Source organism: Arvicola amphibius, chromosome 8 (genome assembly GCF_903992535.2).
Source record: "Arvicola amphibius chromosome 8, mArvAmp1.2, whole genome shotgun sequence".
NCBI lineage: Eukaryota > Metazoa > Chordata > Mammalia > Rodentia > Cricetidae > Arvicola > Arvicola amphibius.
This window is the reverse complement of record NC_052054.1, coordinates 8,980,332-9,124,510: the sequence shown is the minus strand read 5'-3', so window position 1 is coordinate 9,124,510 and position 144,179 is coordinate 8,980,332. Positions and strand designations below refer to the sequence as shown.

The 144,179-nt window shown below is 46.0% G+C and overlaps 1 protein-coding gene across 1 annotated transcript; it reads left to right on the top strand.

Moving 5' to 3' along the window:
- Positions 1 to 48,083: 48,083 nt before the first annotated feature.
- Fndc1 (fibronectin type III domain containing 1) lies at positions 48,084 to 113,140 on the top strand. Its single transcript, XM_038339812.1, has 20 exons — positions 48,084 to 48,270; positions 63,918 to 64,124; positions 67,741 to 67,839; positions 69,975 to 70,092; positions 72,340 to 72,527; positions 73,406 to 73,513; positions 76,647 to 76,835; positions 78,416 to 80,839; positions 83,038 to 83,138; positions 85,446 to 85,557; positions 86,431 to 86,919; positions 93,525 to 93,593; positions 95,740 to 95,883; positions 98,239 to 98,469; positions 101,670 to 101,778; positions 105,835 to 105,914; positions 107,877 to 107,906; positions 109,311 to 109,472; positions 110,341 to 110,463; positions 112,532 to 113,140. The coding sequence occupies exons 1-20, from the start codon at positions 48,123 to 48,125 to the stop codon at positions 112,645 to 112,647; spliced, it is 5,247 nt and encodes a 1,748-aa protein (XP_038195740.1). The 5' UTR covers positions 48,084 to 48,122; the 3' UTR covers positions 112,648 to 113,140.
- Positions 113,141 to 144,179: the final 31,039 nt, after the last annotated feature.

The following is a 144,179-nucleotide window of genomic DNA, read 5'->3' as shown; positions in this document are numbered from 1 at the left end:
TCCCCTTCCTAGGGGAGAGTGAGAGGACTCACCTGTAGAAGGAGGAGAGATGATTTTAGGGCCGGTGAATGGGCCCATTAGCACGGGGGTGGGGGGGCAGGTCCCCTGGGTGTGGGAGTAAAGTCCTCCAGCACAATGGTGCAGAAGTAGAAATGACATCTAATGGCTCGAGGTAGAGAGATTCCAGGCTGGCCATGAAATTCAGCACATGGAGATATCTACCATACATAGGGAGTCATTTCTTGGGCCCCAGGAATAGTGTGGCAAGGCAAGGCACAGACGGACAGTATGGGGTGTCATCCTTTGTCACCAGTTACGTTTTACAGAGTCCTGCGGGGAGACGAGCCATTCCAAGTCTCTAGATCTGGATCTGCCCAGCTGTGGGGCAGTGCCCCTGTCTTCCAGAAGTGGCCTGTCTGTTCTTCGCATGAGCCTCAGGAGGAGGGTGTCTCATAAACACTCTGCCTGAGGGGCTCATGTGTGAGGACCCCAAGGAAAACTTGTGCAGCCCAGCTTGCCCCTCTGAGTCTGCCCCCATAGCACTTGGTCAGGGTGCTGGTCCCTGGTGGGTACACTCACCAGTAGTGCCTTGGCCACACGAGCACTGTTGTGCTTGTTGAACCTGGACTTGCATGGGCAATCCTGCGAGTGTGCACAGGTGTGTGTACACACACACCTGGGAGACCAGTGCAGTGTGGTGGGGGAAGTTTTGTGTATAGTACGGGTTTTTCAGATCATGAACAATACTTATCTGGACTCTGTGGACATAACTGGATATTGCCGACTCTGGACGCTGAGACTTTATGTGACTCCTCACTTACCACCAAATACAGGCCTCTGGTGCATCCTAACTTTGGCTGGTCATTTCTGAATCTGGAGTGTCCTTTGAAGTCAAATCTCTGGGCCTACAGAGGTCAACATAAAGGGCTAATGACCTAAAAGCCTCAGGTGAGCTGAGAATCTCAGGACAGGAACATTGACATGCTGATACCATCTTCTGCAGGTGGTTAGCACGAGCAGCTTCTGAGATCAACATGCTAACCTCACTGGTATTTATAACCTTGAGGCTGCAGGGGACAGATCTGTAGATGGAATCTTTCACCCCCAAAGTTCCCTTTTACGCTCTATGAAACCTTCACACACATGAGCACACACACGTACACACACACACACACACACACACACAGACACACACACACACCTTGGTGCACAGTCTCCACTCCTGACGAGAGACTGCTGCTTTACAGTATTCTGATTAAAGGGCACCCTGCATCTGTCAAGGTCTGGCTTCTCTCTTTTATTTTCATGTTGCCTCCGTTCATCTTGATCTAACAGAACCCATGTCTACAACCAAAGGAAATGCATGTGCCAAGGCCATAGAGTTCCTGAAACCAAAGATGCCCCCTGCCCTGCACCGCTACCCTGAAACCATCCACTCAACCAGCCCATGCCATCTCCTGATTCTCCCCTTACCCACAGGCACTGGGTTGCTGGTCTTTTCTATGTGGTCCAGGATGGGTCCTCAAACTGTGTCCAGTGTTGTCTGGTGTCTGCTGGGGCGTGACCTGTCCTCTGGTCCACCTGGGCTCTGTTCCATTGATTGAATCAGGGTGCCTCAGATACCTTCACTGCCATGTCCCACTGGCCCTGATACATATGACCAAACCTAGTTCTGCAGTGGTGGAAGGGGTGGATTTATCTCTTGTCAGGAGATGGTGCCAAGTCACAGTACAAAATGGCCAGGGTGAGGGGCGTAGGGAGACCCCGAGAACATCAGGACACGGTTCCCTCATAGGACTCAGAGTCAGAGCTGGAGACCAAGTGAGGATTATTAGTTCCCATGACCCCTCGGTGGGCTTGACAACTAAATGTCCTACTAGATGACAAAGAAGATCCCAGACCAGGAGGTTCAGGGAAGATGGTTCAAAGGACTTGCCACGGAGGGAGTAAGAGGGAATAAAGCAGGTGAGGTCTGTGGAGTGGGGGGAGGGGCTAGGACCACGCCTGTGAACCTAGACCATCAGGCGAGTTGTTTATCGCCCCCACCGTCCCCTCTCCTCTCCCATCTCCTCCCCTCTTTATCTCTTCCCTTTCTTTTCTCCTCCTTCTCCCCCTCTTTCCTGCTATCCTCTCCCCTTGCTCTCTTCCTTCTTTCCTTCCTTCCTTCTTCCTTTCTTTATTGCTCTCTTCCCCTCTTCTTCTCCCTCTCTTCTTCTTTCCTCTCTCCCCCCTCTCTTCCCCTCTCTCCCCTCCCTCCTTTCTTCTTTCCTTCCTCTCTCTTCCCCCTCCCTTCCCCTCCCCCACTTTCCCTTCCTTCTTTCTTTCCTCTCTCCCTTCCCCTCTTTTCTCCTCCCCCACCCTCCCTCCCTTCCTCTCTCCTCCTCCCTTCTCCTCTCCCGACCCTCCCTCCCTTCTACTCTCTTTCCTCTCTCTCTCCCTTCCCCCTCTCTTCCCCTCTCTCCCTTCCCTCCTTTCCTCTCTCTTTCCTCCCCACCTTTCTCTTTCTCTTCTTCCTCCCTTCCCCCCCCCCCCCCACTCTCCCACCCTCCCTTGCTCTTTGGCATTTATTACTGTCCTTGCTGCAGAGGAATGGAAAGTATGTGGTTGAATTTGGATCCCTTTTCAATTTCAGACTTAAGTCGCTATTTCCCTGGGAGTTCCCCTGCGCCCCAATTAGATGTTCACAGGGAAAAGTCCTTTGTAGGGAAGAGGTCTGCTAATCTGTTTTCTCTGATTAAATTTGGCCCAGGGAGTGCAGAAGCACGAGGAGCTGCAAGTTGCTGGCAATATATTTATTGTGGCCTGCAGCCACTGCAGCAGAAATGGGATTTTGTTTGAGGCTGTAAAGAAACAGAAAAGGCCTGAGGACTTCTGGAAGCACAATTTGGTGTGTATCCCGTCAAGGGTATTTGATATACTCCCTGCTCCAGGCGAGGTGAGGCGGAGCCAGGTAAGATGTGGTCCTTGTAAGTAGGCCATCTCCCTCCCACCCCACCTCTGCCGGTCTCTTCTGCTTCCACCTCACACCTCAATCTCCACTTTGATTCCTCTTTCTCCCCCTTTCCCACCTTCCTTATCCTCCCTCCCTCTCTTCCTCTCCCCCAGTCTGGCTGAGTTTTGCTATGTCCCCCTGGCAAGCGCAGAACTTGCTGTGTATCCAGGCAAGTCTTCGGCAGAGGGTGATTACAGCACCTACGCTTTCCAGGCCCTGGGACTTCAGACACCCGGCTCCACAGCCGGCACCTTTTTCTTTTGTAGCTCCCCCTGCCTTGTGGTGCTGGGGTTGGAGCACTGCCACTGAGTTATAACCTACAAGTTTCCCCTCTTTCACAAAGAAGAAGTGGCCAAGGTGTGCCCTTCCCCAATTCCCGGTAGCTGTAACTTCGGAGTAGGATGAAAACAAGACCCGCCTCGGGGCTCAGTGTGGACAGAGAAGATTGCAGGCCACTTTTCCATAGGGCCAGACACAAGTTTTTCTTGGGAGATGAGGAAAAATATAAGAACGTAGTTTAGAAATTGGAGAGTTATTTACTTAATTAACTTATTTCTTTCTCACAGAATCCTGTCTGTCCCAGGGCAAAGGGATGGGAATAAGACAGTGGGAGGCAGAGAGAGGAGAGGAGAAGAAAACATGAAGCTATCTTAGTGTTCTATTGCTGTGAAGAGACACCACGACCATGGCATTCCTAAAAAAAGCTTTTACTTGGGGTTGGTTTACAATTTCAGAGGTCTAGTCCATTATCATCATGGCAGGAAGCATGGTGGCACACGGGCAGACATGGTGCTGGAGAAGGAGCTGAGAGTTCTATATCTGGATCAGCAGGCGGCAGGAAAAGACAGTGAGCCACTAGGTCTGACTTGAGCTTTTGAGACCTCAAAGCCCACTCCAGTGACACACTTCCTCCAACAAGGCCACACCTCCTAAAAGTGTCACTCCCTGGTGACCAAGTATTCAAATCTGTAAGTCTGTGGGGCCATTCCTATTTGTACTGGCTGGTTTTGTGTGTCAGCTTGACACAAGCTAGAGTCATCAGAGAGGAAGGAGCCTCAGCTGAGGAAATGCCTCCAGGAGATCAGCTGCAAGGTATTTTCTCAATTACTGATCAGTGGAGGAGGGCTCAGCCCATAGTGGGTGGGGCCATCCCTGGACTGGTGGTCCTAGGTTCTATAAGAAAGCAGGCTGAGCAAGCCATGAGGAGCAGGCCAGTAAGCAGCTCCCCTCTATGGCCTCGACATCAGCTCCTGTCTCCAAGATCCTGCCCTGTTAGAGTTCCTGTCCTGACGTCCTTCAGTGATGAACGGCAACCCTTTTCTCCCCAACTTTTTTATTTTGGTTCCGTGCTAAGTTGCAGCAATAGAAACCAAGACCTATTCAGCCCTCACTCACTTAGGACACTGTGTAAACCACCACAGAAGACAGAGGGAGCATAAAGATTGCATTCCAGCCGGGCTCCCATGTGGAGCTTGGCACATCCAATCTGGGCATAAGATTTGCAAAGTAGCCACTCAACTAAGCACACGGAGGAGCTGGTACAAGGCTGGCCTTGCAGCCCCTATGCAATGGTGAGACACTGGAAGTGTCCTGTCTATGCAATGGTGAGACACTGGAAGTGTCCTGTCTATGCAATGGTGAGACACTGGAAGTGTCCTGTCTAGCCAGCAAGAAGAGCAGTTGCCTTATTTTCTATTGCTGGGAAGAAATGCCATAACAAAGACAGTTTAGAAAAGGAAGCATTTAATTAAAGGCTTGCTCACAGTTTCGAAGGTTAAACCATGCTTATCAAGGCAGGGAGTATGGCAGCAAGCAGACAGGCAAGGTGCCAGGGCCATCACTGAGAACTTATAGCTTAACCACAAGACAGAGGCAGGGAGAAGATGGAGGGGAGGGAGGGAACTGGGGAGAGGGAGAGGAACTGAGAGACTAAGCCTGGTGTGAGTTTTTTTTTTTTTAAAATTTAAGGCAAAACCTACCCCAACGACTCACCTCTTCCTCCTACAAAGCCACACTTCCTCCAGCAAGGCCACACCTCCTTCTGCAAGGCCATATCACCTCCTTCTGCAAGGCCACACTTCCTAATTTTTAATCAGCCCACCAACAAGGAACTAAACATTTGAATACATGAGCCTATGGGGGCCATTCTCATTCAAACCACTACAGCTGTGACTCATATATATGCTCCCCTGTGGGTAGACACCAGGGTGACTGTGACCTGTATGTATGCACCCTGTGGGTAGACACCAGGGTAACTGTGACCTGTACATATGCACCCTGTGGGTAGACACCAGGGTGACTGTGACCTGTACACATGCACCCTGTGGGTAGACACCAGGGTGACTGTGACCTGTACACATGCACCCTGTGGGTAGACACCAGGGTGACTGACCCATGAGGATCAAGTCAGAAGTGATACACACAGATCATTACCTCTGATAGATCTTCTGGAATGATGTGTTTGAGGTCACTTCTGACATTTCTTTCTGCATGAGTGTTCTTAAAAAACATCAGGATTTACTTTTTGGAGCAGGTTGACGCTCACAGTAAGACAGTACTTGAGACTATGGAACTTTGATATCCTTCCTACCCCAGGCACAACCTCTTCTATGTCCCACACCACAGTGAGCAGCACGCTACCACAGGATGTGAAAGAACCTCAGGGTGGCCTGGTCACCCAGAGCCGTGGTCACTCTTGGAGCCCCTGGACAGATGTGCCTGCGGGTGGGTTCATCACGACAACATTGCACTGTATGTCTTCATTGCTCCAAAGCCCCGTCCCTTGCCTGTTTGCCTAAATCAGTTTTCCTAACATCTTTTTCTCAGACTTCAGCATGTTTGGGCATCGCCTGGGAGCCCTTGAAAACACAGACTTTTGGGCTGTCCATCACTGGTCTGATTCAGTCTGTTGGAGCAAGGCCTGAAAACTTGCATTTCTGGCCAGGGTGAGACAGAGGCCCTGCTTTGGGGCTCTCACTGGTCATGCTGGGAATTGTTGCTCGTAAGAAGGAAAAGGGCATTTCCCACCAGAAATAATGGTCTCTTTTCGGGCTTGTCTGGAAGCAGCGCTGCTTTTAAAACACTCGAAACAATGCGAAAGAATTCCCAAGTGTATGTGCACATGTTTGTGGAGGCCAGAGATCCACATGGGGCATCTTTCTGTCACTCTTGTTTTGAGATGGGCTCTCACTGAACCTAGAGCCTACAGATTGGCTAAGCTGATCTGCCAGCGAGTTCTGGACCTGCCGGTCTTTGCCCTCCCTCCTTGAGTGCTGGGTTATAGGGGCTTGCCGCAGGGGCTGCCTTCTCTGCGGATGTTCGGGGATCTAAACTCAGCTGTGGTACATTGCAGGGATGGTCACACGGGACCATCTTGCCAGTCTCAAGATTTCTATCGGATCATTTTCCCCTTAAAGCGAGTAACGTACAAACAAGATTAAACATCAAATCCACAGCAGACTCCCAAACACTGACTCCCTACACACTGAGTTTCAGCTAAAATCCCTTCTCTTCCCTGAGCCCTGGCCTGTGACAATGGATGCTCGAGTTTACCCACAGTCACTCCTTACATTGTGTGATGTTTTTACATTTGATCAATTCTTGGCCTGAAGCCATTACTCATAAAGTTACGCCATGCTTGACATCACCCCTTGGAGAATGTCAGTGAACCGGAGGTGTGCACACCTTGTTTGAAGTCTGCGGCAGCTCTTTCTTCTCCGGGCTTTGCTTGTGCACACATAGTCTCGGTTCCCCAACCCCGAGCCTTGGGTTGCAGGGCCCTCCCTGCCTGCTTCAGAGTTTTCCCAGTCTGGTGGAGGGTGCTGGGCACACCTGTCAATGCCCAGGCTCTGCTTGGTGCCCCTTGGAACTCCTTCCCCGTTTCTTTACACGCAACACCTAAAAGGCTTCCCTCAGGGTGTGGGAGCCATCTATGAGTGTGCCTTCCTCATCCGGTTAGAACGGAGTATCAAAGCAGTAAACCAAGAGAGGCTCAGAAAATAAAGATTTGCCTGAGGACCATGACATCTGCCCCTAGATGCACAGGACGTAGGGAAACACAGCTCCAAGAATGCACTCTGTGGTGGTTGTCTTAGTAAACTTTTACAGTTCGGGAAGGAGCCAGCATGCAAGTGTATTCTTGTATGAAAACCCTAATACCTTGGGCCCTTAGGGAGGTTAAAAAGAGTTGGTTAAGCTAATAAAGACGAAAGATCCTGTGCAAAAATCACACCGTCCTTTGGGGCTTTGATTTGACTTGCTTCACTTTAAGCTGCCTTGAGGCCCCGTAATCCCCAGACCAAGGCTGGTTAGAGCTAATCAGAGCTGTTTCCTTGACAAAGCCGAGGCAGATCAGCGGTTCAGAAGTTTAAAAGACTCAGAAGTTTAGTTTTTGTAAACACAAACGTGTCCTATTTACAGAGTCCCCGACTGTTCCCAAATCTGAGGGGCCTCTTGACCCCCTGTGAGGATAACTAAGGACAGCCGACTTCATTCCTAGCCAGCTACTCCTTGTCTAACTCTCAGAGTGCAGGATGGGTGTGCCAACCCCGGCTCCTTAGAGATTCCTGTCTCACTTCCTTATTTGTAGCTTGGGAAGTGTTTCTATCCTGGTCATGAAAGCAAGAGAAAAGAGAAAAGCATCTCAGAGAGGGCGTGGCCTCGGATAGGGCTTCAGAAGCATGGACAGATGCAGTGGGCATAGCCCTGGTCAGGACTTCAGAAGCATGGACTGATGGCGTGGGCGTGGCTTCGGACAGAGCTTCAGAAACCTAAATTGATGCTGACAGAGGTTGGCAGTGATGATGCTAGCAAGCGCCCATATCAGCCAGGATCCAGAAAAGCAGAATCACCGAGGAAATGGTCTATCTATCTATCTATCTATCTATCTATCTATCTATCTACCTATCTATCTATCAATCATCTATCTATCTATCATCTATCTATCATCTATCATCTATCTATCTATCTATCTATCTATCTATCTATCTATCTATCTATCTATCATCTATCTATCTATCTATCATCTATCTATCTATCTATCTATCTATCTATCTATCTATCTATCATCTATCTATCTATCATCTATCTATCTATCTATCTATCTATCTATCTATCTATCTATCATCTATCTATCTATCTATCTATCATCTATCTATCATCTATCTATCTATCTATCTATCCATCTATCCATCTATCTATCATCTATCTATCTATCTATCTATCCATCTATCATCTATCTATCTATCTATCTATCTATCTATCTATCTATCTATCTATCATCTATCTATCTATCTATCATTTATCTATCTATCTATCTATCTATCCATCCATCATCTATCTCTACCTATTATCTACCTATCATCTATCTATATATTATCTATTAGTAACTTACCTATCAATTATCTATTTGCCTATCATCTACCTATCAGTTATCTAGCCTCTACTTATCAATCATGTTTATATCTATCAATTATATATCATCTATCACCTGCCTATCAATCATATATCTTGCTATTGGTCTACATATCAATTGTCTATCTATGAATTACCAATTATCTATCAATTAACTATATCTTTTCTGGCTTAAATTATTGATAGATAATTAGACCATTTAACTATATCTATCCACTTACCTACTTATAATTTATCTATCTTCACCTTTTAATTATCTATAGATATCATAGGAACACTCTCTCTCTCTCTCTCTCTCTCTCACACACACACACACAATATTAAGAACTTGGTCAGATTTGAGGCTCTGCAGTGTCTGGAGCTGGGCAAGGTGTGTCAATGGCAACCTGCAAGGCTGACTCAGGTAGCCTGGTCATCTTTGCTCTCTTCTTGCTAAGGCCAGCTTGCTTCTGGCTTAAATCTGATTGTTTCTAGGCTACTACAGATATACTATAGGAGCCAAAATAAAGACCTCATTGTGACTCTAACTCTGTAAGATATTTTACATCTAGACTACAGTACTATATCTCTCCATAAAATCTTTATTTTTATCAATTCCTGAGATGCTTTTAGTCTCTGAAGGCCCCCGACATCTATTATGATTAGATTGATTCGATTTATTGGCAGCTGAAAATGACAACATTAATATGGGCAGTGTCTGTGTCCCAACTTCCTCACCCGAACATGGAAATAGTGAGGGAAGCTCACAGAACTGTCACGAAGAGTAAATGTGCAACGTATTAGCAGCTAAAGAAACTGGATGACCACTCATTACCGGTTTCAGACAGACAGTGGTGTGAAGTAATGGCAGTCTTTACCCGCAAGCATCTCGCAGAACTTTAAATGCTCCTCCTGTACTAATTGGTGGTGGTAGGGGAATGCTGGGTAGTTAGCTACCCCACTCAGGTACATGTGGAGAACAGGAGCAGATCTAGATAATGGAGCTGGCTTGAAAGTAGTGGGTTTGAAAGACCCACAAGACACCCAGTTAGGAGACAAAAGGGCTATAAAAGTCAGGATTGGGCAAGAAAGGCAGACAGACAAAAGCAAGCTAGTGGAAGTGCTCATCTGATCAGCCGTAGTGCATTTGGGATTGGTGTATGACATCTGTGAGGGGTGTTGAAGGATGTCAAATCTTATCCTAAAGTATGGAATGGGCTGACTGATGAGGGCAAGATCATGTCCAGGGTTTTGTGTCTGAAGCTTTCTGGAGCAGAGACCACTGGCAGAAGTAGGAAGAGTTAACGGTTGTAGGGCAGGGTTTGGCTGACAACATAGAAAATTATATATAGTACCTTTCATTTGAATGATGCTACTATACCCGAATATTCAAGTGGAAACATCCCGGAGGAAGTCAGGGATGTGAGGGCTGTGCTCTCAGAGGCCGGGACACACTCGCCCATCTTTGTAAGGGCTAAAGATGAAGCTTTGAAGCAGGACAATTCCCAGGAACTTCCCTTTTGTGTAAGTTGGAAAACAAAGCAGGATAGGCCAGCCATCTTTCCTCCGATTGCAAACTCTCAGCAAGTGAAGCACAGGAAATTCTCATTTTCCATGGTAATCACGATCAGCTTATTTGCTGTGCACATTGATTAGCAAGTTCTGGGGGGCTACTCCTGTGAGGGAGCAAAGGGTTAGGTTCCTGTGAATGTCAGTCACAGCATTTCCATCAGCCAGTCAATACACGATTGTTCATCCACCTCTCTGAAGGGTGGTGTGTGTGTGTGTGTACATGTATGTGTTCACATGTGTGTTAGTATCAGTCACAGCATTTCCATCAGCCAGTCAATACACGATTGTTCCTCCACCTCTCTGAAGAGTGGTGTGTGTGTGTACATATGTATGTGTTCACATGTGTGTGTCAGTCACAGTATTTCCATCAGCCAATTAATACACGATCGTTCCTCTGCCTCTCTGAAGGGTGGTGTGTGTACATGTATGTGTTCATGTGGGTACATGCATGTGTTCACATGTGCACATGTATGTGTTCACATGTGTGTGTAGGCTGAGGATGATGACTCGCAGATTTCCACTGCTGCTCTTCATCTTATCTTTTGAGACAGGGTCTTGCACTGAACCCAGAGCTCAGCAGTTAGCTGGTGCTAGGCTTATAGATACGCAAGACCATGCCTAGCTTTTCCAGTGTGCTGGGGAACCAACTATACAGCAAACACTTCATCAATTGAGTTGCCTCTCTAGCCCTGCTTGATTTGCTTTAAGCTGGGCGTTTCTGTTTAAGACACAATGCCCACTCATCACCGTTGAGCTCATGATGACCACGGCACATACTCTCCCTGCGTGAACCATCTCTAACACGTTTAGAAGCCCTTGCGTTTAGGGGAGCTGGCCTTCAGCACTATGCTTGGGGACCATTTGGTGTGGAACCCTCATCAACAAGGGGCAGAGAAGTGCGGACAGCGGTACATGTAGAAGCGCTGAGGCAAGAAGTTGCCTTGTCGGCTCTCTACTGGAACACGCTAGGTGGGGGACTCAGTCCTCACTACGCTCCACACGTCCAGGAACCACACTAAGTACTGTGGGCACTCAGATGTTATAAATAAGCATCACAAAACAGGTGGATCAGAAAACTGGAATCAGGATAATGGGATCATTGTGCTTGCCTGAGAAGATGAGGTGAACATCAGCCAGTAAGGTTTGCCCCTTCGTTCTGAAAGCCCGAGGCTTTGGAGTTCATCCGCAGATCAGTTTGTAAGTATTTGTCACTGGGAGGTGAACTGGGATGTAGACTGCCATAAAGTTGTTCCGCCAAGCCCAACCAGAGCGCTTATGTATTTCTTACCACTTAAGCAGAATGGCGTTAGCCATAGAAGCTCATGCTAGTTGTCCAGATTATCTGCTTTCACGTTGCTGTGACTAAATTCCCAATTAGAAGCAACTTTAGGATGAACGGTTCATTTTGGCTCCCAGGTTGAGGGTATAGTCCGAGGGCAGGGAAGGCAGGATGGCAGGAACCCGAGGCTGCTGCTCATTGGGTGCACAGTCAGGAAGTGGACGCTGGTGCTCAGCTCACAGTCCCCTTTATGTCCATCTAGTACCCCACCCCGTGGGATGGTGTTGCACACACTGGGGGAGGACCTTCCTTCCTCCGTTAAATCTCTCTGGAAATGCATCCACAGGTGTGTCTTCTAGAAGATTCTAGATGCAGCCAACGGTCATACGCTTCTACTGTGTTTTCTACAGGTTGACCACCAGAGGGCGACAAAGGCGCGGAGGATTTAGGGGCCAGTCCTGGACAATGGTGCCACTCCTTACCTCGAGGGTGGGAGCGGGAGAAATGCTGGGGTGTCACAGGGTGTGGGCTTGCTCCTGGCATTGCAACAAAGACCACACTCATTTATTGTCCAGCCGATATGGGGGTCAGAAGTCCAAACCGAGTATGATGGATCTTAATTCTAATGGGATGTCTACGTGGGGGAAATTCCTGGAGAAACAGCAGCATGTCATCCGTCACCGGGAAAACAAAACTGGAAACATCGAGCCAAAATCATGTGAGGTGTTGTGAATGGCTTTCTCCACAAACTCTTCAAAAGTGGGATTTTACGAGTGAGGGAATTCAACTTACGTCATTTCTGTGGAGCAGGAACTCCCCCTTTGGATCTCTCCCTCCATCTCTTTGACCTTGACCCCGAAAGGTCAGAAACCATCAAGCTGGAAACATCTATGGAAGAAGGGCTTCATGTTTGCATGTCCCAGATGCAGCAAGGATGAAGAAAATACAGTTTTATGTCAAGTTTGGATTAGACATTTTTGGTTACGGAACTGACACGGTGACTTGAAAGCAAAGGAGACTCGTTTTGGTGTTTGGTGGCCTCAGGAGTCACCCTTGTCTGAGTTTCCCTCTGAGGCAGAAGAACTTTATCCAGGGAACATACATACTTTAAAGAGCAGTGGCTTCTTACTGAACTTAAGCGTGTTCCCTGTTAGGTACACCCCAGAGTGTTCCCTGTTGAGGGCACCCCAGGATGTTCCCTGTCAAGCGCACCCCAGAGAGTTCCCTGTTGAGCGCACCCCAGGGCGTTCCCTATCGAATGCACCCCAAGGTATTCCCTGCTCGCTGCACCCCTTTCAAACAGGTCATCTCAGCAGTGTTGGAGGTCTTGGCGCCCCAGCTGAACTTACTCCGCTGATGGCCACCAGTTTAGGATTCTGGGGCGGAGATGAACAACTTTTCTCCTCGCTGATTCCATCAGCTGTGTGACATGGATGGATAGTACTCTCCATATGGGAGTGAACGGAAGTTGTTTGACCTCTGCCTCCCGTCTCCCTCCGTCTGATAGCAGCATCCGCCTTCCCTGGTGGAGTTGGAATAAGGAAGCGTTGCTATCCTGTTTACTGCTCTTTAACTATGACTGTTCCCCCCACCCCCACCCACCTAGGGATTCTGTTACTGTGACAAAGCACCATGACCGAAGCAGCGTGGGGAGGGAAGGGCTCATTTGGCTCACACTTCCACATCGCTGTTCCTCACCAAAGGAAGTCAGGACAGGAACTCACACAGGGCAGGGTCCTGGAGACAGGAGCTGATGCAGAGGCCATAGAGGGGAGCTGCTTACTGGCTTGCTCCCCATGGCTTGTTAGTCTGCTTTCTTACAGATCCCAGAACCACCTGCCCAAGGATGGCACTACCCCAAAAGGGCTGGGTCCTCCCCCAACAATCACTAAGAAAATACCCTACAGGCTTGCCTGCAGCCCAATCTTAGGGAGGCATTTTCTCAATTTGAGGTTCCCTCCTCTTTGATGATTCTAGCTTATGTCAAATTGACATAAAGCTAACCGGCATCCCCTACTCCACCCCATCCCTCTGAGGAAGAGGGTTCTGCTACTCTCACTTATGAAGAGGGGGGGGTCATGTGATCCAGAGAAGCCTATCATACGCTCCTTCCTGGGAGCATGCATTTTGGACAAGCTAATAGAAAAACTGGAAATGATTGGAGGTAGTGCACCCCAAAACAAGGGTCTAAGAGAAGCTGGCAGAGTCCCAGGTCCTGTCCCCAACCCGTGTGATTCAGCCTTTTCATTAACCCACGGAGTGACTCCTTACCCTCCTAACACTCTGAAAGCTTGCTTAATTTCTCAGTTCTTGGCCAACAACATTAAGAGTTATGTTCATTTACTATTTCAACAAACACCTTACAGCCCCCTCCCCAATCTGAGGTAGTATGGAAACTTCTAACAACATCTGGAAGAATCTGAGCTTCGTTTTATTTTGATTTACTTTTAGCAATTCTACGGTGTTACAGAGAATCTTCTCTTACTCAGGCTTCCTACATAATACAACTATTACTTTTTAATTATCTATTTTATTTATGTGTATGTGTGTGTGTTACCTGGGAGCATGTGTGTGAATCCCCAGAGGAGGCCCAGAGAGGGCATCAGATCCGGTGGAATTGGAGTTACAGGTAGCTGTGAGCTGCCCAGTGTGAGACTGGGAACTGAACTCAGGTCCAGAGAAACCATTCCTAACCACTGAGCCAGCTTTCCAGGCCCCTCCCTCACTTTGATTTCTTGTTAGCTGTTTTATCTTTTAGTACAACGATTATGGCTTTGGACTGGCCAACAAATAACTCATTTGTTGCTGCCAGAGTACAACTGGTTTGAATTAACTTGCAGGAGGCACCATTGATGAGAATATCCAGGGTTGAATTAATTTTGCTGTTAGGCGGGGTGATTCACAAGGATGCTGAGCCACGAAATTGGACACAGCATTCTTACACAATCACCTTAGAGACCGTAAACAATGACATAATCAGCAAATACTGGCAAGGAGGATAGCCTAGCATGATAGCAGAATTTCTTCATTAAACATGCTCACCAGTTACTATAGCCTTCCTTTAAGTATACATCAGAAAAAACAAGTCTGAAAGTAGAACACGTATGATTTCAGGTGACAGCACATAGAAACAGTTCAGACTTACTGACTGGGCCAGAAATATCATTACATGTATAGTACATGCATGTGGGGTTTCCCGTGTTAGGTAAAGAAAAATTTCCAGGTGACTTATGCAAAAAACGGGTTCTGTATAAATATGAACCACAGTGGGAACTGGATCGCTAAGAACTGATGTGTCCTGGGAAGAGTGTGAAGACGTGAACCCATGCCCACTATCAACCCCTCAAAACATGTCATGAGAGGAAACATGTGTCCGTGTTCCTAATTCTACTTACTTTTGCTCAGACTTTTAAAGACTGGAAATTACCCAGAGGGATTCACAGGGGTGGAATCAGGGCATTGTCACGCTTCTCCTAAGAGCAAGGGTGCCATTCACAAAATTTGAGACCCATCCTAATTGTGCAAATGAACTCATCAAGGAAGATGAAGTTAATACCCAGCACGCGCTTTATTGGATCCCCTGTTAGGAAGATTGCTTGAGTAAATAGAGTCGTGCTGTTCTGTTGCTAGGACATGTGGAAAGATTGGCTTTCACGTGCCAAGCCATGCAACTGACAGCGGGAGAAATTTCCAAGTTTCTGGGAGAGATAAAGCATCCTGTGCCAAAGCCTCTGGTGTAGCTCGGATAGGACCGATGGCCGTGAATGTCCTGTGTTTCCTAGGTTTCTCAATTAAGAATGGCTCATAGGAGAGTCCTGGTGGAGACTACCCATCAGTCTATGATCTCCAGCGGGTTGTGAGTTCATTTAGAATCATTTCATTTTCTTCAACATGAGATGTGGAATCTTATCAAATACTTTCTGAGTCAAAAGACCATATAGTTATCGTATTAAAGGTGGCAAATTACATTTGCTCTAGTGTTAAATGTCCTCTGAATTCTTAGGACAGAGGGAATTTGGATATGTTTTCATTTTCTTAATATTAACCTGGATTTGATTTGTTAATTTTTAAAATGGTACTTGTGCCAACGGTTATTGATGTAGGATTCCCTTCTGTATGCTGTGAACACCACTGGTTAATAAAGAAACTGATTTGAGCCTATAGCAGAACAGGAAAGAACAGAGCTAGCGGAAAACTAAATTGAATTCTGGGAGAAAGGAGACGGAGTCAGAGAGAAAGCCATGGAGTCACCGCCAGAGACAGACGTGCTGAAACTTTGCTGGTAGGCCATGACCTCATGGTGATGCACAGACTAATGGAGATGGGTTAAATTAAGATGTAAGAGTTAGCAAATAAGAAGCCAGAGCTAATGGGCAGCTGGGAAAACAAACAGGTGGCCTCTTACTACAAGTTATCAGTTAATCTTCTTTAATTTCCTATATTATCTTTGTCTAGTTTTGCTCTCAAGTCTGATTATAGGACCATTTGAGACTTCCTTTCTTCTGGGGTCAAATTTAGAAACTATCATTTCTAGGAACATTTTGCTTATTATTATGAGTGCCAGGGGTTGAGCCCAGGGTCTCATGAACTCTGGGTAAGTGATCTACCACCAAGCCACATCCCCAGTCATTGGTTTTTCCATATAGGATCTTGCCATGTAGCTTGGGTTGGTCTTGATATTCACACCTCAGCCTCCTGGGTGCCAGGACTATGGATGTGCACCAGCATACTCAGCTCAGGAATTTCTTATTTTATAGAATGTTTCAAATTTATCAAAGAAGTTCTGTTTGTAAGAAGGATCTCTGACTCAGGGCACTCAAGGGCTTAGACTGATGGAGTGGTCAGAAGCTCTCAGATACTCTCTACCTGTGTTTTTAGCCATGTTCTGCACATGTGAATGCACATGTGTACGTATGTGTACAGATGTCTTTGTCCTAGGAAGTATCATCATATTCCTTTCTTCCTTCTTTCTGCTCTGCCCACCTCGTTCTTTCTGAAGCTGTCTTTGAAGTCATGTTCTATTTCATCTTTGTAAACCAGTTTTCTCTTCTCTTCATTCTGACCCCATCTTTAGCAGTTTTCATTATGAAGACAAATGCTTTTATAACATCCTAAATGCTTTTCTGGAGCACAGGGAGGCATGATGGGGAAAACTACAGTGTCCACAACTGCTTGATTCTGCCCAAGGCTCCAAGACTTTCTGGACGGAACAGGGTGTAAAGAGAAGTTTCTGTCCTGCCTAGCCCTGAAGCTGTTCAGTCCCAACAAAACACACAGAGGCTTATATTAATTATAAAGCGGTTGGCCTATTAGTCCAGGCTTATTATTAACTAGCTCTTACAACTTAAATTAACCCATAATTCTTATCCACGTTTAGCCACGTGGCTTGGTACCTTATTCAGTGAGGCAGTCTCATCTTGCTTCCTCTGTGTCTGGCTGATGATTGCAGACCTTTCTTTTTCCCAGAATTCTCCTATTCTGGTTTCCTTACCTATACTTCCTGCCTGGCTACTGGCCAATAAGTGTTTTATTAAACCAGTAAGAGTGACAAATCTTTTCGCAGTACAAGACCATTGTCCCACAGCAGCAGGGGATGTACAGGGCTGTATTTAGAGAATGGTTTAGGGAATAAATTGTTCCAGCAGAAGTCTGGAACACCCCCACCCTGTGACCAGAATTCACATAGTAGGCTCATCTTTGAAAAGTCTCACCAGCTCCCAACATTGTACCACAGAAAACCAAACTCCAACACAGGAATCCTCCAGCAACAAACCACAACCAAGACACAGCTGTCCTGATGTCTGAGATGCCGTATCTACATACTCCAAGGTAATCCATATCCAACTTCCTTGCCAACAGAAGAAAGGAAACAGTGAACAGAGTGTCCCCAGCTTTGAAAATATTGAATCTGTTGAATAAGCACCCACCACTCATACCCCCACCTTGGAAATAAATAAACAGCTGCTTGTAACTGACTTGATGCATTGCGCTAGTGAGTATTTCTAAGATGTAATTGCTGCAGTGTTTCTCTGACCCAAGCCACCTGTCTACAGGTCCACAGAATCACAGGGTCTTCACCATACCAAGGGAAGGAATGGGGGTAGAATGACCAAATTATACTTCTTGCAAAAGGCCATTCGAGCAAGTCTGCACCACTAAATAAAGAATGTGCCTACACAGACTCACAAACCCTTCCCATGTATTTGCTACAAGGCAAGGCTTGCACCAGGTCCTAGGGATGTAGGGTGTAGGGTGTGTTTGAAAATCCCCCTTGAAAGTCTGTGTGCTACAGCTTGGTCCCAGCTTGGCGCTGTTGGAAGGTGGGGATCTAGTGGGGAATCTTGAGGTCATTGGGTAGATTCCCTGGAGGGAGACGGTGGGACCCTTTCTTTCATCTCCTAACACAAAGTTTCCTGTAGATGAGGTGAATGATTTGGATTTCTATGAGTTTCTACTGCAATGGGCTCTCTTTCTACAGATCCAAAGCAATGGGGCCAAACAACCCTTTCCTCTTTATGGGCTGATGCTCTCAACTATTTATTATACTGAGGAAAAGCTGGCAGACATGCAGGTTGTGAGCCAAACCGGATATCGTACCTGTTCTCATGGAGTTTGTAATCAGAGTGGGAGACAGGATTAACCTCAAAGGTAAGCGTAATTCCACAGCCAGGAGAATGACTGCAAAGGAGAATTATATAGTGTATGGAGTGGGGACAGGCAGATTTCCCCAACCAAGAGAGGTCTGTGGGCAACTCCGGTGGCAGCTGAATGTGGGAAAGCTAAGTGAAGGCAGAAAGGGACAGGGGCCAGTGCCAAGCCGTGAGGGGACCCAATGGCTGTGGCCTGAGCAGCCAGGGTGTGGATGTGCCTTCTGTGGAGGGCAGAGAGGTAACAGGAAAAGGCTCAGACTGCAGAGGGGATGGAGGAGTGGCTGGGGCGTGTGCAAAGAAGAGCTGGAAGAGGCAGACTTCCTGAAAAAGAAGATGCCTTGGGGCTGAGTATGCTGAGGGCTCAATAAGTCACGACTGAATCAAAGGCAGAGCAGATAGGTCCTTCCCTGGTGGAGGAGGCTAGGGAGGAGCTCATGCGCCCTTTTCTTCCCCAGAACATCCTATAAATAAGAATGAAGAATCTCCAGCGAGCTGTGTCAGAGAAGCGCTGAATTCAGACGACACAGAAACCACAGAACGGTGCTGATGAGATATCTCCGTGCTTTAAGTGCCTGCTCCACTGGCATGAAGACCTGAGTCAAGTCCTTAGCATCCATGTAAAACCTGGGCATGGCAGAGCATGCCTGTAATTCCAGTACTGTGGAAGACGGGATCCCGGGGGCTTGCTGAGCAGCCAGTCTAGCTAATCACCGAGCTTCAGGTTTAGTTAGAGGCCCTGTCTCAAAAGTAGTGTGGGGAACAGGAGAAGAAGGCAGCTTCCACGGCCAAGTGGGCTGCTTTAAACTCCCATGTGGAAAATGGCCCCTTTTCTGAGGTTAGAAACACCTTAAGTAGAAATAAAAGAGGCTTCGCCCTGATGTCTCCCAGACAACATTCTGTTTCTGTTGACACCATGTTGGAGAACGGTTCTTTCAGTTCTGGGACAGTGCAAAGATCGCCAAGCTTGTCTACGGGAGATTGGGTTGACTTCCCTTGGCTGTGCTGCTTACTGACTGAGTAAATATGAGCTGGATACAAACCCTTAGAATCCACCTCTGCAAAATGTCTCTATTGACAGTTTGTGAGCATGAAGGAAAGGGTGCTTCATGAGCTGCTAAGTACCACATATGTATAGAGAGCACTTGAAGGCTTCCTAGCCACTCACAACTCAGGCAGAAAGAGGTGGTTATCTCCCATGAGGTTGGGTGAGATTTTGGAGGGAAGGATTATTTATTCTACCAGGATTTGAGGGTCTTGCTTGGCCTTTTTATAACTTGCCACGGGGCAGCTCACTGGAGTGGAGACAGCCAAATTCCAGTCAACTGCCAGCTGGTTCTGATGTCACTACATAGATGGCCACAGGGCTGAGCCTTCTTTATGGGCCAGGTACACAGTGAGGGCTCATCCCAGCGTTAGGGAATCAATAATTAGTGTCCCTACTCCGAGGACAAGTGCCTGTCTGTGTCGGGGTCCAGTGCTAGCCCGGACCATAAATTATTTCTCTCCACCAGACCCCAACAAAACTCTCTCTCTGGACTGGCGTGGAGGCACGGGAATAAAGACACAACTCACATGGCTTTATCGGGAGGGAGATTCTCAGTGGTTCCTCATGAAGTCCTGAGTTCACATCTTGAAGAATTTCTCTCGTTTACTCTCCAAACAGCTTTTAAACCAACACATAAACTGAGCGGAAAATACACCAACATTCTGTCTCCTAGGTAACCAGGTGAATGGCGTTTTGTCACGCCCGCATCTACCTGTCTGCTGTCATATACGCTTGAATCAGCATCTCTATAAGGCATCCTCCAAATTACAAAGAAAGGAGCAACAACATCCTGACCCTTTGTTAGGGCAGTGACAGCCTGTCTGTAGGACTATGTGACCACCTCAGGTGAGGCCTATGGCTTCAGAGTCTGGTTGCCACACCACATAGAAATATGGGCCTACATGTCTGTCCTCACACTGTCTGAGGCATGCAGGACTTGCAGGACACGGGGCTCGGAGGACATGCTCGGGATGACCCAGCAGCTTAGGACTGTGAGGACAGCTCTGGAGCAATGCTTGCTTCATGGCTGTATGCTGTTCTCAGCAGGGGTCTGGGAGCCAGTGAAGTGCAGCCTGGGAAACTGGCCAGACATATGTTTCCCCACGATGGTGCCTGGGCCAACTTTTAGAACTGTAACCCCAACTTGAGGACTTTACATTTTGAGCCCTGTTTCTATCCAGACTTCCCAGTGCCCCCTGACTCATGCCATGCTCCCGTTAATTCCTTAGGATTAAAGTGGCTCTGGCTCTATCTACCCACAGCAGCGGCTCACAAACTCTGGCTTAAGACACAGAGGCAAACTTCCCTCTCCAAAAATATTGACACAACGCTTCCTAAAAGTAGCAAAATGGCAGTTACGAAGTAGCAACGAAAATAATGTTGTTGTTGGGGGTCACCACAACGTGAGGAACTGCATTAAAAGTTTATAGCATTAGGAAGATTGAGAACCATTGATCCACAGAACATACACATGTGGTGTTGTACACATGGGGTCAAATACCTCCTTGTGGGGGAAATAGAGAGAAGGGAGGTAGGCAATGTGTAAAATATCTTTGAACTTCTTGTCCCCGTACAGCCCTCATCACACCGGACTGTAGTTTGGTTTTGATTGACTGGCGAATTCACTGCTTTTGACCTAGAGCTCCTTGAAGCAAGGACAATCTGTTCTCAACAAATTTTGTGCTGAGATCCTAGCATACTGCATGGAGAAAGGATAGATGCTCAATAGGGAGTATGCACAGGAGTTAATGAATGTACAATCTCTCTTCATATAGTTCAAGCCAAGGGCCCATTGATGAGTGCAGGCGACAGCTGGACTCTCAGCTTCTTTTTAAGATATGTGTGCTCAACTCACCTGAGACATTGAACAGAAGGGTGCAACCCAAGTCTGTGGCTTTCTGTAGATGTGTTGGCTCTCTCTTTCTCTCCCTCCCTCCCTCCCTCCCTCCCTCCCTCCCTCCCTCCCTCCCTCCCTCCCTCCCTCCCTCCCTCCCTCCATGTGTGCGTTCATGATTTGTACCTGGAAGCCGGAGACCAATGACAGGTATTGTTCTTTTTCTAGAGTCATCCACCTTGTTTTTAGAGACAGAGTTTCTCATTGGCCTTGGGTTTACCAGTTAGTCTATGCTGGCTAGCGAGTCCTAGAGACTCAGCTGCCTTCTCTTTCTGGTTCAGGGATTATGAAGAGCCCCCCCCCTTTTGGGGGATGGGTTCTAGGGATCTTACCTGGTCTTTGTGCTTCGTCAACAGAGCAGTCTGTGGCTTTCTATCCGTGCCAGCAGAAGCAGCCTCAGCTAGAGCTCCCAAGGCTGCACATGCTAGGCTGGGAATCCGACATCTTAATCTTTCATGTTTCACCAACACATTGGCAGTAAGGAGGATAATTGCCTTGGCACTGCCTCGCACTGGAAGCAAGTCAGAGCATCTGGGCTCAGGAACTCGATGTGGGCAGTAACAGAGCAGCATAATACTTCCCTAACCCAGACACCATTTGTTTCCTGTCCCTTCCAAACTCAGAGCAGGTGAATGATGTAACAGCCAGGTCTTGCATAATTGTACGCTAGAGAGGGTTGTACTCCATTTGGACGCTACCAGAGTGTTCCCCTCAAATGTATAGTGGTACTGGGGCAAGCGAAATAGACTTTTACCTGCACCCTCTGCCTTGATCACACTGCAAGCTGTCATTTGTGGAGGAGAGAGCCCTGAGCTTGAGTTGAAGCTTGGCTGGGTTGTCATGCCCGCTGGTTAGAGGGCCCGGGAGATGCCAGACTCCCTGGAAAACCGACACTTTTTCCTTTATTTTTTATTTTTGGATACAGGATCTCATGTAGCCAAGGATGGCCTCAAACTCTTGATCCTCTTGCCTCGAGTTCCCAAGCACCAAAATTTTAGTCCTGTGTCTCTAAGCGTAGGTTTTGTTTTATTTTGATGACTGAAATAAGAGCAACAATCAGGAGGTTAAGAAAGTGTGTAGAAAGATGGTAAAATGTGTTAGGGCAGCATTGGTTGTTGTGCGCACTCAAAATCAAAGCAGAAAGAGGCACCATGTGGGAAGTAGCTGTGGGGGCAGGACAATGATGGGGGCAAATCACAACAAGGTGTGATGTGTGTGCGCACACGCAGATGTGTGTATACACATATATGTGTCTATGTATGACACAAATATGAACAAAATATGTATGTGTACATGACACACGTATAGGAAAATTCCATGTTGAGAAACATTACTTTGAATGTTAACTAAAGAAATAATGATTAAAAAGAGGGCCGGGTTGGAGGTAGGTGGCAGAGTGTATCCAGGCACACAGGAAACCCTGTGTTTTAACCCTAGCTCCATATAAACCAGGTGTGGTGGTGACACACACCTGTAGTCCAGCACTTGGGAGATAGTGGCGGGAAGAGTTCAAGGTCATCTTCACCTTGTGGCAAATTTGTGGCCAGCCTGGAAATAAATGAGACCCGGTCTCGAAAACGAACAAGAAAAATGTTAGCATGCCTATATTTGTGAGATGGTCACATGCAGGACGGATGGCAGTGACTGAAGTCAGTTTAATGTCTCCCTTGTCTGTTTTGAACCTAAAAGCTGGGATGGAGAGATGGCTCAGTTGGTAAGATGCTTCTGTGCAAACACGAGGACCAGTTCTGATCTGCAGGACCCATGAAAATGCAGCTGTGATAACACTGGCCTGCAATCCCAGTACTGGGGAAGTGGAGACAGGAGAGTCTCTGGGCTCACTGCCCAGCCAGTCCAGCCAAAGTAGTCAGCTCTGGGCTCTGTGAGAGGCCCTGTCTCAGAAACTGTGGTAGTGAGTGACTGGGGAAGACAGTGATGAAAATCTCTGGCCTACACACACATACACACACACACCACACATGCACACACACACACATACAGAGGCACACAGAACATACACACATGCACACACACAGATACGCACACAGACGCATACAAATACACACAGACACACAGAGATGTTGAAAGGGAAGGAGACACTTGTTCTTCCCAGCCACCCGGCTAGCTTACACCAGAAATAATCACACAGAATTTGTATTAATTAAGTCACTGCTTGGCCCATTAGCTCTAACCTCTTATTGGCTAACTCTCACATCTTGATTTAACCCATTTCTATTAATCTGTATGTCATCACATGGCAGTGGCTTACTGGGAAAGATTCGGCATGTCTGTCTCTGGCAGCTCCATGATGTCTCTCTCCTACTCCGCCTTTCTTCCTCCCAGCATTCAGTTCTGTCTTCCCCTCCTACCTAAGTTCTGCCCTATCAACTAGGCCAAGGCAGTTTCTCTATTCATTAACCAATGAAAGCAACACATAGACAGAACTCCTACACAGAGAGACACACAGAGACACACACAGAGACAACAAACACACACACAGATACACACACACAGACACACATACACACAGACACAGACACATGGACACACACGTACCTTAAAGTTATGATACTTTAGAAATCTCCTTTAAGACTTTAAAATTACATATACATTGTCTTTTTTTTTTTTTTTTTTTTTTTTTTGGAGACAGGGTCTCACTACATAGATCAAGCTGGACTCCAACTTGCAGTGATTCACCTGCATCTGTCTTCCAGGTGCTGGGATTAAGTGTGTGAACCATTATATTTGGGTCAAATTTGTATTGAATCTGAACCAGGACTTGTAAACGTTGGTTACTTCACTGAGTGTCCACGGCCCTGGATGACTTCTGATCTGATTGCCAGAAGTCTGACACTGGAAGCTGGTTTGTCCTGTGCTGTCTGAATACTCCCCTCGAGACAGTTACTCTAACAAGCCACCTTCTGGGGTAGGAAATAAATGTGTGTCTCACACTGAAAGAGGGAACATGCTGCCTGCTGAGTTACTGCACATTTTGCTGTGTTGAGAATTTCATTGAGTCTAAACTGAGGAGTAAGGTCTTGGAATCACAGAAGTCCCATGGGCCAGGCCGAGGATGGCATGACGGTGTGACTGTCGTTTTCTCCACAGCCGGTGGGTCAGAGCTAGAGCCGTCCTAGCCGTCCTTTCAAGGTGATCCTGGGGTGTCTCTAGCTCTCATGCCCTGCTGCTGTCCCTGCTGTGTGCCCTGCTCTTGGCTAGCCCTAAAGATGGGAGGAGAAAGACCACTGACCCAAGCCATCATGGCCAAATTAATTAAAACGAGCAATTAATTAAAGCAAGCTTTTAAAATTTTTTGTAAACAGGCCTCCTTCCCTTAAGGTGGGTTTGGGGAAGTCAGCTTTGGCTGTGAGGAAGACAGGGGTAGGGAGTTTCCAAATGGGAAATAGGCAGGGTTACAGATGAAGAACATAACAGGTGGTCAGAAAAAGGTGGCCACAGGTCCTGATATAAGCTTTGGAAGCAAAGTTGGGTTGCAAGATGGTTATACACAACTTTTTGAAGCACAGGCATGGCTGCCATTCCTGGAACAGGCAGTACAGAACCATAGTAGCTAAGGTTTCAGGTCGGGCATAGCCCAATCCTTGAGAGACAGGCTTAATAAAAAACAAGAATGAACCTAGTTTGTCTTTACTATACGTTGGCTTTTAATCCTAAAATGAAGGCAGGTTGGTTCTTTAATCTTCCCTAGGCTATGAGGGCCTATTTCTGGTCTGTCTCCTGCTCAGAGTTCTGAGCACAGCACCTCCCCCCTCCTCCAGTTGCCTGCTCCCTCCCCCATTTGGTGGCTTTCTGTGGGAATTCCCTTCTCTCAGGTTGCATCCCTTGGAGTCAGAACCATGGCTTATTTTGGCTGTTACATTAGCCTTCTCTCGCCACTATAACAAAGTATCACACACTGGGCAGCACAAACTTTGGAAGCTTATTTTGTGGCAGTTCTATAAGTTGAGGTCTGAAGTCAGCTCAGCAGAAGGGATAACCGGGACTGGCAGGGCTGTCCACGGGCTCTGATGAGAATGGCCCTTTGACTCTTCCTGCTTCTGCTAACCGCTAGTATCCTTTGACTTTGGATTACCTTCCTCCTCTGGTCATACCCCACGGTCTGTGATCACATGTCTTCCCTTATATGTAGATCAAGCCCCTCTCCCCTCTTTATAAACATACGTACGACATTCATAGCCTAAGCGCTCTATCTCAGAATGCTCAATTCAGTCACAATCCTTACCCCCAAAGACACCCACGGCTCACAGGCTCCAATGATGAGGAGAGACAGGACTGCATTTCAGTAAGCATGGCACTACCCTTCACCTCCCATGGGGCAACGAGGAAGAGAACGGTCTCCCACTAGCTCCGCCTAGAAAGCTTCCTACCTCTGACTACCAGCTAGAGCCACAGGAGCTGTGGGTCAGTCGGCTTGAAACCAACAGTTGAGAAAGCTTGGGGAGCTTAGGGAGGGAACCTGACACTCCTGAAAGAAGACCATGCTGGCAGCGACACAAGCCAGAGTGCTACTAACTGGCATGTGGGGAAGCTAGAGCCCCAAGGGGTGGGGCAAGAGCGTCTGTTTACAGTAGAATGTTCCTAAGCACTAAAGAGGGAGTCGATGGAGCCCTCTTCTCTTTGGGGACCCTGGAGACTTTACTGCAGGCTGTAGTTAGGCAAGAGATGCCAGCCTGGGCTCAGCTTGCGGATGTCTTGATTCTGTCATTTTGTTTCAGAATAGGATTCCGTGTTCTGTTGCCATCACCCCACACTTTGTTTAACGTGCTTTCCATCTTGCAGAGTGAAACGAGTCAGGTCAAGTTTGGGGTTGCCACGTCGGCGAGCCCATTCCATGTTCTGTCGCTTTTGAACCTCATCGGGTTGGTTTGCAGAGAGCCACTCTGCTTCGCAAGCGCTCATCTTTGTCGCCTCCAGGGGCGCTCAAATTCCGCTTGTGTCTCAGGTCCGGTGTGGAGCAAACCCAGGCTGTTATCCCGCACAGCGGGACCCCAAGGCAATGTTTGAATTACAGAAAGGGAGGTCAAATAAGTTCTTGGCCGGGCTTTCGCGGTGTGCTTAAGGCCTGCTTCCGTTTCAACTGGAATCACGCGCTCCAGCGAAATGACAGCCAGGAACAGCCCTGTCTAGTACAGTTGATCACCCTTTCCCAAGCGCTCGGGCTGCCTGGGAAGGAAACTGCGAGCCCGCAGACCACTGCCATGTGCAGAAAAGGGTGAAGGGTCCTAGCTTGGTCCTGCAAGTTGAAACCACACAGAGGGATTAAGGGGTTTAGAGGACAAGTTCACGTCCCGTCTTGGCACCGTCTTGGTTGCAATGGGTCATTTTGGGGGCCAGAAAGTAGAAGAATCAGACAGAGAGGGACTTCCCTGTCACTTTTTTTTTCTGATCTAGAGACTACCTTTTAAAATTATTTATTTATTCATTTATTTTTTTTTATTTTCACAAAAACCCAGTGGGGTTCCGGGTCTCCCGGACTCCTGGGTCACTCACCCGGCGCCCCGCCCGCCTTGTGAGGCCCCTTCGCGAGCGCACCGGCAGGGGGCGCCCGAGCGCGGCTAAAAGACGCAGCGGGCAGCGGGTGGCCCCAGTGGCGGAGCGCGGCGGCTGTGCGTGGCTAGGAGCGATCACCGAGGGGCTGCAGCGTCGCTCGCACAGGACTCAGGACGCCCGGCGACGGGCACCCGACGGCGTTGCCTCTGCGCCCCCCTCACTCCGCCCGCGCCCTGCCGGCCACCCGCGCTCGGTACCCGCGCATCCAGGGCTCCCGATGGCCCCTGAGGCCGGGGCGTCCCCGCGCCCGCTGTCCTGGGCGGCGTTGCTGCTCTTGGCGGCGCTGCTCCCCGTGGCCTCCTCTGCGGGGCCCCCAGGTACGCACATGCGGGACTCTGCGGTCGATCGACTGTCTTTTACTCTGCCCGCCCGCTTGTCACTCTGGGGACAACTGCCCCGCTCTGACTCTGTGTAGCCTCCGTGCCTGTCTTGTGACTAACCTGTGCATCCTCGTGGGTCGAGTCAGGGCTCGCTGGGTGTGGGCACTGGACACTCTGCGCGCGGGAGATGGGCTTCGGGACACCTACAGCCCAAAATAACTGGGGTGCCTTCAACGGCGTCCTGGAACGTCCAGGAATCAGGAGACTGGAACTTGTCTAGGTGCTCTGGCGATCCAGGCAAAGGAAAGGAAAAGTGACTTTGGGCATCACGCATGGGTAGGAGGTGGGTGGGGGGACAGTTTCTTTGGTCAGATTCTCCCTGGGAGTGTGGGTGGTCATCGTCTGTTATCTTGTTCACCTGTCTCGAGGTAGGATAGGGTCACTGGGGAGCCCAGAGGGATGCAGAGAGGCAGGACCAGCAATAGTCTAAAGAAAGCCTGAGCGTCAGGCTTGGGAATTTTGCGGCTGGAAGAAGACATTTGTCTTTGGAGGAGGGATAGGGACCCAGACAGTCAGTGAGTCCCGGAGAATCTCACCCTCTCCTAAGCTCATGCTGCAGCCTGGGTGGACACTTGCTTTGCAAGCAGAGGCTTGGCTGGCTCTCAGTTTTCAAGAAAGAAAAAAAAAAAAACAGTCTTGTACTGGATTTTTGTTCCTATGTCCTTGGTGTCTTGGTTTGCACCTCTGAGCATGCATTTCCACGCTCAGAACTGTGACTTTTATTTATGTCACCAGTTTGTAGGAACCTAAGAAACAGACTTTTTTTTTCTGTCCCAGCAGGGTTGAAAAAAAAATTAAAGTTTCTTTTCCAACAAGGGCTTCTTGCTTTGTATGCTGGTGCCTATTTTGCTCTCCCCACAAGGATAGAGATACTGGTCTGTGACTTCTTTGGTAGCTCTATCATGGGTATTGCTTGGTGGCACTGTATGCCATGTACCCTGATGCCGAGTTCCTTTATCATAAAAGGGTCCTATAGAAGGTAGGCATCCTTTCTCTCCTGTTCATGATCTTAAGGCAAGTATTCATTTCATATTTTACACCATGCCTGACAGAATAAACCTATTCTAGTTTTCCAGCCTCCCCACCTACAGTCCTATGGCTTCTCTCTTTCTAAGTTTTCTGAACGCTGAAAGAGTTTTTGTTAGAGAAAGCTATCTGAAAGTGGAATCCCTTCCTGTCCGTTTCCACGGTCACCTGTAGGATGGGTTCTGCTGATGCGTGTGGGGAGTCAGAGCTGTTTGTGACCCTCAAGGGTTCTACAGTGTTGTCTGCCACTCCTAAGAATGCACTCCGCTCTGCAAGTCGCTGCACTGTGGAATGTTGGAACTGGAAGGCTTGTTGGCACTTCTCTCTACTGTGTTGACGTGGGATTTGAGGAAAACGATGACCAGACTAGAAATGGACAAAGAAGACAAGCGCGTCTCAGAGTGCCTATTTACCATACTTAAGTTCAATTAGCCGAGGGAAGAAGTGGGCATAGCAGCCTGCAGATGACTCCTGTGCTGGGGAAGAAATCATGTAATTTATTCCATGGGCTCCTGGAGGAGCCTTCCTGTCTGTCTTGCCATTCACAGTTGCAGCAGCTGCCTGGATTTGTGTCTGATGGGGAAGGCCACGGGCAGACTTAATTCATGCTTCCTGCAAGCGGTTGCTGTCAGTCCCATCCCTCCTCACTGGGTCCAGCATCTCTGTAAGACAAATTACCCGGAGCTATGCTGACTGTAGCAGACCATTATAGTGCTACAGGGATTTTCCTTGCAGCACGTGCTGAAGATCCCAATGAGCCCCGAGATTTAGGATTGACAAAAATAAAACAAAGGCAGCGAGCGATGCCCCTCCCCCAAGCACCCATTACTACAATAGCTACTATGTAAACATTAAAATAACCGGGGGAGAGGGGGGGTTTGCTCTCCAGTCTTTAAGACACATTTTCCTGAAACCATGCATGCCTTTACAGAGAGCATTCAGGGGTGGCTAAGGGGTGACTTTTATTTAAAGCGAAAAATCTTTTCAATAAATCTTCGAGTTCAAACTTACTCTCAAAGCTCTTTACCTCTTTGTCGCATTGATGGTGCAAAAGTTTGCCCAGTGTAATAAATGGTAGCCGATAATAAGGCAAGACAGGGATACCGAAAACACTAACAATGTTGTTTTTTTCAGGCCTTTGTGGGGGGGGGGGAGAGAGAGAGAGAAAGAGAGAGAGAGAGAGAGAGAGAGAGAGAGAGAGAGAGAGAGAGAGAGAGAATATGTGCCAGTTTAAATGAGGAATGTCCTTGATATCATTTTTAGCAGGAGTACTAACTCTGGCCCCACGGAGAAACACCAGTGTGACTTTGCGGGGCAGTTGAGTAATTTGCTTTCTAAGTAGGATCTGTATTTACTTAAAAAAAAAATGGCTACAGACAAACTGTAGTTCTGGCTTGAGTAGCTGTAGCACATTTTTTTTCTTCAGAAATGAACAAAATACTAGCAAAGTAGTCGCAAGTATTTCCTGTCAGTGAAACAACTGGAGTTTTTAAGTTAAAACTTGAGTGTAGCGAAGCTGCCTCTCCGGTAGGCAGGTGTCCCGTGTGTTAGAAACCTTTCTCAGGAGAGTGGTGGCATGGGCGGATGTGGTTTTAATAGCAATATGAGATGAGAGTGATTTCTAAAATGTCACTTGATATAACATGCCAAGCCCAAATGGCTGTCATACAAAGTATTATACAGGGGCCCAACGTGGTGGCATGTATCCGCAATGCCAGCGCTTCGGTAGCAAGATGGGAGGATCGCTGGGAACCACTCACAGGTGTGAGTCAGCTGGCCTCGAGTGCACAGCACAGCAGCAGCAGAACCAGGGAGACTCTGCCCCAGTGAGGTACAAGGTGAGAACAGACTTCCTGAAGTCATGTTCTGACCTCCATGTGCAGTGTGCAATCATGTGTGCACATGCCAGAGCACATGTGAGTACACACACACACACACACACACACACACACCACACACATACACACACGATCTATTGCCTATCTTGAACTTTGAATCTTTCACCCCTGTAATAATTGGTTGTGTTGAGAATTGAACATGGGGCCTTGCGCTTGCCAGGTAAATGCTGCGCCGCTGAGGTGGCGCCCTCTTCTGGAGGGATGCATATTTAGTCTACAAAAAATGAGAAAAACTCTTTCCATAGTTTCAGATCCTACAGTGCAACCAGCCCCTAGGGCAGCTCCACGGGGAGCTGGGTGTAGTTTGAAATATTTTCCAAAGTTATCCACAAAGGCTGTGGAAGCACTCCCCCCACATCTGTAGGAAGCCAGATTTTCTTCAGCCCAAAAGCAGCCTATCACAGTGGATTGAACGAGTAGACAGCATAGAGGTCCAACCACCTTCTGTTAAGGTGATTTGCCAAAAATACAAGGGCCGCCACCCTTCTGTTGCCTTCTCAGTTATGGAAACATAGTTATTCTTTCAAAACTTTGCTCTGTGTCAACATGAAAGACTTTCTTATAGCTATTTAAACACTTTTTAATTAAAATTTTCTCTGTGTACGAGTGTTTGTCTGCATACGCGTATGCGAGTGCTTGGTGCCTGTGGAAACCAGAACAAAAGCATTAGATTCCTGGAACTAGAGTGACAGGTGTTTGTGAGCTGTGGGAATCAAACCACAGTCCTCTGTAAGAGTGGTAATCTCTCTCAACAGCCGAACCATCTCTCCAGTTCTGTGGTTATTTTTTTAAAAATAAATCAGTGAGTGCCTATCTAATTATTTTTGTCTGTCACTGGGTATCAAACACACGCTAGGCAGACACATCCCCTGAGCTACATCCCCATTATAAACTAATTAACTTTTAAACTAATATAATTCCTAGTGCAGCGGGGAGGAAGATCATGCATAAGTTTTATGGGAATTTTATAAGTTGCAGGGTAAAGAAAGGCCACACAGTTTCAGAGCTCCTGCGTTATACATCTCAGCGGAACTTAGGAGGCAGGTGTTGGGTCAGAGTCAGCGCCATCTTGACTTCTCCGCTGGCCTTCAGCAGTCCGTCTTCATTTGCAGACAGCCTGGTCAGTGAGATCCCCTCGTTGTTAGAACCCTTGGAAGTTTTCCCATGGCCCAGTCCGCTCCAGATCTCTAGTGTTTCTTTCCATGTTGCTTTGCAAGCAGGAGACCCCTTGTGTTTTAGCTTGTGCGTCTCAGCCTAGCCGGATGGATGGTTGGTACCGCTGACTTTTGTGAGCATAGAATGCATTATTGTGAAATTAGAGGGTGCAGTGGGGCTGCATGGTGACAATTTATGTCCCTGGGAAGCCATCACTAGAGGGTTCCCCAAGATACCAACATGTCCTATCTGCACTTAAGTCATGGTGGCCCATCCCTTGTCTTCGGGAGGGAAGGGTGTGGGGTGCATCCTTTCTCTGTGCTTGCTGCGAGGAGTGACCACACCCCTCCTGGCTTAGAGCAGCAACAATTTGTTACCATATAGTACTGGAGGTCAGGGGTCCAGAAAGGGTCCCGTGGTGGCTAAGAACCAGGGCCGTGTTCTCTTGGGAGACCTATGGCTGATGGGTTTATTTCTCTTTTGAGTTACGGAGTGCCTACCTCCCTTGGCTGTAGGAATTATGAGGAGATCTTTGGGGATCACTGTTTCCCAAGGGATGTGAATAAAGAACCTGGACACAAAAGTCCCCAGAGATGCTTCCGGAGGCTGACTGAGGGCCTCACCTCGACTTTGTTTCCTATGAAATTTCGGGTTGTCTTAGATTGTAATTAAACTTCTGCTTTCAGAAGCTTTTGTTTTAATTAGAAAATACGGGGGTGGATATTTACAGCTAGAAAACTGGAAGTGAGAAAGGAAGAGGCCTGCTGTGCCCTTGTGAATGTTCGGGATTCGTCTGTCCAGATGCAGAGCGAAGTGGAAACCTCGGTGCCTTGGGGAGAGCAGGTCGCTGCGGGAGGCGGGAACTGTAGCTGTTGTTGCCAACACATCTTCGCCAGCGTTAATAAGTGCTCACTGGAGCATTTGGAACAATTGGTTAGTCACGTAAACCAGCATCCTATTTTCCTTCCTCCTAGAAGCCCTTTAAGACTTGACAGCTTCCCTGAATCCTCGGCCGTGCTTCAGCTCCGTGGCCCATAGAGGGCGCTCCCGGTCTTTCCGAGGTGGTCCCGTCGTCTGTGGGTTTCTTTAAAAGGGATTTATTTATTGGTGGCTGGGCCTCAAAGAGAGAAGAAAATGATCACAAATGTCCAGTTATCGGTTTTGTTCCCTTAATGCTGCTTTTTTTCCAGTTCGCCACTTATTGAAGCTTCCTGCAAATATTAAGTTGGGAAGGTCAAATTACTCGTTAATGGTCAATATGACTGTATTAACAATTGCGAATAAAATATTAATAAGAAAGGGATTTGAAGCTGAAGTCTAAAGCTGGAATTTGCAACCTTTTAGCTGTTGGGGTACCCTTAGTACATTTGTAGGCCCAGGCCAAAGTTGAAGCAGCTGAATGGGGGGGATGAATACGGAAAATTGGAGGGGGCGGGCAGGGTTCATGGTCTTGTTGATTGCTCTCTCTCTCTCTCTCTCTCTCTCTCTCTCTCTCTCTCTCTCTCTCTCTCTCTCTCTCTCTCTCTCTCTCTCTCTCTCTCTCTCTCTCTCTGTGTGTGTGTGTGTGTGTGTGTGTGTGTGTGTGTGTGTGAAAGATAAAGCTTCATTTTTGTACCTAGGGAGAGTATTGTGAATATTATAATTATAGTAATCAGAATATTCCATATATCATGCTACACTTAAAACAACCTCTGGTGTAACAACCTGTGGTGGTTTGAAAGAAAATGGCCCCTCAAAGGGAATGGCACTATTTGGAGGTGTGGCCTTGTTGGAGGAAGTCTGTCTCTGTGGAGGTGGGCTTTGAGGGCTCATAGATGCTCAAGCCACGCCCAGTGAGACAGACCACTTCTTGTTGGCTGCCAGATGTAGAAGTCTAGTTACCTCTATGGCACCATGTCTGCCTGCACACCACCATGTCCCAACATGATGATAATGGACTGTGTCTCCAAGCTGTAAGCCACCCCAATCAGATGTTTTCCTTATAAGAATAGCTGTGGTCATGGTATCTCTTCACAGCAACAGAAACCCTCAGACACAACCTAACTGGAGAGCTGTGAACGCCGATTAAAGTGAACAGCATTGTTGCTTTCTACGGTGGCAGCAGAAGACTCCGTACAACACAAGCTGCAGACACGAATTTCACCCTGTGGTGTAGGAAGCTTTTTTTTAATTTCCTACTCATAACTGACTCTTCCCAGGGTGTTCTTATACTTAGTTCCCACGTCATGATACTCGTCTTCCTGTGGGAGTCAGGTTCCAAGCTGTTAATGTGAGCTGCTCTCCCAAAGGCATCAGCTAGTACATACTTGTCCTAGGATTTGGACTTAAATCTTAGAAATCCCGCAATCCTCCCCTGCAGGCTACCTGAGGTTGCGAGTCTGGGAATTTACCTGCTACTCTGGTTTTCTTCCCTAGGCTACATGTGAGTGCTAGCGCCGGCATTTCTGACCTAGTTTTAGCCGTCACCTAAATACAACACAGAATCCCCGGGGAAGAGTCTAGCGTGGATGAGACCTGTGGGGCAGGTCTGTGGGATTGTATTGGCTGTTAATTGATGTAGGAAGACCCAGACCATTGTGAGCAGCACCATTTCCTAGGCTGTGGGTCCTACACAGTATAAGAAAGGAGAAAGAGAGTTGGGAGCAAGCCAACAAGCCAGCACTCACACATTCTTTTCTCTCTCTTCCTGACTGTGAATGTGATGTCTCCCCCAAATTCCTGGTGCCTCAACTTCCCTACATGACTCTAAACTAGAGCTGGAATTTGAAGAGATGAAAGCAGAACAGCACCCTTTCTGGGTCTCTGCTACTTGGCTATCAATGAGTGATTCCATCACAGTGTGGTGTGCCAAGCTCAAGTAGGGCTTCCCCGAAGGAGCAGTTGTTGTCAACCTGGTCCCTACTGCAAAATGGACCAGGGGTGTGGCTATGAGCAAGGTCCTTCCTATAGGAGGGCTTGTTTAACTCGCCCGATCAGCAGTTGGAGACCTCTGCTTGTGTGTCTAACCCCACCCTTAACCCCCCATGCTTTAACTCCACACACTCACAACCAACACACATGTGCATCTAGCACCAACACTTTCTACCCGTGGAAACCTTGAAAGTATGCTTTATGGTTTGGACCAGGTATGGGTTTGATCAGTGTCCCTGAGTAGTTGTGCAATGGGATTGGAGAGAAGATGGCTACCACAGGTAGAAGCTTCTCTATTCCCTTGTGTATTCCCAGTGCCTTGCTTAGACTCTGAGACCCAGTGTTGCTGGATGAATAAATGGCATAACTGACACAAGATATCTGGTCAACCAAGCCCAGTTCCTTCCTTAAGATTTTACACACACACACACACACACACACACACACACACACACACACACACACTTTTGTTCATTACTTGGTATTACTCCTTTATTTACAGATGGTCTGCCCCCATTAACAACCACTAAGTGACTTACATATCTTTAAAAACTATTCATTAGGAATCAGGGCTGTCACTGGGTCTTTGTGGTTTCTGATCACATCTGTTCCACTGCCTTTTTTTTTAAAAAACCTACCTCCCCACAACACTTGTCTGTCTTCTTTTATTAGTATTTTGTTCTGTGTCCCAGGCTGGCCCTAAACACACCATCTAACCAAAGATGATTTTGAATTTCTGACCCTTCTGTCCCCACATGCCGGAACTTCAAGCACGCCCCCCCCCCCCATTTTTAGTTTATGAGGTCCTGGGGATTGAACTCAAGGCTTCATGCACACCAGGCAAGCACTCACCATCTGAGCCCCATGCCCAGCCACTGCCTAGCACATTTTCTAAGGGAATTTTCCAGCTTTCAGGGATATCTGAGTGGCGACCAGGGACACAGGAATGCCTGACTGTTTAACATAGTTAGACAATGACTTTCACATTTTGGGGAAAGAAATAAATTTTTTAGAGAGAGTTTTTGTGTGTGTTTTGGCTGGCATGTCAAGCAGTTTGTAGTGGGCCGAGTCTGAGTTGCACCAGCGAACAATAGTAGTTCTTTAAGAAATCATTTCTTGGTTGCAAATTGAATTTGAAGAATGTGCAAAAGATCCCATAAAAACCTGGAAAGTACTGATTTCTTGTGAGTCTGTGACCCTGTCCTCAGCAGGCATGGCCCTGTGCTCCTTCTGCGGCTCTCAGCCTCTGCTCTTTGCAGTGGCTTATCTTCTTATGGTTGTTACGTACAATATCCATGGGATCCCTCCAATTTATCTTTCTAATCCACCAGAAAGATAACGATGTGGATGGGGGTAAGATTCCCCCAAACAGTAGCTTCTGTTTCTGTTAGTTTTTAAACAAAATGTCCAAGAGCTTTAAAAGTTTAAATCCTAATGATCCCATTTTGCCAGTGTGATTGGTTAAATTTGCCCTCATTTCTGGTTTCATTGTCCTGGGGGACAGATGTACTCAAGTCAATGGCATTCTGACAAAAGACCGGTGTTGTCAAAATGGTATTTCCGGAGTGTACCCCTAAATCAACAGCAATAGGTTAAAGTGAAAACGGTTCTCACTTCTAAGTCAGAAGTGACCTGACTTCATGAGTCCACAAGCAAGAGTGTGGGTAACCCCAAATCCTTTGTTATGTCAGTGGATAAACAAACGTGGGGACTGTTTACAGAAACTCGGGAGCAGAGAGCCCTGGCCTGGTTCTGGGGCTCAGTGAGGCCAACAGGGCTCAGGGTCATTCCATGTCCCCTCTCTGCCATTGCTCCATGCCATCACCTCCCACCTGTTTCTTTCTGTTGCTGGACGGTTGTGGCCTGTCTCGGGATGATGTGTGACACCCCAGGAGGTGAGAAAAGAGGCTAAAAGAGGAGGTGAGCATGCTAGGGCCCCTTTAAGCTGCCTTTCCGTAAGAGACAATACATTTCCTCACCCGTGTCAGAGGCCAGACTCCTTGTGAGTGTGTCTTAGCTGCAAGGGAAGCTGAGAGTGAGGGCTTTCACGTGTTTAGCATTCTAGCTTTCTGGCAGGGAAAAGTAAGGGACAGAGAAGTGGGGAATGGCCCTAGGGTGGCCATAGGCGGTGGTTATCATGAAAATTTCAGATTCTGTCAAAACGCTAAACTGTTATAAATTACTTAGGAAACTTGAATAGGACTGATAAAAATCCCACAAAAAGCATCTTGGGAGATAAGACAGGCTTATGTTGAGAGTATCCTTGGGCACATAATCAGTCTCTATTGACTTAGGTGTTTTCATTTTAATTTTGTCATTTTTTTGCTTTAAAAAATAATTTCTTAGTTATTTACTGATTATTATTATTATTGTTACTATTATTTTAAATTTGGAATAGGAAATCCCAGGCTGGCCTTGAACTATGTAGTCCAAAATAACCTGAACTATTTTAAACCAGACATATTTTATTTGTGTGTATCAGCATATGGGTACAAGCATGAATATGTGCAAGTTTGTGTGCAGGGGTGAGACGAAGGTGTTGGCTGTCTTGGAACCGGAGTTGCAGATCTTTGTCTTGCTCATCACATTGGTGTTGGGATCTGAACTTAGGTCCTCACGGCTCATAACCACCCAGCCACCTCTCCAGCCCAGACGTGTCTTTTTATCGTTCCATTTTGAGCTTCTCTGCTCTCTAGCTGTTTCCCCAGTTACTGAGGATGGAGGAGAGAAGCAGGAGAATCAGGAAGACAAGGAAAGGGAATAACAGGAAGAGGCTTCATTAGTAAATGTGTGCTCTCCCCACTCAGTTCCCTTGGGTGCAAATCAAGGATAGTCAGTGCCGTCGCTGTCTGTAAGAAGCGGCTAACCCAGGCAGTGTGAGTGTGTTTGATGTGAAGGCATTGTGAGCCAGCATCTTAAGCAGATGGTCTTGCGTCATGGGCTCTTGCTCTGGACCACTCTCAACAGTAGTCTGTAGTGGCCCATGTGTGACCAGCTTGAGCGCAGCACCCATATAGATCTCCAGGAGACGTGGTTATTTGGTTCAGTTTCTACAGCCAAGTGTGAACCTACTGAGGTGGCCCACCTTCCACAGAGATGGTGCTCACACGATGAGAGAAGCAGAGTGGCAAACTCTATGTAAAGGTTAGCAAGCAAGATCTGGGTAGCATTGCCATTTGGCTTCTTGGGGCCGATGAAGAAACAATGTGATTCACAATTGTATTCAGAGTCTGCTCGGAGCTGTCATGAGTGCTTTGGCATACATGCAGGGGGATAAAGCCTTCTGTCCTGAATAAAGTGATGCTTTGTTATCAAAAGGCTAGCCGGAGGAACAACCACAGAGAATTCAAGTTTAGCTGAAAGGGCAGTAGATGTGAGCCTGAGGGTCCAATTGGTTCCCGTGTGCATCAGTGGGTGCCAAGGGCAGCAAGGGATTCAGCCAGGGATGCTGCAGTGATGGATGCTGCAGCTGGGATGCTGTAGCAAGGGATGTTACAACCATGGATGCTGCAGCCAGGGATGCTGCACTCAGGGATGCTGCAATGAAGGATACTACAGCCAGGGATCCTGTACCCAGGGATGCTGCAGTCACTTGCCAGGAGAAACCCAGGTCATCCTTATTCTCGCTAGCTGGTACTCAGTTGTGCATGGTGCTTTCACTGCACAAATGCGGACGAGCATTGGGGATACCTGGAAGCAGAATCCAGCTAGTTAGCACTGTGTGGAAAATGACTGATTTCTGAGGACCGTGAACCAGGATAAAGTCTGAACACCCAGGCTGTTGTCTTGGCTGTCCTTGTCTTTGTGGAGGACCCAGGACATCTGCTTGTCTTGATACTTCTCTTTGCAAAACTACGGCATGGCTTCCCTGTGGTGGGGTCAGACACTTTCTGAGCAAAGCTCTTTCAAGTCCTTGTGGTGTTTTATTATTTACTTATTCACTTTGGGTTTTTCCAGACAGGGTCTTACTCTGTGCCGCTGGCTGTTCTGAAACTCACTATGCAGACCCGGCTGGCCTCAAACACACAGAGATCTACCTGCCTCTATTTCCCCAGTGCTAGGTGGTATTGACGGGGCTCTCACCATCATGCCAGTCTCCCTGTGGTGTTTTGTAAGGGTGTATTCCACAGACCCAGAGTCAGAGCCCCAGAGAACAATGCCAACTGTGGAAAACCCTCCTATGGAGCCTCGAGGTTGAGAAACTTCAGAAGAGGAACCAGGTTGTTGTTGTTGCTTTTCTGGTGCAAAAATTCTTTTTCTTTTACATAAAATAATTTAGCTTAATTTTACATGCCATTTCCAGTTCCCCCTTCCTCCCCAGGCTGTTGTTTTAATGTGTAGATTGTGTCTACACCAATCAGCGAAGATCCAATTAGCCACCTGTGGGTTGTACTGGTACCCACATGCCACATAGCCTCTAGTCAACCTCCACCTTCAGTTTCTCACCTTTGGGGAGAGAGGGAGTAATGCATTTATCTAATTATTCTTTACGAATAAAAAAATAGGGAGTCAGATATTGGGGGTAAGAACCTGAATGATCAGAGAAGCAGTGGAGAAGCGACCAGGGACCTCTATCTCTTCCGTTCCTCCATCTAAAAGGACTGAGATCATGCTTTACTACTTCCTGCCTCTCTGTCTGTCTTCAGTTCTCTCAAACCTCTATGGTTAATTTTGGTCCGTCAGAGGCTAGCTCTGCCTTCTGATTCAAAGCAAGCTTTATTGTCAGGTTGTGATCAAAATAGCACACAACAGGAAGGGTTATAATTATTTGGCAAATATATTTTCATTTGAAGACTGATTTAAACTTTAGCCAATCAGCTCAGAGCTTTGTCCATGAGTGACCAGCCTTCTGGATGTTTCTGTATATTCCTGTGCTCTCTAGTATTTGTGGAAGATGGCTGAGTGCTTCCCCTTCCTCTCTGAAATAAATCTCAAACTCATCTGTTACCTTGCTTCCCGCTAGCAAGCTGTACAACGGATGAAGTGTGTCTTATCCTCTTCCGGAGTCTCTGGTGGATTTTTGGTTGCATACTTGAGGTTGAAGCTGAGGTGATGACTCAGTTGATGAAGTACTTGCCTCATAAGCACAAGAACCAGAGCCTGACTTCTAGACCCCAGTTAAATGCCGGTTGTCATTGTACATGTTTGTAATCCCAGCACCGGGCAAACAGAGCCAGGTGCATCTCTGGGACTCACTGGGCAGCCAGTCTAATTAGAGGAGATAGACAGTGTTGTAGAGAAGGACTCCTGAGGTTGTACACACACACACACACACACACACACACACACACACACACACGGGGAGAGACACACACACACACACACAGAGAGAGAAAGAGAGAGAGAGAGAGAGAGAGAGAGAGAGAGAGAGAGAGAGAGAGAGAGAACGAGAGTCTAGTGGTTGTACTCAATGCTTCACTCATTGAAAGCATTTAAATCAGTGATTCCCAAACTGTGGGTCGCTACCCCCAAACCAGGGGAAAACACAAATACTTACATTATGATTTATAACAGTAGCAAAATTATAGTAAGGAAAGAGCAACAAAAACAATTTATGCTTGGGAGCTCATCACAGCGATAGGACCTGTATTGTGGTGTCACGGCATTGGGAAGGTTCAGAAGCACAGTTCAGATGCTTTTAGTGGATGGTAAAACTTTATTTTCTAGGGAGACTTCTGTCGGCAGCCAGACTTCACACAGTTGAGAATGTTAATGTCCCTGTGTTTGGGATTTAAGTGGCTTACCTACTTCAAAGCCTGACCATTCCTCTGGGGAACTTCTTTGTAACCAAGCTTGTCCTTGCCTGCACGGTGAACCCTCTGCCTCTCGCGTCTACAGTGGGTGCTCCCTGGGCACGGCAGCCTCTGTCCACTGGTGTTGGCTCTCCTCACCTTGGGCGATTCCTCACTGGCAGCTTTTGTGACTTAATACATTGGCTGCCGGGTTAGTTTCAAAGGTTGCTTTTGATTTTTCCAGATGATCTTTATTTGTGGTGCCCTGGTCCATCAGTGTCGGAATACTAGAAACAGAATCTCAATTTGGACTTTAAGTTTTAGAATTCATTATTTCTTAGAGCCAGGCCATGGGAAGTCCAGAAGTTGGCATTAGGGACTCTTAGTACCCAGTACTCCCTATTAAGTCTGTTTCAGTTGCTATAATTAAATATTCAGTACTCGATGCTGTGTAAAGAAAGATGTTTGCTCAGATCACAATTTTAGATCTCTATTCCCTTCTGTTTGTGACAGCAAGATCAGAGTTCCAGAACCCACCCTCTCAGCATCTTGTTGGTGTTCCCAGTTAGAATAAATGCAGAAGAGACTTCTGGGCATGTTGGGGGCCACAGGGTCACATGTCTGTTATAGAATTGAGGAGAGCCTACTGGATAGACAGAAGACAGATGCTACCATTTGTAGATCTTCTAGAGTACACTAGAGTCCTCAGGGTCTCTAACCCTGTAAGTTACTGGTAGACGCTAAACTCAGTAGCTCTTACTTCAGGGTGTCCTGAAAGTTCAATAATGAGGAGGTTGTCATCTAAGGGAACCCTACCCTTGCCTGGGCATTTGAATGAATCATCTAAAGGAGGCCAAATGGAGTAAGAATCTGGGGAGGGAAGATGTTTAGGTATTCGTTTCTTTTGATATTAAGCTAGAAGACATCCAAGGCGTCGTGTCTAGACTTTAGCCATGCCTGGGGACTTTAGTGATGGGGTGAATGTACCTGACCATTGGAGTAAGTTTCTCTTTCTGGTGTCATCCAACCAGGATATTTTCAGGAGGTTACAGCATCTCTTTACACCCAACTGAGCTCTTTTGAATGTCACACACCGCCACAATTTGAGACCAGAAAAGGACAAAATAAGGTTACGTGGCTTGGTATTTATTGGTGTGGAGGAAACACGTGGCTCTTTTCTCTTGCTCGCACACAGATACTGTTTGTTATTGAAGACTTGCAGATGGTGCTAAGAGCCCATGACTGTCATATCAGGATACGACGGGACTCTGGAGAACCAGTGAGTCCCTCACATCTACTTTTCAGATGTGGCTATTGTTTTGCAAGACAGGGCTTCTCTGTGTAGTCCTGGCTGTTCTGGAACTCATTCTGCAGGCCTGGCTGGCCTTGAACACAAAGTTTCGCTTGTTTCTGCTTCCCAAGTCCTGGGATTAAAGGTGTGTGCCACCACTGCTCCAATCAAACTAACTTTTAGTTACACAAGTTTCTCCAGTAAGTACTCGTCAAAGAATTGATAGCATTTCTTTTAAAATTACCTGTGTGTGGTTAATTGCTTCAGAAAAAAATTGGTTCTTTCTGGTCAGTATTTTCTTAGTGTTTTTCCCTAGAGCTGTGGGATCTAAAATGATCCTGTCCGCAGCAGCTTTCTGGGGCAGACCCGAGATGGAGAAGGGTTGTGTGGTTATCAGTTTCCCTTTCTTTCTAGATGGTAAACTGCCTGTAAGTCAGACTTAAATATTCACCCATTCACCTACTTCTCATTGATGCCAGCGTGAGCCACCATTTTCTGTGCTGTAACAGTTTTGGCTAAAATCATTCGGCTGCAAAGTTTCAATGGAGCGGTTGGCAGTAAGTGGGCCAAACAGGAGAACATTCCCAATTTGTTTCTTCTTGGCTTAGCATTCCCTGGAAACCTTTGCCTGGCCCTTCTCTCTTCTCTTCTCCCTCCCATTCCTCTAGCTGATTCTCCACACACACCTCCCTTTCTCTGTTTACCTGATGAAGCAACTATGCTTTAAAAGAGAGAACAAAACCCGGAAGGATTGGGTTGTAATTTTGAATCTGTTTTTCTGAGCATGAGTCCTCCATGGATCCTGACTTTATTGGTTCAATTTACTGACTGTGTTTTGGACCGTGTGTTTCTGCATTCTGAGACATAGCTCTCCACACGACTCTCTTTAGCGGAAACCTGTGTGCAAGTCATTAGTTTTGCTAGTAGCTAGGCCTGGCTAGCACCCCACACACTCTCTACCCCGACCCCACCCCCAGGTTTCTGTTAACTCTTAAGACATAATAGATAACATAGCACTTTCTCCAAATTTGCTAAATACAAATGGACTGGATATTGTAAATATAATTCTTACCTGATAGTTATTCTTATTGTATATAATTTTACTATGTTAGTGTAGTTCCTTTTTTAGACAAAAATGTGGAAATGTTGTGGAATATTCCTTTATACTGTGTGAAGATATATCACTGTGATTGGGTTAATAAAAAGCTAAATGGCCAGTAGTTAGTCAGGAGAAATAGCAGAGACTGCTGAACAGACAGAGCTTGTGAAACAGAAAGGCAGAGTCACCAGTGGAAGCAGAGGGAACAGACATACAGGAGGAAAGATAAAAGTCACAGGTCATGGCAACATGTAAATTAATAGAAATAGTAATTAACTATCTCTTAAGTTATAAGAGCTAGTGGGACAAGCCTAAGCTATAGTTCAAGTTTTTGTAACTAATAATGTCTTTGTGTCAGTTTTTTGTGTGTGCAAGTTGGTGGCCCCCCAAAAAAGTATATCTACAATGAGGCACATACAAGGCATCCAAGCTATAATTTTGGTCTTTAAATGTGGTTTGTTTTGTTTTGTTTTGATTTGATTTCAAGATAAGTTTTCTCTGTATAACAGCCCTGGCTGTCCTGGAACTTGTTCTATAGACCAGGATGATCTCAAATTCACCGATATCCACCTGATTCTGCCTCGCAAACACTGGGATTAAAGGCATGTGCCACCATTGCCTGGCAAAAAAAAAAAAAAAAAAAAAAAAAAAAAAAAAAAAAAAAGACCGAGGGCAAGGTAAATCCAGAGTCCTTGGGTTTTGGGAAGGGAAGGATGTCTGGAGGCGGAATATAACAAATGGGCTGATCAGTATATGCCCTAGCACAGGTGGGGGAGTTCTGCCACCTTCTCCATTCTTTAATCTCACCCCTTTCCTCATGAACCCACACTCACAGACGCATCTCTGCAAGGCAAAGGACTAAAGGATGCTGGGAGGTTGTCTGCATTAGCAACTAGAGGATCTCTCCTTGGGTCATGGTAGAGGTTGCTAACCAGTCATCAGGGAGCCTGATCTACTGTGTGTGTGTGTGTGTGTGTGTGTGTGTGTTCCCTCACGGTTTTAAAACAAATGGAATTAATTGCTAGTTAGCATAAAAATTGAAATATTTAATCAAAAGCTAAGATTTCTGTCTTGGAACTAGTAAGTAAATCCAGTGGTAAAGGTGACTGCCAGAAAGCCTGAATTCAGTCCCTCGTGGTGGGAGGAGAGAATAGACTCCTGCAGATTGCCCTCTGACCTTGACATGTGTCCTGTGGTGTGTACGAGTCTCCCCCTTAAAGTAAACAAAGTGCAGGAAAGCTTGAAATGATTTCTGTCTTCTTAGAAAGGATCTCTAAGCACCTGCCGGTCTGGAACCTGAGGTCTGTGTTGTCAGCAGGTGCCTGAAACTAGACAGTGACCCCGTGTACACAGGCACCCTTTGCTGCACCTTCCTGGCCCTTGTAGGGACGTGAGTAGGAGAATCCTGGGTTGGTGTGTTCATCACACACCCCTTCCTTTGCCCATTGCCAGTGCATAGCTAATGATGGGTGCCAAGACACATTTGAGCAGGAAGGAAGAGAGGGGCCCAGCCAGCTGTTGGCCCTGCCCACTCTAGAATGTACTCTGTAGACCTTGGCTGGGCTGGCCGTGAGGACTTAGCTCTGACTTGGGTTTAAGGTTGTATGTTAACACTGGAGATCCTCTGAGGTCTGCTCTAGAAGCCGAAGACTTCCCAAGGACAGCTTGGGTACCGCTGCTTTGATGTTTGAAACAAATAGCCCTCGTGGGGTCCTCTTGGGTAAGCCTTGAGGTCTGGGACTAGGCCAAAGTAAGGTGTCAGCCTGAGTACAGAGTACCATTCCTAGATGAGCAAGGGGACCCTGTGGCAGCGGAGACACAGAGTGTGGCAAGGGGTGGCACCTGAGATATCACCAGAGCAGTATTTTGCTGTTTAGCAACTAGTAAAATATTCTTAAGTCTAGACAAGGCCTGCTGGCTTGAACTATTGGTAGGATTTTTGCCACAGTATGGAATAGAATAGCTGGAGCCCTAGCTGGCTAGCACTGGCTGCTGGTTTGGAATGAAGCATCTTCCTGTCTTTGTTCAAAGCCAACTTGGGGATGCAGGGAGAGGGGCGGGTTGCAGACAGAAAATTCTTCTAATTTATGCCTAAATCCCTCCCTTCAGCTGGGGCTTAAGCTCACTTCCTCACTGAGCATGCCCTGGAGATGAAAAGCAGCTTGTGGGGATGGGGAGGGTGTCCTATCATCTGTCTGCTCCTCCGCCCCTTACACTTCCTAAAACTGCAGCATTGATTGACATTTGAGTCTGTCTGTTTCCTAAGATTCAAAGCTCCTGGGACCGACAGCCACCAAAGCTGTACCAGTGTCCTTTCCGGAGAAATGTATAGAAAACGATCTTTAGTGTTCCAGCTATTTATTGGACACTCAAGAAGAGCCTGGACCTGGCAGTTCAGACCTGTAACCCAAGCTACTTGGGAGGTTGAGGCAGGAGAGTGGAATCAAGGTCTGCCTGAGCAATAGAATGAGCTCAAAGGAAGCTTAGGAAGAACCTGTCTGGAAATAAAATTATATATATATATAATATCATATTATATATATATACATGGTTATATATAAATATATAAATACTTTATATATGTGTGTGTGTGTGTGTGTGAGCACGTGTGTGCTGAAAATATAACTCAATAGTAGAGTACTTGCTTAGAAGTGCAAGTCCTAGATTTAATCCCTGGTTTCATAAATAAATGCATATTTAAATATAAACACATAAGGGCCTCTGTGTGGTAATTCAGCTTCATGCTATCAGAACGGTTATTTCTCACCCAGAGCCTGAAATTCAGCCTGGAAGTCCACAAACCACTTTCCCTGCGTGGCTTTACTTCATACTGAGAGATTAGAGTCGCTCGCCCTTCAAAATGACCACCAGAAGTAGGACATGTTGTTCTGTTTCTAGTCCAGGCACAAGTTTACTGAGACCTGAATCCACATAGTGGTGTGCCCTTGCTGGAAGGACTGACCTGCTGCATCCTGGGTTGGTACCCAGGCATTGATGGAGGAGGTGGTTGTTGCAGGGCTGGTCCAGGAGGTTGTCTTGTTCACCATCGCATCCTCTTGTCAGCCAGTTCTCCTGATTGTCTGTGTTTACCGGGAGGTGCTGGAAATGATGTCATGATGTCAGCTGTAGAAGGAAGCGGCGGGCTGTTCCCGCCACCCGGCCGCCGGCTAGCTTTACACCCGAAATAATTACACGGAAACTGTATTCTTTTAAATACTGCCTGGCCCATAGTTTCAGCCTCTTATTGGCTAATTCTCACATCTTCCTTTAACCCATATTTAGTAATCTGGGTAGCACCACGAGGTGTGGCTTACCAGGAGAGATCTTAACCTGCGTCCATCTCGGAGAGGAGCAGCATGGAGACTCCTATAGCGACTGCCTGAAGCGTCTCCCCCAACTCTACTTCCTTGTTCCCACAATTCTGTTCTGTCTACTCCACCTACCTAATATTCTGTCTCTTAAAGGGCCAAGGCAGTTTTCTTTATTAATTAACCAATGAAAAAAACATAGACAGATAACTCTCCTCCATCAGTCAGCTTTAACTGTTAAAGCTGATGGAAATCTAGGAATGAGAGCATATAATCGGAGCAAAGACCCCATTTCACTGGCCCAGTGTGTGTTGTGAAGGGGAGGAGGTATGTCCACCTAATGAGTTTTGAAAAACCTTAATTCCAGACTGATTCTCCGGCTGCCTCTGAGACATGACTTCAGGGTGCCCCCAAAGCCTTTGTGGTCAAAAGTGACTTCTACTGGTGACACTCTGAGGCCTAGAAAGCTATTTCTCTGATAAGTTTCTGTCACGAGAATGCAAATGTCCCCAAGAGCACATGAAAGGTCAGTTCCAGCTTTCTTCCCAGAAAGCAGAGAGGGGTCCTTGGCCAGCTTTGGTTTGAAAAAGGATTATTGTATGAAGAATAAGTTGTGAGGCTGCTATGGTTTAGATGAGCCCCCGAGGGTTTATGTTACAGGCGAGCTCTCTAGATCATGGGCATGTTGGGAGGTTGTGGGATCTGTAAGAGTTGGGACCTAATGGGAGATTTTAGGTCATAGAGTTTTGCCCTTGAAGAGGACAGTGGGAACCATCTCTTGCTTCTTAGCCACCATAAGGTAGGCCACTTTATTATATCATATGTTTCTACCACCATGGCTGCGTCACTGCAGATCCGAGGGCTACAGGAATTATCAGTCATGGACAGATACTTCCAAAACCATGGCCAAAAGAAGTCCCTCCTGTTTCTAAATTGACTCTCTCTGATATTTTCTAAGAGTGACAAGAAGTTGATTGGCCCAGAGGCACAGCAGGGAAGAAAAGTGAATGTTTGTAGATGGCCCTTCTCTCTAAATGTCAATGATGGCTCTTCTTTCTAGATGCCAATGATGGCCCTTCTCTCTATATGTCAATGATGGCTCTTCTCTCTAGATGTCAATGATGGCTCTTCTCTCTAGATGTCAATGATGGCTCTTCTCTCTAGATGTCAATGATGGCTCTTCTCTCTAGGTGGCAATGATGGTTCTTCTCTCTAGATGTCAATGATGGCTCTTCTCTCTAGATGTCAATGATGGCTCTTCTCTCTAGATGTCAATGATGGCTCTTCTCTCTAGATGTCAATGATGGATCTTCTCTCTAGATGTCAATGATGGCTCTTCTCTCTAGATGACAACGATGGCTCTTCTATCTAGGTGGCAATAATGATTTTTATTTCTAGATGGCAATAATGACGTGTTTTCTGGATTGGGAGAAGCAAGTATGGCTCATTTCTTAATCCCAGGAAGTCACTGGCATTCTGTCCCTATTGTTCGAAGATTGTTTACCTGTGATTCCTCCTTTATGGCACTTTGGGGGCTTCATATCTGGAACTGGGACGGGTCCTTTGTGGATTGTGATCAATGAATATCATCTAACATCTTGTTTTTTGTCTCCAGACTGAACTTCCTTCCACTAACGATTCAAAAGGCATCAAATCCACCCTCTTTACACCTGTTGTGAATACTCCCAGCACACTTCCCTGCAGAGCCATGGGGCGATGTTCAGAGGGAGATGTGTGGTGGATGTTACAATCACCTGTGTCGTTCTGTCCAGAGGTTCCATCGGTATCAAAACCACACGCTAACCCATGTGTGTGTCCTCATGAAAATGTTGTCTTCCCCTTCCTCCAGGAGATTCCAAGTGCATTTTTCTTAATGTTTTTAAAATTAAGATCTCCCCTCCCCTTGGTTACTTCTTTTTGTCTTTGCTGAAAGTGCCTCGTGTTACTGAATAATCAGCCATCTTATTACCGGAATTAACTGAAGCTTTCTTTGTCTGTTGCTGTTGCTCTGTGAATATCTAGCACACGTTGCCACATTCTCACACTCTGCTCCAGTCAGCAGTGAACGGAGAGATTTTGTTAGGTAAAATGATATGTATCAGATTGGCAATTTTGAAAATGAAGAAAATTTTTAGACTTCATCATTGAAAATCCAATGGTGCTTTAAAATTGCTTTATCTGTGTAACTATTTTGTTTGCATTTATGCAAGCGCATCACACTCATGTGCAGCCTGTGGAGGCCGTTAGTGGGTGCTGGAGCCTTTGGAACTGGGACTACAGATGATGCTGTACCATGCGGGTGCTGGGAACATACTTGTGTCCTCTGCAAGAGCAGCCAGTGCTCACAAGCGCCGAGCCACCATTCCATCTTCACAATGGTCCTTCTTAACGATCTAATTTTTTTTTTCTTCTGGGAAAATATGGAACAATTTGAAAATTTGAATATGGTGGATATTCTTCCTAACCATGGTTGTCAAGCCTTCTTTGAGGTGTTCCAAAGCTTGTCTAACTTAACATACAGGACTCCAGGAGCATATGGGGTGAACAGCCTCTGGAGAATATAAGAAATTACTCACTTGTTTTGCTTGCCCTGGCATGTACACATAATCAAGGCAAGCAGTGCCAAGTGTTTATTTTCACTTCCTTCCCGTTTGGTTTAAACTTACCACCCACAGTTATCCAAAATACAGGACCCCGTGTGGGACCGGCGTGTTTGTTTTGCTGTCAGGCTGTGATGAGAAACAAACACGACTGCACTCAAGTCTTTAGGATCACACAGATCAAATGTCATTTCATTCTTACTAACGACATCAGGGAACGTTCAAGAACTTATCCTCCAGCCTGCCCTTGCTCTAAAGTTGATAGTTGCATTGTTCGTATAGCTGACCACCCACTGAAGCCAAGGCATGTGAGACTGCTGTCCACTAAAATGGGCCTGAAGGTCGCATGGGACCCACCCAAAGATGCTACCAGTAGACCCGTGGAGCATTACAACATTGCCTATGGGAAGTCACTGCAAAGTCTTAAGTACATCAAGGTGAATGCGGAGACAAACTCCTTCCTTATTGAGGACGTGGGTAAGTGACTTGCTCTTCACAGCTAACTGTGTGTCAACATTCACAGCTATGTTCTTGGGATAGCTGTCTGCAAGGCAGAGTGTGGCTGGCCCAGGCGACCCGAGAGTCTTTGAAAACAGGAAGCCAAGTTCTGAGACTCATCATAAGGTTATTCTTTGAGGCTTCACCATGAGGCCTTTTGGTTTCACCCCAGGCTTCTTGCCCACACACTTAACTCAAGCCTTCTTAGCCACAAAACAAAATAGAAAGTTTTAGTGTTGGAATGTGTTCTGGAAAACACACTGCTCCTTTATTTTTTGGTCTTGCAGAAACTTGACTATTAGATGGTTTAATAGTCTAATGTGAACATTTTCCCATTCATCAGCCTTTTAATAATTAAGTACAGCTGACCCTTCAACAACTTGGGTTTGAACTGTGTCGGTCTGCTCAGATGTGGATTTTTTTGGGGGAGATTTGTGACAATTGGCAAGAAAGCTTGCTGATGAGCTACAAAGTCTAGCGATGCCATGAAAAGGTTGGCTGTGTCAAATGCATAAAATATGTAAATAACTGCATTATATCTGCTACTATACTGTAATATACGAAGCTGTTTAAAGTTAGCATTTCTCAATTATACACACAAACACTTAGAACCACATAGAGTACTTGTCTCTGCTGGTCTTTACTGTCAACATGACATAGCCTAGAACCATCTAAAAGGAGAACCTCAACTGAGAAGCTGCCAAGATCATGTTGGCCTGTGGGCATGCCTATGGGAGATTGTCTTGAATATTAATTGATATAGGAGGACCCAGTCCACTGTGGGCAGCAACATCCTTAGGCAGGTGATCCTGAGTCATGTTCAAAAGCTAAATAACCCCATCCCCAAAGTGAGCTGGAGAGTGAACCAGCAAGCCTCATGTTCCCCAATGTTTCTGCATAGAGGGCCTGCTTGAGTTCCTGCCCTGATTTCCCTCAGTGATGGAGTGTGACCCGGAAGTGTAAGATAGACAAACCCTTTCATCCTCTAGGTTGTTTTGGGTCAGAGTGTGTTATCACTGTGACAGAAGAGATGCTAGAAGAGCACCCCTTGTCTTTGAGAGATGTCTAAACAAAGGCTGCAGCGTTAAATCATGACTGCAGAAGATGAACTCTAGTGATGTCAGCCACCTCTGACTGGGAGCTGTCCAGCTCCCTGGTAAATCAAGCACCTCATTAAAAAGAATGACCTTGTTACTCTGATTTGCCTTTCATTCAAATGACGCATGGGCTACAGAAACAGGTATCACTTGACTCCTGTGGTCCTCGAGGCATCCAGGGAGCAGCGAGCTCTTAGTAGCTGAGATTTTGGGAAGGTCAAAGTTCTTATATGCAGGTTTTTACCTGCACGGGTTTTGGAACCCCTAATACCGGAGTTGCCCAAGGTCTACTGAGTCATGTCCCCATGAAGATACACAGAAGACCAGGCATGTGGACGGCATAACCTTTGCTGAAACCGGAACTTTACTTTCAGTTGATTCTGGAAATTGGGAGCATTTTAAGTCTTGCCTCAGTGTGCACTGTCTTAAAGGTAGAGCTCTAGGGGTCTGGATTCCGGCTTGGAGATGCTGCCTCTGTACCCTCCTATCTTCTGCTAAAGTGCCCACCGTCGTGGTAGATTACAACCTTGAGATTGGGCATGAGGCATGAGGGTGCCCCGGAGCCATCTGGAGAGCACCAGGCATCCCTTGTGCCATGGTAGATCATGGCATAAATTCTAGTCCACTCCTCAGCATCGATGCCCTGGCTGAGTCCCTGGACTTACTTCTTCCCCACCTTCTGCTGGGGATCACTGTGTTCTTTGGGTAACTGAACAGAAAGTGTATAAAACAGATATTGTGGTATCCAGCTTCCCTACTGCCTGCTGCCTCCAGCTAAACACACAGTCCTCTGAAGCAATGTGGCTCCCACCCCCGTCCATCAGCGAGGTGAAGAGCAGATGCTATAAGACCGAAGGCATGGGCAGGGCCGTATTTGCTTAAATGCCGGATTGTTTGATTGCTATGGAGAAGAAAAGTGCACGACAAAGGGCTGGACCTCCCACTGAACAATGTCTCCCAAGTAAATGATGAGTTAACTGGACGGGAGTCAGAGACATGTGGCCTCCATTGCTGGGAAGTTCAGATGGGTCCAGAGCAAAGAAAGCCTGGCAAAGCACAACTCTATTCTGTTGAGTCCCGGAACAGTTTCCCATTAGCTCGGCAGGTTGTGCCAGACCCTAAACGCCACCAGCTCCTGCCAGAGAGAGACAAAAGTCATGCTTGAGCATAGCAGGTGTCCCAGATGGTCTTGAACTTCTGGTTCAAGGACTGAAGGAGGTTTTGTTTAAAAGAATGCTACTAGCCTTGAGAAATGCCGTGACCACTCACATTTTCAACAGGACAAACACCCATCTCTCCAGCCCTTCCTCTCTCTCCATGCCCACAGATTTCAGTCTCCTTGAGGACTGCTCCCAGCTTACCTGCCAAAAGACAATCATTCCTTTTGAGGAAAATTGTTTAGTCTTGAACACTCTGAGTCCGGGGTGTGTCCTCTTCACGCTGTGGCCCTATTGGTTCCCTTTCGAATCCCAGCAGCTTCAGGGGATCAGCCAAGGAGACCTCTACTACTGGTCTTGACCCTGAGACCAAAGTGAAAAACCAAACCTAATTATTTCAAGATTAGCATTTTCAGAATTCCAGGAAATATTTTTTTTAACTTTTTTTTCTTTTTCAGTTGAAGTAGTCAAAAAGCCAACCACATGCAGACATGGCCCGGGGAACATTTTACTGTGAAAAAGAAAAATTCCATGGGGCTTTATGTAAAGCAATAAACATTTTATGAGTTTCATTGATATTTATTTACTATTTTTTTCTGGATCTTTCCATCTGGAGCATCCCTGTGCAGTGTTAGCAGTCCGTGAAACAGTGCTCAGGTACCACATGGTCAGAGAGGTCTAATTCCTCTGCTGCATCCATATTTAAAAAAAAAAAAACCTCCAATCTGTCATCAGTGGTGCAGGAATCCAGGTTTCTTACACGTGCCTGCACGTTGTACTAAATGTAGCTGATGTTCTTAAGGTCAGCCATGCTTCTGCCGTCTGAGGAGAGTGCTAGAGATTTTTAGAAAAAGCGAAGAGAAAGCTACTGTCGGGCTTGCTGGGTTTGGGCTTCTGTATTTGGCGGTCACCGGTGAAAGTGAGACGGTTAATGAACGAAGCCTGTGCTTCCGGAGGCTTGAGACGGCGCTTTGATGTGAACCGTGTGTTTCAGAGCCGGGGGTAGTGTACTTTGTGCTGGTTACTGCAGAGAACCACAGTGGAGTGAGCCGCCCCGTTTACAGAGCTGAGAGCCCACCCGGTAAGTCTGACCTGGAACGGGAGGCTGTGCTTCCTGGGAGACTAGCCTGGGAGAACCCTCTCTCCTTGCGTCTTCATGCCAATAAAAACCCAGAGTGATTGGCCTGGTGAGAAGGTTCTTTGGGGAAAGGCATGTGCCACCAAGACTGATGGCCTGAGTGAGTTCCATCCCTGGAGCCCCCCACACGGTGGGAAGAAAGAACTGACTTCTGTAAGGTTGTCCCCTAACCCATATATTCACAGTGTGGAACGTACACCCCCAATCCATAAGTAGAACTTAAAAATTAAAATTAGAAAGACTAAGCGACTCCTAGACAATCCACACCATAGGTAAGACCAAAGCTAAAACATCAGGAGAGAGGATTTCTCTGTGTGTGTGGTTTTGGTTTTATCCCATTTGGGGAGTAGTCTTGGTGCAGTTTACAAACATTTTGTCTGATATTTTTCAACATGGCTCAACTAGCCTTACAACCATTGTGTTGTCCCCAAAGCTTAGGTCTAGAGTTGCTCATAGCTTGAGAGTACCCTTCTGAGAAACCGTTTGACTAGTCACTAAGGACGTTCTGAACTTCTGAGAATCCTGCAGACCTCGTTTCTAACTATCCAGTTGCATTTCCCCAATTTAGGAGGTGAATGGATCAAGATTGATGGTTTTCCCATTAAGGGTCCAGGACCATTTAATGAGACCGCCACAGGTACTTCTCGCTCACTTGGCTCATGTCTTCGCTGAAGCCACATCTCCTAAGAGGGTTGTGGCTCTGTCACACACATGTGCTCACAAGCCTTCATCGTGTTCCCATCGCTAAACTAATGCACATGCTGGTGGCCCAGACTGCAGCTGGTGTTGTTTGTGGCTTCCTGTTCCTTCCCGTCCCCATGCGGGCCGCGTCTGTGTTTACATCTGGAGATCGTCACCCGCTAACAAGCAAAGATGGCGGCTGAGATGGTAGAACTGGCCCAGCTAGGAATTTTATAGCCTTTTATCTGCGAACAGCATAATTGACTGAGACCCTTTAAAACAATGCCTCTCATTGGCCATTGTGAGTCAAGTCTTGCACTTTTCTTGGAAGACTCTGGAATATTTTGTGATATGCCAGATCCCAGTCTTCCATCTCTGCTCCATGTTTGCGTGTTTGTGTGTTGCCGTGTGGACCTCGATGTTGTCTGGTTATATCGTTTTACTTATTGAGAGAAGGGTAGCTATTTCTTATGAGCTGTTACTTGAAGACATTTAATTGATGGTTAAAAAAGTAATGCACAAGAATTCCGTTATTTCAGAATGTGGTTGGGTGATAGCCCAAGTGCCGCAGGGCAAAGAGCAATGCTTGGTTTCTGTGTGCCATGTGCTGACACACATTGACCTGGAGGTGAGTATATGCTGAGGCTGATGATCACGATATGTTTCTCAAATCAGTATTTCTGGTGGAGATAGTTGTCAAAATCTTTTATACAGGGAATGGGGGTGGAAGAACAAAAGAATGAGCTAAAGAAGCTGACTTTAGGGGGAAGCCGCAGGCTCTTCCTCAAGTATGCTGGGCTCAAGGCAAGGGTGCTGCAGTGGAAACATTTTGTAGGTGAGTGGAGATGAGGTCTGAAAGCTGGGAGAGGGAACGGCAGTTAGATACGGCTGGGGAGTCATTCTGCAGAGCGAGAGTTGAAATACAGAGATTATAGGGGTAGGAGAGGATCGGGAGAGAGAAGGGGGACCAAGGATCAACTTTGGCACACACTGGCAATACAGAAAATCCCTTTATCTGCAAGAAGCATGTTCCAAGAGATGTGTAGAACCCGAAATCACAGATAATACCAGATTCTCTACATATCATGCTTTCCCCTCTATTTACATGCCCATGGACACTTGGAACTCATAAGTCAGGTACACTGAGACTTCAACACTAGCTATAATAAAGATTTAACAATGCATGATAACAGCAATGTGCATGTGACTGCGCTCTCCTATCACTCCTAGAGTAACCTATTGTACTGGATTTACTCTTTCTCAGGGCAGGACTATGACCTGATCAGTATGGTTAGATGAAGTAACACAAGTTAGGCATTGTGATACTAATAGGAGGATACCACGCATCAGGAGATGCTACTAGAACAGAAGTACCCAGGTAATTGCAAGAGACAGTTTGATGACTCAGAAAGTTCCTAGGCAATTATCAGGAGGGCAGCATGCATACAATGGACACCCTGGATGAAGGCATCATTTGTATCTCGGGAAGGAGGGAGTGGGACAATGGAAGCATTCATTACACTTTACAGAACAACGAGCATTTTCCTTCTGAATTGTTGTATTCCTCAAATTTTCCACTTAATTGTTTGGATGATACAGTTGCTTACAGATAATTGAACCCGGGAAAGTTCAGCTTTGCATGGAGGGGGCTACTGCACATGAAAGATAAAGGGCAACATAGGAAAGGATGTTTATTTCAGACGTGTTTACTCCTGAAGACACACATGTAATCAAGGAGACACACATTTTACTGGCTGGTGTACGTGTCTTGTATTTGAACCTCATATTTGTATTTTAAGTGTTTATTTTATACTTTTGATCTGACATTACTTTTAGAACTAGGAATGTTCTTGCTTTTTTCATAGATAATCACTTTCTCGGGCCACCTTTAATGGAAGTGTGTGAGTGTGTATACGAGTGTGTATATGAGTGTGTATATGAGTGTGTATATGAGTGTGTGTATGAGTGTGTATATGAGTGTGTGTATGAGTGTGTATATGAGTGTGTATATGAGTGTGTGTATGAGTGTGTATATGAGTGTGTATATGAGTGTGTATATGAGTGTGTATATGAGTGTGTGTATGAGTGTGTATATGAGTGTGTATATGAGTGTGTATATGAGTGTGTGTATGAGTGTGTATATGAGTGTGTATATGAGTGTGTATATGAGTGTGTGTATGAGTGTGTGTATGAGTGTGTATGAAAGTGTTGATGAGTACATGTCTTCACATGTATGATGTGGCCTCCCAGGTGTTACAGATTCAGGCTCTGGGATCAAAGAGATTCATCTCTCACTCATTGTTAGTTTTATGCACCATGACGATATTCGGTTTCTTTCTGTAGGAGCTTTTGGATCTGTGACTGGCAAAGCTCTCTGCTAGTTACATGATCTCCATTTGCCATTCATAATGAATAAAAGATACTAGAAGAGGTTCTTAGCTGAACTTGCGGCATATAATGTAGGCCACTCCTCAAAACACTAACAAAATAACCCGTGGTGTCCAGGGAGCAGAGACTCAGAAAATGCTACATTTCACTGTCAATGAAGATAGTGACAATTTGTAGGAAATTGTTCATGAGTGATTGTTATATCATCTATAGCTTTTGCTTTTGAGACTTAAAAAACAGCCATTCCTTGTTCATGGCAATGGTTAAGTGGATAACAATTCGGTCAAACAAAAGGGACATTCAGAATGGTGCAGGTCTGCCTGCATACACAGGAAAGGATTTTAAACCGGAGATAGATAACGTGACCTCAGCATCGGCACTCGGCGACAGGCCTGGCAGGAGTCGGCTGGTGCTTCAGCGGACAGTGTCTGGTATTCCACCAGGTGCTCTGCTTTGAAATCAAGGAGAATCCATCCTTTATTCTGCTGAAAACAAGGATTTCAATTCAAATTCCAGAAGGTCTCCTGGATCTAAGGCTGGCTTAGATCTATCAGACCCAAATATTCTTTACCTAAAAATAGAACTTCGGTTGTTAATTGATTCCTTCAGTGCCTGTGGTTTTGCCAGCATCGGACCCAGAGGTCTCTAGCCTGGTGGACAAGGTGGACAAGGAGGGCTCATTGGCACGGAATGTACACACTAATGGGAAATAAAACCAAGAAGCAGCTACATGACCCACAATACATCAGCCCAATGTTGGCTGGGGCTGCCACCGATGGGGCGGGAGGACTTGCACAACCAAATGTGTTTCCAATGGTTCTGCGGAGGCCTGAGAGTAGAGTGTGAACCCGGATAACTCTCTGTTTGTAGATGGCTTCTTCCTCTGTCTTTTCCCCCGACCTCCCTCTGTCTAACACCAGAGACGGCAAGCGCCTGTGGGCCTACACCCTTCTTTCTGGAAGAACACCAGTTTGGTTGGATGAGGGCATACCCTGATAGCCTCATTTAAACTTGATTATCTTTTTAAGGACCCTATACCCCAATATAGCCCCATTTTGAGGTTTTGGGTTTAAGACATCAGTATATGAATTTCGAGAGGACACAATAAAATAATCACAAATTATTAAAAAATAAACTGTAATCTTGAATAAGCAGATGGGGAAGTCTGGTGATGAGATGGTATTATCAAGCTGAGACGGAGAAGTAACATGAGGAGGAAGAGGAGGATGAATGTTCTAGAGACTCCTGGAGGTTGGTCAGGACAAGTGACTCTGAGTCTGGTTGCTTACCCAATATGAAAGGTTTGGACTCAGAAACAGTAGACTAAGCAAAAACGCAGTTCCTGGCCAGTGACCTAGGCTTCTTCCCACCCATCTGAACATTTCCTCTGTTTTTTTTTTGGGCAGAACCCGCCTTCTGGGATGTCACCTGCCCCCCCCCCCCCCCCCCCCCGCTTCTCATCCCAGGGAAACAATGTCACAAGTGGTTTGTTTTCTATAACACTGCTTTCTTATCATTTATTTCAGAATTCTTCCTTGCTGTCTTAACTTTTTCAGCAGCTGGCTCCAGAGTAGCCAGATCACACAGAGGCAGACCCTGGGGTCAGGACTGTGCCAGTCCCAACTTTGATAGTGAGCAGCCCACGGATGCAGCTGGGCCAGTTTTTCTTCATTTGCCAAAATTTCAAACTGGAAACCATGTTACATCCTAGTTAAATTTAGTACAAAATATGCTCGTATTTATTTTAGTAATGGTTAAGGCTTTCTACAAATCCAATCCTCTGTGATTTTCCCTCAGTCGTGGAGCTGAATGGGATCCAGAACTGAGACAAAGTCTGAGTTTTGCTTCATGACGTCTTTGCATTCTATTTCGGTTATGAAGGTTGTTTATACTTTCAGTAGTTCAATGATAGCTTGATCTAAGTTGGGTGTGGTCGGAACCATTCCTTTCTGGACATTGCCACCAGCACTGTGGTCCAGACATTCCCTTTGGTTAGAGTCACTGGCCTTTCAGCTGCCCCCCACCCCCAGTCCAGCAACACGAGGGCATATATGTAGTAGTAAGTCTTACACATCAGGCATCCTGGGCCGCATCAGTCTCCATGACGACGACCCATTTGTTAGCTCCAGCCTAGTTTCTAGCTGCTAGGTCTTGTCATAGATCTAGAGGTAGGCTAAAGTTGGTCCTTGCTCATGCTGGAGTTCTGAACTCCTCTGTCTGTTGGCAGGGTATCTTGTTTCTTCTATCCCCCACACCATGAACTTGCTTCCAGACTTTGTCAGGCCCCAGTCCGTATCTCAGTCTGGGCCCTCACTACGGCGTCAGGGCATCTGTCTGTCCGTACACACCCTTTTCTCTTCCAAGATGGCTGTCGCAAAAGGCAGCCACAGTCGTCAGCTTCTCTCCTGGCCTGTGTTCTCCTCCTTCCTGCCAGGTGCTCTTGCTTTCTACGCCCCTGGGGGTAAAGGTGATTAGATGACGCATCTTGTTGTCCTTAGGTGACTTCCATCTCCCCTTCTCGCTGCTTTGGGAAAGTCTCTTGAAGGCTGACTTCATTCACAGAGTGCCTTCGAATCACAATGAGACCCCAGGGCAAATTTGGGATTAGATTTCGTTTAGGTGCCTTCTCTCCAGCAGCCTCCCTGATGCCTGCTCGAAAGGTTGACACATACTGTTGCACAAATAATTTGACACAGAAATAACTTAACCATGAAATCATGAAAAACCAGTTTACGCTCTTCTTACTGTCTTGCTTAGTGGATCTTTCTTTTGTGGTTGTGGTTTTCTCAGAATGTCTGAGGCTAGATAAGTCATAAAGAAAAGAGGTCTGTTTTGGCGCATGGTTCCGGCCATGTGAGTGGCTGTGCCTGGGCCAGGGCCAGCGTGCCTGAAAGCTGGAGAGCCTGGGTTGTGCTTGCTCATGCAGCCTTGAGTGAATGTTCTAGAAGGACCTCCATAGTTTAATAAAAGCCGACATTTGTTTGGAGGCCGACATCTGTGGGGTACGTGCTGCTCTCTGACCCTGTGTCCACAAAAGGTTCTGCTTTCAAAGTCTGAAAGTGGAAAAAAAAATGTTCGTTTGGGATTGCCGTGCTCCGGTGAGGGTGGCCTGGAGGACGTTTTCTAGGATCCCTGGAACATACCTTAGTATGGAAAGATGCGCCTCCTTCTTATCAGGCTGATCATCAATTGCAGTAGGATTTTACTGCAAAGGGGACTAGCTAAAGGCAACAGGCTGAAGGAACCAAGCATCCGTGCAACAAGACCAGGCCTCCTATTTTCAGAAAACGCACGCCTTGCTCTCCCTTCGACCCCTAGATGAAGCAAATACAAGAAGACTTAGATAAAACCATTTCAGAGAAAACCAAACAAACCTTTGAATGGACACATGGTTTTCCCCAGAATATTTCACATGGGTCCTTCTTAGACTCCATGGTTTAGGAGCCCCCCCCACCCCGCACTGTCCTGAGGGGCCCAGCACCAGCTATTCAAGTCAGGAAAGAATTACTCCTCTCTTTGCTTTTGGTGGCCCTTGTGAGCTGTCGGGAAGTGTGGCTGGAAACTAACACACTGTCAGACAGATTCATGGCAGCTGTGGGGTCTGACTCACCCGTTAGGAGCAGAGGGAGCCTCCACAGCTGGCTACCCTGAGGATATGGGTAATCCCTTCATCTGTGTTGGGGGGAATCAGAAACGGGTTGGTAAGGGCTAACCCCGAGCTCGTTTTACAGGTGAGATGGTGATGTGCCATCAGGATGGCATGGACATTAGCATCTGGCATTGGTTTCCTGGGTGCATAGATATGCCCCTGCTGCTGAAGGTTTATCTATTTAGTGAGAGTCGTAGGGAAGGCCTGAGACTCAGGAAAATGCAGACACAGGCACTTGTGGAGCCTCTTGAGCCTCGCCGTACTATCAAGGGCTCCTTCACTGGTCTGTGCAGAGTTCTCTGCTGTCAACACATTGCAGTTTGTAGGTGACTTGGCATCTGGCAGCAGAGCAGGGCCTGATGATGTCATTGATAGAGTCTCCGATGGTCAGCTATGGTGGGGTCAATAACAAAGCCACCAGCTGACCAACAGGCCATCCTGACTCTGTGGTTTATGGAATCACTCAAATCGGCCCCAGAACCTGAGCCCACGGGGTGTGATCAGGAACCAGCAAAGGCATGGGGAAAAACTGGCCACCTCCAGTGGGAGTCCCCTCTCAACCATCAGGCACTAAAAATGTTATTTTTTTTTTCAAGACAGGGTTTCTCTGCAGCTTATTTTTTTTTAGAGCCTGTCCTGGAACTAGCTCTTGTAGACCAGGCTGGCCTCGAACTCACAGAGATCCGCCTGCCTCTGTCTCCCGAGTGCTGGGATTAAGGGCGTGCGCCACCACCGCCCAGCTAAAAATGTTATTTTTTAATTGTAAAGCAGCCACCGACATTTGGTGTTGTGGTCTACAAAATTTAAATGTAACCTTGATAATTTTGAGATAAGACAGACTGTACGTAAGCAGCAGCACTCCAGACTTTGGGGGACTGACATAATTTTATTTGCCGTCCTGTGAAAACCTTGAGGACAATTTTTTAAGCCACCAAGTTGTGGCTGCACCCTGAGTGGCCCCAGGATAGAGTGAGGTGTTTGCCTCTATTCTGGCTAGTGGGGTACTGGATTTCAAGAGCCAGTTCTAGGGTATAAATACTGGCAGCCTGGTGGTGGTCTAGGGGGACACATCTGATGACATCATAGTTTTCTGTCCTTGTGATGGGCAGGCTTCTGGTAGTCTCTTCATTTGAGAAAGTGGGAAGGCAGGGTCTCTGGCATACTCCATAGGCCCAGTGAGCTGGGACTGAAGGGCCCCATCGGGATGTTTGAAGTTGGTTTGATATCATTCATGAAGGTTCGTTGGCTTCTGTAACCTATAATGTTTTACCTGGTATCAATGAGTCTGGGGAATACCAAGGTTCTTCTCTTCCCCTTTCCTCCTTTTCATCCTGGTTTGCTTTTTAGACCACGTCTTCCTTGCCCTCCTGCAAATGCCTTTCTAATTCCAGGCACTGGCTGACAAGCACCATTCTGATGTCTCTGAGGGTGGCAGGATGTCTGTGTGCTTTCTCTACTTCAGCTTCTGAGTGATTCCTTGGACAAGTCAGCCAATGGATCTATTAGCATAGTTGACGAGGAAGTTGGCTCTTTATCCTTTGGTCCGTCCTTGGAGCACTAGGTACACCTCTAAATTAGAAAGGAATAGGGCATCGAGTAGACCTTAGTGGGACAGAAGTCACTGACTGACTTCCTGATATGGAGTCAGATCTTGCGAATCTCACCAACAGTTTGTTTAAGTAGGTGTGTGTGTGTGTGTGTGTGTGTGTGTGTGTGTGGGTGAATGCAATGGGCAGGGACTCCCACTGCACCAGAAGCATTCAGGAGGTACTATGGTCTTCTCCCAGAGTGGCTGCTGTATTTGTACCCATGTGGCAACAGGGATGCGCACAGTGCAGTCCCTGGGAACGTCTGAGTAGATGCTACAGGACAGTGAGCTAGGACTACAGACCCAACAGCAGGGCTCTAGCTCATGCTCAGTGCCTGTGGCCACCCAGCTCCACAGTGTCCCGCCCACCTTTGCCTTTCAGTTTCTTCATCTGTTACTGGTGGTTATGGGAAGGATGGACTCTCATAGATCCACTCCAAAAACAAAGAAATTAAGAGTCCTTCTTTGTAACTATCAAATAGTTGATCTTATTTAAGTATCACCCCACACTCATTTAGTAAATAAATAAAACTATCAAGGTTATTTATTGGAGAGGATGCTGGCATTAAAGAGTCTTTCAAGTATGTACAGTCAGATGCTGCATCACAGTGGGCTGTGTATACAACCAAGGCCCTGGAGAATATGTCACTACCTTAGTGAGCACACAACATGCGCACAATGGAATCACCTGCATTTTGCAGGGTGTGTTTCTGTTATTAACAGCACATGACTGAGTTGTAAACACTGAATCTGTTCAGAGATAGTTCAGGAGTCTGTGTGTCAGAATTCACCTAGGAAGAATGACTTCATGGTGGATAGAAGCTGGTGAGACAATTGCTGTAGTCAAAACTATCCCAGCGCCCACTCGAGAACCCAGGCTGACCTTCAGTTCACTCCAGTCTCCTACGCACTGGCCTTACATAAGCTCTGTACCCGGGTGTTATATTCAGTCTCACTAAACGAGAAACTGATGTAGTCAGAGAGTCCCCCAGAAGTAGTAGATTTGATATAGACCCTGAGTCTAGAGTCTGGGTAAGCCTGATTTAAAACCTATCACATAGAATTATACCCAGGCAAAGCATCAAGTGGAATTTTTGCCTTCCCCCCATGGTGTAAAGAAAAATTTGAGACCCTACAACTTCAGAAATGGGCTGACTTGCAAAATTGGTGCTACAAATCAGGAGGGAACAACCCTGTCCTGCCTGGCCTTCTGCCTGGCCGTCTGGGCCACAGCCAGGTGGGTTCATTCTCTGTCTGCCAGGGGGACAGTGTGTGGCTGTCGCAGGTCTTCTGTGACCCAGCAGCTCTCACTGTGACTTACATGGCTCGGTCGCACTAATGCTGATGGGTGAATATGTCCTGCCAATTCTGAAATGAATATGTTCTGCCCTGGTGGGTGTGAACCTGATTGCTCTTGGCAGTTCTGACCTCCTGATTTTGAGATAAAAGATCTACAGAATTTATTAGAAAATTTCAGAGGGCTTTTGTAAGCCTATCGCACACAGCACAGAGAAAAAACTTAAATAATTTAATTGCAAGTGAATTCTGACCATACGGAATGTTTTCCTGATGCACACATCAGCTTTAAGACTGGCTCCAGGATGATCTGGGAAAGGGAGTTGGCAGCATACAGAATCCAGAACACTAAAGGAAAGAAAGTTCCAGAGTGCTTGAAAAACAAAGCCTTGAGAGAGAAGTGGCTGTGTTTGGAGGGGTGGGCACTCTCTTTATTTTGTGACTTTCACCCACACTCCTGTTGTCCTGAGAATAGCCTCTGGCCAAACTCTCTTCTTTCCCTTCCCTTCCCTTCCCTTCCCTTCCCTTCCCTTCCCTTCCCTTCCCTTCCCTTCCCTTCCCTTCCCTTCCCTTCCCTTCCCCTCCCCTCCCCTCCCCTCCCCTCCCCTCCCCTCCCCTCCCCTCCCCTCTCCTCTCCTCTCCTCTCTTCCGAAGGGAGATTGCATTTGATTTGCTTAGAGTCAGCTGGCTGAGCGCAGTGTGCCCACTCCTTGGGGAGTCTGTCTAGACTCAAAGTCTTGCTTCACACTTGTGAGTAGTAGAGACCAGGTGGCTAGTGGGAGAGTGTATGGAGTGAGCCATGAGTTTAAACAGGTAGAGCACTCAGGATTAAAATGGGGGAATTCACATCCCCGGTGACACTAAATGTTCCTGTGACTTTATCTCTTTGTCCCTGGATATGAATGTCTTTCCTCCTGACCCCGAGGCACTATGTGGACAACCAGGATGCAGATGGGAGAGGTTGTTGCTGACTTTAAAGTTCTATCTAACATAGCTTGTCGTGTTGGGTTATCAGTTGTTCTTTGAGCCTGGCCACATTCTAGGGCCTCTGTAGGAGGATTGGCAATGCTGGTGGGAGCTGCACCGTACGTTAGGACAGCTGTTATCTCTGCCACAGGGTTATGTGGTTAATGTTTGATAGGCACTAGCATACATTGGAGCTCCAGGATGCACACCACAGCCAACAAACTTGTGTGGTCTTCACGAAGCTCCCTGCTCTGGGAACTCCATTCTCTCCTCTTTGTTGATCCCATCACTACAGAATTCAAGGGTTTTTGGCTCATCACTGCTCGGCATTCTGCTAATGAGTGCAGGGGTTTCCCAATGAGAATCTATTCAGAGATGAAACCGGCAGCTATCCAAAAGGACAGACTAGTCCAGGGGACACCAGGTCTCCCTCAAGTCGTTGACTGGAGAGGATTCAGGGATAAAAAAACAAGGGCATGCTGGGAGTGTCGGACGTATGCAGCAGAAAGTGCCTCTCCTGGGCTCACTGGATCATCCTGTTGAATTACAAAAAGTTTAACCTTTTGTATATTGGGGAAAACTTCTGTTACAACATATATGCCATTCTCAGATGCCTTTAAGGAGAGGTATCCAGTAGTTGTTAAGCTACTCCAGGCACCACAAAGACGTGGTCCTTTGCTTAGATGGATAACATTGGAGATGGCCATTTCAGAGTAGCTACCCGACATGGCTGCTCATGTGTGTGGATGAAGCTCCCACTAACCATGGCCTTAGGTTTCGGATCGAATCTGAGCTTGGAGTTTCTAGTCTAATAGAATTAGTGTGAATCGGTGCTGGAGCTAATGTAGACGACAAAGAAAGGAGGCTTGGGAGCAATTGTCTTGTATGATTAGAGAGGTGCTGTTTTGCTTAGCAGCATCCGCAAATGAGGGCCTGAAGGCTAAAAATGGGCAAACATTGTGGTCACATGATCCACAAACCCTGGTTCCTCAACACATCAGTTCTTAATGCAGATACAAATCTCCAAACACTCGCTGGTGTCCCCAGGACACACTACTTTGAGAAAGTTAACAATGGGAACATTTCACGTCAGCTCAAGATTTTCGGAAGCCGATTTTTTAATAAGAAAGTTAGAGACCCTGGGGATAGCCGCAATGGTGGGGCATAGCCAAGATTTGTTGTGGGGCAGGGCTTAAACGGGGGTAGGACTAGAGACTCCAGATGAAATCAGTTAGTCTAGTTTGTTAAAGCAAGGAAAGTCATCTTTTCAACACGGTAGAGCAAAAGCCTCCTGGAGGCCAGTTACAAATAGCAGCTAATTAAGGACTCTCCACTATATTTTAATATCTACCGTTAGCTCTCACCGATGAGTATATAGCCTGTCTGGCTGTAAGGGGGTGAAAGAAAGTAGATGAAAAAGGACATCATAAAGCCTCCAAGATCTGTGGCTGGCAGCCCTGCCACATGGAATGTTTTCGTTTTAACTTCAGGAGACCTCTTGGCAGGAAACAGAAGCCCGTGAACATAACAGAATAGGTCACCCAAAATGAGTGTGCTAAGCTCGGCTATTAATTGATAGATTCAATGTGTGCAGAGATTTCACATACATGATGTGAACTCCATGCGGTGCATCATTTAATTGTTTCTATGTCATGTCCTTTTTAAGAAAAGGAAGTGCCCAACAAGCCCGTGCGCATGCGTGTCCGAGCCTCAGACGACAGGCTGTCCGTTGCATGGAAGGCGCCACGCCTGTCTGGAGCCAAGAGTCCACGCAGATCTCGGGGTTTTCTTCTGGGCTATGGGGAAAGTGGCCGGAAGATGAATTATGTCCCACTGACCAGAGATGAGAGATCACATGAAATTAAAAAGCTCGGTGAGTTTGAAATTCTATTGCTTCCATTTCCAGTATTTAGAAGCTGGTTCGAGACAGAACGCTGTCTTAGTTCTCCCAGCTATGATGATTATCAGAGGTGTTAGTTACTTTTCCACTTGCTGTGACAAGATGATCCACTAAGGAAACTTTAGGCAGGAAGGGGTTACTTTGGCTCACAGTTGAGGGGAAGGAACCCAACACAGAGAAGAAGGCATGGTGGCGGGAGTGTGTAGCTGGGACTTCTCGAATCATGACAGAACAAGAAGCAGAGAGAACAGGAAGTAGGAACCAGCTACAAAACCTACAAGACTCGCCTCTGGTGGCACACTTCCGCCAGCAAGCCGCACCCAGTGAAGGTTCCGTGATCTTCTGAGACAGTGTCATCAACTTGGGGCCAAGTGTTGAAACTCATAAACCCATGGGGACATTTCTCATTCAAACCACATCTCTTTGTCCCATCCTGTCTTGGCTCCGTCATATTAACCTTAATCAGTGGAAAGACCTCTCTTCTTCTAAGTTATTTCGACACACAGATGCCTTGAGCCAGGCCCCTTTGCTAGAGGTGAGATGTGGTGGAGAGGGGAAAATATGGTCCTGTTATCATCACGTTGTTCTTTGCAGCTTTTTCTTCAACTCCCGAGACCCTGAACCCCGAGTCTCATTGAGACTGAACACTAGGACAACTGAGTAGACCTACCAGGCAGGCTCCACTCCTTTCTTTTGGGCAACAGTAGCATTAGCTGTGGAGTGCTGGTGGGCACATTTGCGGGGAGCAGGAGATGCTGTATGGTCCATCTTAATAGGTCATTACCTTTATTAGCAAATTAGAGGGAGACACATGTTCTGAGAAGATGTTGTAGCCCCCGAGACTGCTGCAAAGTGGAGGAAGTGCCAATGACCCTGTCACTTTTGCTTTTGCCCCTGCTCCCTTATCTAATTTCTGGGCTCCTTTATATACCCCCCTCCAGGAAAGCCAGGCTACAGAGACTCAAGGGTCAGGGTGGCCCTGGCAGCCCACTATCTTGTCTAGAACTCTGGTTGGAAAGCCCGTTGGCTCATGGTCTTCTGCTTGCTCTTTTACCAGTAATAAATATTATGATCCCCATGGTTCAAGCCTCTTTTATTTCCTAAGGGGTCAAGACTCAAGCAAGGGAGAGGCTATGGCTTCCTGGGCCCACTCAGAAGATTCTAGAAAAGCATCTGGTCTCTTCACTCAAGTGTAGTCAGGTGTCTCTTGGGCCCTTGCAAACAGAGAAGGGGGAGGTTTGCATCATTCAGAGGCGTGGAGGCCAGAGGTGGAGAGTGGCATCATTGGGAATAGAGGTTGTGGTGGGAAGGAGCAAACGAGGCTCCCACTGGCCTGTGGTGTCTTAAGTGTTACACAGGAAAGGGAGTACGGTGCCTCTTGCTTGGCACCTCTGTCATAAAGGGTAAGTTCTTCTTCAAGATAGGTGAGGAGCATGCAGACTATAGGAAATGGGAGTAGAGTCATGGCATGCAGGAGAGAGACTTGCAGCCAGGCTGTGATGCATAGTGCTTTGAGCTCAGGGAGCAGCTTCCTGGAGACAGAGTTCTGGGAAGGAAGCCTGTGGCTTGCACTGCTGGTTTTCTCTGAGAGTTTATCTGCTAAGGGCATAAGTACAGACCATTAGGGAGCCTAGGCAGACACTCTGACAGTTCCCTGGACCCCAGGCCTGGCTCTCTGGACCATGCTGCAGTGTGAGTGGCTCAGATTTGAACTGGTGAAGACCCTGGGCAGTGGCTCCTCTTCCTGAAGCATCCCAGAAGTCTCTGCTCCATCAGATGCTGTGTTCAGCTGCCTGCTGCACACTCCAGGAGAGAGTCTGTCAAGTCCCTTGATTGGGTGCTTCCAGCAGGAGACAACAGTGTGGTATTCCATGAGACAACGGTGTGGTGTTCTTTGCATCCACATGGTCCCCACAAGGAGTCACAAGCCCTTCTGAGCCACACAGAACCTCTGAGCTATCTCAAAGCCCAGCCAAAAGATACTAGCTAGCCCTCTCCTCCAATGCCACAAGAAATGTCACCAGAGCCGAGGAAGCAGAAGGAAGAATCCAGGCTGGCTGTGCTCCGTGAAGAGCAGATGTGGAAAAGGAGACTTGGTGGTGTGAAACCGTAGAAGAATCTGGGATCACTCCAGGCCCTCGTTCTTGAGCTGTCCCTTTGCCCCAGGATGGTTCCTTTCTGCATGCTGTTCAGCTCTGGTTTGATGATACAGATCAAGTCTACCCAGTTATTCCAACTCAAGAGGAAGACACGCTTTGCAGAGCCAACACTGTGGGGGAGTGCTGTTCACATGGAACACTTCCTGTGAACACTCAGAGGAGCCACGCTCATATCAGACACTAAAACCTAATTTGGCATAGTCCTGTCCTTCATGGCTGCCCTGTCGGCTTTTCTTCTCTTCAGTACTACACCTCTGCTCGCCTGAAGATGATATGAACTTGTTCTTTTGCTGCCTAAACTTGAACAAATTTGGACCTAAGGTGTACGTGACCTCTAAGCCTGGTGTGTAATCACACAGGGTAGGCCCTTCTCAGGCTTCTTCTACCTTCTACAGTATGTTAGCTTTTGAATTATCTTCTCATGGACAGATTGGGCTTCTCATGATGGGTCTGTGTCAGGAGAAGGGCCTCATACAAACAGGGCAGAGTGGGGTGAGGGTGAAGGGAATTCTCCGGGGTATGCTGTGCCCGGGGAAGCCCGTCTTTGTGACATCTTCTGCACTGTTCACCACAGAGATGCCACCATCCACGGGGCATTGCAGGAAGTGGACACACACTGAGGAACGGTAGAGACTGGCTTGAAGTCACATCAACAATGCATCTCACCCCTAGACAATCACCAAACACATTTTATTGGTGGTCTTCTGTGTCTGGGAAATCCCTGGGAGATGTAGCAAGGCCAAAGTGATAGTTAAAGGAGGCCCCATACAGAAGGGGATGGGATAAGCCCTGCCGGTGGAACAGCATCAGGACCACAGAAGGGAGAGGAGATGATGAGATCAGGCCCTAGGCAGGAGTGGTAATTGATAGAAGACAAGCAAGTCTGGAGACCTTTGGGAAGATGCAGACTGGAGACCCTCGGGAAGTAAAATGTGGTACTCTGTTCTCATACATCAGAGGCTGAGAAATGAGCCAGCCAAGGATTACTTTGATGGGGTGTATATGGGATGCTCTGGGGTCATTGGGTGGCGATGCTGCTGTCAGTTCGGATGTTGTATTTCCACCCAGAATTCAATAACCAAGGCATAGAGAGAAGTGTACATTTAGTGTTGGATGATTTCTGCTGTATCTCTGTGACGGCTGCTCAGGGCCTGCTCCTTCCTCAGCAGAAGTTACTAAGAGCCTGGGTCTCAAAGTCGTGTAGAACTGGTTGGAAGACCCAGCTTCTCTGTGACTTTGGCAGTTGCCTTACCTCTCTGAGCCTGACTTTCCTGTGAAATAAAGATTGTGATAAGGCACAGTGGGCACGAAGACTGGCATGTGAAATGCCTAGCATAGTTGGGGCAGCGGCAGGGGCGGGGAGGCTCTTAGGCCAGAGAGGGTCCTGGGGAATGAGGGCACTGTCCCATGTCCTGCTCTTTGGTCCACAGCCTCTGAGTCCGTGTATGTGGTCTCCCTGCAGTCCACCAACTCCCAGGGGCAGAGTCAGCCCGTCTATAGGGCTGCCCTCACGAAACGGAAGAATTCAGGTATGTTCCCAGGGATGCAACTGATGAAGCCGTGGTCTAGGGTGACTGCTGTGTTTCACATGGTACTGGCTGTGATGGGATGATGGGGTTGGTGACTTTCAAGGGCAATGAAGGGAACTATAGGGCAGAGTGACAGAAGTACGAACACATTTCTTTCATGCGTAGAGACAGGAGAATTCTTTGGATGAAGCCTGCTTCACTGAGGATTGCAGAGAGCTTAGCAGTACAGTTGCTTTGCAGTGCTTGAGGCATCACGCCATGCAAAGACACAGCCTTGTCCATATGTTAATTGTCCCTAGCGAGACACTGAACCCAGCAGGAGAAAGCACAGGTGTATTGGAGCAGCATGGAGGCGCACACACCACCGTAGCTCACTTTATGTAGATGCAACGGCATTGAGAGTAGTATGAAGATGCATAATTGTGGTTCACTGATATCTCAATCATTGTGTACTTATTGAAGTATTTTTTTCTCACACCCATTGGTGGGTATTTGTTATATCACTTGTAATATTAGCCAATCCACACACCTTTTCTGGCCATGAATCTCAGTTAAGGTGCTCTAGCTCCTTTCTGCGGCTGCGATAAACACCATGACTAGAAGCATCTTAGGAGAGGAAAGGGCTAATGTCCTATTACTCTTTGGGTGACAGCCATCCCTTGAGAGAAGTAAGGACAAACACCTAAGCCAGGACTGAAGCAGAAGCCCTGGAGGAACACTGCTTCTGGTCCACCCACTGGCTCCAGCTCAGCTAGGTGTCTTCTACAGCCCAGGCCCACCTCCCTGGGATGGCTCCTAGTTGGTCCTCCCACACCAGTTATCAATCAAGATAATCTCTTATAGATATGGCCCCAGACCAATCTCATCAGGGCAGTTCTTCAGCCGAGGCTCTCTCTTCCTGACTCTAGCTGGTGTCAGGTTGACAAAAACTAAGCAGAACAGAAGGAAACCCCAGCAGGATCCCAGTGTAAAATGGAACTTGCTATGGTTTTCCACACTGCACAGGGACGTCCCACCTAGGTCCTGATTAATTTGTATCATTCAAAGATTATCACATAGAGCTTGGGATTTTCTAACAGTCTGTTCCAACTTTCCCCACTTAGGTCAAATCTGTATTCTTTTGAAATAAAATGACCCACATACAGAAAACCAGAACATAAGAGAGTTACAAGCAAAGCTGAAGATACCTTGTGAGTCTTAGTTACAGACCGGAGTAAGATGGTACACTTTGTGACTATATTTTTGACGACAAAAATAAATCCCAGCAGAAATGGACAAACTCACCTCTATTTTATACCTGAATACAACATTTAGTCAGCCTTGCAACCATATACTCCAAAATGCGAAGAACATTGATCCCCATGAAATTCATAACCATTGTTTAAAGCAGAATCTTTACTTCACGTTCAGATCTCTAAGGAATAGCAATGTGAACTCCCCCCGCCCCCCCACATTGCCTCATGAAAGTTTTATTATTCTAAGAAATTTGCAGCATGTAACAAGCAAACACAGAATTTCTAAGAAGGTGTAGCAGCTCCTTTGCACTCCTCTGGTGCTGCTTGGCTCGGTTAGCTTTTACAGTGAACTCCTTACTTCCTAGGGAACGGTTAAGAAAAGTGGAGATCTCCCTTGTATTAGTTATGTTTCTATTGTTGTGGACAGACACCTTGACCACGGCAAGGAAATCATGAAGGAAAACACTCAGTTGGGGTGGTGGATGACAGTTCAGAGGTTCAGTCCACTATCATCATGGTGTGACGTGGTGCTGGAGAAGCAGCTGAGAGGCTTACATCTTGCAGCCAACAGGAAGCAGACTCAGTGTCACACCGAGGGAAGCTTGAGCAAAGGAGACCTCAAAGCACTCCCCACAGTGACACACTTCCTCCACTGAGGTCACACTTACTTCAACAAAGTTACACTTCCTAATAGTGCCACTTCCTTCGGGGGGGGGGCGGAGGAGTTTCTTTCGACCTCTCTCCTCCAATACAGACAAAGTGATCTCTTATCTTTCTGCTCATCTTGTTTGACCTGAATTAAACACAAGCAACTAAAAGTTAGGCATGGCTTGGCCCTGAGGAAGTCAGTAGAGAGCCTATGGTAAGAGGAGCCGTTTTGTGTGCCCACTGTCATTCCAGAGGACAGTGAGCTGGATGTACCTGAAGATATCAGTGTCCGGGTCATGTCATCTCAGTCTGTACTCGTAGCCTGGGTGGACCCTCTTGTGGAGAAACAGAAGAGAGTTGTTGCATCAAGGTACACACGCTTATTTCTTATCTTTATGTATGAGGAACACAGCTCCTCTGGACTTTAAATGCATTCAGTAATTTTCTTTTTTTAACTTTGTAATGATTTCTTTATTTTACTTCTTGTGCACGAATGTTTTGCTTGCATGTATGTATGTGGACTTGTGTACCATGTGAATGATTGGTGTTTACAGAGGTAGAAGAAGGCATCAGATATCCTGCAACTGGAGTTATAGATGGTTGTGAGCCGCCATGCAGGTGCTAGGAACCAAATCTGGATCCTGTGGAAAAGCCCAGTGCTTTTAACCACAGACCCACCTCTCCATCCTGATTTCATTTTCTTGCCTGTGTGGGTGCCAACCCCTCTTTTGCTATTGAATGTTCCAGAACTCTGTGGCAAGCTGTTTCCTGCAAATCAAATAGGACCTGGGAGTGTAATTCACAGAACAGGAACCATTTTGTCTGTGTGGAAATTTCCTATGCTTGTTGTTCCCTGGCCTCAGTTTCCCTATGTGCAGTGTTCACGTGGAGGAGTCACCTTCTTGAAGAGTCAAGGCAGGATGGATTTTTATGTAGAGTGGTAGATGCTTGTCTAATGGTACACACGTGGCTTCTCAGTAGACATTAGCTGATTTCTGAAGTATGTCATGTCCTGCTTGCTGTGTGTAACAAAGAGCACCCTTTCTTAGCTCATGATGTTGTGCTGGTCTGTCTTTTATACCCATCTGTAGTAGCAACAGACAAAACAATTTTGTCAAGTTAGAATCATCTTTATATGAGTTTCATGGTTTTCCAAACTGCAGAGAAACTCCACCAATATGAGTAAAAAAAGTTTTCTGTGTTCTAAGACTTGATAGTTTGTACAACCAAGAAAAAGCCAAAGATTTGTAGCCTGATTATTATGTACTGAGTTTTGAACCTGTCTACAGCAGGAAAGTGGGACATACTTTGAAATATAAGAAATACAATGCTCAGATTATGAATATGTATACACTGTGATCTGTAGTAGGTACAGGATAGGCTTGACTGTCTGCTGGCAGAATGACCCCTGTTGAGGTGCTCAGAGGAGTCACTGAGCTTCTCTGTCAGTATACTCTCCCCCAACAGGAAGCATTCATAATTACCTCTGGGCTTTGGTTTCCAATGCCTTGTTGAAAACCAGAGAAAACTAGAACTCTTCTCAGAAGAAATGCTTTATTCATTGTTGTGCCATGTCTTCAGCTGATGTCTTCTCCTGCCATCTACACATAACCGATAACACTTGTGTGCACATACATGTACCTATGCATGCAGAAGCCAGAGGTCAACCTTGGTTGTTGTTCCTCAGGTATCTTCTGTCTTTTTTCATTTATGATCTTGATAGAGACTCTCTCACTGGCCTGAAGTTTGCCAAGTAGGCTAGGCTGGCTGGCCAGCAAGTCCTGGGGCGACTCCATCTGGTATTATAAGCATGTACCCCCATGCCTGTTTTTTTTTTCCTACATGGTTTTTGTGAATCAGACTCTGGTCCTTACACTTGCCTTGCAAACACTTTACCAACTGAACTCTCTTGATCCCTGAACATAACATTTTTTAATGCCTCAAAGGTTTTCTAATGAGAAGTCATGAAGGAAAGCTTGATTAAAAGACATCCAATCTTTAGAGTTTGCTGCCCTGAGAGTGTTGTGGATGTATGCTGTCATCGGTACATTGGGTATTTCTCCCTCTGTAGATCACACTGACCCTCTCTGAGCCACTCTGTCCGGCTCCAGTTCACAGCAGTAAGTCTATTCAAGGCCACATGGTACCTGTTCTGAGTCTGGAGAACATGCCCAAATGAGCATGAAATGGGGCTTTGTGTTCATTCGTGTGTGTGTGTGTGTGTGTGTGTGTGTGTGTGTGTTTGTATCTGGCTACCTGGAGTCAATTCCAGTTCTTGGAACTGTCACATTCTTCAACCCATGTGCACACACACCACTGCCTGCCTCCCTTTACCCCTTCCTTTTGTCTTCTCTGTTTGGTCTTTGGAACACTGGGACATTTTCAGTCTTGGACAGCAGTACACTCTGTATTTCTTGGCCTGTTTCACACTTCTTTCCAGGGACCCTGTCTGCAGATTCTTAGAGCCAATGACACAGTCAAAATTTAGATTTTTCTTCTCACATCTCCCCGCTCACCTTCCAAAAGTCACCAGAGAAAAACAAGCAGCAAAGAATCTGGAATTCAGCTTCAAAGACTGTGGCCCCCACGAGGATTGTTGTCTTGTGTTTTCTCATAGACAGTACACCGTGCGCTACCGTGAGAAGGGGGAGTCGGCCAGGTGGGATTACAAGCAAGTGTCTAACAGGCGTGTACTGGTGGACAACCTGATCCCAGACACGGTGTATGAATTCGCAGTCCGGATTTCACAAGGTGAACGAGACGGCAAGTGGAGTGCCTCCATCTTCCAGAGAACGCCAGAATCCGGTTTGTGTCTGAAGTGGCCTTGGGCTTTCTACTGAGGACCACTGGTAACTGAGAAGTCAGGGTGACACAGGGTAGTGCCGGCCATGTTTAAAGTCTCACTGACTAAAATCTTACTAGTAGAGTTTGTATTTGAGTTAGAGCTTGGGTTCAGAACTATTAAATTAAAAGGGAAAGAGATAAATGGAAGGGGTTAAGGAGCAGTTGTGTTGGGCCTATGCTTTGTACTGTGGTAGCCGTTTCTGCCAAAATGTTCTCCTGCCATGTCAAACCTACCAAGTTCCAGTGTGTAGCATACACAAGTTGCTGTTGTGGCCACAGATGTTCCTGGGTGGCCTAGCTTTTGTTATATGCTCTTCCTAAGGTTGGGGTTATATTTCAATTTAGGAAACATCTTTTCTGTAGCCAATATTATTCAATAACAGCCAGAACTACATCTTTAAAAGTTATAAGAGGCTGGATATGGCAGCATGACTTTTATCCCAGCACTTGGGACACAGAAGTGGTGGGTCTATGTGAATCCATGGCTAGCCTGGTCTACTTATTGAGTTCCAGACCAGCTAGGGTAACATAGTGAGTCCCTGTCAGAAAGACAAAAGTTGCAACGAAAGGATGTTAGAGATTTTGCAGTTCTGATTCTGTGATATTGAGCCAGAAGAGAAAATTGGAATTCCTAAATGCCTATTTCTAAACTCACTGCATGAGTTGGAGGAAGTGACATTAAGTCACTTTCCAGAAAGCTAGTATAGAGCCATCGCTCGTGTGTCATCGATGTGAACACAGTATCTATTTAGTAGATAGTGTGCGAGGGGCCTGTCTCTACTTCCACTTGGAAGGTCCACGAGAGCCTTGTGACATCTTTGTTCTCTGCCATCCTCTAGCTCCCACCTCTGCCCCGGAGAACCTGAATGTCTGGCCAGTCAGTGGCAAGCCCACAGTTGTCACCGTGTCCTGGGACGCACTGCCAGAGACGGAGGGGAAAGTGAAAGGTAGCTGTCTCCTTCTTACCCCCTAGTGTTCTTCCTGAGCAACGCTGCTCTGGTGACTCAACAAAAAAAAAAAAAAAAAAAAAAACTAGACAAGCACCATGTATAGTGAGGTGCTCACCTGGGGCGGGGGGGTCAGGACACACGGAGGTATGTGATCACCTGCCAGTTATTCTTGTGATCTTCCTGTAGGCAGGATCTTTAGGCTAGTAACCCTGGAGACATTTTTAACTGTACTATGTGCTGCCATAACCTTTATACCCTGTGCTAATTCTAGAGTTTTCCCTTGTGCCTGCGAGATCCTGAAAGGAGAAGCTGGCAGGGGTTGGCCGGGACCATAAAGATCTTTAATGACACAGTAAATACTTTTAATGGGGCTGAAAACCTTAAGTTATTACTTCCAGAAAGTGGATTTGTTCCCTAAATTTCAGCCTGCATTGATTTATTTGGGTCAAGGAAAGGATGGTAAAAATAGAGAAAAAGGTTATCAGAGCCTTAAAAGGATAAAAGGAGAAAGAGATGTGCACAGCTGGTGAAGCTGCAGAGTAGTCTGTTGGGACTGCTAAGAAAACACAGCAGTCTTTTTAGTGGAAAAGTTTCAGAAATCTGGAGGCATTTTAAAGACTCTTGCTGGATTTTGCCTGGCTCTGCTGACAAGTGTACCCTCCCAGCAGGAAGGATGGAACCTCTATTTAGAAAAAGGAATCTTTCTATTGTTACAAGGTGCCTTAGTTAGGGTTTCTGTTGCTGTGAGGAGACACCATGACCACAGGAACTTGTATAAAGGAAAACATTTAATTGGGGTGATGTACAGTTCAGAGGTTCAGTTCATTATCATTGTGGTGGGAAGGACATGGTGGCGTGCGGGCAGGCATGGTGCTGGAGAGGTAGCCGAGAGCTCTACATCTTGTACAGGCAACAGGAAGTGAACTGAGACACTGTATGGTATCTTGAGCATAGAAGACCTCAAAGCCCACCCACAGTGACACATTTCCTCCAACAAGGACACACCTCCTAATAGTGCCACTCCCTATGAGATTATGGCGGCCAATTATATTCAAAATACCGCATTAGGTTTGGTTTGCATATTTAAATCTGATACAAAAAGGAAAAAAAAAAACACTGAGGAGTTTGTTTAGGCTTAGAGAAACACAGAAAACCATGACCAGTATCCTTTGAGAATTTCCTGAAGGAAACTATTGAATGGTTCATTCTTTTTCATTCAACCGTAAGATGACTTGGCTCACATGTCATGTGACTTTATTAGAATGGTGTGTCTCCAGGAAGATGATTGGCTTGACTTTTCTATACTTCTTTTCTTTTCACTGTTTAGAAAGAATGGATTTATTTTCTTCAAAAGAAGTTTGTCCCCATGCCCCACAGGAACAAATGAAAAGAATATATATTTAACTGGCCCCTTTAAGTCATGATTTTTATGAAAACATAAGCCCTGGCTCCCTGTGTCTAAGGACTGTGAGGCTGGAAACACCTCGAAAAAGGAAGTAAAGACAACTTTTTGGCTAATTAGATTTTCAGGTTTTTGACAACAGTAGTTACTGCTCATCTAGTGAATTTGCTTTCATAATACAGACTCATTCTTTTTCTGTCTCACATCTTAGTGTATATCACATCCAATGCTGAAGGAAACCACAGGTCACCAAATATTGCCAGAAATGGGAGCTACTGAGTTCTTACAGATGGAAGAGATTTATGTATCTTAACCCTGTTTAGTTTCCATATGGGTATAATTGTGAGATTAAAATTCATGATAAATTGGGGATATTTTCTGTGTCTGGGAAACATAAAACATAGTAAGAGAGTACACATTTTGACATGGCTAGGAGTTTTTTTTAGATGTACCTAATCCATTAAGGAATCTAACTATAAGGTTTTCTAGGACAAGGGCTCGCCCACTTCTTAATTTTTGTGATTATAAATGACAAGTTCTGTGAGAAAGAGTGCTGTGTTCCCCAGACAGACGGTGCAAAAACTTTTCTAGGTGAAAGTGCTCTTTATTTAGAGCACTGCTAAAAGCTGAGGCCTTAGAGGAAGGGGAAGATTCCCCACACTCATGTAATTGCATGGTTTTTCTGGAATTCAAAGGATTTTTTTCTGAGGTCATGCTCATATTAGCTTGGTAAGTTATTTGAATCAAATTCGTTGAGAGAATAAGCAAGGACAATTCTTTGTTGAACATTAAAATGACACTATGAATTATGCATTTGTCTTTATTGTTGCATATATATGTACATATTTATAAATATATAGATACAACCTGCCCAACCCATCTAATGTTATTTGTATGCACATAATTTCAGGGCTGACTACTTGGGAGGGGTAGGAGGAAAGGAGAGGCAAAATGGTGTAATTACAGTTTAATTTCAAAAAATAAAATAAAGAAGAAGCTTTAAATATAAATAAATATTAACCAAATTCACATGTAATAAAAGAAACAATCCCTTACACTGAAACGTTCGTGGTTGCTAAACTGCAAGGGCATTCTGTGCTTATAGACAAGACAATAAAAATGGAAACGTTAGGAACAACACTGCTCTATCAGTGACTTTCCTTCGCAGTTTTAAATACTATGAAATATTCTCAGCAGCACAGAATGAATAAGAACTTTTTATAATTCTTACAAGAATGGAATTTTATGCCAAATATGGCATTTTTTTCTGAGTTAAAAAGTCACTCCACTTGGTAAATGAAATCTGATGTGAGCAGTTATTCAGAACCAGTTTCTGGAAGTCGGTACTTTTAGGGTTCTTTGGTTTCTTACACTGGGGTATGCTGATGGCACTATAGAAAGTTTGTAAATAAATGGAACCCCAAACTAGTATATATATATATATATATATATATATATTTGATCAGTTGTATACAGATAACTGCCCCTACCTCATGTGCTTCATTTGCTTAAGCTAGCAAGTTGCCCGCCTCTGACTTCCAAGGATGCTAATAAGTGTGAGCTTGCCTTGCACCCCATTCTTCCGCTGCAACTGTCGACCAGGTGTTCATTGCCAGGGTGTTAGCTTCAGCCATGTGTGCTCTAACTCATTCTGCCCCCACGGTCTGTCTGCTGGATGCAGGACTGTTTTCATTTTCTTCCTTCCAACCGTCTGCCAAATCATTTCAGAATACATTCTTTCATATGCCCCGGCTCTCAAACCATTTGGAGCAAAGTCCCTCACCTTCTCTGGACACACCACTTCTGCCCTGGTGGACGGTCTGCAGCCTGGGGAACGCTATCTGTTCAAAATCCGGGCCACAAACAGGAGAGGCCCGGGGCCACACTCCAAAGCCTTCATTGTCACTATACCAACAAGTAAGCATTGTGTGTTCGCGCTTTTCCTCTCTCCTCTCATTCCTGTTGTTTGTTTTGTGTTACTTTGAATCATGCTTTTGGGTTTAGAAGTGCTCAGTTGATGATTTTTCAGGGTTGAGTCTGCACAGATCTTTCTAAAGTGCTTTGTTTTCCCCTTTGAAATCAATCTTTCCAAAGACTAAAATGTTACTACTGATATTAACTTGTTGACAGTATTATCAATATATTGATTATATGATTACTTTAGTATTAGTGTTTTACTTGGGGCTTATATTGGGAGGGAAAGAACATGTTTGTAAGCTTAATTTGGCCTTTTAATTGTAAGCCTTATGCTGCATGCTTTAAATGGCTCATTTTGTCCTCTAGTATTTTGGGGTACAGCATTTCTCAGAAGACTTCCAATTGCCTGGTTTGTCTGATCAGTAATAAAACTAACAAGTTCTCAAAGATCCAGAGATGGGGTGGTCTGTTTGTGGACCAGGCTCCCTTCGTTGCTTCTTCTTGCCATTTATTCTGGAAACACACAGCTGTTTCCACTGTGTGCTGCGAAGGCCCATGGTTTCATGCTGGAAGACGCTGAAAAAGCTGTCTGTTCTCTCTAGGTCCCCCTGTTGCTGTAGGAACTCCTTCCCAATACAACCTCCCTTCCCTCTGTCTGTTCTTCTCTCAGGACAGAATGAGCCACAGGATATGTTTAGGATACTGTTTTGTCGACTCTGGGCTCTAGTTTAAGCCTAATTTTGGAGATACAAATGCATCCAATATGAAAGACATGCTAAGTCAGAGAGAGAAAGCAAGTGAAAGTGTGTTGAGGGGAGACAGAATCCTTGTGGGGCTTCAGAGTATTCAAGCTTGGAGTTCACTCGAGCCACTTACACAAGTTCCATCTGCCATTCCCCTGAAACTGAGTATAGGTTGCTTGACATTAAGAGCAGCCATGCTACATTGGCATCATATTGGTACTTAGCTTAAGAAAGGCCTACTTACAACCTTGCACTTATGAAACCAGTGACTCATAGTCATGCCTCGGTGTTTTGGGGTTGGTTCCAACACCCCCAATCATGCCAGCTCTGCAGAAGTTCAAGTCCTTTTCTCTGAAACAGAAGTGTTTGCATAGAACCCACACACATTTCCCCACATAATTCAAACCACCCAAGCCTACCTTACATAATAATGTAGTGGAAACACAGTATGGACACTATTATTTAGGGGGAAATGAGTCTATACATGGTCAGTACAGACACATTTTTTCCTTAAATGTTTTTGAGGCAATCTGAGTCTGATTGCAGGCTCCATGGATGTGGAGGGCTGACTGTATATCTAAGCCCTCATTCTAGAATTTCTTCAGATGATACAGTAAGGCGTGCCCTGATTCAATCCACACATGCAATCTAGAACTCTGTATATAAAGTAAACTAGAGCCAGAAAGAAAAAGGATGCTAGAGTTGGGGATGTGCATGTTCAGGGGTCTAAGGAATTAGAAGGGATCAGTTACAATGAGACATGTGGGTCTCCTCCACACTGGATAGCGGATGCTCCTAAAGCTCCCCTGACACCCACCATTTAAAAATCTGTTCCAGCCAGTTCCCCAGAGGCCAGTGCACACCAGGATGGAAGGAACATCCAGAAACCTGAGAAACCTCAGCCTTCTCCCCTTGCTCCTAAAACCGCAGCTTCTTCAGAACACACTCCCCCAGCCAAAAATGCCAAGGATGATCTCCTTGACTTAAAGAACAAAATCCTGGCTAATGGTGTTCTGCCTCGGAAAACCCAACTTCACTCTAAAATGGCGGAGCTGAATCCCCAGACCAGAGACATCAATGGTGAGGAGGAGTTGGATTCCCTTGAAGATCTTCGTCCATCACAGGTGGAAACCCTAGACCAGAGGCGACCCCTGAGGGTACCAAGTAGATCTGGCCATTGGGTTCCAGCTCCTGGCAGGACTCCAGCAAGGATTGGCCTGCCAGTGCTGCCCCGCAAGGAGGGGATGGATAGGCGTGGATCCTCATTGGTCCCCCACCCTCATCCAGGGGTTGAATCTTCAGTGACAGCCTCTTCTACCTACACCCAGCTCAGCTCTACAGACAATGATTCCACGAACCAAAATGAGGACGATCAAGAAGTTTCCCCTGACCCTAAAGTTGCTTCTTCCCAGACACCTAAGAATCCAGTTGGGTCTAAGCCCACCACAACCCCTCGCCACCATGTGGCTTCTAACATGCTCAGGGACAAAAGCAGGCTGCTCCCAGAGGCAAAGACAGAGTCATCTGCATCGAGGCATTCTCAGTCTTCTACCAGTGAGGAGGAGTCCAGTGTTGCAGCCCAACCCCTGGGTCACGGCCCCCTGCACAGAGGCTCCTCTAGACCACACTCTAGATCCCAGCTTTCTAGGGGCTGGAAGGACCGCCAGGATGCCCCTGTCTCTGGCTCCCACACGTCTTCCCGCACTGCTGTGTCACCTTCCGGCTCTTCTCGCCCCTTTTCCCTGATAGAAGACCCAGAGGAAGAAGACACTAATGATGGTGGAGGAGATGTTGACAGAAATGCTGGGGACACCAGAAGGCAGGCTGAGGTCACTGCTCAGACCCAGCAAACCCGGCCTGCCCTGGGACACTTCAGTTTGACACGGAATAAGCCCTTCTCTGCCCACAGCAGAAATCCGAACAGATTCCCCAGATTCCGGGGACTAAGACTGCAGCCCTCTGGGTCTCCTCAGTCTACCTCAGCCTCGAATGTCCTCACCAGGTCCCCTTCACAGCCAGCATCCCACACCAGGTCTAATGTCTATGGAGATGGTGAGGATGAAGAGCCACTTCCAGCCACTGTGGTCAACGATCGTACACCTTCCTCGTCCAGGCACCCGGCCTCTGGGGGATGGGACTCCCTAAGAAGAGGCCCCCAGAGAGGGGCCAGCTTGTACAGGAAGGATCCCACCCCAGAAAACCCCAAAGCTGCTGGAGCAGATGTACATTCTGGGGGCAAATCCCCTCTGTCCTCCAAGGCACGGGACTTTGAACAGAGAACCAATGAGGGCGCCCATCAGACATCCCCAGGGTCTACCGGCCACCGGTCACCCCCTGCTCGGCTTCCAGCACCAAGATCACAGCCCTTCCCTGGGTCCACTGTTCCCAGGAGAATGACACCTGGCCGCAGCTCAGAAGTTTCTAGTTCTCAGAGTAAGAGTGATGAGGCCGGGCGTGACCGATCATACACAATGAACTCCCGTGGGGCGCTCCCCTCGGCTTCCCAGAGTCAGGATGAGGATTCCCAGAGCAGCTATGAGGAAAATAGCACTGAAATTGAGACTCCAGATTCCAGGACTCTCACTCACTCGGTTCGTGCCAAGGATGCCACTCCATCTACTTTCAGACATCGGCAGGCGGGCTCCCAGATAGGGAACGGTGACAGCAGCCCTCAGCCCAGCCACACAGGAGCCTCTGTGAGACCTAGCCGGCCTGGCAGCCCCCATCCCCGGGCCCAGGTTCCTGGTAAGGCTGGGTTCCAGGCCACACCAGTGAAGAAGATCTCCCCTTCCAAGGGTCCCCTTCCTCCTGAATCTCTGCAGTCAGTCTTTACTGAGGAGGAGGAAGAGGAAGAGGAAAAGGACGGACTTTTAAAAGGCAAGGAAGACTCTCTGTCCACCTCAAAGTGGCCTTCTTCCTCCTCCCACAGGGGCAATAAATATGCGGACAGAAACTTTGACAAAGACAGGTCTGCGGTTGGGCTTGTTCCCCAGGGAGGGAGCCTTGTGCAGGAGAATGCCATCCCTGGAAGGCGACCATCAGGCAGCCCTTCAATAGCCACACACCCACCTCCACGGTACCAGCCTCGAAACCCTGCTACTGCAAGTCCCATGGCCAGCACCCACTCCTGGCCAAGGTATACCACCCGTGCCCCTCCCAGCTACTCCTCCACAACGCCCATGCTTTCCTTGCGCCAGAGGATGCAGCGACGATTCCGGACCCCAGTCTCGCGCCAGCCCCCGAGACCCGTGCTCGCGCAAGGTAATTGGTTCTCACTTTTAGCCAACCAACCTTTTATATTTCTTTCTAAAAAGTGCTAAGTGGTTGTTTTAAAGCTTATTTTGATTTGTGTTACTAAGCATCCATGCTAACCAAGCAGGCATCATTCCCACTTCTCTGCTCAGTTGTGTGTTGGGGGCATGGTTGGTTGTACAGTGGCCACTGCTTTTAGATGGGTTTGAACCATAGAGGTCAGAACTGCCGGCTCCAAGTCACATTAGAGATGTCTGAGCTGCAGCTGCCTCTTCATCTGGGATGATGTGTCATACCCAAATGTTATTTTCAGTTATTCACTTTACAGAAGATATTTAAGGAACCAACAAGAATAACACATGTATGTATGTATGTATGTATGTATATATATATATATGTGTGTGTGTGTGTGTGTGTGTGTGTGTGTGTGTGTATGCATATATGTGTATGTATGCATATGTATTTGTGTTTGGGTATGTATGTGTGCATGTGTGTGCTTGTGTGTATGTGTGTGTTTTGTGCATGTATGTGTGTATGCATGTGTTTGTGTGTGCTTATGTGTGTGTATGTGTGTGTACAGGCTTGTCTTCTGCTTGTTTCATCCTTATCTTTTGCATTTAACACTTAACCAAGTAAACCCTAGCTCAATTTCAAATATCTTCTGTAGGAATTTCTTAGACATTTCTTCACAAAATGGTGTCTACAACCTGCAGAAAGCACGTGGCAAAGTTGTCATAGAGTTGGGTCAGGCTAACATATGCCCAGAATTCTGTAACAGACAATGGAACATAGGCAGCTATGAACTAGGGTCCATGTGAACCCACAGGGCAGGATCCCTGGTGTTTGCGTTAAATTTGCATTCTGCCGAAACTTGCATTTCTCTCGTATGTAACTGGAGTTTCTTAGAGCATCTTCAGCAAGTGTGTGAGAATCTGGTGGCATTAGTTATTGATTCATTCATTCATTTGAGACAGTGCCTCACTCTAGTCCCGACCGGCCTGGCTCTTACTGTATGGCTCCAGATCCCTTCAAACTTAAAGCGATTCTCTTGTTTTAGCCCTTGAGTGCTGAGGTGCAGGCATAAATCACCGCTGGCAGCATGTTAATTTGCTTGATGCATTGTCCCATGTGGGGGTAGTTTTTCTCCTAGGATTGTTGTGACATCGAGCTAGATGTAGAGTTTACCAGTGTCTTGTATGTAAAAGAACACACTACATGCTTGCTATACAAGGGAAGGCATGGGCCAAGTCTGACTAGCAGTGTCGTCAGAAGCCCTGACTCTTCTCCTGAAGTCAGCCTGGGCCTCAGAGGCTACCAGTTGATAATCAAGGCCACCTGTCCCCTAGAGGAGCTGCTCAGAAACAGCTCATTAAACTTCTGCACTGCAGAGCCCAGCACGCCAGGACAACATCACACGATGACTGGGACCTGGGAGGGGTCAGCTGGAAATAGCTGTTCTGTTTGGTGGTGGTTAAAACTCTTAGAGATCATCTCCACTATTCTCCGTGATTCCACTGCCTTCCCGCTGGTGACGATGAAGGTAGAGCTACTAAGGTCTTAAACTTCATGCACAGAGGTACTTAGGAGGCCGTTCTCAGTCCCCCAGCATGGTCAGGCTGTCACTTCATTGTCCTGTAGAAATCACAGTGGAAACTTATCTAATACGTAGATGCTACTGGTTGATGTTCTATTGTAGAAAGGAGCGGCGGGGCTGCGTCCCGCCACCCGGCCGCCGGCTAGCTTTACACCCGAAATAATTACATGGAAACTGTATTCTTTTAAACACTGCCTGGCCCATAGTTTCAGCCTCTTATTGGTTAATTCTCACATCTTCCTTTAACCCATATTTAGTAATCCGTGTAGCACCAAGAGGGGTGGCTTACCAGGAGAGATCTTAACCTGCGTCCATCTCGGAGAGGAGAAGCATGGAGACTCACTATGGCGACTGCCTGAAGCATCTCCCCACTCCTGCTACCCAGCATTCTGTTCTGTCTACTCCGCCTACCTAATTTTCTGTCTCTTAAAGGGCCAAGGCAGTTTTCTTTATTAATTAACCAATGAAAGTAACATAGACAGATAACTCTCCTCCATCATTCTATTTTGTGTTTGTTGGAAATGAAGTGTTTGCACTTACGGTTTGATGAAGTCAATGGTCTAGGAAGGGTGAATTTACTAGGAACTTCTTTTCCCTTTTCCCTGCTGTGTAGGTTATAATGGACGACCAAATGTTGAAGAGAACATACCTCCTGGTAGTATTGGAAAACCGAACAGACAAAAGATTATCAATGGTCCTCAAGGAACAAAGTGGGTAAGGTAAACTTCTTTACATGCTCAAGGTGTTCTTAAGTGCTGGGAAGAGAAAACCATGGATACTGTGTGCCAGTAAATCAAGCAGTCGCCCCCCTCTTCCCTCCTTTTCCCTCCCCTCTCCTCTCCTCCTTCTCTCTCATCCTCTCCCCTTCCTCTCCTCTTTCTTTCCCCCCCTCCTCTCGCCTTCCCTCTTTTCTCCTCCCCTCTCTTCTCCTTCCTTCCTTCTCTTCCCCTCTCTTATTGATAAATTTTCAGTGTACTCCAGCTGGCCTCAAACTTGAGATCCTCCTGCTTCGCAGCCTCTCTGGCACTGGGACTGCATAGGTGCCACATCCTGTTCTCCTAGAATTTAACAGCTTAAGAAAGATGAAAAGGATAGTTCTCATGTTTAGCAAAGGCGATAGCCACTCCACAGTAGAAACTTTCTCTTTTTTCTTTCCTGTCTTTGGTTTTATCTGCCCTAAATAAATGTCTAGAAAGTCTTTGGTGATCAGTGAGGCTTGGCCTTGGAAAACCCCACTCTGGGGTTTTTCCACTGGACTTGATTGACAGAAAGATCAGAGAAATTCATGGTCCCACCGCAGCAGCTACCTGAACCTAAGAATGGCTTTCCCTACATTCCTCCCTATACTTAATTTTTATTTTTAGTTTAGAGTATAATTAGATAGTGTGTTTATTTTCTGTTAGTTGTCTCAAATTCTTTGTAAAGGAAATAGTAAACCCAAACCAAAAAACTAAACAAGTAGACAGTTTTATCAGTTAACCCCTTGAATCTGACCATTGTCTGACTGAAACTGAAAATGTCATAGTGCTTTTCGCTTAGATGATGAATATGCTAAACTCCTGCCTGGGGCTAAGATAAATGTTTAGGGAATTTTGGGGGTTGAGACAATGAATAGAAAACAGTATTCAGGCCCTGAAAATATTCCTTGGAAGAATGAAAAATCTCACTGTAGAAATTACCAGCCAAGCTTTCTACTTACTATGAAAAGGTTTTAAAAATATATGTACTGAAGGTGTCTGAAAATTTTCACCATAGATGGCCTAAGGATGAGAGCCATGGCAATTAAACAGAACTGCTTTGTGAATGGTTCTGAACTGGAAAGGTCTTGACACTACCCTGGCCAAAAGCTGAATGGCAATCGAAGCTGATTTTGAAAGTAGGATCTATCACAAATGTCTCACATTTTTTTGCATCATGGTTATGTAGAGATGGGTTTCAGAAGGTCCTCTGTGTGGGAGCACTGTGGCCTTGTCAGCCCAGTGTGTATCTGAAAGCTCACTAACAGTCGAGGATGCCTGCGGGTGCAGGACCACACTTGAGGGACTATCAGAAAAGAGCGTGAGACTCTTTCTCAGAGGGAAAACAATAAATTTCCAAGATTTACAATTTCTTTTTCTTTTTTTTTTGTTTTTGTTTTTGTTTTTCGAGACAGGGTTTCTCTGTGGCTTTGGAGCCTGTCCTGGAACTAGCTCTTGTAGACCAGGCTGGTCTCGAACTCACAGAGATCCGCCTGCCTCTGCCTCCCGAGTGCTGGGATTAAAGGCGTGTGCCACCGCCGCCCGGCTGATTTACAATTTCTTAAAGTAAGAAGTTTCTGCATGCTATATTTTATAATATTTCTATAAGTTAAAAATTTTTAATTCAATAATCAAAATTTTATTTTTAACATAGCACAATGAAAACATTTTATATCTTAAAGCAACTAGTAGTATTTATTCATTCATTCATTAAATACAAGGAATACAAGAAAAAGGAATCAAGCATTCTTTACTCCAAACTGCTTCTCAGACGTGACCTCTTAGGGATATTTTGGTGGATATCTTTCCAAAACACGTGTCTTTGACATTTTCGGGCTTATGTATAAAGTACATTGCTTTTACAAAATTATCAGTCCCATTACCTGGATATGCGCAAAGCTAGGTCACTATATACAAGACTCACGTATTCCTCTATTGGCTGCTGATGGGCCATTATTTATTTAAGTTCATCTGACAGTTGATGGATTCTGAGGTTGGCTCCTGTTTATGATGTACTAAATGGCTGAAAAAAATTGAAATGTCTTTTTCATATTTGGGAAGCAGAGCAGTTTCTGTTCCATACAGGTAAGCAGTGATACAAGGCAAACAATACGATACAAGATGTGATTGCGTCTGATTTTGCAGACATTGCAAATGATAGCAACAAGGGGGCTTCCCTCTCACTTCCTTTCTTCTGTGGATGCTAACATGTCTGTGCACACAGCTGGGGATGTGAACATTTGGGGATCCCCAGTACCCCTCCATCTGTGTTGTCTTGGTTTAGGTTGTGGACCTGGACCGTGGCTTGGTCTTCAATGCTGAAGGGAGACACCTCCAAGACTCACACGGCCACCCTCTCCGGGTGAGACTCGGGGGAGACGGTCGCACCATCGTGGGTGAGTGAGCTGTGGGGTAGCTTTGGTCTTCCCGGCACCCCTTATTCCGAATGGTTTCCGGGGTCTCGTTGCTCTTAGCCGTGTGGGAAGACAGTCCCCCAAATGGGGCCAGAGCCAGTATTTTTTCTCATGGCTTTAGTCTCCCTGTTTCTTCAGTCTCCCCCTCTGGAAGTGTTCTCTAATTGTTCTTGAACTTAGCCATTTGGAACTCAGGTCAGAAAAGGATAGCCCACAGGCTGTACTGCCTGGTTGGGAAGACTGCAGGAATCGTTCTTACATTTTAAAATGACTCTTTCCCCTTGCCCAAAAAGAAGAGTGTCTGTGGCATATGGTAAACTATATGAAATTCACATTTCAGTATCCACACTCGAGAGCTAACTTGGGATATAGGAACACTTACTTATGTATCACCTGGCTCATCACTCACGTATTGTGTAGGCTTTGTCTGCTGAGTGTTTTGCTCGACAAGGGCTGAGCTAAATAGCTCCACCTGGCCCTGAAAGCTTAAGAGACTTACTCTCTGGACTATGTGAAAATGTTTACGGTCCCTGGCCCAACCTAACACGTTTTCTCCCCTAGGGGTAGAAAGAGCGAGCAAAGGACCAATTCCTTTAACAGACGGTTTTCTCTGGATGTGGCACACACCGACTCAAGAGTTTATGTAGTTCTATAGCGGGAATGATAGGCAGTCTCCTAAGTCCATCTCTCTGCATAGTGACAGATATCACCACCTCAGACACACGCCATTGCTCCTGTCTTTTGCTGATTAAAGCATTGGCATGCATACGCTTTGAGAAGATGCTCTCTTATTGTGTTTTCTGTCCCCTGGATTGTTTCCCCTTGTTGCTTATCTCTTGCTTGGCTTCATTTCAGATCTGGGAGGAACTCCTATGGTGAGTCCCGATGGCCTCCCCCTCTTTGGGCAGGGGAGACATGGCAAACCTCTGGCCAGTGCCCAGGATAAACCCATCCTGAGTCTCGGAGGGAAGCCCCTGGTGGGTTTGGAGGTCATCAGAACAACCACTCATCCTCCTACCACCACCATGCCACCAACCACGACAACCACCATGCCACCAACCACGACAACCACCACTGTGCCTACCACCACAACACTTCAACCCCAAACCACCACCCGCCGGACCACCACCCGCCGGACCACCACCACTACCACACGCCGCACGACTACCACCAGGCATCCCACAACTACAATCCGAGCTACCCGGAGGACAACTACCACTACCACCACTCCAGAACCTACCACCCTTTCTCCTACCTGTCCCCCTGGGACCATGGAACAACAGGACGAAGCCGGCAACCTTATCATGGGAGCAAATGGGATCCCAGAGTGCTACCCCGAGGAAGGTAACCAGCTTTGTTCTTATGTAGAAAGCTTACTTGACAGAGGCAGGTCTCAGAGCCTGCCAGAAAGGAGTGAGTACTGGGCAGAATGGATTGGCAGCCCGGCAGAGGCATTTGGAATCCCAGGGCCTTTGTTTGTCAACACTTTTACAGTCAGGGTTGTCAGATTCAGGAACTATGAAATACAGTGAGATACACTGTGTCACATATATGGTGTATACATGTGTGCATATGTTGTTCATCTAAAAATTCAGGGTGTCTTTTGTTTATCTGACAGCTGAAACTTAGCGTTATTGGTTTGAGCTATGTTTCCCTAGGTGCCTGCCTCTGTAAGCTGGTGTGTGTGTGTGTGTGTGTGTGTGTGTGTGTGAGAGAGAGAGAGAGAGAGAGAGAGAGAGAGAGAGAGATTGGTAGGTTGTCTCTGTGATCCTGTGAGTGATCAGGTCTGACGGGTTCTGACTGTGAGGCCCATAGTTAACAGCTGTGAGCTCCAGGAAGTCAACACTGTGCCGGGCATCAGCCTTCCCTTTGGAGAATGCCAGTCTCAAGTGATGAGCCTTCTACTGAGAGTACAGGGTTTCCATCAGAAGACCACACCACTTCTGCTTTTTGCCATGGTTGGTTTGGGCTCTCTGGTCACTCCTGGCATCTGTCTGTCTTCCCACTGAAGAACCCCAGAGGTGAAGATCCAGGTCACAGCACGTCATCAGCCTCTTCTCAGGCATCCGAAGCAGAGGGGACAAACACACACTCTCCCCTCGGGTCGGAAAGACACACATAGCCTGTAAAGCCTGAATTTTTTTTTTTAGTCTGATGCAGCAAAGACTCTTCCTCTAGGATGTGTTTTGCAAGCCAGGAATACTCAGAGTGTTGCTGCCTGTGAGCCGCCCTGAGGAATCTGAGCATGAACGCCATGCTCAGAATGAGGATCCACTCCCAAGGCATTGTTTGCATGGAGAGGTGCAAAATTAACGGGAAAACTGGACATATCTTCAAAGTCCACAGTCGAGAGCAAAGAAACACAAACCAAGGGAGAAAGCCACTGGGGAGAGAACTCTTCCGCTGTTCACTCGGTGAGTACACATCTGCATTTCCTCTTTTTAGCATTGTTTATGGGAGGGGTACTGAGTACACGTGTGCGGAGTCTGTGTATGGAGGTAAGAGTCAGTTCCGTCCTTCCACGGCGTGAGTTCCAGAGACGGAGCCCGAGTCACCAGGCTTGGTGGCAAGTGCCTTTACCTGCTGAGCCGTCTCGCTGGCCCCTGGGTTTACCTTTAACCTCTTAGTGTTAAAGTGGCTTCCTCCTTCTGATATATTAATATGTTTATCTCTGAAGGTGGTCGTGTAACTTGAGATAATTGCCTAGTAACTGGCTGTAAACAAAAGAATGCTTGCTTAGGATTTGATTTCCATCACTGCCATTTGGCAGTTTACTTTGCCTGCCTGTGATTTCATGTACATTGCTCTATCCCAGATTTAAATCTGACGTGAAATCCAGTAGATTTTCTTAGCATCTGTGCCAACTCTTTTCTTCGCCAGTCGCAATGAACACTGTACATTTTGCTTGTAACCCTACTTCTAACTCCTTGGTCCAACCCAAAGAAAGTGGAAAAAAAAAAACCAAACTTGATGAAAGCGGCATATCCCCTGCCGTTTTTAGTGGACTATGCGTTGTTTTTAAAATCCTTCAGTGATATCTGCTTTCTATACTAGCGGATGCTAAAACTTGCATGCTCTCTTCCTTTCTTTGATTCTAACCATAGTTATTTAATATTTTAATTTAAAACTCTCTCACTGAGGTGTGGTTGACATGTAAAAAGCCATGCATATGAGTCTGAAGAGTTTGGAGCGAAGGCTTGTGCACACATCTGGTCATCAAGACCACAGACATATTCAATACCCCTCAGAGAGCGTCCCCTTAGTGTTAGATGTTTTGGAGCTGTTCTTGTCTAAGTCACTACGCTGGTCCACTGACTTAGCATGCACAGATCATTACTTTCTCGGTTGCTAGCAGTGGGCGCCAATGGCTTACTGTGTACTCGCTTCTGATTTAGCATGTCGTTTTCAAATATGATCACGAGCCAGACACAGTGCTTGCTTGCCTCTTGGATAGGAACTTAGCTCCAAAAATGGCTGGAGATTTGAAAATAGCAGAGTCAGATGGCTCTAGAAGAGCCAGCTCACCAACTGTGTCACACACACCTTCTTGTCGACTGAGCACCTTGTAACAGCCTAGGTTGCGAACGCTCTGTGGTCACTGCAATGACACGGAGCAGAGCAGGTCGCAGTCAGGCCCAGCATTGGAGAAAGGAGCCCATTTCTTGGCTCCCGTACAGAACCCACAGAAACACCTGGGTCTCACCCGTGCCCTTGCTCCGCTTTCACCTTCACGTTCCCTTCACATCGTCTCCTTTCCTGTACTAAGTAGAGTTGCATCCTGAACACACACTCTCTGGATACACTGTGGCTCTCGGTACAAAGCTCCAATCAGCCGGACACCATCCTGGCTGCTGGTGCACTCCCCAGCCTAGGAACCTGAGTGTTTATTGCTGCCATGGTTATGACTTGGAATCTGCACTGCTGGCGGTGAAGAATACCAATGAGGGGCTTTTCCAAACCCCTCTCCCACCTCGCTTCAGCTGACCACTGGACATTCCATCCGTGTGTAAAGTCCTGGGGTTTTGTTTCTGCTCTCCAGCTTTTTAAGCATCGTTTCAAACATCCAAGACTTGGCTCCCTTGGTGAAATCAGGCCTCCTCTTTTCCTTTGAAAACTGCTCTCAAGAAATGTTCTAGAAATAGCCTCAGGCCATTCAGTCATGCCAGCAACTCTGTTACTTACAGATACTTCCTCTATGTTATGAATGCTCTGCTTCCCCATAGCCAGATGCACAGCGCATGCTCGTTTCCTGAATACTATTGCATTTATTCCTCTTTTTACACATACACACACATCCTTGCACACACATACACATTCATACACACATCCATGCACATACACACATTCACACATAACACACGTGGACACATCTACATATCCATGCACACACATCCATGAACACACACACACACACACACACACATACACACACACACACACACACACAGAGAGAGAGAGAGAGAGAGAGAGAGAGAGAGAGAATAACTTTTTTTTTTTTAGCTAGAATTGACTTCTTTGCTCAGTAATGAACTCCAGATCTGAGATAATAGAATCTGCCATGTCTCTAATTTCCCAGGGTACCACATTATCATCTTAGGCATCTAAATATCTTAAGATTTTAAGAGGTAATTCTGGGTTTTCTAACTGAGAAGTAAAAGTCGTGATCTTTGTTTTCCAGGCTCTTTCTGCAATAGATTGGGTGAAATTACACATATCTGGAGATGCTCTGAGCCAACTGAACATTCAAAATTTGTAACGTGACCTCGCTACATATTGGAGAGACACATTCGTCATTTTAGGAAACAGCTCCAGTCAGCCGTGCTCGCCCTCCTGACAGAAAGGAGAATGTAGTAGCATTGGAGCCACCATCCCATGTGGGAATGCACCCGAGGTCCCACGGCTGGTGTCTACTTCCTCTCTCTATACTTCTACGGAGAACAAACCTTTTAAAAAGGGTCTCTGGAGCTGAGGCCCTAATTCTCTGGAGACAGACTGCATTCATTTTTTTTTAATGAGGTACCAAAAACAGTCGGGCACACAACATGTCAATGACTGGAAGCCACTTTTATATGAAGATGAAACTTTTGACAGGGGTTCTGAGTTGGGTTATAGGACACCCAGTTTTACAGAGTTCCAGATGGTCTCGTACGGCAGAGTCAGGTGGTCATCAGTTCTGATGATATGTGGTTGTGCAGTCATCATACAAAGAAGATACATTTACTTGGAAAGAAGATGGTGGTAACTCAGAAATAAATTGATTTTATTTGGTTCTAGAAATGTATTCAATTACTTGGTGGGATGTTCACTTATGCCAGAAGCCTGTGTTGGTCATCACAAGAAACTAAGTGAGCACCCATGACCTTCTGCGAGGGACCAGCCATCTCAGCAGCTCTGGGCATTGCCATGGATACAGGAATCCACAAAAAGAACTCTGTTTCTCCCTGTTCATGTTTGTTCTGGGATAGTAAAAAATGCACATTTTTGCTTATTTTTTTTTAAAAACTTGGAGACATAATGAAAATGGAATGGAAATGATCAGAGAGTAAAATCACACTGTGCTCCTAAAAGCTAAATTCACAGAGGAAAAGATGATGATCAGGAACCAGTGGCAGCAAGATAAACCCAAACTTCAGTCACCACGAACTTGAAAACAAATGCGAATTGACTCAGAAGTAATTCTGTCTTGGATACAGGCATGTTGATGTTGACCTAGCCTGTAGATTACGTGTGTGTGTGTGTGTGTGTGTGTGTGTGTGTGTGTGTGTGTGTGTGTGTGTGTGTAAAAGCATGCTTGGAATTTTGGAATTTTTTCACAGGATGACCATCCCCCCGAAGGGTGGATGATCTGGAACTGGCCTTATTAACATTCACTGTAAGCACAGGTTGCCACCCTAAGGTGATGTTCAAGGATGCTGGAGCCTGCCTTGAGCAGCTGAGGGTAGCTCCGAGTGTCCTGCTGCTGTGTTCAGAAGATGCTGGGCAGGCGGCAGCAGAGTGCCCCTGCCCTCCACCATAGAAGCTCCCTTTGGCACTGTCTTGCTCACCATGTTATAGACTGAAACAGTGCTGTGTGAGTTAGGTCTGATGGCTAAAAAATGCCAAATTAATGCATATGGTTTCCTGGGATGGGAGCTTATATACTTGTTCCCCTTTCATTTCCCTGTGAAATGCTGAGTCAAACAATGCGTGTTTGCAGACAGCTGGATTGGCTAGTTCAGCGGCTGAAAAGGAGAGGTGGTTTGATGGAGTGTAAAGTACATGGACTCTGAGCTAAGCAGCCTGAAGCTCAAGTCCTGTGCTCGGCACCTGTGTGGCTTCAGGTCACTATGAACCTTCTCAGAGCCCCGGCGTGGAGCCCGAGAAGTGGGTGTAATCACATGGGATTCCCAAGGATGCGCTGTGAAGAGTAACTCTCACGGCACACACCGAGGGCACCCAGAGTCCATCAGGCATCTGGTAGGCACTGCTCCTTCCTCCTGTCATCCCGCCACCATGTTCAAGGGGACGTTGTGTTCAGAGTTCCGTGCCACAGCTGCGGGCTTCAGATCGTAAGCGGGGGAGGGGTTCCCTTGAGTTGGTTGATAGAACGTTCTTCGGATTCAAAACTTTCCCACCATAGTGATTGCTCTGTAGACCCAGGTAGGGTAATGCCACTGCACAAAATCTAAGCAGCTTCAGACTGAGCTTCCCAGATGATGCGGAGGGGGGGGGAGAGGGAAGCCTTTTTATTTCATTTCCTCAAATCATTCACCTGTCTTGAGCCAAGTTTGTTTGCCAGCCCAGTCATTACTTCACGACTGGAATTCTAATACTAATTTGCATAATTAAATTTACAATTTTAAAGTTAATTTTAAATGGAAGACATTAAACTTCATCTACAATTTTATAAATCACATTGAAGTAAATTCTGTCATCCTAAGGTATCTAGTGGTTAGTATTATCTTAATGAGAAATTTAGTCATTGATATAACATATTCAAAGTTCCTATGCAAGTTAAGGAATTCAATCAGTATCAGTTTCCCGAGTTGGGTAGTAAAACGTCAGCAGGCAGGAAATACAGATGAGAAAGAATGACGTAAGAGAACATGGGTCTTTCATTGGGAAGTGGGGCTACAGACGGGGGTCTCTGTAAAACCCTGAGCCTGTCATCTGCTTACAAGTGGGGGAAGTTTTAGGTTACAAAGGGAGGGTCACAGTCAGCCATTGCCAGGGGTACCTCTGAGCAGTCAGTCAATGCCAGGTGATTGACAAATGCCTCTCCTAGCAATTACTAGGGTCCCCCAAGGCAAGGAGGGCAGAGGCTAGGGAAGCAAGTTACTTAACTTCTAAGAACCTAATTACTACAGTTGCAACAATCATCACATTCCAACCAAAACAGGAGAGCCTTACAGCAGGGCGTGGCCCTGGCTGACACAGGAAACTCAGGTAGTGCAGTCTGTCAAGCAAGAGGCAAGCAGAGGCGGGAAATCACCTCATTCTAGAATATTCTAATGGCAAGATAGAAGGAGGGAGAGAATAAAGGCAGGTGACTTGAACTTACTACGGCAGGGATTTTTGTCACAGGGCAGAGCCTCCCTCTCCGCGGCCATCTCTGAGCATATGTGCCAGGCTTGTGCCAGGAGCATGGAAGGCTTCCCTCCAGGTCTAGAGCAACTCAGACAGGTGGGCAGAAGGGTCTAGGAATGCAGAGCTGGGTGTTTGCTCCTGAGCAAAGGGTATTGGATTGCCTATCGATCTAAAAGAGGGGAGGCCTGGATTCCTGTCTGGGGTTCCAATGATCTTCCTTCTGCTGAAGTGAGGAGATACTGGTACTGGTGGCAACTTGTTTCTGAGAGCCACTCATGATGGATGAGTGGTCATCCTCAGGGCCAGGATTCTGAGACAGTGCTGGGAAGAGCCATGATGGGAAGGGCCTGTGATGATCTGTCCTCTTTCCTCTTCCTCCCTAGATGACTTCTCGGGCCTGGAGACTGACACAGCATCACCCACAGATGAGGACTACGTTGTGTATGATGACGGTATGGAGCTGACCCCAAAACTCACACTTCATTTCCCAACTGCAAGATCCTATTTTAGTTAGAAGTGTTTGATCCTGATTGCATTTTCCTCTGGGACAGTGGTGGTAACTACCCCCTCTTCTGAGTCACTCTCAAATTTGTATTTAAGCTGAAGAAAACCAGCAAACTTGAGGAGCTGGTATGGCTTCTAAACAAGTCCCTTCCAAGCCCCTTGCCATGAAGCAATCCTGGTGCTGCCACTACCCAGACTTCCCCTTCATCAGCATCTCTACTGGCAAAGCCACGTGGCTTAAATCAGCATGGAGCCTCTTCCTTACTCTTTCCTTTCCTAACTAAGCAACATAGATGCAGCCACAATGTGTTGATTTCTTTTCACAGAAACTTTTCAAATGGTTTAGTTCAATATTGCAAAATGTCCCTGACCCACCTACCTCAGCCCCTTAAGAAATTGCACCTGCTCTTGGTCATTACTTTTAGGGTCCTGGGGTTGTCTTGGCTCCACTATTGAGAAGTTTACCTTGGAAACTTGCCCACCAGGTGTGGCCCTTTGCCATCCAAACTCAGGATATGCTTCCTCTAATCCGCTGGTGTCAGGTGTCTCAGTCACAATCCCATGAATAACGTTGCCTCTGATGCTTTGTTCATTCATAATTAAGTTTAGACTTTGATGTTTTGTTCATTCATCATTAAGTTAGATGCGGTGGCTTAATCCACTGCAGTTTCCAAATAAGAATTGATCTGAAAGGAAAACATCAGGTGTTAGGAAGCCCAGAAAGATTTCTCAGTACTTTGGGAAACTCTCTCTGTCTTTCTTACTATCGTTGAGCAGTTGGAGGGGATCAGTTTTATTCTTTTTTAAATATTAAAAGATTGATTCTTTTTAAAGCATTAATCCCAGTCTCCTCCCTGAAAAATTCTGTACCTAGATTTTTTAAAAGATTTTTTTTTCATTTTTTAAAGTTTATGTGTATGTGTTATATCTGAGTGTGTGTGTGTGTGTGTGTGTGTGTGTGTGTGTGTGTGTACACCACATGAGTACAGTGCCTCTGGGGGCCAGGAGAGGGTGCTGGATCCCTTGAAGCTGGAGTTACAGGCAGTTGTGAGCTGCCTGATACAGGTGCTGGGAACCAAACATGAGTCTTCTGCAAGAGCCGTCCATCTCTCCAGCACCAACGGTTTTTTTATTATCATTTCAACCTATTTTCTGATGTGATTTTAAATTTATTTATATTATACTTATTCAATAATTATGTATGTGCACATATGTGTGTTGTGTGAGTATGTAAGTACCACGAGAGTGCAGGCGCATATGGAGGCCAAAGGGTGTCAGGTCCCCTGGAACTGGAGGTGCTAAAGGTTGTGAGCAATCCTGCCAAGGGTGCTGGGAACTGAATCCAGGTCCTGCTTAGGCAGAACGTGAGACATTGAGACATCTCTCTCACCCTGGTGTGATCTTTCATGTCCTTAAAAGGAGAAGAAATTCAGGTAAGGACTAGACTTGGGCATGAACACAGCCTGGGAATGTCTGAAGGTTTCCTGTTTCCCAAACTTCATTGTGGGTGTATGTGTTCTTTTCTCTCTGTCTCTCTCTCCTCCTCTCTCTCTCTCTCTCTCTCTCTCTCTCTCTCTCTCTCTTTCTCTCTCTCCTTCCCTCCCTCCCTCTCTCTCTCTCTCTCGTAATATGCAGCTGCATATACAGTTGTTCAGGGTATATGCATGTGTCTGTGTGTGCAGGAGGAGGATATGTGTGTGTTTAAGTGTATCTGTGTGTGTTGTGTGTGGGGTGTCTTTGTGTGTGCTGAGTATAATATTATATATTACAGTTGTGTGTATGCCTATATATAACATCTATATATTTGCATGTCATGTGTGTATATCTGTGCATATGTGTGTGGTATATGTGCTGTCTATGTGTGTGTGTGTGTGTAGTATAGCAATACATGTGGTGCATGATACATATATTTGTATGTGTATATATGTAAGTAATGGTGTATTGTATAGGGGGTAGTCTGGAATGGTGTGGTTGGGTGTGTTTGTTTGTGTGTGTGTATTTGTGTGTGTTTACAGTTGAATCTTAAATATCCTTAGATTGTAACCAGTGTCACTTTTGATAGCACCCTATTACAAAGACTTTCTATCTTTTCAGATTATGGATTTGGGACCACGAGGCCACCGACCACAATCATACCCTCGACCATTGCTGCCACACCGAAGGTCATCCCAGAGCAAGGCACTGTCAGCTCCTTCCCAGAGGAAGAGTTCGATCTGGCTGGAAAGAAACGATTTGTTGGTGAATATCACTTTCTTAGTTGGAGACGTTGGTTTTAACTTTTGCCTTTGAAGGCAGCGTAACTAAGCCTTGGCCTGGCTAAGGTGGTATATTTTAAGAAAATGCTTCCCTGGGGTAAAATTTCCAGTTGCGGTAATTTAGTGAGCTCACTTTACTTAGATACACATTACTTTGCAAAAGTCTGCACTAACCAGAGACCTGTGAGGCTCAACAGAGGACTTCAGCAAGTGTATACCTAGAGTATGCCAGCTCACGTGCCCGCACATGGGCACACAGGGGCCAGAGGACGCCCAATGTCTTCCTCCATCACGCTCTACTTTGATCCCTTGAGGCAGAGGCAGCGTCTCATTGAATCTAAAGCTCAATATTTCAGTTAGGCTGGCTAGCCAGGGAGACTGCAGGATCTGTCTGTCTCCAGCGCCCAATACCTGGATTACAGAATGCACAGCTATGCCTAGTTTTTAATGTGGGCACTGGGGACCCAAACTCAGATCCTCGTGCTTGTAAAGCAAGCATTCATACCCATGGATCCATCTTCCCCGCCCTGTGGCCAGTCTTCTGAAGATGGTTGGACTTTAAGTGGCACAGTTTCCTAAGTTCTGAACAGCGCAGCTTGGTGAATGCTATCACTAGCGGTGACAATATTGCAGAGCCAAGACTCTCTGTTGGCAGTTACCGTCTCCAACTTCATCAGCCTCATAGAATTGGGATCTAGAAATTCTTTTCTCTCCTCTTCTTTCTCAGCAATTAAAACAATTTCAATGGAAGATTCTACGCAGCTGAGCTATGCTCTAGTCCCTTCCCAAGCCATCTTTTCCCATGCCCTAGATGAACCGCGTTAATGAGACAGTTGGATTAATACGTTACTGAGTGGAGACAAGCAGCAGCTTAGATTAACACCACACTTTTCAGTTTCCAAAACAAACGTCCTGCCATGAGCAGAGAAGAAGTCTTGCCAGCCAAGAGGCAGTGACTGGGCGTCTCACCATGCAAGGGAAAGAGCAAAGCCATTAGGCTGAGGCAGCATTCCTGGGGTGAAAGCCAGCGTTTGCCTGGTGTTCCAGCAGCCTGGAGAGGCCACTAAACTCCCACTTTCCCCCGCTGTAGCACAGCTAAGAGGGAAAGAGGCAGTTAGTGGTGTCATTAGCCCTTCCGCAGATTGCTTCTAAAAACCAAGACGCCTTCAGAAATCTCTAGTCATTTCCGTTGAGATTACTTGGGGGTCTTGGGTATATAAAGCCTTAACGTCAATTCCTTGGCATTCTTAACTTCTCTTAGAATATAGTCAAAGATTTGTGGGCTGGTAGCAGAGAGACTGTTTGTCCCTGGCTCATGAGCACATTCTCATATCAGGAGGCTCAGCTGTGATGGGGTACCAGGCTATGATTGGCATATTCTCAGTCTCCTGTAGCCCCTGAAATCATGTGGGTGGGAAGGGCTTCAACCTACCATAAATGTGAGAATGAGAAACTAAGCAATAATGTTGCAGAGGGCCGCTCGGACCTTGGCATTGCACCCAAACGTCCGAGAGGGTTGTGAGGTTCCCAGAGCTCTGCAGGAGGCCACCTAAGGGAAAAGCTTGAAGTTGCCATCTGGTTCTTGGTCTTAAGATGGCTGAGGGAACGAAATACAATGAGGGATGCTAGCTAACTGACTCACAATTTTCCAAATTTGAGGGCATAGGAATGGAAGAATGCCGGAGGCTTATATTACATCAAATTGTAGTCAGAGGACCTTTCTAAATCACTTTGAGGTTGTAGTCATCAGTGTTGGTGGGGCAATGAGACCTTTTGTAACAATCAGATTTTGAGCTATATGTACATAGATCCATTAATGAGAGGCAGGGATTGCTCTTCTATTCTGCTTATGTATATGTGTGTATGTGTGCTTATTTGTATGGGCGTGGGCACACGTGTGTAGGGAGCAGAGATTGGTGTTGGGTGTCTTTCTTGTTCCCTCTTCCCAATATGTATTAAGGCAATATTATTTGTTGAGCCCAAAGCTTGCCAATTATCATCGTCTAGCTAGCGCCAGCTTACCACAGGGGTCCCTTGTCTCAGCCTCTCTGGTATTGGATTGTGGATGGTGGCCACGCCTGCTTCACTGTCACATGGGTGCTAAGGGTTGAAACCAGGCCCTTACTCTGGAGTAGCGTGTGCTTTGCTCACAGAGCCATCTCCACAGCCCCGCATGTGCTCTTGGATTAGCATCAGGTGTCTCTGGAGTCTCAGCAGGGAGAGGCTAAGCTATGGATCTGATTCCAAGGAACACACGCTATGATTCTGCTCTCCCCCATCAATCCCCCCCTCCCCCGCCAACAAACAAACTCCAACTGGACATCTCTGTCTTTTCCAGCTCCTTATGTGACATACCTCAGTAAGGACCCATCGGCCCCGTGCTCCCTGACGGATGCTCTGGATCACTTCCAAGTGGAGAGCCTGGATGAACTCATTCCAAACGACCTGACGAAGAATGACCTGCCTCCTCAGCATGCTCCCCGCAACATCACTGTGGTTGCCATGGAAGGCTGCCACTCATTTGTCATTGTGGACTGGAACAAAGCCATCCCTGGAGACGTGGTGACAGGTGTGTCCTAGGCAGATGCTCAGCGTTCCCACAGGTCAGGTAGAGAGAGGAGAGGGGAATGGGTGGATGAACAAAGGGACAGGTAAAGTGGAGAAGATGGACATCATTTTCGGTGGCACAGGGAGCACAGGTAAGTAGGAGCCTTACCTGTGGGTAGTAAAGAACACTGGCTGAATTATAATTCCAGGTTGGTTTGTATGACCTTGAGCTGATAATACGTCATCTCGCTGGAACTTGTTCCTTACAGGAAAAATAAATATCACTATATCTTTAACCTATTATCCTGAAAATAACCACACAACTACTCGTTAGCCAAAATCCTGTCAGAGAGGATGATGAAAACTTTTCTACTGAACTATTACTGAGTGTTTCCTTCTTCTGTGCTGCTGACTGCTCCCATGACAGCCTGGGTGCTTCCCAATTCCTTTTGTGGGCATTGGGAAAAGTGGAACAACCCTAAGCATCTTTTTTTTTAATTTAGTAATTTTTTCTCATTTTTTATTAAAAATTTCCATCTCCTCCCCTCCTCCTTCCCCTTTCCTCTCTTCCCTTCCACCCATACCCCCACTCCCTCCCTCTCCAAGCCAAAGAGCCATCAGGGTTCCCTTCACTATGTTAAGTCCAAGGTCCTCCCAACTCCCCCTAAGTCCAGGAAGGTGAGCAACCAAACTGACAAGGCTCACAGTGAGCCCATCCATGCTGTAGAGTTCAAGCTCATCGCCGTTGTCCTTGGTTTCTCAGTCCTCCTCCACTGTCAGCCACATTCAGAGAGTCCGGTTTGGTCCGCTGTTCCATCAGTCCCATTCCAACTGGACTTGGTGGTCTCCCGTTAGATCTGTCCCACCGTCTCAATGGGTGAACGCACCCCTCACGGTCCTGACTTCCTTGCTCATGATCTCCCTCCTTTTGCTCCTCATCAGGACCTTGGGAGCTCAGTCCGGTGCTCCTATGTGGGGAACCCTAAGCATCTTGAGTCTCTCCTCTGGCCCTTGGCCTGTGAGATGCCTATGAGTTTCTGTGACCCTGCCAAGATGACAATGGAGAGCGGGTCTGTTGGGCTGAGTTCCCACAGAAAGAGAATTGATGAGCTCTGCGAACAGTCTCCTCCTTTGTGGGTGAGCTGTGTAAGGGGAAGGCAGACATGTCAGCTGTGGATGTGTCTCAATGGCACTGGTGGTGTCAGAGGTTAGAGATCAACATTGTCCATCCCAAGTGTCACGCATGTAATTCTACACTGCTAGTGCCTTTGCTGTAGGACCCCAACATCATATTTTAAGGAGAGAAAAGTGTTCAAGAATATTCAAAGTTTAGTTTTTCTTACAGAACTTGTAGAAGGGCCCCAGAGCCAGGGGAAGGGACCAGGAAATACAGTCCTCATGCATCCTGCCAGGTGCGGGGCAAGTGTCAGTGAGGAGGGACCTGAGCCAAGTGAGACCAATCTCTGGAATGTATAGCAATTTTTAAAAGAAAGCAGAGCTCAGTCGAGGAAGGCCTGTAACCGAGCCCCTGAGAATTTTTTGAGTGAATGTGGTTCTCTCTCTCTCTCTCTCTCTCTCTCTCTCTCTCTCCTTCTCCCTCTCTCTTCCTCTCTCTCCTCCCCCTCTCTCTTATGTGTGTGAGGTGTTTGCGCACATGTGTGTAGGTACATGTGTTACGTATGTAGGGAAGCCAGAGGAGGATGCTAAGTGCCCGGATCTATCACCTTCCACCTTATTCTCTCGAGACAGGAACTGAACATGGAGCTAGCTAGGGTGGTGACCACAAATTCCTCAATCTTCCTATTTGTGTCCCCTCCCTGACCCAGCAATGAGGCTATTGGAAGCATGTGCCCACACTCTGCCCAGCAGTGGGGCTATAGGAAGCATGTGCCCACACTCCACTCTTTCTGTGCATCTGGAATCTGAACTCAGCTCCTCATGCCTGCGCAGCAGACGCTCTTTTCTCTGAGCCATCACCCCACTGCCGTAACCGGCCAGTGGGTGAGCACACATGACAAAGTCTATCAAAAGTCTCATTTTAAGCTGTTGGGCTTCAGATCCCTCATACGACTGCTATCCTTAAACAGCTAGATCAAGGTCAGCAACGGAAATCATAGGTGAATGATGACCAACGAGTGAGGGTCACTGTGAGTCTTCAGTCACACCCGCATGCCTGGGACTCACTGCCAATATTCTTCACTTCATGTACAGGACAGCTGTGTAGTTCTACCAGGAAACTTAGGCTTTGGCTATCCTTTGAGTTCTTATTAATGTATTTGTTGTTCAGTGATGGTTTGCAGAATCACATCTTTGTTCCAGTGTATCGTGGACCATATTCACCCTCTCCCCTCCTTTAATCTCACTTTCTGCTACTTTCATGTCATATATATTATCTATCTATCTATCTGTCTGTCTGTCTGCCTGCCTGCCTGCCTGCCTGCCTATCTATCTTCCACATATAACAGAGAAAACAGGACATTTGTCTGAGTCTCGCTTAGTAAATACTAAGTGCAGAACACTGTTTTTCTTCTTTCTTCTCTGTGAAGTCAGGATTAGATGTAATTAGCCCTAATGAGCTGAGTGAGGCCAGGGAGTGACGGTGGTAGAGAAGGAAGAGAAGTAGGAACCAGTGAGACATCAGAAAGCACTTGAGTGTGCTGTCCCCATCTGGGTTCATCAGAAGTTACTGAGGTGTACCATCCTGTCTCACAGTGATGCTTGCTCTCCTTGAGGTTCTCACTGTATGCAAGCATTACCCCTCCCTCTCATAGCTCTTTGTGATCTGGCTCTCTCTTAGCTTCAGCTGTCAACTTGACAGCCCGGAATTATCTGAGGGAGTCTCAGCTGGGGCATTGCTTCTACCCAATTGGCCCATAGAGACAGCTATGGGACATTTTCTTGATTGATAATTAATGCGGGAGAGCCCAGTCCACTGTGGGTGGTACAATTCCTAGGCACATGGGTGTGGGCTGTATATGAAAGGCAGCTGAGCACACAGAGGAGGAAGCAAGCAGGTAAGCAGCTTTCTCTCTGCTTTCTGCTCCAAATTCCTGTTGAGTTTTCTTCCTCTTAGTGATGGAATGTGACCTGGAAGTGTACAGTGGAATAAGTCTTTTCCTCCCGCAAGCTGCTGGTGCTCATGGTGTTTATTGAAGCATCAGGAAAACAAACTAGGGCAGGTTCCTTGATGTTCACCAGGCTCCTCCCTCTTCCTGTTTCCAGGGTACTTGGTCTACAGTGCCTCTTATGAGGACTTCATCAGGAACAAATGGTCAACACAGACTTCGTCAGTGACCCACCTGCCCATTGAGAACCTGAAGCCAAACACAAGGTATGACACAGCGGTCACTTACAATATAAATAAAACAGATACAGTCGGTCCTGTGAGCCTGGTCACAGTATCATCTGCTTGGGAACAAAGTCTTGCCATTTCCCTGAATTCTTGGTTTAGCTTACAGGTTACCAATGAAGGCTTGCCGTGTACCATGTCTTTTGGTTAAGAGAAATTATTGCATGTATTGTAGCTGTTACTTAACAAGTGGGTTTATTCCTTGTTTTCCCAAGCATTACCTTCCGTGAGGGAAGGAATGTTGTTCTATATGTTGGAAGAGAAATAATTCAGTTTTTAATACAACCTTGCTGTGTGACATTAGTGGGACAGTATTTTGTCAAATGTATTAATTATCTGACACTTAAGCTTTGTGATGCAGATGTTCGGTACTTTCTAGAAGGGTGGGTTGCGTGCATTAGTAAAGGGTACAAGTGTGTCTCCATCACTGAGCAGTGGCTGGATGAGAGCCCTAGTGGTTCCGCAAGCCAAAGTTTATGGCACTCAGTGAGAAAATGGCAATCTGGTTCACACAGGAGTGTGACTGTATTCTTCAGTTGTATTGCCTGGTTTGGGAGGTATGACCATCAGAAAGTGACCTGGTGGATGAACACAAGTGACCTACTGAACATGCCTTGGCCAGGCAGTGGTGTGCCAGTACACTGACTGTCTGGGCAGCTGGGCATGGGGTGGGGGGAATTCCTGGTTTATAGCATTTCCATGACAGTGGTCAGGTACTCCTGCTAAGGCCAATTGCACAACATCCATGGGCCTGTAGGATCCGGATAGCCATAGCACCACACTGTTGAATAGCACCAGCAGGCTTGCAGAGAAGAGCTCAAGGGAGCTGCCACAGGCAGACTGACAGAGAAATGCAGCAGACGTGCTAGAGGGGACAGAATCTGGCTAGCACCCTGCAACCAGGAGACTTCCCCAAAGCTGGGAGCACTCCCTGTGACATTTTAATGTGCCATTTAGGCTCTCTGGAACCAAGCTTCCATAAACTGTTATGAATTGCAGGATTTGGCAAATGAAATGAAGCAATAAGTCCGGGAATGGAGAAAGTGCTTCATTCCTTTCTAATGAAATGAATGTTGACCAGCAATGAAAGTTAATCAGAGGAAATAAAGGCAACAGGGATCAGGTAAAATAGGGTCAGTGTGTGTGTGTGTGTGTGTGTGTGTGTGTGTGTGTGTGTGTGTGTGTGTGTGCAGGGATTTCTTACATCGACAGCACTGCCACCAGACATATCAAACCGCTGAACGATGCCTTCCAGTGGGTTTGCCACATGAGAACTTGAAGCAAAAGTTGAATCTTAGTCTCCTGACCTCTCCCTGCCCTGCCTATGTCCAATGTTCTTTCCCTATATTTTGCTGCCATATTGGATTTCTGGCATTTTGACCGCCAGGTGATGGTGGCATAAGGTGGAGAGGTCCTTGTTCAGATCATGGCTCTGAGTCCAAACTTCATTCAAGTGATTCTTCCTGTTTATTTTGAGCCAGGGTTTGGGGGCATGGGGGTGAACTAGATGCAGCCCTCATAAAATTCACAGTGCTGTCCTCATGGGGTTTATTGTGGGAAGACGGGGACAGATGTTAAGAAGGACAAACAATACGGATATAGATTTCCATAGTCAGTGTCTTGAGGAAGTTTAGGGAGAGTAGATAATAGGGGGATTCCCTATCCTTAGGAGCCCAGGGCTAGTTTTGTAAGACCCTGAGAAAGTTAGGTCTAAAATGCACAGCAGTCCAACCAGAGAGCAAATAGGCACGATGAGATGAGGTGGGGTGAGGCAAAACTGCTCCAGGAAGAGGGGGCTGCAAAGCTTGAAATGTTCTAAGAAGATGGAGTCTCAAAAGAGAATGAGGGAGAGAGGAAGATGGACAGTACCGGGCTCCATCTGCCCCGTGCACTCAGGCTCCATCTAGCCAGTGCACCCAGGCTCCATCTACCCAGTGCACCCAGGCTCCATCTGCCCTGTGTGCCCAGGCTCCATCTGCCCAGTGCACCCAGGCTCCATCTGCCCTGTGTGCCCAGGCTCCATCTGCCCAGTGCACCCAGGCTTCTCTGCCCCGTGCACTCAGGCTCCATCTGCTCTGTGTGCCCAGGCTCCATCTGCCCTGTGTGCCCAGGCTCCATCTGCCCTGTGTGCCCAGGCTCTTCTTCTCTGTGCACCTAGGCTCCATCTACCCAGTGCACCCAGGTTCCTCTGCTCCGTGTTCCCAGGCTCTTCTTCCCTGTGTGCCCAGGCTCCATCTACCCAGTGCACCCAGGCTCCATCTGCCCTGTGTGCCCAGGCTCCATCTGCCCCATGTGCCCAGGCTCCATCTGCCCCATGTGCCCAGGCTCCATCTGCCCCATGTGCCCAGGCTCCATCTGCCCCATGAGCCCAGGCTCTTCTGCCTCCTCCAAGCAAGCATGGGCTGTTGGCTCTTGGGATGGAGTATGCAGGGAGGATGGATGTAATATAGGACCTTCTCTCATCAAATTTCCTCAGAACCCATGTGAACAGCAGCTGCAAACAGTCTGAGCAGTATGAATACAAAGAGCAGAAACTCATCCCCCCCCCCCCGCCCCGCACATGGAGTGGCATCCTGAGTTGGTGTGAAAACTTTGGTACCCATTGGGCAGACTCTTTGGGAGTTCACTGTAGTGCTCAGGACCTTTGATAACCAGCCTTAGAGTCCTCAGGAGAGACAGGAAATCACCCCGCTCATAGGAGGAGCCAGAGTCTAAACATGAGCCTTGGTGGCTTAGAGCATAAGCCATAGCTCCTTGGGGTCTGCACATTTTAAAATCCTATTTTACAGTAGAAAGATTGGATAAGAGTTTTAGGGCAGTCCCGTCAGGGATGTGAGGAACTACGCAGCACAGGTGTCCCGTGTGGCTTCTGAACAAAGAGCACTACTAATTTTTAAATGGCTTCTCTTTAAAGAAAAAAGTCTTTGTGAAATTCAACTAGAATGGATGATGTGTGCCAACCCACGGTTGTAACTGCCGTTGGAGTTTTTCCCTAAGTTTCTCCACAACCACTGATGGAGAGTGTGACTAATCAAGAAACACACACTGCTGGGTCCACTGAAGTCTGGAAATGTGCTCTCATTGTGCATATCTAAGAGAACTGAAATGAATAGAATCAATATGTGGGTAACTTCAGATTTTACCAAGTGCCTTTTCTCTTCTTCAGTCAGACCACGGGAAAATGTCTCTGTGCGCTGTGAGGCCAGAGGTGCCTGTGATGATGTTCTTACCTGTGACCTGTGACCTCTGTGATGTTCTTACCTGTGGCCTGTGGTCTGTGTGATGTTCTTACCTGTGACCTGTGACTTGTGTGATGTTCTTACCTGTGGTTTGTGTGATGTTCTTACCTGTGGCCTGTGGCCTGTGTGATGTTCTTACCTGTGGCCTGTGGCCTGTGTGATGTTCTTACCTGTGACCTGTGTGATGTTCTTACCTGTGGCCTGTGGCCAGGAGTCAGTGGTACCCTCCATATGTAAACAGCCCCTCCCTAAAACTTGTACTGTCTTTTAATCAGCACAAGCACCTGTGCGCCTGACTTAACCAAGCCAAGAACTTTGAGACAGTTGAGTGAGACATTCCTTCTGGCCAAAAACTAGAGGAAAATGCTATTTCTAAAGTTCCAAGAGCCACCATTCATGGGTCCTAAGGTAGCCTTGTGCTATGTGGAACCGCAGACAGAAGAGAGGGTCTAGCCGATGTGCTGACCCCCAGTTCTGTTTTGAGCATCAGTATTGGCAAAGTAAAATGCTTGGGGACTTCTTTTCCTTCTGGATGAGCTAGCAACTCAAATCATGCTTCCTAGAATATTCTCTGTTCTGAGGCAAACTTTGGTCGTGCAGTAAAGCCTCTCTCCTCAGATTTTCTCCATAACCTCTTCCTGTGTGTGGTGTGTGCATGTGTGTGTGGTGTGTGTGTGTAAAAACAGACAAGAAAGACCCAAGAGTTACTGCAGAGGCATGCTTGGGAGGTTGGGAATCTGTCTTATTACTCAGAATCAAATCAATTTCTCTTTTAAAAGATACTTTCTTTTGATTTCAGATACTACTTCAAAGTTCAAGCCAAAAACCCTCATGGCTATGGGCCTGTCAGCCCTTCGGTCTCATTTGTTACGGAATCAGGTATGGGTACATTCTCCTTTGTTTTGCTTTTTGAAAAGTGAAATAAATGATCAGAATGATGGCTATTGGTATAGTGAAAATTAAAACAAGAAAATATCTTATCTGCTGGGTGAGATCAGGTTTCTTTTAACAATTAAAACAAGCATCCCATCCTCCACCCCCACTCCTACTCCCCTTCCCACGCTGCCCCCACCTCTGCTAGGTAAGAAAAGAACTGAGGTCAAGTTCTAATGAAAGGAAAAGCAAATTTAGTTTTCAATCTAAAGATAGGTTTGACTCACTGGCATAAAATCGTTTTAGAGCTTTGTTGCTGGATTTTTATTATTTGTTTGGTTGGTTTTGGTTTTATTGCAACAGAGTAGCCAAGGCTGACCTGGAACTGACTATCTAGTCCAGGCTGGTCTCAGCTACTGAGTCCCGAGATTATAGGCACGAGCCACCATCTGGAAACCTTCACCTTAGATGACATGGGAGACAGCTGCCTCTCCAGGTATCCAGGTCTCCATCTAGGTTCCTGTTATGAAGGGACAGAGATGCCTGTAACATACAGTTAGAGTGGAACTCCTATTCTGTCTTAATACACTATCCCACATGCCCTTGCATTTTGAAGTGCTGGAGGGCAAAACTCTCAGGTTCCTGCGCTGATCCCAGGGACATGAGGCAGAGTGCTGGCCCAGTGCATCAGAAGGCCTGGGTTTAAGCCCAACAACACCTAAAAATGATTCTTTCTGAAGGAAAATTTCTTTAAAAGCAAGTTTCATACTCTAAGAAGTGATTTTTGCAGCTAAAGCATAGATAGTTTCAAAATAATAAATATCATAGATTTTGAGTTATATTTAGCCCTGGTCACTGTCCAGACAGGAAGCATGTCTGTCACCACCAGCTGCTTCCTCCTGTTGTCCTGCACCCTCTGCTCTCTCCTCTGGGTTCACATCATCTAGGATTTGACATAAGTGCCCTAGAGTGGAGACCCCTGTGCCCGGGTTCTGTCAGAATCACTCACACACTGTGCGTGTTTGTCCTTCGTTCCCCTTTCATCACTGGTCTGTATTTCTTTGTGCAGCTGCACCACAATATGTCCATTCAGCTCAATCTGCTGCAACTGAAGCTATTTCTACTGTGTGTTAATTACACAAATGCTATAAGTGTCTCTATACAAATGCTTGGGTTTGTAATTTGCCTTCTCTTGGGTAAACACTGAAGAATGGAATCGTGTGTGATATTATAGTATACAGAACCTTCTCAGAAATCACCAGACCTCCCTAAATATGAAGCTTAAAAACATGAGATTGATTACGAAGTTTTTACATGATTTATTTCTTTAATTTTGAATGTGCATTTGTGTGTGTGTGTGTGTGTGTGAGAGAGAGAGAGAGAGAGAGAGAGAGAGAAAGAGAGAGAGAGAGAATGTTTGTGCACACCATGGTGTGCATGTGAGAGAGCATGTATGTGCATGCCAGGGTGTGCATATGAAAGCATGTGTGTCATACCACAGTGTGCATATGAGAACATGCATGTGCACACCACAGTGTGCACACCACAATGTGCATGTGAGAGCATGTGTTTGCCGGCCATAGTGGAGGTCAGAGGGAAGCTTTCAAAGGCTGGTTCTCTTCTTCCACCAGGTAGGTCCTGGTGTAAAAGCCAGGTTGTCATGTTCAGCTTTCTTACTGAACCATCTTGCCAGTCTGAAGTACTGATTGCTTTTATAGCACATAATTTCAAAACATTGTCTCTCCCAGAAACTCACAGCTTCTGTGTCAAAAACAAGGAAGTTGACCGAGAATATTTCTCAAGAGAAAATGCTTACAGAACGAAACCTATGGGAAACTTTGGTATCTGATAAAACCTTATTTTCTCTCTATTCCAATTTGGTTAATTTAATTAATTGCAGTCAGTGTTTCAGCATTTTTATGACTGCAATGTATGTTACAGAGCCAATTATCTCTTTCTCATCCACAGACAATCCTCTGCTTGTTGTCAGGCCACCAGGTGAGTTTCTCTTCTTGAGGATTCTGATGCTCAGGCTGATGTGACTGTGAGATGTGCAGTCACTATGACGACCCACAGGCTGAGTGAATGTGGGATGTGTAGTAACCATTGTGCGGTAACCATGACAACCCACAGGCTGAGTGAATGTGAGATGTGCAGTCACCATGACGACCCAAAGGCTGATGTGACTGTGAGATGTGCAGTCACTATGACGACCCACAGGCTGAGTGAATGTGAGATGTGCAGTAACCATTGTGCAGTAACCATGACAACCCACAGGCTGATGTGACTGTGAGATGTGCAGTCACCATCAGCCTGTGAGATGTGCAGTCACCATGACGACCCACAGGGAGAGACCGTGGGACATATCACACCTATGTGAATTTTTTTCTGATGTTGATTCATCCACCCTCTATTCTCTTTGTGGAAGAGAATGACTTGGAAATGCTTTAGTAGGACCATAGCTGTTGGTATCTATGAAAAGCTATGATGGAAAGGCTAAAACCTATAAAATAAGCACTTGGTTTATGTGGTTTGTGAGCATTTTAATGTGATGGAAATGTGACAAATGCAAGTGTGCAAGGGTGTCTCACCTCTCTCCAGCCAACCAACTGAATGTTTGTGCTTCTAGTTCGACAGGAATAGAGTGACCAAAAGAGCAGGACTCTAGGCGTAGGGACTTGGAGTACTGTGGCCTGTCCCAAGGGTTAAATATGACAATACAGCTGCTTTTCCTTGAGGCTTACCTCTGCCCTTAGCATTGAGAACCCTTTGTTGAAATTGCAAGATCTTAAATACTCTAGGGTTTTTTAAATGTGGTACTTAGCTTTTTGTTGCCATGGCAAAACCCTGAGAAAACCAAAGGAGAAGGATTTAGTCTTGGTTTATGGTTTTGGAGATTCCAGAACAGAGTCACTCGGCGGCTTCCTCGATCCTAGGCCTAAAGTGAGGTGTAACCTTGTAGCGGAAGGTATACCAGCAAAGCTGTTCTTCCCAGCAGGCAAGCAGGTGGGAGGGAGAAGGGGATCCCTTCACAGCCATGCTCTGGTTACCTGAATCCTTCCCCAGGCTGCTCCTTCACTCAGGTTTGAGTCTATCAGTGAATGGGTTAACCCGCAATGACCTTAGAACTCACCTGATCCAATAATCTCTCCATAGTCCATGAGAAGCAGACCAAGCCTCTAACACGTGAGCCTTAGGGAGACATTTTTAGAACTAACCCATAATACCTCAATTGTACTCTAGTATGAATAAGAAAGGGGAAATAAATAATGCATGCGTATTTGCTCAGAGAAGCCCCAAGAGGAAGGAAGGCCCAGTGGAAATGCCCAGTTTTCTGATAGTTTGTGTCTGATAACCTCTGGAACCCACTGTACCTTAGAACATGTGTTTTGTGTTGTCAAGGTGGTGAGCCCATCTGGATCCCATTTGCTTTCAAGCATGACCCGAGCAACACTGACTGCCATGGTCGGCAGTATGTGAAGCGGACGTGGTACAAAAAGTTTGTGGGAGTCGTTCTTTGTAACTCACTAAGGTATAAGATCTACCTCAGCGACAACCTGAAAGGTAGGTCTGGTGCTTGGGTGGATGCAGTGAACTTCTGCCGGGCACTGGCTCGGAAAGCAGATGCCTTAGGATGTGTCTGAGGTCTGGGACTGCAAGGACTTTGGTGCAAGGACTTTGGTGCAAACCAGTTTTGTAGACTCTGCTTTGGATGACTAGCTTTATACATAGGTACCCACTGCATTTGGTGATGAAATCCAAAACCGGCTGGCCTGATCAGTTTTTAATTTGTTTATTTCTCTTGCTAGAAAGAATAGGTTTGTGAAAACCAAAGTCTTCCCTCCCATCCCCATCTCTCGAGATTTATCTGCTTCATCTCATCACCATTCTCTCTCTATCTCTTTCTCTCTGTTTCTCCATCTTTGTGTATCCCCATTCATCTCTTCCACCCATTTTCTCTTCCTTCAAAAGTCTCTGTGAGAGATTGTGCAATCATCTTTGGGATCCCAGTGTGGGAAACACATCGTTGTCCAACTGCGAGTTGTGCTTCAGAACCATGGACAGCACCACGTGCCTGAGGCTGCGTGGGAAGTTTCTTCTAATTATACAGACATGCCTGGCTTCTAATCTCTACCGTGTTTTTCTTCCTTCCCTCTGGAAAGCTGAGGATTAAAGTTCCATCACTCGGAGTGGAGCTGCCCGTATTGTTCATATACAGGCATATGTTATGTTTCGTATATAAGATCTCGGGGGCTTCTTACAACACTTAATGACATTTGTGCCATTACAAACATTTTTCAGACGTGGAAACCATGGAACACATGATTTAAATAATGTCCCCAATTCAAACAGTCTCCAATGCTTGTTCTAAGTTGTAAGCCAGCTATGACACTCTCCAGTAGTCACTGACCTGTGATATGCCCTCACACAGACACATTCTACAGCATTGGAGACAGCTGGGGGAGAGGTGAAGACCATTGCCAGTTTGTGGACTCACATCTGGATGGAAGAACCGGGCCTCAGTCTTACGTGGAAGCCCTCCCCACTATTCGAGGTAAGAAGGACAGAGCTGCTGTCTTATTCAGTGGGTGGGTGGGAGAAGAAAATTGTTATAATGAGAAAATACGCGGTAGCTCTGCCTTTGATCTAAAATTTAGAGATTAATGTTGGGAGCACTTTGGATCATAAAGGGGAAAAATAAGGAATTGAGGAATTAAAGTACTACCACCATATTCTGGCCTTGAGAAACCGGGAATACAGAGGAGTATATAAGACTCCAGCTCTGTTCTCAGAAACTAGCTCTGTCCCCAGGAAGAGAAAGCAACTGTGTGGAAGGTGAACAACAGTGGACAATGTGATGTGTAAATAACAACAGATTATGCCACCTGGCTGTGCTCTTGTTGAGGGATTGTGTCCTTTGTGAGCATATGAATTTAGGTTGTTAGGAAAGGCAGTGTGAGTGGAATCTTACAATATGGATGAACATGAACAGTGAACAGCTGAGTTCAACTTGAGTGAAGAGCAAGCATGAAACCCATCAGAAAAGGCTTCAGGGTCAGGGCACCAGCTCTCTGATGAGGCACTGTGAGGTGGGAACACAGAAGCAGCCACTGTGGGATGTCACAGATGAGCCCAGCCTTCCATGCAAACCAGCAGCAGCTGGAAGTGGTCCAGCATTTTTCCATCATACATTCAACTCTCACTGATGTGGTACATTCAGGATATGATGTGCTGTTTCTTCTTTGTGGAAAAATATGTGGACTTTACGTGAGCATCCCAGTTTAGTTTCTATTTCTGTGATAAAACACCATGACCAAAAGGCAATGTGGAGATGAAAGGGTTTATTTGGCTCACACATCCTGATCATAGACTATCATGGAAGAAAGTCCAGGCAGGAACTCAAGCAGGGCAGGAACCTGGAGGCAGTGGCCATGGAAAAGTGTTGCTTTTGACTTTCTCAGTTTGCTGACAGTCTGATGGAAAAACCTCAGTTGAAGTTCCTTCCTCTCCGATGATCCTGGCTTGTGTCAAGTTGACAAAAATACCAACACAACGAGTTACCCATTTTCTAATAATTAAAATACACAGGCAGCAAAATAAGCATATTTAGAATAAAAGACCAATGGTATTTGTCTACTTCTTAGAGTTGTAGAGAAATGCTTTAGGTGACCGTAGATGAGGGGGTGGGGGAGGGTGGCATCTCCAGCCTGCAGTAGGTGGAACAAAAACTAAGACGTGGGAAGATTTCACGCTATTCTGCAAGTCTGAAAGAGGCTGTGTAGTAGCACGGTTCCTCCACTTCCTCTCTAGTCTTTCTGTTAGGATGTAATAGTCATTTTGGTTAAGATTTTTACCTGGTTGGGTGGGGCCAACTAGATAAAAAGACTAGATAATCTTTTTAGTATGCTGATTTAAATTGTAATCTCATCTAGCAATGCTTCAGTGGGAACATCTAGAGTACTCTTAGGTCAAATATGTAAGCCAGCTCAGTTCATCTCAACATACACTCCCTATCTTTTCAGCTCTTGCAGTGCCCTTGCTTCTGGTACAGTCCCGTGTTATCATGTTCCTCTGTGACTAAGTGCTCAGGTTGTGGTACTAACCATGGCTGGTTAACATGCTCACTGGTACAGTGGAAGCTAGCCTTTATTTGACAAGAGTAAAGTAAATAAAGGTCAGTGTGAGAGCCATCGAGCTCCCCAAAACATCTTGAGGCTACCGGAACATCCTTCTACATCAAGGAGTTGGCAATGCTCAGATTTTTTTCTGGAAAGTTCTAAGAGTCTACTCTTGGTTCTGGGGCTTAAATCTTGAGCTGAGCAACTCTGGGAAGCTGGAAGCTCTGACCTCAGAGAACAGGATGGGGGGCGGAGTGATGTTCAGTTTCCCCAGACCGGGGTACACTGCTCAGTGAGTGCTCATTAGTGATTGGCTAAAATCATGTTCTTTTGTGGTGAGTGAGATTATTCCCCATGAAACATGCTTGGGGTAGACCTATTAATATGATGACACATAAAACTGGCCCAGTGTAGTCACAACTAACACCCAGACTGTAGGATGAGATGTTTCCCATCAGCGACTTTGAGCATCTTCTTTCTCTTTCTTTCCCACTGCCTTTCCAGGCTACTACCGCCAGTACCGCCAGGAACCCGTCAGCTTTGGCAACATTGGTTTTGGAACCCCCTACTACTACGTGGGCTGGTACGAGTGTGGAGTCTCCATCCCAGGAAAGTGGTAACCACAGGATCAGCTTACTACAAGTTCACCCTCCCGGTCTACTTGACTACCTTGCACTAGGGACTGTGGGCAAGAGAAAGACAGTGTTCTAAGCCCGATGCCCCAGGGTATCAGGAGGCCACAGGGTGGACACAGAGCATCTGGTCCTCTTCTGTCAGAATTTGGCCACATTTCTTGGTCTGGACTATAAATAGAATTCGGTTTTGCTGAAACTTCTTCTTCACGCCTTATCTGTAATCACACATTCCAGAGACATCAACCTAACAGCAGACCCAGTGTGACTTCCAGACTCTTCTGGCACAAAATTTGGACACTCCAGGATCTCCAGGGAATGGCACTGGCGTGCTGTGTTTGCTTTACAGAATGCTTTCTGCTTTTCTCGTCTTTGAAACAGCTGAGTTTAAGCTTCACACTTGTCTGTATGACATAGAATTGAATTACTGAAATTACCAAAGGAAACACACTCCCTTTGAGATTTATACTAAAGACTTATCCACCACTGGGCAAGGTGCTTCAAATTCTATTTGTAAATTCTCAATTTTGATATATATGTGTATGTATATATGCATATACATATCTACACTCATCAAGAATATTGATTAAACTTGCTAAATTTCTTCTTGTTCTTTAGATGAATGTGTGACGACTATGTGGACACAGGTTCTGTCTGTTAATATCTTTCTGAGGTGTCCATGGGGTAGATTTTCTGCAGAATATAGATCCTGTGCACAGGTGCGCATGCTTCTAGTAGTTGCTGGTGGACTCGGGCCATGATGGAGGTGTTGATGAACAACACCATTACCAGCAACTCATGTCTTCCTCCAGTCATTTAATATCATAGAGCAGATGACTTTATTACCTTTGTTGAAGCATGTGTGTGTGTGTGTGTGTGTGTGTATGCATGTCTGTGGTGTGTGTGTATGCATGTCTATGTGTGTGTGTGTGTGTGTATAGGCTTGTATGCATATTTGCATGCAGGCATGTGGATGTGTGTGGAGAGGCCAGAGATCAGCTCAAACATCATCCCCTGAGAGCTGTTTCCCTTGTTTGCTAAAACGAGGTTTCTCACCAAGAGCTGGGATTTACAGAGTATTCTCGGCTGCTTGGCCAGTGAGCCCTTGGGATCTGCCTATCTCTGACCACCCCCCCTTGCCCAGGGCTAGACATGCAAGGATGTGACACCACACCCAGTTTTTTGTGTGGGTTCTGGATATTGAACTTGGGTCCCCATGTGATTTCCTGACTGAGTTCTCACCTGCCCCTTTATCTACTGTGTTTCCAGACTAATGAATACTTTAGGTTTAACGTGATTTTAAAGTCATATCTTTAAAAACTCAGTTTTCGTTTCTGTCTCTCCGTCTATTCCTGAAGTAGAAGCATCTTCCTCCCTGAACTCTGGCACAGAGGTTCATTTAGAGCCTTTGTTTCCACTGTTGCAAACATGTCTGTCCTTCCTGTGTGCCCCAGCTAGCCCTGTGAATGAAGGGTTTGTCTTCTTGTACTGAAGTGTCAGCATCAGAGAAGCCGAGAGGGACATGAGCTGGGAGGAAGGGCTGCTGGGTCTGAGGGCCGCTCCTGACATAAACCACAGGCAGAGTGCAGTGCAGGAGTGGGGGCTGGTGGTTTTCAGACCCCTCACTGTGCTGTGGTAAAACCTCATGTGTCTGGCTTTCTGCAACTTAAGACCGGCCTGTGACATTCTACAACGCCTGTTGCACAGTGGAAACAACAAAGAAAATAGCCTGAGAAAAAGCTAGAACTTCTCAAACAGCCTGCAGCTCCTGGGATGCATGTTGCCAAGGCACTACAACTGGGATCTACTCCCTACCCCCAAAACTGTGTGTTTAGATAAAACATTGTGAAAGTTTTCGCATTTTCTGTAGGTCTGGTGAACAGGTCTCAAGTGTGAACTCTGTGGATGACACAGTTACCCTGCAGTGTCACGAGGTCGTGTAGACCTGCTTCAGAGAGACAACTCTATGCTTATCCAAATTCAGTTTGCAAACTATGTAGGGATCTTTAAGTAGTTCTGGGAGGCTCTCACACATAATAGAGATTGTTAATGAAGATGCTTTAGTTTCTACTCTAGCCAGCATCCAAATAGCTTTCATGGTGCCAGATTGAGGGTAACCCAAAAAACATTTTCAGCAAGTATATAATCTGCAGTGCTCTCCCCACAGAGGCTGCGATCTGGCTTCTTTCTCCGCTCTCAGGAGAAGACTAGTGACTCAGGAACAAGAGACAGAAACACCAGAAGCAAATCAGGAGTGATCTCCAGGGTGAACTAACCAATAAGACAGACAGACAGACAGTCAGACAGACAGACAAGGGGCTAGAGAGATGGATCAGCAGTGACGAGCACTTGCTCCTCTTGCAGAGGATGGAAGTTTGGTTCCCAGCACCCACATTCCACTTGGTGGCTCATGATCTCCTATAACTCTAGATCCAGGGGATCTGATACCCTCTCCTGGCCTCCATGGGGAAAAGCACACACATGGACCTATACACACAAAGACACTATGTATAAATATTTTTAAAAGAAATATTTTGTATATTATATTATGTATATATTATGTAGACAGATTGATAGATAATAGAAGGTAGATAGATAGATAGATAGATAGATAGATAGATAGATAGATACTATCAAAGGTCTTGATAGGGACAATTAGTTCACATGGTTATGGAAGACGACAAGTCCCACAACAGACTGTCTGAAATCTGGGGGTCATGGAATGCTGGCAGCACACCTGGGCTTGGGGCTGAAGGACCTAGGTCCAAAGACATTAAGGATATTATTGTCAGGCCAAGACCAAAGGCCTGAGAACTTGGCTGGGCCAAAGGCATCCAGAGCTAGTGACCCTGGAGTTCTCTCTGTAGAACATGCCCAGCTCCAGGAGAATGAAGCTATCTTTCCTCTATCTCTGTTTTCCCAGAGGCTCCAACTGAAAGAATGAGATCCACCCACACCGAGGGAGGATCTTTCCCACCAGCCCACTGACTAGCATGCCAGCTTCCATGGTGAACACCTTGGCAGACAATCCCTCTAGTACACCATTGATTCTCTAGGCATTCCTTGATCCAGTCAAGTAGACACCCACAGTGATCCCTCCTGAATAGTGGTATCCGCAGCATTCTATTCCAGGTAAATTACAGAACACATCCAATAAGTCTCTGGTGGTCATTTTGACTTTTAGAAGGTCAAATTCTGAGTGTAACACTTTAGAAAGGCCATTGACAGCAAGGTGACATCGAAGACAGAGGAAGGTATGAAAACACGAGACCGTATTACAAGGACTTCCGCGAGATGCTTTACCTCCCCGGAAGCCCGCCATGAAAGAGCATTTGTCAGCTCCAGACATGAGTGGATGCCCATGGGGTTACAGGGAAAGGGAAGTGGCTCCGAGTGATTTTAGTTGAGCTGGTGTGGGTGCCCTCACCATCCAGCCATGAGTGAGTGGGTGTCTCTGTAAAATGGGGAGCCGCCCTCCACGGGGGAAACTTTAGACACAACCAGGATGATGATGCCTGGTCTCAATGGCTACCCTGCTGTATGTCGCCCATAATCCACAATGGTCTGCACACATCAGAAGTACTGTAAATGATGCAAAAGAGATAAACAAAGAACCGGTAGCCGGGACAGAGACCACAAACAGTGTGTGGAGCCTGAGAGTTTTAAGATCTGGCCCTTTTAGGAAAAGTCTGTTTAGCCTCTCAAGGTTTAAAGTCCTAATTTAAAAGTAACATATAATAGTCTGGGAAAGATCTCTGTAAAGTGCTTGTTGGGATTTGAGTTTGACACCACATAAAACAAAAAACAAAACCAAAACAAACTTAAACAATAATAAAAGCACATTTTTCAAAAAGCCTGTGTATCGTGGCATGCGCTTTTGATCCCAAACAGAGACAAGTGGGACTGGGGACCTCACTGGCCAGCCAGCCTCACAGAACTGGTGAACTTCAGATGAGTGGTAAGACCCTGTCTCGAAGGTTCTAAGCTCAGTTAGGAAGTGCCTGCCACATAAGTGTGAAGGCTTGAGTTAGAATCCTAAGCACCATTACAAAAAGCTGGGCATGGCATGTGCCTGTAACCCAAGCACTGGGGCCAAACAGCCTACCTAAACCAATAAGCTTTTGCTTAAGGGAGAGGCCACACACACACAAGTGTTCACACTCACACAAACAAGAATACCACACGTGAAAAGCACACACACACCAACATGAATGGCTCCTGAGGAACAAGAGCCAGGGTTTACCTCTGGCCTCCATACATGTACACACACTTATGCACACACTTGCACACATATTAGCATGCACACACATACGCTAGCATATATTGTTTCAAACATTTGTGCTCTTTTGTCTTAAGTTTATTTTCCGACCACAATCTCCCTGTGCTGAGTTATGTGTTTTGTGGCTGGGTCCTGGGTTCCCAGGCTTCTGATTTGGAAAACTCTTTGCTCGTGTTGTGATCTTGGAAACTATTATGCCCTTTAGACAACTTCATGCACGGTTAACATATCTGTTTACTTAAGACATAATTCACAGCATTTTCCAAATGTGTGTTGATTTATTTTTTTCCTTTTGACCTACCCAGGCTACATATCTGGGTTAGCTGGTGGTAGGGCAGGGAGGGAATTGGAGACTGTGAGGAGAATGGTATTAGGGTGGGTTAGGCTCTCTCAGAATGGAAAATAGCTCTGAGTCATTATGAGTGATTGCAGAACAATTCCTCTGGAAGAGTCAGGCGCTGACCCGAAACTTCTCTTCTCATTTTTTTTATTACTATAATTTTTACTTTATGTGAATGGGTGTTTTGCTTGAATATAGATCTGCATCTTTGGGGGGTCACTGGATCCCCTGGAGCTGGAGTTATAGACAGTTACAAGTTGCCATGTGGATGTTGGGACTCAAACTTGGGTCCTCTGCAAGAGCAACCGGTATGCTTAACCAATGAGTGTCTCTCCAGCTCCCAGACCTGTAACGTTTTACACAGTGCCTTCCATGATCTCCTTAAGGCCTAACTGTTCCCAAGTGGTGGTGCATGCCTTTAACTTCACCACTTGGGAGGCAGAGGCAGGTGGATCTCCAAGTTGGAGGCTAGCCTGATCTATGGAGCAAGTTCCTGGACAGCCAGGGCTACACAGAGAAACCCTATCTCATGTTGGGGGGTAACTATTTTTCAGAGAACGTGGCTCCTGTACTTAATAAGCACATAACGAAACCTTTCCTGTTGTCTGCATATTGTATTGATTGATCAAGATTATCAAGCCCTTGGAGGGCAAGAATAAACTTCCAGCTTCCTTCACAGTTCCTCCTGACTCCGAGAGAGCAAGATGACGTCAGCTTAGTTATCCTCTGCAACCATCTCCTCCTTTCTCCTTGCCCCAGAGTGGATGCCAAATCATGCCCCACCCCCAGGCTGCCCACTTGGCCCTAGGCAAGTCTGGCATTCTATCCTCCTGCCTGAGCAAGACCACACACTCTCAACTCTTGGACAGGGGGCTTGAAAAGGCTAAAATCTAGGGGGATCAGGGAGGATGTTCAAAGTTCCACACCAACACTCCCTTCCGTAGTGAGTATGAGGTTTGCTGTAGAATGAAGGTGTGGGTGAGGCCGCCTCGGGGACACAGTGACAGTAACAGCCTTTTCCCGGGGCACAGGTCACCTGCAGGGTGACACTGACCCATGGATGCCCTGACTTCTAGAAATCGTCAGGCTTCCTTTTCGCTCAGCATTTACCCAACCTGTCTTTAATTCAGCGAACACTGGAAGTGTCATGTGGGCTGGGAGCTGAATGATATACAGCCAGGCAAGTACACAGTCCGCAGTCACTATATTTGGTGAATTGAACTAGAACAGATGGAAAAGCTTCATTTTTCACACTAGATTGGAAAATGGGGACTAAATGTTAGATTTAAAGTACTGTCTGAACACTACAACCTCCAACAGTCTAATTCTGTGGAAAGCACAGCTGCTTGATGCTCTCTGGACCCCAGTTAGAATGTTTTGGGGATCATGGCCTTATCATATGGGGAATATTTATTTGGTGACTCCTATCTGGAAAATGCTGCTTTATCCCCTGGGAATACTGCAACTAATGGGAAGAAAATTGTGGTCTGAGAGGCGCAAAAGCTTGTTGGCCAGTCCAGAGGGTTTTCTTGGTCTTGCTTTATCTATAGTCAGGCTATTTCTGAGCTAAGTTATAATTGAGTTGAAAATGGTTTGTGCTCTGGTGCACAGTTTGAAGATGACAAGGAGAATATTATTCATGCGTCTGTCCATTCATCATGTCTGCCCATCCATCAGTAGCAGTCCGCTTCAGAAAATGTTTACTAAGTACAGAGTCCCTCCTGAGCACAGATGCATCCCTTGTTTTTATGACCATTTGGAAACTTATGCACATAAAACTCCTTCAGTGCACACTTCTGTAAGTTTTGACAAATGCACAAGGTCATGTAACCACCCACAGCAGGGCAATCCTGGTCCCCCAAATAACCTCCTTTCTCCACCTCCTATCCTCCAACCACCAATCTGTTTTCTATAATTCATGTTTTCTCAGGGTGTTGTAGAAGAGAAATCATAAATGTGTCTGAGAGTCCTACGTGTTGTTCTAAAATCCAAGAATTTGTTCTTTTAAATTATGAATAAAATTGCTACAAGTATCCATGCCCAGGATCTTTTTGAACAGAAGATATCATTAAGAAAAAAAATTAAACAACCACTCCATGCACTGGGAGAAAATACATGATAATCATATGTCTGGCCAAAAATGTTTTTCCATACCAGTGTTAAGCACTCTGTCAACCTAATGATAAGAAAACAAACGGCCAGTTAAAATAAGTGGGTAAAATATTTTTGAACTTATTTATTATTTTTGTGTGCATAGGTGTCTTGTCTGTCTGCATGCCATATTCATGTAGTGACTGCGAGGCCAGAAGAAGGTGTTGGATTACATGGGACGGGAGTTATAGAAGGTTGTGAGCTGCTGTGTGGGTGCTGGGAATTGAATCCAGGTCCTCTGGAAGATCAGCCAGTGACTTTCACAACTGGGCCACGTCTCTAAAATATTTCAAAAAGACATTTTACTAATGATATTTGGATGGCCAGCAAAGCATATGAGCAGATAGAGGATAGATTCATATTGTAAAATTTATTGTTTATTTTTGTGTGTCTAGACATTTGTCTGCATAAACTCACTGGGTGACCAAGACACATTTGGTGGTATCATTGCTCTGGTCCGTCACTAGTTCTCTGTTTGGGGCGAGTGCACTTGTTCACATCTCCCCAGGAACAGTGCCACACAGCAAAGGTGCAGGCTCAGCACCAAGCTTTACTTGCACAAGACAGAATCGAAGCAGCAGAGGAAAGATCTGAGAAACTTAGTGTGAGATTCGAGTCACTGCCTGGGGATGATGGAGAGACTGGACTCAATCTTAGCCTAACTAGACTAATGCACATGGTGCAAACACACGATCATTCTTGAGAGGATGACAACAGGACAGGGTCAAAGTGGCCAGGGGAGGCCGTAGGTAGAGAGTTAACCCACGCTGCATGGCTCCCACCAGAACAGCTTGTAGCGAGTGTCCAGTGGCTTTTCCATCCCAGCGTTCCGAATTCTTCCACATAAGAGTCCAAAAAGCCTAAAAACCAAGACGTGTTTATCATATCAATTGGTTCTACTTCCTTGATACCAATTTCTGTCCTGGTTTCATTTCAATGATTGTGATAAAAAAAAAACAACCCTTAATCAAAAGCAACTTAGTAAAGAAAGGGTTTATATTTAGCTCACAGTTCACATTACAGCCTATAGCTGCAGGGCAGTCATGGCTGCAGGAGCCTGATACAACCGTTCACATGGCATTCACAGTCAAAAGCAGAGAGAAATAAATTCATACATGCTTTATCTGCTTGCTTGTCTGTCCTCAGCTCAATTTCTCCACTCTTAAACAGTTTAAAGGCACTGAAGAGATTGCTCAGTGGTTAGGAGCACTAGATGTTCTTCTAAAGGAACCAGGGTTTCATTCCTAACATCTGAGTGGCAGCTCACCACCATCAGTAACTCCGGGGGCTCAGAACAAATTCAGCAACTTCCCTAAACTTCTGCTGCACCCGATGCTGAATTCATAATGGCTACCTGTGAGACCATCGCGTCAGCTGGAGAAGAAGCTCTCAGAGAGTTTAGAAGCATGTTTTGTATATGGCAAGTGTTCCACTAATTGCAGAGATTTTGTTTGAGGAACAGTTTGTTTTTTGGTTCTCTAGGCTCTGAAATCCATTCACACATTTGCTTGCAAGTGCGTTTTGCCCCCCATGTCTTGTGCATCACGGTGCAGACATCCCGACACTGTTATGGGCTTATTAATAATACAGATGCTTTGCTCGTATGTTTGGGTATAATTAACCCCCAATGCATTTGTACTGTCCCTGTTCCTCCATTCTGAATGTCATCTGTATGTCAGTGGAAATTTGATACTATGTTGAGAGCCATCTGCAATTCATCCATGACGTTCTATTCAGTCAACCTCATTCATTCCAGCCGTGTCCTGAAGGGGGACAGCTGGATGGTTGTGACGGCTTATCCTTGTCCTGCCAGCATTTGGGAAGTAGAGCCAGGAAGATTGCCATGAATTTGAGGCCAACTGAAGCTACATAGTGAGTCCAAGGCCAACCAGGGTTACACACAGAGAGACTGTCTCAACAAAACAAAATGGCCAAAGTCACATTGTTTTTTAAATGTAGGACTTCAACAAGAATCTTAATTTAATCTGAAATGACTTCACTAATTTTTGGTCAATTTGCCCAATGGGAGTGGTCCTCAGCTATGAGTGATCCATATTTAATCCACACTTAGAGTTCTTCATCCCTAGTTTCTGCTATAATGACCTAAACAAACAAATATGTTCATTCATCTCCCCTGAAAGACCACCTGTGCCCTCTAAGATTTCCAAACATATAAACAGATGTTACTAATACGTAATCTTAAACTTCCTGATTTCCCATTATGTAATTTCTCCAAAATTTGATCTACTTGTTGAAATAAAATATATTTCATTTAAGATAGAAATGGCCAACCTTTCTCTGAGTCTCTGCGGAAACAGCACAGGGGCTGTTGAATGGCTTCTGAGGGTCCCCTTCCCTCCGAGAGCTGCTCACACAACAGTAGACAGCATGCAGCGAGCTCACACAACAGTAGACAGCATGCAGCGAGCTCACACAACAGTAGACAGCATGCAGCGAGCTCACACAACAGTAGACAGCATGCAGCGAGCTCACACAACAGTAGACAGCATGCAGCGAGGTCCGAGCACTGCAGCCCCTTTTTCAGGCATGTGCAGGCCACGGTGCTCGTCTGAGGGTGTTTGTAAAAGTTGCTGAACCACGCTTAGGCTGAGCCATCATGGTTATTCTGGACACTGCACAGTCTTCATGGCAAGCAACAGCATGGGAAGGCCTGTTTTTAAGAAGTCTGAAGAGGTGAGTCACTGCTTAATGTTAATTTATTTCTATTTGAAATAATCAAAACTTCTTACCAAATTTGAAGTGTAATTGAAGTGTCCATTTAATATTTACCAGGAGAGAAGAAGTCCACTTGTTCAGTCTATCCCAAGTTACACAGATGTCCCCACATCATCTACTGCATGTCTGGTAGCATGTGGGCCCCTCCAGGCCCAGGCACCATGAGAAAAATCATAATCCCAACAGCTTTTGTCTTCTTTTCTCTAGTGAAATGAAGAACAATTCAGATAGGGCAATCCTGAGAATCTTTTTAGAGACATTGGAGGTTGTATGCGGTAAGAGAAAAAAGATACAGAAGTTCTTACCTCTGAGATAGTGCCATCCCCTTTGGGTTGGGTTTACAGCTGTAACACATGGGCTATATCTTCCCACAGGATGAGGATGGTGCCTGTGCAGCAAGGCCCATGGTGTCCATAGTGATGAACATCATCATCTTCATCAATAAACAGACATAGTGGTAACATCCCCAGTGTTCCAATTCCCTTTGTCATCAGAAGTCAAGGGTGCTGTCTCCGGGCATGATCAGTTAGTGTCTGCTGAGGATCCTAGCACTCCCTTTCTTGCCGTAGGGGTTGTGGGTAAGTATTGCAATAGGTCCTTCACCATCCTGACATCTGCATGGCCTCAGAGAACAGATTTACCTGTCAGATGTATGTGTACCCCTGAAGCAGAGGCGTATGCTCTGCTGTGGTCCTCTGGTCACGTAGTGGGTCTTTGGTACCATAAAGTCACTATCTCATCTTTGCTGATGTCTGATGCTTTAGCTCCCCCAGAACCCACTTCCCTCATTCAGGTAAAGCTCCCTAAAGAGAATCATCAGCATCCTCCGCTGTGCATGTGCTGGGGATGAAGCTACCCTATCCTCCGGCTTCAGGAGTGGGTTGGACGTGTGAAAAGAGCCAGGCACATGACAGTGTCTGTCCTTTTAGGATTCAGGTTGCCAATAATTGCACCTCGCCTACCTCTCTCTCTGCCACAGTTTATAAGGAAGTGCTGTCTCCCCTGCCAGGCCGGGAGGATATGCATCTGATGTGGTCACCTCTCAGCAGCCATAAGATATCAAAGCTAACACATAATAAGACATAGCCAGTTCTACGAAGAGAAACAGGTTTCAGGTTCCAGGCTGAGCCCCTGCATCCAGCCTACCCTGCAACAGCACACCACATAACCTCACAGTGAACTGAGTCCACAGTAGCTACTGGGTGTGAGTCAGTTGTAATGGGGCGTTTGAACCTGAAGTCATCCCCGTAAACTCTTAGAGAAAACGTGAGTGGTGGGAGAAGTCACAAGCCTACCCATGTCTCAGATGTCGATGACAGTTCCGTGAGAGGTGACAGGTGGAAAGTGGTGGACGACTAGGGAAGGAGGCAGGGACGACCAGGAGGCCGTGGTCAGCGGATGGAGGATCGGGGTCAGGACACTGAAGGGGTAGACTGGACGGGCAGAGGTTTTTAGTAAAAGCAAACTAAAAAACCTCTAGAGCATGGGGCCCTGTGTTTAGGATTTCTCATTGTCCCTCAAGAAAAGCCAGACAAGGATGGATGGATGTCTTTCTAGTGACAGTTGGCATTTAGGCCGTGTCCCTGAGTGAACAGGGTTCTGGCCCTGGGCCACATGAGTCTCTACATGCATACATTTTATATTTCTGTTTGTAGAGCCCCGTTTTCATGGCTGTTTGAAGCGGAATACTTTTTTCCTTCTCAGTTTTAATCCTCTGTTTGTAACTATTATTTTTACTCGAGAAGCCATCAAACCTGGCTGACAACATCGTATTTTATCCAGTATTAATATTACTAGGAAAACATTGAAACACTCCTGGGAAGTGACTCATAAGAGTCTATAATGTCCAAGTTTTGAGTATAATTTTTCTTTTTAACAAACCGAACAGCAAACAACTTTAATTTTATTCAGAAACTCTCTTCAGAGAGCAAGAAAGTTGTATTTTACATGGAATCTGTGCCGAATAAATCACTTTTGTTCTTGTTTTCTTTCACTGATTCGGAGAAATTTGGAAAAACTTTGCGCAGTCTTGCAGACCGACAGTGATTTACTCAGGTGCTAATTACCCCAGAGACTTAGCGCGGAGCTCTGCTTGGCACGCCAGCGGCATGCCAACGCCAATGGAGCTGGAGGACCTGTGCTTGTTGTTACTGTCCCCACCACTTTGGAGTTCAGAACATAGACCACTTACGGTCTCAGTTACCTTTCCCTTGCTGTGAGGACATGCCATGAACACGACAATGTTTAGAACAAAGAGTTTATTGGGCTTGACCATCACGGTGGGGAACACGGCAGCAGACAAGCAGGCATGTGCTGGAGCAATAACTATGAGCTCAATTCCTTAACCACAGGAGACAATGAAAGAGAAACTAGGAATGGCATAGGCTTTTGAACCGGCAAAGCCCACCTGCCCGTGACCCATCCCTTCCCACAAGGCCATACCTCTTAATCCTTCCCAAATAGTTTCCACCAGGGAGACCAGGCATTCATGATGAGCCTATGGGAACCATTCTCATTCAAACTACTATGCTTACGTTCAGCAGATGTGTGATCAAATAAATACTAGTTCTAAATGGTCTCTGAGATCTTGTAAGATTTTTTTTTAAAGTGCTTGCCACTTGAAGTTTATTTCACAGAACCAGCAATGGGCTGGGGAACATTGTCACCGCCTGGGCATGGACAGGCGGTGACAATTAGCAGTTGGCAGGTATCCTCACTTCCAGAGGGACAATGGCAGCAGATGGTTCAGGACGCAGTTGCAAAGCTTTGCCAAGGAGGATGTCATTGGCAATGGGTGTCTGGGAAAGCTGGGCTCTCATTAAGGAAAAATTTTTAAGTTTAGTATAGTCTTGGTTTCCAGGAAGGTTTTAAGAAAAACGCTAAGCAAAGTGCTCATAAATTGGGCCTTAGCAGACTCGAGGAAGGACTTCGGGTCCCACAGTCTATTATCTGAATAGCATCCACAGCTCCCAGTTAGGTTTCAGTGACTCCAGGGTGGAAGACAGTGAGGAAACTATCAAAAACTCACAGCACACGTGCATCAGAGAGGACCTTGGCCTCCCTGCCATCTTTGAGCTTCTGCATTGTACACAGCCTGTTTTGCTACATGAGTATCTATCTGGTGTCTGAAGGCCCTCACTCATGGTCAGCCCAAATTCCTGCTCCCAGATGGGGCCTGAGGCTCAGTGGGAGCCGATATTTGTTGGCTGGATAAGTGGAAGACTCCAACTTTCTGATTTACCAGTGAGGAAGGTGGCACTTAGACTCAATGCATGGCGATTAGCATCCAGTTCTATGGCGTGTGGTGGCTGCTTTTTGTCAGCTTGACACAAACTAGGTGTCTCAGTTAATGTTTCATTGCTGTGAGGAGACACCGTGACCATGGCAACTCTTATAAAGGAATCATCTAATTGAGGTGGCTGCTTACAGTTTCAGAGATTCAGTCCATTCTCATCATGACCGGGAACATGGCGGCGTGCAGGCAGACATTGGTGCTGGAGCTGAGAGCGCTACCTCATGACTTGCAGGCAACAGGAAATCGATTGACTGTCACAGTGAGTGAAGGTTGAGAAAAAGACCTATAAGCTCACCTCCGCAGTGACACACTTCCTCCAACAAGGCCACACCCACTCCAGCAAAGCCACACCCACTCCAACACGGCCACACCTACTCCAGCAAAGCCACACCTCCTCCAGCAAGGCCACTCCTCCTAATAGCACCACTTCCCCTGGGGCCATTTTCTTTCTTTCTTTTTTTTTTTTTTTTTGTTTTTCGAGACAGGGTTTCCCTGTGGTTTCTAGAGCCTGTCCTGGATCTAGCTCTAGACCAGGCTGGCCTCGAACTCAGAGATCCGCCTGCCTCTGCCTCCCGAGTGCTGGGATTAAAGGCGTGCGCCACCACCGCCCGGCTGCCATTTTCTATCAAACCATCAGACTAGTGTCATCTGAGAAGAGGGAACCTGTATTAAGACGATACTTCCATCAAATTCGCCTGTAGGCAGCTCTGTGGGATCATTTTCTTGATGTTTGTGAGGGACCAGGTCCCTGTGGGCAGTGCCACCCCAGGGCCAGTGGTTCTGAGTTGTATAAGAAAGCTGGCTACACAAGCCATGGTGAGGAAGGCAGGAGACAGCATCCTCCATGACTCTGCCTCAGTTCCTGTTTCCAAGTTCCTGTCCTGACTTCCCTCAGTGATGGACTGTAACCTGGAAGCTGTAAGATTAAACCAATCCTTTCTTTCTTCAGCAAGTTGCTTCCTGTTATGGCGTCCATCACAGTGACAGAGAGCAAACTAGGACCCTGGCTTTACATCCCGGCAGACAGGCTGAGTGCAGTTCCGGAGAGGCCTTCGTGGTTTTAGACACGTACCTTTAACTTTGCGGTGTTGCCTTTGAGTTCATTGAGATTCAGGTGAAAGAACACACGGTGAAGAAATGCTGACTGACGGCACAGGTGTGGGAGAGGGCGCTACGCATCAGCACACGTTCACCTGGGCAGACCACACTGCGGCTGAGGTGTCTCCAGTCTCCCTCACATGTGTTCGATGGACCAGAACAGTGGATGCCCTCATAGGCTCCTGCTCCAACTCCAGAGACAGAGAGGAGGAATCTAAATATCCAGGCTCCCTGTGTGCCACCAATGGAGCAGAGATGTGGCTTTAAAAGTTAGGTCTCTTGTGGAGACGGTGGGACAGAACTAATGGGAGATCACCAACTCCAGTTGGAATGGGACTGATGGATCATGCGACCAAACCCGTCTCTCTGAATGTGGCCAACAGCGGGGGCTGACTGAGAAGCAAAGGACAATGGCTCTGGGCTCTGATTCCTCTGCATGGACGGGCTCTGTGGGAGCCTTCTCAGCTTGGTCGATCACTTTCCTGGACCTGGGGGGAGTTGGGAGGACCTTGGTCTTAGCATAGAGTGGGGAACCCTGATGGCTCCTTGGCCTTGAGAGGGAGGGAGGGGAGGTATGGGTGGAGGGGAGGGGAGGGAAGGGGGAGAAGGAGGGGAGGGAAGGGGGAGGAGGAGGGGAGGGAGGGGGGAGGAGGAGGGAAGGAGATGGAAATTTTTAAATATAAAAAAAATAAACCATGAGGAAAAAAAAAAGTTAGGTCTCTGTTTTCCTTCATTAAGGGACGGTCAGGCTGGAGAAGAGGAGAACAAACCCAGTGTCCTTGGAAGTAAACACCCAGAAGGCTTAGCTTCTCACTGATGCACAGCGGGTGACCAGCAGCCTCTGGCTGCTACCCAGCACAAACAAGGAGAATGGTGTCGTTCCTGAGCCTCAGTGTCCATCACTGGCAGGGGCCTCTCCTCATCCCCTCTTCCAGAGTGCTGGGGAAGAGATGGTTCTTTAGCCAGCCAGCTAGGCCCCATTCTCTTCTCACTTCCTGCCCCCTCTGGCCTTCTCCACTGTGCTGAAAACAGGAAGCTAGAAACAGAGCTATAAGCAAAATTCTAAAACTAGGTAGGCTAGTTTTTCAAAAACACGTACCATAAATGTAACTGGAGAGGTGGCTCAGGAGTCAAGAGCTCATACTGCTCTTACGGAGGACCCAGCTTCAGCTCCCAACACCCACATCGAAAGGCTCACAGCTGCTGGTAAGGTCAGGTCAATGGGATATGACTCCTTTTTCTGGCTTCTGCAGGCACTGCACATACATGCACATGCATGCACACACACACAAACACACACACACACACAAAGTCTCTCAAGTACAGTTATAAAATAGAGCATTATGGAGAAATTTTACCCAGTCCCCTAGTACTTTGGAATCTCTGTGAATTCGCTCTCTGTCAGTAATTCTCTTCGGTCCACTTCCAACGTCTTCTCAGAAATGCCGGAGTGCCACTTTCCCGCCATCTCCATCCCCACTCTTCGCCATGCCTGAGAAGTCAGCAGCTCATAGCACACGAGGAAACTGCCATCAGTCTGTTTAGAATCCCTCTGGATCTTTGCTGTATGCGTCCATATCCTACAGATTAAAAAAAAAATTCTGTCTTGGAAACGGCGTGTCAGTTCGAAAAGTAAGTTTTTGGGAAACAGTCTCAGATGCAATCTGGAATAAATTTTATTGTAAAGTATTGATGAAAACATTTTTGGCTTCTGAGCAGGAATGTATTCTCAGTTGAGTATTCTCTTGAATGTTCTTGCTTAAGTCAACATAATTACATTATTTGGTTTACTTGAACCCAGCTATAAGCTATTATGCTATTAATAGTTGTTAGGCCCTAGATTTGTGTACAGTAATCTGCTAGACATTTCAGGCATGATCCCTAACTTTGAAAACTAGCCGTCTGGTTGAAAATAAAACAGCAGAGCAATTCTACAGTAATTTGTAAGCCAAATTTAATACTCAGGAAAAGCCAGCGATGAGAAGAATAACACCATATGCCCCCAACACCATGACAGACAGTACTAATCATTGCTGTATGATCTCTGTGGCCAGGGTGGCCCTGGGACCTTTTTCATCAGTCACTACCAATCGATCAGGATCAGCAGGCTAATTAAGTCTCAAATCCACCTCTGGGCTATCCCAGTTGCCTAACTGCTCAGAGGGCTTCCAAGTTGAATAATTCTGGTTGGGTCTGGGCCTGCAGGCTCTGTGCTTGAGAAACTAAAGTAGCTTTGGAATCATGTGATCTGCTAGTTGATAATGAATCCAAGGCCCACGAATTGCTAGGGAAGTTTCCTGCCAATCAGCTCACATCTTGAATTCATGTAGTAATGTGAAGAAGTATTTGGGAGATTAATCAGAAAGTTCTGAAAACTGAAATTTAGATAAATCTGCAGACTGAAGAGACCCTGAAGAATAAGATTCCCTGTAGTCTGCCACTAACTAATGATGGGATCTTGGTCAGTAATCAACTTCTTGGGGAACTTAAACTTCATCATGAGGACAGGGAGAGAGAGTAACATTTTAATAACATTGTTTCCATAATGTTCCAAACCAGTAAACTAATATCAATAAAGGATGAAAACCAATGGTTTTGCTTCATTCTGATGTTAGAGTCTTTACCCGGGCTCCTTTATCAGTCTTGAGGAAACTCCTGAAGTACATGCAAGAAGTATTTGTGACCAAATCTGGAAACTCCCTAGATGAGAGACGCATTGACCCCTCCCAACTGAGCAAACACACATTAATGAACGTGCTGGGCTTTGCTAAAACAAGACTCTGGGGCTGGGGAACAGCTCAGTGTTGGATTTTAGCACGGAGGAGGTATTGGGTTCCAAGCCCAGCGCTTCTGAACTAAAATAAAATAATAACAACGCATACTGGAAATGACTTCTGGGGGAATTTGGAAGCAGAGAGAGTGAGGGTGCTTTGTTATGTTTGGGGCTGCTCGCTTCCCACCCTCTCAGGACGTCCTGTCTGGGGAACTTCTGTGCAACCCACACAATTATTTCCAGATTCCTTTGTTCTCACTAACATGGGCAGTGTGAGGTCACTTCTGTGTATATAGAACAAGGGATGAATAAGGCTCTGATGGGTTCAGAGGCCAGATTTTTAACTTCAGTCTGGTGTTAGTGTTTTGACATTTTCTTCCTGACACCAGCTCGGTAACACATTTCCAGCTTTTCAAGACCTGAGTTTATTGTTTGCTGCCATGAGAATGATGCACAGGAACCTGTGTGTCAGTGAAGCCAGGCCACGCCGCTCACTGTTTGGAGAGCACACATTTCAAGCTGGTGCCTGTAACAGTGATCAGGTTTTTTTAAATTGATTTTTATTGAGCTCTACATTTTTCTCTGCTCCCCTCCCTGCCTCTCTCCTCCCCTGTCTCTGTCTGATGTGGGGTTGGTGAAACTCTTTTCCCATTCTGCAGGCTGGTGTTTTGTCTTGTTGACTGTGTCCTTGGCTTTACAGAAGCTTTTCATTTTCAGGAGGTCCCATTTATTAATTGTTTCTCTCAGTGTCTGTGCTGCTGGGGTTATATTCAGGAGGTGCTGGCATAACTGGATATCAACATGTAGAAGAATGAAAATAGATCCATATCTATCATCATGCACAAAACTCAAGTCCAAATGGATCAAAGACTTCAACATAAAGCCAGCCACGTTGAACCTCATAGAAGAGAAAGTAGGAAGTACACTTGAACGCATTGGCACAGGAGACCACTTCCTAAATATAACCTCAGTAGCACAGACACTGAGAGAAACAATTAATAAATGGGACCTCCTGAAACTGAAAAGCTTCTGTAAAGCAGTTTTTGATCATGGAGAAGCTTACGGAGAGACAGCAGGCGCCTGTCAGCTAGGCGTCATATTTGACCTGGAGCCACATGTGCTGGTCTACGTTTGGGAAGCCTGGGCATCCTTTAAATGGCCCCTACTCAGACAGCTTCGGGATTCAGGCCTGCTGGAGCTGTGCAAAGATAAAAGGCAAGTGGAAATACTTAACACATTCTGGCTTTGCGATGGCTCACTCCTGAGTGATAGACAGAACTCTGGAAAGTCCATTCTGTGATCAATTTTTGTAATGAGTTTTCTGAGCTTGAGGGTGTTGAAGATGCTGGATCAGCTGTGGGTGATCCAGGCTTTATCACAGTCCTGCTAAGAAACAAAATGACATTAAGGTTCCATAGACCTGGCCGAGATCCAGTAACACTGGAAGCCGTTACCACAGCTTTAACCCAACGACATCAGGTGATCAGCAGTATGGACACTTCTTTATGGTAGAGGAGTCTTTAAAATGGAACAAGCAAAAGAGAAGCAGAACCCATAGACCCCTGGCTCTGGACGGAGGGTCCTGAAGCTTTGGCATTTTCTTGTCTGATTCTACAGTGATACATCACATCAGCCTGGCTTGTAGATCTGTTTCCTAAATAGCTGTATTTACCCACTAAGCATAAATGGGCTTGCCCCTCCTGAGTCTTGTACAATGAAAGACAGTTCAAGAACCTGCACATAGGAAGCATGGCTTCATGAGGCGTAGTGGGAACTCCTTCAGACAAGAGCCCTTAAGATACCAGCCCACTTTGGGCATGGTCTCTCATGTACTATAAAAGTAGACAAAAGTGCTCAGGTCTCTTGACTGCTGGATGCAGTTCCAGTTCCCAACGCACGCATAGGACCGTGTATCACTGTTCTTTCTGTGAGTTTATCCCCAGATAGATAAACCTTTGTTACACTCCATTCTGGGCTACTGTGGAACTCTGTTGTATGCCAACAAATTGGCACCCAACATGGTCTGAACCCACGCCACTGCCAGGCCCTGCCCAGGCCCCCGTGGCCTTCTCCCACCTCGTGCAGTCGAACTATCCCTCCGCAGGTGAACTACCCCTTTGGGCAGCTGCACAAGGTTTGGCTGGGCTAGTCCACCATGGTGATTTGGCAGCTTCCCTCAGACCTGCACTAGAGTGACTACAAGAGGCTCCTGGAGACCAGCATGTGTTCCTTGCTGCTCATGCTTGTCCTGAAGTCATGTCCCATCAACCTTGCCTCCTCTGTGAGTCTGTCTCTGTCCTTATGGTATCATGTGTATGACTGATTCTATTTGTTCCAACGATTATTTATCTGTCTTCCCCTCAGGACCGAAGCTGAGAGCTGGGACAGTGGCATTTCCATTTGCCATTGAATACCAGGTCTTTGCACAAATGCTCCACCTGACAGAACTGAGCAGCATCTGCTGAACGAATGACTGCATGGACCGAGAATAGCTGGTCAAGCGGAGATCTCCGTGCTTAGAAGATGCTGCTGGAGGCAGAAGCCCTCGTATGCTGCTAACAGCACAGTTCTCACTGTGTGTTCTAGTGACTTCTCCAGGGCTGCCACAAACACTACGATCAAAAGCAACTTGGGGAGGACAGGGTTTATTTGGTCTATGGGTTACAACCCATCAAGGAAAGCCAGTGTAGGCATGAAAGGCAGGAACCTGGAGGACAGAATTGCAGCAATGACCATGGGGGATGGCCCCTTGATGAGCTCCCAGGCTCATGTTTAGCTAATTTTCTTATATATAGCTCACCTGCACAGGAATGGCACCATCTACCAGTATGCTGGACCCTCACATATCAATCAGCAATTGAGAAAATGTCACACCAATGGGTCCACAGGGCAATATCAGCTACTCAGAGACCATTTGTAATTATACCAGACAGTAATTTTGGAACTTAACCATCATTTTAGTTTTACAGGATCCCATAGAAAGAACATTGCCCCCATGACAGCTGGAAGTAATTTTATAAGACAACAGCCCTTCTCCCAACAAAGTTTGTTCTCAGGGTTAGGGACATCATTTAGGGGTTAATTATTACTGATATAGGGTTGGGGGTTGGGTGGAAATTATGTATGCTCAGAAATCTCTTAGAAAAAAGGAAAAATTAAATGGGATAATAGGTAGATTAGAGTGAGCTTACTCACTAATAATAACAATAATGAGCAATAGAATGAATACTTGTGAGCTATTATTTATGAACAATGTACATTGGTATAGATTCTTGCATACTGATACAAGTTTAAATTATATTTGTTATACTGAATGTGCTCCTATTTCTGTTTATAATATTTGTACACCTATGCAGTTATTTTTGTCAGATGCATGTTTCTACCTCTGTTTAAGTATATTGATGCAATTTTAGGATATATTTATCGTATTGCATTATATATTTCTACCTCTGATCAAGATACTTATACATCGCTTACAATTTTGAGGTCATTGTCTTCATTTACTGCACAGTTGTTTAAGATTTATTAATATTCTAATACGAAGTCTTAGTCTTTAAGTTATATAGGTATTAAGATTATAAGTCAATAGTCATTAATGTTTGTCATACTTACAGTTAGAGGAATCAGCTTCTTTAAATACATTGACATTGCATTCTGCATAGATAGGTAATCTTCAACAGCTTCAAGGAGCTGTAGAACATGGCATTTAAATAACTTAGGGTTCTGTTGACATGAGACATGATTGCTCCTGGCAGCACCAATCTATTCCCAAGAGAATATTGAACACCAAAGACACTCCACTTGGCGCTTGTTCTCTTCTTGGCAAAATGGCCTTTGGTTAAGGAGCTGCACATGCCTTGACCACTGACTAAATGCACAGTGTCTGGACAGGACAAGCAGGATACAAGAGAAAGGACTGCCAAACCACTCTAGCGGTCATGTCTGGGGAAGTACAAGCAAAGGGCTTACAGCAGGAAGAGGTCTGGAGTGCTGCCAAATACCTTGCAAGCTTAGGACAAGTTCCCCAGCAAAGCAATTTCTAGCCCCACATATCAGGAGCATAGAGACTGAGAGATGGAATCCACATGTAGTACCATCAAGTGTTGTGAGTTACAGTTTTGGATTTCCCAAGAAGCAGTGGTGTTTCTGTGGGACGGATAATCAACTTTGTTGAGGTGGACTCCAGGGAGCACAGTGAAGGAAAGAAACCCAGGGAGGGCTCACTTTGAAGGAAGAGAAGGTGTTGCCCTGGCTGGTGAGGCAACAGTGGGAATGGTTGATGTGGGACACCCTTCTGTATGCTGTGCATATGTTTTGTTACCATTGGTTGTTAAAGAAGCTGCTTTGGCCTATGGCAGGGCACAATAGAGGTAGGCAGAAAGTCCAAAAAGATACAGGGAGAGAGAAGGCAGAGTCAGGGAGATGCTAGTAGTTGCAGAAGAAGCAAGATGTGAGGTAACAAGTCATGAGCCTTGTGGTAAAATAAAGAATCATAAAAAAGGGTTAATTTAATATGTAAGAGTTAGTTAATATTAAGTCTGAACTAGTAGGCCAAATGGTTTGTAATTAATATTAAGCCTCAGAATGGTAATTTTGGAACTGGCAGGGAAGAAGAGAAATCTCCAGTTACAAATGACAATGTCCTCCCAAAAGGGGCAGCCATATGAGCCAAAGCCAGTACATAAAATGCTACAGCCTCCAAGATGATGGGAGGTTGTCTGTAGTGGCATTTCAATAGTATTTTAATAAATAAAGACTGCCTAAAGACCTGAGAGTAAACAGTCCCACTGGTCAGCATTACAGACCAGGTTATAGTAACCACACCTTTAATCCCAGTAGCTACACTAGTTGCTTTAAAAACTGGGCTGTGCATGCCTTTAATGATGGTGGTACATCCTTTAATCCCAACCCTAGAGGGGAATATAAGATGGGGGGGGCAGCTCTCAGACACAGTCTCATTCTGAGATTCCAAGAGGCAAGATTGCTATTTCAGACTGAGGTCGAGGTAAGAGCCAGTGAGTGGCTGGCTGTTTTGCTTTTCATATCTTCAGGTTGAACCCCAAATTCTCTCTTGGAGTTCTTATTATTCATTCTTTAGTTGTCTAGTCTTTAGCATATAGTTCTACCCAGTTACAGAACCCATCCTTTGACAAAACCATATAGGAAGTTAATTATACATCAGTTTTGCCCACAAAGAGGTCACATTGTGATGTGGGATATTTTATTACCATTGGTTAATAAAGAAACTTCTTTGGCCTATAGCAAGGCAGAATATAGCCAGGCTGAACAGATAGAGAGAGTAGGTGGAGTCAAGGAGATGCCATGTAGCTACTGAAGGAGACAGATGCCGGAACCTTACTGGTAGGCTACAACATCATGGTGATACACAGATTAATAGAAATGGGTTAATTTAAGATATAAGAGCTACTTATTAGAAGCCTGAGCTAATAGGAAGAGCAGTGTTGTAATTAATGTAGTTTCTGTGTGATTATTTGGGTCTGGGCATCCGGGAAACTAACACACAGTCTCCTTTTACAGTATTGTAGAAGACCAGTCATGCCTCTAGATTGAAAGAATCTCTCTGGTCCGCTTAAGCATGTAATTGTAAACCAATTAGACTCATTCTCTGCCATGCACCATGCCCCCGCGTCTGCGCTCTGTGCACTAGAACCCAGTTTGCGAATTTCGGGAAATGGGGCTGGAGGTTGAGAATACACACGCAGAGACAGACCAACACACAAACCTTCCAACACTGATACCAAGAACCCCTCTTTATTAGCACCATGTAGGCTTAAATACACTGCAGTCAATGGCCAACAGGTGAAAATCCCATTCTCTGATCCTCTAAGCTAGGCACAGCTTCTAATAACTTTAATTAGAAGGTTCTAGGAGGGAAAAGCAGCTGAAGGCCAGGACTCATTAGTCCCAACAATTCTCTGTGTCAACTTTAAAGTGTAATCTAGATTCACCACATCTGATTCACCTTGAAGGGTTAAGACCAAGTGTAGGAAATCAATTGGGCCCCCGAGAGCTCTGAGGTTCAACCTGAGAAAAACAGGGATTAAAATCCTACGTGTCTTGTTTCCTTCTCCAGAGAGGCCTGAAGTGATCAAGAGCCTCCGAAACGCTCACTCAGGGGATTCCGCTGAACACCTTGTGTTTTACACAGGCCTGTCTCTCCACCACTAACATTTTCTCACCCCAATGCTGTCATTTAGAGGTGAGCTCAGCCAGCCAGGGATCCAGTGTTAACAGAGGCTCCGTGTTAGAGAACGTAGGATAAAATGCACTAGGAGTAGCTTAAAATTCCAATTGATGTGGCAAACCAATTTTTCTGAAACCGGGGTGTTCTAACCTCCTTCTACGGCCCGAGATAGGGTTACACAGACGTAATGCACTTGGTAAACGTTCCAACCGTTAAAAACAACATGAGGGCTTAGAGCCTCCGACGAGGCTGGGTTCTTGTCGGAGTGCAGCTTGACGTGCAGAAGTGCTGACGTGCATCTTTGCAAGGGCCTATAAAATTGTGGCGAGAAAGGGGAAATTTATTCTGGAAGTCTTCCACTCGTCAGCTGAGTTTCCACTGCTCTGCTTGCCGGACGCCCTGGCAGTCTGCTGGATGACTGCGGGCAAGCCCGGAGCTCCTAGCCGAGTATAGATGGCTGCCCCTCCACTGGCTCCCAGGAAGGTGAGCTAGGACATGGAACTGTGTGACATGCCGGACCTGGACAGCCCCCAGGTGCTGGATGCACCTACAGGAGAGATGGCAGATGGTAGGAATCACAGCAGAGCCACCCCTGCCCTGTCCGCTGAGAAGAAAACAAATCCATCTAAGGACAGGAATGGCCACTCAGGACCACATACAGCGCTTTCGGGGGATTCCCTCAGAGAGGAAACACTTATCTCCTGATGTACTGATGTTCCTGCCCCTGGAGCCGGTTCATATCCCTGAGATGAAAGGATGATGGAGGAGTGTCTATGTGTTACTTTCATTGGTTAATTAGTAAAGAAACTGCTTGGCCCAATAGGACAGAAAATTAGGTAGGCGGAGTAAACAGAACAGAATGCTGGGTAGAAGGCAGTGGGACAGACAATTCAGGCAGTCGCCATATGCAGTCACCATGCTTCTCCTCTCTGACATGGATGCAGGTTAAGATCTCTCCTGGTAAGCAATCCACCTTGTGGTGCTACATGGATTACTAAATATGGGTTAATCCAGATGTGAGTAAGAGGCTGAAACTAATGGGCCCGGCAGTATTTAAATGAATACAGTTTCCGTATAATTATTTTGGGTAAAGCTAGCCGGGTGGTGGGACACAGCCCGCCGTTCCTTCTACAAAAGGATGCTTGTGTAAGACTGGAAACTGTGACCCTTGATTAGGAAGCACAGAGCTGTTATCTTTTAAACCATTGCCTCAGTATTCCTTACCAATTAGCATCATTTTTACTTTATTACCCATATTCTGGGAAAGAAAGGACTCACAAAGAGAGGGATGGAGGGAGGGAGGAGAAGGAGGTATAGGGAGAGGGAGAGGAGAAGGGGGAGGGATATATAGAGAGAGGGAGGAAGGAGAGCAGGAGTCTGTAGGGTCTTGGGCTGCTCTGCCAGCCTGGTGATGCCCTTGGAAGACATGACTGTGAACCAGACCTTCAAAACACTCCAGAGTTCTGGTCCCAGGATCAAGCTGTCAGAAATCCCTTTCCCCTCTCACCCGTGTAGATGTGACACTCTTATAACCTACATGGGTTTACCTTTCTGCCATTTCCATGAGGATATTGCATGGACTAGGATGGTCCTTGTTTGAGATCCTCCCCTGATTGAATTCTTGAATCCATGGGACCCTAAAATCACTAGAAACACTGTCTAGAATGCATTTTGAGCATTCAGGGAGAGGATGGGAGTCACAGATGTGACAAGTGAATCAAGAGTCATCAAGGTGCTATTCCTGGCCGCTGTCAGCCTTGTGCACATGAGCGATTGTGTGTCTTTGTGTTTGTTTGTGTGTAGTTGGTGTCTAGGTGGAGTCTGGACAAGGCTGATAGCCATTGTGCTGCAGTCAGCTGAGGATCTAGTCACAGCAAATGAGCTTTGAGTAGTGTTATCTAAGCTGTGGGAAGATTCCAGAAGCTGGGAGTTTTTAAAGTGCTAACTGACAGTTTTATTGTCCTACTCATCCACAATACTGTAGTGTATAGAAAAAGCTAAAGGCCACACATTCAGTCCTGTTTGCACATAACAGGAAACCAGTCATGGCTGGCAGAAGTCACCTGATTTATAGGCACTGCACAGCTCATTAGTGGCAGAGCACAGCTTTAGAACTTGTTTCTCTTGACCAGCTACGGGGCTTTTCCTCATCATCCTGTGCTCTAGGCTGCTGTTCTCTCAAACTCTGTCAGACTCTTATAAGCAAGCTTCTAGCAGCTTCCAAAAGCTCAGCACTGTGCATGATACAGCAATCACCCCTCCCCCATGGGTGTTTATTATTCCTCCGTAAACTCATAAGTCCAGATTCTTGTAAAATATTTTATTATTAAAACATGAGCTGCTGAAATACAAGAGGGTAAGAACAAATGTTTTAACTTTGAAAAATATTTTTCATTGTCAAAACCCAGCAGAAATTCACATTTGGAACCATGTCAGTGGTAGAGTCTATAAAAGGGATAATACTGGGGGGAAATTGTAGTGTGGGGCTGCGGGCGGTTTCCCACCGCCCTGCTCTCGGCCACCGGCTAGCTTAAAACCCGAAATAATTACACAGAAACTTTATTCTTTTAAACACTGCCTGGCCCATTAATTCCAGCCTCTTTCTCACATCTTGCTTTAACCCATTTCTAATAATCTGTGTAGCACCACAAAGTGGTGCCTTACCGGAAAGATTCTAGCATACGTCCATCTTGGGCTGGAGCTTCATCGCATCTGGCATCTCTCTGAGGAGAGGCACGGCAGTCTGCCTAACTTAAGAGAGGCGTGGCATCTAACTGAGCCATCTACCTCACTTCCTTCTTCCTGTTCTGTCTACTCCACCCACCTAAGGGCCGGTCTATCAAATGGGCCAGGCAGTTTCTTTATTAATTATCCAATGAAATCATCAGATAGATACATCATTTCCCCTTTTTCTGTTTAAACAAAAAAGAAAAGCTTTCACTTTAACATAGTAAAATTACATATAACAAAACAGTTATCATGCAAAAATTACAGTTACAATATTTATATCTACTTTATCTTTTATCATAACAAAGGAAAACAACTATAACTATCTATTCTTCAGCTCCATCAAAGACTCCAGAAGAACACAATATTACCTAAGTAAATAAGAAATATGCAATTGCCATATAACTCTAGAAATGATAGAGACATCTCGCTGCCTGGACAGTCACCCAAAGTTCTTTTGTATTGTTGGGGCATCTATCTTCGGCCTATAGGCCCACAGTATCCAGCAGAGTTTCCCATGAAGCAGAAAATTTCAAAGACAGTTCAGTCACTATCTGCTGTGTCCTGCAGAATGTCTCGCAGACTCTTTCATGAATCAGGAACCCAAAGAGATCATCTCACCTCTAGGCAAGTTCAGCAGTCCTCTCTCTGAGGGTTCTCTGTGTCCAGTTTATGCAATAGTCCAGGCAAGAGCAGTTTCTTGCCCAAATGGCTATCAAACTCAATAAGGAGCCTCTTCGATGCCCATCTTCCTCTTGAAGTAGATTGGTGCTGCCAGGAGCAGACATGTCTCATTGTCATGAAAAACCCTAAGTTATTAAGACATTTAAAATGCAATATTCTGTAGTCTTTGGAAGATATGAAGTATGCCTATCTAACTGAAATATATCTCTATATATCTAGAAAATCTAACTAACATGACTACAAGCTTAACTATTATCAATGATTATTCATTAGCAACCTATATTTCCTAATTATACATTACATTTTTAAATGAACTACACAATCACAATACCTTAATCGTTATTAGAAATACATATACATATAACAAAATAGACCTTAAATTTCTATCAATAAGGCAAAATTTATACCAATGTAAATTATTCATATCTATATCATCTCCCCCTTTAAATGTAAAAGAACATTTGTAAACAATATTTGGGAATATGGACGTAGTTATTTCTCTCCAAACTGCTTCCTGCTGAATGGGGACGCTGTTAATCAGATCTTTCATGGTGTAACCTGTGTGCCAGGTTCATCTCAGTCATCAGTTGGGTGAAGTAATTTTCTGAAGGTGTTCACAGCAACCTTTCAGGAGGGCGTGGTCTATCATACCATATTGGGATAGAAGCAATCCAACGGGTCTCATTTTCTGTAAAAATAAAAGAAACTCCTTTCCAAAGCATCATGTCCTTAGATCCAAATTGTAAAGTCAAGGTATTTTCAAAATATCTCTTCTGGAATAGTTTAGCAGCATTTGTAAATAAATATCTTTTAGCAGCTCTTGTTCCTTCCTCAGCATTCAAACAATTCAAAGAAAGCATAATAGTATACAGCATCAAGATTCTTTGTGTATTTTCCATCTTTGTACAGCTTTATTTTAACCTCTATTTCGTTTATTTTTACTTTTATTTTTTGAGACAGGTTCTCTGTATATCTTTGTCCTGGAATAACTCTGTAGACCAGGCTGTCCTTGAACTCTCAGAAATCCGTCTGTCTCTGCCTCCCCAGTGCTGGGATTAAAGGTGTATGCTACCACACCTTGAACTCACAGAGATCTGTCTGTCTCTGCCTCCCAGGCATTCGGATTAAAGGTGTGTCCTACCACACCTTGAAGTCACAGAGGTCAATCTACCTCTGCCTCCCAAGTGTTGGGATTAAAGGTGTGTACCACCACAACAAACTACTTCCTTTTTTTCTTTTTCTTTTTTACTTTTAAGAACTTTAACCTTTAGCCTGCATATATTTTTAACACATTGTAAACCATTTAGATGTTTTCTTCGACTTTGACTCTTTCTTTTACTGTATATCTCTCTTTTTGTGACCACATGAGTCTTTAATTTACCAAACAATATCGGTAGGACTAAAGCCGTGACTTTGACAGCTAGATCCAGCCCACTCCTTAGCTATCCAGCCTCATGGCAGAGGTACAGGCTGTAGCCATGTTTATCACCACAACTCTGTGGCGTTTCAAGGTACTTGCCAGCGAGCAAGCTGCAACAGTGTTAAACAACAGTCAAAAGTTCCATAGTCAGGACCGCCTGCTTGAAAGAGTCAGAGTTTGCCCTAGCAGGACGGCCCAGAAAGCCGACATTTTAAAACAGCACAACTTTTTTCCTGCTACAGCTGAAAACCGAAAAGCATGCAGCTAATTTTCATCAAGACTATGTAAGTGTTTCGTAGCAGGACCTCTTAAAAAAGCTAGAGTTTTATAGCTAAAGCTGAGTCAGGAAGCCTCTCTTAGATGAGAGCGCTTCCTTGCCTCTTGCAAGCAGAGCCAGACCCAAGAAATTGTTGCTATCAAGAAAACATGCTTTACTCTATTCTTTCCCAAGCTCTCTCAGGCTTTCTGTGGATTCAGTTATCCACGTTGGGCACCATTCTGTAGTGTGGGGCTGCGGGCGGTTTCCCACCGCCCTGCTCTCGGCCACCGGCTAGCTTAAAACCCGAAATAATTACACAGAAACTTTATTCTTTTAAACACTGCCTGGCCCATTAATTCCAGCCTCTTTCTCACATCTTGCTTTAACCCATTTCTAATAATCTGTGTAGCACCACAAAGTGGTGCCTTACCGGAAAGATTCTAGCATACGTCCATCTTGGGCTGGAGCTTCATCGCATCTGGCATCTCTCTGAGGAGAGGCACGGCAGTCTGCCTAACTTAAGAGAGGCGTGGCATCTAACTGAGCCATCTACCTCACTTCCTTCTTCCTGTTCTGTCTACTCCACCCACCTAAGGGCCGGTCTATCAAATGGGCCAGGCAGTTTCTTTATTAATTATCCAATGAAATCATCAGATAGATACATCAGGAAATGAGTGTCTTCTAGAACATAATTGATTGTACTTGGTCTCAAACCTTTAGTGGTCAGCTATTAACAGTCAAAGAAAATCTGATTTTTGCTCTTTGGTACATGAGGATTCAGGGTAGGGTGTGATCAGGTCAGCATTAGCCAAGATGATAACATCAATCAAGATGATGTGATAAAAACAAAAGCCTGAATTTTAGAGTCTTTTCCTCTTGAGCCTCAACTCAAACAAGCTGACCGGTAATAGTAAGAAAGGTAACTTCACTCCAGGCTTTACTTGTGACAGCATTGATATGATCTATTATAGCCTTGTTCCTTAAAAACACTGGAACGTGTTTGGAAAGGAGAGAGGGGCCTGTTACACAAATCAATAGTATTGCTCTTGCAATTGCCTGATTTCTGGCTCCATGGTTGTCAAGAGTGTGGGAAATGTAGGCATCCGGGTAGAGCATTCCGACAATGTATTTTGTTCTAAAGTTGGGATTCACAGTAAAGCGTTCACCTCCCATCTTTCAGCCAAGTCACCTTCTCTTCTTCGTTCTCATTTTAAAGTATGGGGTGTCTTTCTTATAGCTCTTTCCAATTCAGAAGAAAGAATCCAAAATTGCCAAACTGATTGTGAGAGCCCACAGATTTTAATGTGTCTATTGCATTCCAAAAGTGACTTTTGGGTGATATATCCACCATATCTTTTTTTTTTTTTTTTTTTTTGAGACAGGGTTTCTCTGCAGTTTTGTAGAGCCTGTCCTGGAACTAGCTCTTGTAGACCAGGCTGGTCTCGAACTCACAGAGATCCGCCTGCCTCTGCCTCCCGACTGCTGGGATTAAAGGCGTGTGCCACCACCGCCCGGCCCACCATATCTTTTTGTTTGACATTGATCTCTACTTTCTCCTGTCACCCATCCACATCCAGTTGCCTCAAATGTGTCCAAATAAATGCATACTAAATCGGTAACAAGGGCAAGTAAGAACTGGTATTAGTAAGGAGCGATCTCTGAATATAGTTCTACTTAATGCCATCTATTTACATTTGTTGAATTAGGTATAATAAATAGTAAGTTGTCAGTTGGTAATAAGTTTTTTTTTTTTTTTTTTTTTTTGCTGAGAACTCATGGTGCTACCATGGCAGTGGTCTTGACGAGGATGTTAATAATCCATCAACTGAGCCCCTTCTACATACATAGACAATGAAAGGTTAACCTTGATCATCAACTTGGTTGGACTGAGTACCACCTAGGAGGTTAGTGAAGCACACTTTGGGGAATATCTGAAGTCATTTCAAGAGTCAGTCACTCAAGAAGAAAGACTTTTATGTATATGATACCATCTAACAGGCTGAGGGATAAAGGAGGAAGCTACAAACATAGGGATTCTATTCTGTTTCCAGGCTACTAAGGAGTGCCAGCCTTAGCCATGTGCTCTTATTGACATGAAGTTCTCACTGGAGGGCAGGAACAAAGGAACCACCGCATCATGGACCATCACCAGTAGGAAACAAAACAAGTCTATCTTTGCTTTTCACTGTTTCTCTCAGATATTTGCCTGACTAACACCAATATTAAGGAACTAAAGTCAGATGAAAGGAGCAAGATATGATTGTTAAGTCAAGAGAAGATTCTAGCATAGAGCAGCCCAAAGTCACCAGTAAGGACCAACAAAGAAACATACTGCTTCTGGCAGCAGACACCCCAGCTGCTGCAAGCACAGAGTCTTCTCTAGGAGCCCAACATGATTAAAACATCTACCTGTTGTGGTTTGAATGAGAAACATCCCCCATAGTCTCAGGAATTGGAACCCTTGGTTCCCAGTTGGTGTCACTGTTTGGGGGCGGTTAGGTGACACAGCCATGCTAGAGAAGAACTGGGGGCAGGCTTTGAGATCAAAAGCCACTTGCCATTTCCACTCAGCTCTCTGCCTCGTGCATGAGGTCAAATGTGAACCCTCAACTTCCTGCTTTTGCCTACATGGCCACACTTCGCTGCTGTGCCTCTGTCCTGATGAGATGGACTTTTGTCCCCCTGGAACTGAAAATCCAAAGAAACCCTCCCGTCTACATGTTGCCTTGGTCACAGCAACAAAATAGTGACTAATACACTATCCCAAGCAGATTCCTTTTAACGTGATTTATTACATTTATTTGCGTGGGGCACACATGTTACATCATGGATGATCAGAGTGCAGCTTGATGGGGGTCAGTTCTCTCCTGCCCTACTGTGGGTCCCAGAGACCAAACTTAGGTCATCAGGCTTGGTAAAAAAAAAAAAAAAATGCCTTTACACACGGAGCCACCTCGCCAGTCCACAGATAATTTTTATAAAATTCTTTGTGACTATTTTAGTGCTCAAACTCACATGCTTCCTTTTTATGCTTAAAGATGAAACATCCTTCCAAAAACACTGCTCCTCTCTTTCTGGGAACAGCCACCAAGAACATCTGCTCCTAGACAAGGGTGTGTTTCCAGGCACTAAAGGAAGTTGTCATTAAACAGCAGGATAATAGAAAGTGTTTTCCTGCTGGGAGAATGCTCCTGTCCTCGTGCAAGGGCCTCCCTGAGGTCCTGCTCACTGTTTGATCTTCTCTTTAATGTCGGGGTTTTGGAGAGGTGGTCCAGGTCAGCGGTATGAAAGCCATGCTCTGTGGAAGGCCCAGTTGAAAGATGGCTGGGTTCTGATGCCTTGTTAAATCAAACAAATGTTCTGAGCAGCTGAGCGACCCTTGGAGACGGTGTGTTTACACACGAACTTCCAACAACAAAGGATATTGGAGCTCGTTACAGTGGAAGTCCACACCACATGGCAGGTGACAGCTCAGAGCTGTGCTTCTTGTCACCTCCCTCAGCTTGGACCCTCCTCATTTCTAATTTCCCCGACTCGGGTAGATGCTTGATCT

Bases quoted from the DNA above. Each gene is read 5' to 3' on its own strand.
- Fndc1 (XM_038339812.1), top strand. From the start codon at position 48,123: ATGGGCCTGAAGGTCGCATGGGACCCACCCAAAGATGCTACCAGTAGA. The intron at 67,840-69,974 runs GTATGTTCCCAG...CTGTCATTCCAG, and splicing joins CACGAAACGGAAGAATTCAG to AGGACAGTGAGCTGGATGTA. The intron at 73,514-76,646 runs GTAGCTGTCTCC...AAATCATTTCAG, and splicing joins GACGGAGGGGAAAGTGAAAG to AATACATTCTTTCATATGCC.